General features: G+C 40.3%; 2 protein-coding genes and 1 long non-coding RNA gene across 4 annotated transcripts; 1 reads left to right on the top strand and 2 right to left on the bottom strand.

The window, feature by feature from the left end:
- Positions 1-41,102: 41,102 nt before the first annotated feature.
- Positions 41,103-44,133, bottom strand: cfl2 (cofilin 2 (muscle)). Its single transcript, XM_063050138.1, has 4 exons — positions 43,884-44,133; positions 42,301-42,608; positions 42,112-42,188; positions 41,103-42,030 (listed from the first exon to the last, which is right to left on the bottom strand). Exons 1-4 carry the CDS (start codon positions 43,884-43,886, stop codon positions 41,906-41,908), a joined length of 513 nt encoding a protein of 170 aa, XP_062906208.1. The 5' UTR covers positions 43,887-44,133; the 3' UTR covers positions 41,103-41,905.
- On the top strand, positions 43,249-136,494 carry LOC134347742 (uncharacterized). 2 transcript variants are annotated; one of them, XR_010018245.1, is made up of 3 exons: positions 43,249-43,537; positions 111,908-112,072; positions 136,377-136,494. It is a non-coding gene; the product is annotated as an uncharacterized LOC134347742 (long non-coding RNA). The 2 variants fall into 2 exon arrangements; XR_010018246.1 differs by lacking the exon at positions 136,377-136,494 and adding an exon at positions 127,521-127,706.
- baz1a (bromodomain adjacent to zinc finger domain, 1A) lies at positions 54,882-142,790 on the bottom strand. Its single transcript, XM_063050125.1, has 28 exons — positions 142,688-142,790; positions 142,123-142,256; positions 136,332-136,610; positions 134,523-134,681; positions 132,632-132,727; positions 130,778-130,865; positions 127,713-127,847; positions 119,448-119,553; positions 118,608-118,789; positions 118,129-118,224; positions 115,743-115,881; positions 113,321-113,467; positions 112,153-112,239; positions 111,831-112,055; positions 111,340-111,505; positions 108,539-108,643; positions 103,504-103,646; positions 93,479-94,198; positions 85,847-86,013; positions 83,387-83,577; positions 81,144-81,292; positions 78,646-78,735; positions 75,736-75,983; positions 75,409-75,629; positions 71,504-71,994; positions 64,486-64,640; positions 64,064-64,151; positions 54,882-56,034 (listed from the first exon to the last, which is right to left on the bottom strand). Exons 2-28 carry the CDS (start codon positions 142,233-142,235, stop codon positions 55,838-55,840), a joined length of 4,983 nt encoding a protein of 1,660 aa, XP_062906195.1. The 5' UTR covers positions 142,236-142,256; positions 142,688-142,790; the 3' UTR covers positions 54,882-55,837.
- Positions 142,791-144,179: the final 1,389 nt, after the last annotated feature.

Raw genomic sequence — 144,179 nt, 5'->3', positions numbered from 1 at the left:
CCTGGACACCCCTAACAAATTCCGCTCCTCTAAACCTTTTGCATTGAGGAAGTGCCAAACAATATTAGGGAAGTTGAAGTCTTCCATGACAACAACCCTGTTATTTTTGCACCTTTCGAAAATCGGCCTCCTGATTTGTTCCTCGGTGTTTCTGTTGTGATTGGGGGATCTACAGAATACTCCTAACAGAGTGATTGCTCCCTTCCTGTTTCTGACTATCACACATACTGACTCAGTAGACAATCCCTCGATGACAACCTCCCTCTCTGCACTTGTGATACTATCCCTGAATAGCAATGCCATTGCTTCACTTCTTTTACCTCCCTCCCTGTCCTTTTTGAACTATCTAAATCCAGGACATCTAGCCACTTTTCCTTCCCTTGTGACAGCCTCTGTAATGGCCACATTATCATCCTACCATGTACTGACCCTTGATCTAAGTTCATCACCCTTGTTCCTGATACCTGCTGCATCAAAATAGACAAACTTTAATCCATCCTACTGACTACAATTTATTGTTCCTCACAGTCTCTATACACATCACATTTACCTGTATAGCAAATGTCCCATCCTCTGACCTATTACTCTGGTTTCTATTGCCCTGCCAAACTAACTTATCAATCCCCAACAGCTCTAGTAAACCTGTCCCCAAGGATATTCATCCCCCTCAGGTTCAAGTGTAACCTATCCATTTTGTACAGATCATACCTTCTCTGAATGATCCATAAATGCCCCCTAGGATATGGAAGTGGGTAATATCAAAGGTTCAAAGGTACAATTTAATGTAAGAGAAATGTACACAATATACATCCTGAAATGCTTTTTCTTTGCAAACATCCACGAAAACAGAGAAGTGCCCCAAAGAATGAACGACAAATAAACATAAGAACCCCAAAGCCCCCCAATTCCCCTCCCGCCTGCACGTAAGTGGCAGCGAGCGACAATCCCCCTCCCACCACCAGCAAAAAAAAAGCAAACATCAGTATCACCACCGAGTACTCAGCTTGAGCAAAGCAATAGCAAAGACACAGACTTGCAGTTACCCCAAAGATTTCGCGTTACACCCAGCATTCGACAACCGCAGATTCTCTCTCTCTCTAATAAGGGAGGTGTCTCCATTTTTTTCCCCAGCGAGTAGGGAGACATAACAAACAACACGCTGGTTTACAATGTTAAAAGTCCATTACATCACTTTTTTCGATCTCTGTGCCCAAAGATCGCAAAGATCCCAGGTCTTCGGGCCCACAGCAGCTATCCCGACTCCCCCAATGACACACGGATCTCTTGCCATGACACCAACCCTCCATCCACCCATCTCCAGAGCCCCCAGATCTTAGGCTTCCGAATTCGAGCCGGACTCTCAGGCCGTACCCTTGGCGTGCCGAACAGCGGCCAGTCCTGAAACCCCGAGAACAGGGCCCATACCTGCAAAGAACCGTAGTCAGCGAGTAACTCCAGGTCAGGGTTTTCAAAAGAACCCTGAAAGGAAAAAATAAGATGCAAGCAAAGGAGTTGCCGTTTAGCGCCATCTTAACTTAGCTCTGCCTCCAGTTAATATTTTTAAAAGTCAGTGAAACTCTACTATCCAACTTCTCAGAAATCCTGATAGTTCAGCATTCTGGCCAATCAGATAACATTTGGCTCACTCCCTTCCCTCTTGGCAGGGTCTTCATGCCCCGACCCTCTCTAATACATTGGGGCCCTGTTTCCTGTGCTCCATCTAACATTCCAGGGCACTAGTTTTCACACTCCCTCTAACAATACAGGGCCCCAGTTCCCATGCTCCCTATGACATGTCCCCCAACTCCTTCTAACACACTGGGGGCTCTACGTCCTTGTTGTCTTTACCGTCCCAGGGCCCTAGCTTCCAAGATCCCCTAACACTCTGCAATCCCCTTTCTACTCGCTCAGATCCTTTTTCCCATGCTCCTTTTCCACTCAAATGGGCTTCATTCCTGCAGTCCCTTTCAACTTACTTAACTTATTAGAAAGTGCATTGCAGTGTATAATACCTTAAAAATTGTATTCAAAAAGAGTTGAGCTGTTGAATTGAATTGACTTTATTTCTTACATCCTTCACATATATGAGTAAAAATCTTTACATCATGTCTCCGTCTAAATGTGCAATGTGTAATCATAGTAATTTATAAAAAATAGAACAGACAATGTAATATAGAGTACACTCAGATCAGCGTGAGTTCATCAGTCTGTTGGCCTGGTGGAAGAAGCTGTCCCGGCGCCTGTTGGTCCTGGCTTTTATGCTGCAGTTCTGTTTCCAGGATGGTAGCAACTGGAATAGATTGTGGTTGGGGTGACTTGGGTCTCCAATGATCCTACTGGCCCTTTTTACATAACTGTCCTTGTAAATATCTTGAATGATAGGACGTTCACAACTACAGATGCGTTGGGCTGTCCGCACCACTCTCTGCAGAATCCTGCAATTGAGGGAGGTACAGTTCCCATACCAGGGAGTGGTGCTATTAATAACATCCAGTAATAAAATAACTTACAGTAATCCAGAAAAACTAACAATACTATAATCAAATTCCTGATCATGCTGGATTATTGGAGTTTTACTAATTGTTACATGTACTGAGGAGCAGTGAAAAACTTTGATTTGCTTTCCCTCCATACAGATCATTTACTTAGTGCAATACATTGAGGGAGTACAAAGGAAAGCAATACAGAATGCAGCATAAAGTGTTACACTTACACAGGAAGTGCAGTGCATGCAGACAATAAGGTGCCAGGTTATAAAGAGTTAGATTGCGAGGTCAGAGTATTAGGGGAGCATTCAGTAGTCTTATGACCTTATAGGTCACGCTGTCCTTAAGCTTGGTGGTACATGCTTTCAAACTTTTATGTCTTTTGATGAATGAGAGGTGGGGGGGGGGGAATAGATTATAGCTGAGATGGATGGGGTCATTGATTATGTTAGCTGCTTTACCAAGGCAGTGAGAAGTGTGGACAGAGTTCACGGTGGAGCGGGGGAGGCTGCATTCTATGACATACACAACTCTCTGCAGTTTCCTGAAATCCCAGCAGAACAGTTGCCGTACTTAGCCATGATGCATGCAGACGAGGTGCTTCCTGTGGTGCAGTTATAAAAATTGGTGACAGTCCAGTAGGACATGCCAATTCTTTTTACCTCCTGAGGATGAAGAGGTGCTGGCACAGTTCTTTTGCCAGATTGGACCAGAACAGATATTGGTGATTTTCGCTCCTAGAAATTTGAAGCTTACAATCCTCTTGACCTCAGCACCATCGATGTAAACAGGAGTTTGTGCAACATCCCCCTTCCTAAAGTTGATAACCATCTCTTTTGTTTCGCCAACAAACTTATAAATGAAGTTAGAGTACAATCAGGTCGTACAGTCATGGGCGAATAGGGAGTAGAGTGGGGTCTGAGGATGCACCAGTGTTGAGGGTAATCATGATGGAGGTGCCAGTCCTTACTGACTGGTCTGTTGGTCAGGACGCCAAGGATTCAGATAACTAAAGAATGGCAAGAAGGGAGAGAACATGTAAACATAAATCTATACCTCAAATTAGTCAGAAAAGGAAAAAAAAAAGAAATATAGGTTTTATGTGCCTGGTCTCTGAGTATCTTCATTTCCATTATTTCAGATCTTTAGTAGTAGCAATGACTTGATTTTCATGGTTCTAGCATATTTATTTTCTCTCCTCTGCCCTCAGTCGTTTAATTTTTCTTGTAATTTCCCCAGGCTAACCATCTGCAATTAATAAGCTTTCAGCACATTCTTTCAATCCTTTGTCATTCAATCTCTTTAGATTGCCAAACATTCACAAATATTCCTGTTGTTTTCTGTATTTCTCTCCTTTCTCTGTAACAGAAAAACGCAGTTGATTTCTAACTTTTTCTGCTTCTGATCAAAGGCCATTAACCTGATGTGTAATTTGTTTCTCCCTCCAGAGATGCTACCTGACCTGTTGAGTATTTCCATCATTTTCTATTTTAATTTCATATTTCCAATATTTGCAATTTTTTGCTGTTTGATTATGTAATATAGGCAAGTTTCTTGATGTGCGTGTTGTGAGAATACGGACAAGCAAAGTGAAAGGGTGAGGACATGAGAGATGGGCTATAAGATGGAAAAATAGGAGTTTACTCACTTTAGCAAAGAAATGTTTAAATGATGAAGACCAAAAAGTGTTGGTGTTTTGCCTGATTGAGTTTGCTTCAAGATCGCTGACAAGCGCAGAACGCCTCTATGCACAGATTGACCAAGAGGCCCTTAGTCTAGTACAAGGAATAAAGAAGTTCCACCACTACCTCTACAGACAGAAGTGTACACTAGTGACAGACCACCAGCCCCTTGTGTCCATTTTCAATCCGAGGAAGGGAATTCCAGTGATGACGACTACCCAGTTACAATGCTAGGCACTATTCCTAGGAGCCCACACTTATAACATAGAAATCAAGGGTACCAAACAACACAGCAATGCTGATGGCTTGTCACATCTTCCACTGCTGGCAACTGAAGAAGAAATGTCTTCATACTGTGACCCAGCAGAAGTGTTCCACACAGCACTGGTGGACCAGTTTCCGGTAACAAATTCTTAAATACAAAGAGAAACAAAGAGTAACCCAACTTTGTCCAAAGTCTATGACATCATCATGCAAGGATGGACAGCTCATGGTAACCCTATGTTCCTACAGTTTTCAACGAGACAAGACCAAAAAACGCTGATGTGTGGATCTCAGGTTTTAGTTCCCTCTAAACTGCACACAAGAGCATTAGAAAATATGCATGAAGGACACCTGGGTACAATCAAGAAGAAGAGTCTCATCCAAAGCTATGTGTGGTGGGTGGGAATAGATAAACAAATTGAAGGTGGCCAAAAGCTGTACGGGATGCCAAAAAGTTCACAGTACACCTCCACAGGCAACGTTACAGTGGTGGGATTGGCTGTCATCGCCATGGAAAAGAGTACATATTGACTTTGCTGGACCATTCATGGACTCCATGTTTCTGATTGGTGTGGATGTTCATTCGAAGTGGCCGGAGGTTAAACCAATGAAGTCAACCATCTCAACAAAGTCTGTCTCTGCCCTGAGGACTATCTTTTCCTTCTCCCTGGGCCTCCTGTCCCATGATCCTCTCATATCCATTTTGCCAATCACCTGTCCAGCTCTTGGCTCCATCCCTCCCCCTCCTGTCTTCTCCTATCATTTTGGATCTCCCACTCCCCCTCCCACTTTCAAATCTCTTACTAGCTCTTCCGTCAGTTAGTCCTGACGAAAGGTCTCGGCCTGTACCTCTTCCTAGAGATGCTACTGCATTCACCAGCAACTTTGATGTGTGTTGCTTGAATCTGCAGAATTCCTTGTGTTTGCATCTTCACCAGAAATGGCTTACCAGAACAAACCATGAGTGACAATGGGCCACAATACACGTCAGAAGAATTCTGACTGTTCATAAAGAAAAATGGCATCAGACATTTCAAGTCAGCTCCTCACTACCCAGAAATGAATGGGTTAGCTGAAAGATTTATCCAAACCTTCAAGAAGTCCATTAAAGGGATGGACAAGGAGGACATTTCTCTACAGCACAATATGGACACTTTCCTTTTTGTATATCAGAACTCGGTTCATGCAACGACAAATCAAACACCTGCAATGCTGTTCATGAGCAGGAATCTGAGATCCTGCAAAGACCTCCTGAAACCAGATCTCTGGAGGGAAGTACTAAATAAACAGATCAGCCAGTTGCCAAGTGAAACAGTGAGGAGCTTCGAGATTGAACTCTAAGTCTTCGTGATTACCGAGAAGACAAGTGGACACCTGGTAGGATAGCTATAAGAAATGGACTGCAGTGGATGTTAGAGATCAGACATGCAGACATTATGTGGACCAGACCCTGGATGCGCAATTGAAGAGCACACCTGAGTCGACCACATCCAACAAGACGGACACATTACAGTCACTGGACTTACCTCTCAGTGATAATCATGTCAATGAGAGCAATGTGACACTGGAAACGGAGAACGTTGTTTTAGACAAGACACCTACCAAACCTGATGCCACTCCCCAGGTCCAGAGGTGCTATCCTGAAAGAAGCAGAGCACCACCCAAAATACAGAATCTTTAGAACTGTGAAGTCGGTTATGGACTGTCATTGTGAAAGCATGGTTATGTGGAATATGGGTTTTATGAAAGGGAAGTTTAATGTTTTGTACATAACAGTTTTATGTTGTATTAATCTAAGGGGGGAGGAAGTGTGATGTATGGATCTGTTTCATTGAGAGCGATGACCCACCCCTTTTAGCACTACAAGTTGATCTGTTGTCTGCACAGGCGCATGGTTCTCTCTCTCATTGCAATGTGAAATCACCAGTTAAAGCAATCTCCCGTATGCATATTTTTATTTAATTGACATGTAGTTGTGCACTAACACAATAGTACTTCCGATAGATGCTGACTCTGCATGCATTACAAGGGGTTTTCACATTTCTAGCAAACCTTTGCTAGGACTTTGCAATTTTATAAAAGCAAAATTGTATTGTCTGACATCCGGAAGCAGACTCAGAGGTAGAGGTTCAATTTGTAAGAGAGATAATAAGGAAAGTAAAACAGTGTGGAACTTCCTCTGTTGCTATTAAAATACCAGAAATACCATTGAAGTTCCATTTATTTGAACAAGCAGTGAAGTTACAGGATGCTGCTAAATGGAGGAATTTGGATACCTCCACAAAGCTAATATTTGAATTCAGCAAATACAGAGAGTCAAATAAGTGTCTTTGTTGCAGGGGGAGAAGTATAAATTTGGGAAGTCTTGCTACAGCTATTATTTTTTTACTTTGGTATTCCCTGAGGATGAAATGGGAATTTCTTCTCCTCTGGTTTTGTGTATTTTGTGGCTGATGAGGCCAGTATGGGAACTGCAAACACCCTCCATCAGGTGAGATAGAAGGTCCTTGACCAGTAGTTTGTGGCGTGGTGTGCCTCTCCTATTGTTTGCATGTAGTTCTGTGTGTTGCCTATGTATCCCAAGTGATTCTGCTCTACTTGAAGGCATCATGGACCAGACTTTCCCAGAGATCAGTGGAAATCTTGCATATCTTCTTTGAATCTTTTCCTCTGTGTGCCTGATAATCTGTTGGAATAGTTTGATATTGTGTATATACCCCAACAGTCAAAATAATGTAACTTGGGCCTTAATGTTGGAGATGCCAACCAGGGACTGGATACTGAAGTACGTTTGCTTATCCTTACAGTGAATTTGGAGCATTTTGCAGAGAAGTAGTTCCTGAATATGGGAAGCAGACTACAACTGCAGTGGGTAGTGCTGATTAGTGGGGTTTTATAATAAAGAATGATTAAACTTGCAATTTTTAAGAACCAGAGTTAATTTTATTGAAACACGTAAGATTCAGAATGGGCTTAGTATGATAGATGCTGAGATGATAGTGGGAATACAGAACAAAAATATACTGTCTAGGATTAAGGGGCCACCTATTTAAAATACATGAGAATGATTTTTATCTCTTAGCTGGTCATGAATATTCAGAATTTTCTTCCCAATATCATTGTGGGATCTAAATCACTGAATAAATTCAAGGCTGAAATAGGTAGATATTTGGACTGTAAAGGTAAGTGGAGTTGAGGTCATGATTTTATTGACTGGCTGAGCGGACTTAATGGATGCATCACCTCCCTCTTTTTAAAAAAAAACTGACATTAGCTCATCTGGCTTTTCAAACAACCAATCCATCTCCACTTTTTCTCTTCTCTTCATTGTCTATCTCCCAGATTCATGCCCACCCTTTCAGGACCTCTGAAACTAATAAGTCAGCATTCCACCCTGAACAGTACTGAAATGTGCTTCATCAAAATCACAAACGATATCCATTGTAATTCTGGTATCCAGAACCTCATCCTTTTTGCAACTTGTCTGCAGCTTTGCCTGTAAAAGATGGCAAACTCCACCCTTACTATCTGAAAAATGTTTGCATGGTTGACTGTCTCATGCCTCTCCAGATCTCTTCACCTTTGGCCTTTCTCATTTCCATTAAGCCTGGATATAAAACTCAAACACGTGGAAGTCTGAAGATGCTGGGTGTTTCCATTCAGTGCCCCAGACTGTCCTTCCAGTTAAGACAGCACTTCACCTGTGATCCTGCTGGGGCCATCTATTGTGTTTGGTGCTCCCAATGCAGCCTTCACCACATTGGTGAGACCCATCTGAATTGGGGGACCGCTTTATCGATCACATCCGTACTATCCACCACAAATGGCCACCATCAGGGTGGAGGAGCAACACCCTATATTCTGTCTGGGTACCTTCCAACCTGATAGCATGAATATTGACTTAAAACATAGAACATAGAAATCTACAGCACATTACAGGCCCTTCGGCCCACAATGTTGTGCCAACCATATTACCTACTCTGGAAACTGCCTAGAATTTCCCTAGTGCATAGCCCTCTATTTTTCTAAGCTCCATGTACCTATCTAAGAGGCTCTTAAAAGACCCTTTTGTATCCACTTCCACCACCACCGCCAGTGGTACATTCCATGCACCCACCACTCTCTGTGTGAAAAACCTACCCCTTGGTACCTATTTCCAAGTACCTTGAAACTATGCCCCCTTGTGTTAGCCATTTCAACCACGGGAAAAAGCCTCTGGCTATCCACACGATCAATGCTTCTCATCATTTTTTACGCCTCTATCGGGTCAGCTCTCATCCTCTGTCGCTCCAAGGAGAAAAGGGCAAGTGCACTGAACCTATTCTCATAAGGTACACCCTCCAATCCAGGCAACATCCTTGTAAATCTCCTCTGCACTCTCTCTATAGAATCCACAACCTTCCTGTAGTGAGGTGACCAGAACCGAACACTACTCCAAGTGGGGTCTAACGAAGGTCTTATATATCTGTAACATTACCTCAAGGCTCTTGAACTCAATCCCACAGCTGATGAATGCCAACACACCATATGCCTTCTTAACAACGCTGTCAACCTGCGCAGCAGCTTTGAGTGTCCTATTGACATGGATCCCAAGATCTCTCACATCCTCCACAGTACCAAGTGTCTTACCATTTTTATTATATTCTGCCTTCAAATTGTACCTACCAAAATGAACCACTTCACACTTACCTGGGTTGGACTCCTTCTGCCATTTCTCAGCCCAGCTCTGCATTCTATCCATGTCCCGCTGTAACCTCTGACAACCCTCTAGACTATCCACAACACCCCCAAACTTCCTGTCATCAGCAAACTTACTAACCCACCATTCTACTTCTTCATCCAAGTCATTTATAAAAATCACGAAGAGGAGGGGTCCCAGAACAGATCCCTGCAGAACACCACTGGTCACCAACCTCCATGCAGAATACGAACCATCTACAACCACCCTTTGCCTTATGTGGGCAAGCCAGTTCGGGATCCACAAAACAAGGTCTCCTTGGATTCAATGCCTCCTTACTTTCTAAAGGAACCTTACATGGAGAACCTTATCAAATGCCTTATTGAAATCCATACACACTACATCCACTACTCTACCTTCATCAATGTGTTTTGCTACATCCTCAGGGAATTCAATCACGTTTGTAAGGCACGACTTGCCCTTGACAAAGCTATGCTGATTATCCCTAATCAGATTATGTCTCTCCAAATGCTTATAAATCCTGCCTCCCAGGATCTTCTCCAACAACTTGCCCACCACTGAAATCAGACTCACTGGTCTATAATTTCCTGGGTTATCTCTACTTCCTTTCTTGAACAAGGGAACAACATTTGCAACCCTCCAATCCTCCAATACTTCTCCTGTCCCTATTGATGGCACAAAGATCATTGCAAGAGGCTCAACAATCTCCTCTCTTGCTTCCCACAGTAGCCTGGGGTATATCTCATCCAATCCTGGTGACTTATTTAATTTAAGCAACACACATCAAAGTTGCTGGTGAACGCAGCAGGCCAGGCAGCACCTCTAGGAAGAGGTACAGTCGACGTTTCAGGCCGAGACCCTTCACCAGGACGAACTCCCCCTCCCACTTTCAAATCTCTTACTAACTCTTCCTTCAGTTAGTCCTGACGAAGGGTCTCAGCCTGAAACGTCGACTGTACCTCTTCCTAGAGATGCTGTCTGGCCTGCTGCGTTCACCAGCAACTTTGATGTGTGTTGCTTGAATTTCCAGCATCTGCAGAATTCCTGTTGTTTGACTTATTTAACTTAATGCTTTTCAAAAGCTCCAGCACATCCTCTTTCTTAATGTCTATATGCTCAAGCGTTTCAGTCCACTGTAAGTCATCCCCTCCATTGGCAAGGTCTTTTTCCCTGGTGAATACTGAAGCAAAGTATTCATTAAGTACCTCTGCTACCTCCTCTGACTCCACGCACACGTTTCCAGTATCGCATCTGATTGGTCCTATTCTCACACGGCTCATCCTCTTGCTCTTCACATACTTGTAGAATGCCTTGGGGCTTTCCTTAATCCTGCTCACCAAGGCCTTCTCATGGCCCCTTCTGGCTCTCCTAATTCCATTCTTAAACTCCTTCCTAGCAACCTTGTAGTTTTCTAAAGCTCTAACAGTACCTAGTTTCTTGAACATTTTGTAAGCTTTTCTTTTCTTAGTTAGATTTTCTACATACTTTGTATTGAACTGAATTGAATTAACTTTATTTCTTACATCCTTCACATATATGAGGAGTAAAATCTTTACGTTACATCTCTAGAACAGTCAATGTAATATAGAGTACACTCAAATCAGTGTGAATTAATCAGTCTGATGGCCTGGTGGAAGAAGCTGTCCCGGAGCCTCTTGGTCCTGGCTTTTATGCTGCAGTACTGCTTCCCGGATGATAGCAGCTAGAATAGATTGTGGTTGGGGTGACTTGGGTCCCCAATGATCCTATGGGCCCTTTTTACACACTTGTCCTTGTAAATGTCCTGAATGGTGGGAAGTTCACCACTACAGATGCGCTGGGCTGTCAACACCACTCTCTGCAGAATCCTGCGATCAAGGGAGGAACAGTTCCCATACCAGGCAGTGATGCAGCCAGTTAGGATGCTCTCAATTGTGCCTCTGTAGAAAGTTCTTAGGACTTGGGACCCATAGGTATCTGAGTAGCCAGGGCATCAAAGGTTATAGTGAGAAGGCGGGGGAGTGGGACTGAATGGGAGAATGGATCAGCTCATGATAAAATGGCGGAGCAGACTCGATGGGCCGAATGGCCGGCTTCTGCTCCTTTGTCTTATGGTCTTATGGTCATACCAAACTCCCTCAAACATCTGAGGTGAAAGAGCCTTTTTCACCACACAACTGGTGCCTGGATGGGACTATGGTGTTGAAAGCTGAACTGTAGTCCAAGAACAGCATTCTCACATAAGCATCCTTCTTCTCTAGATATGTAAGGATGGTATGTAGAGCAGTGGCTGTTGCTCAGTGTCAGTACGTGAATTGTAGGGGGTCCAGTTTGAATGATAGCAAGCTGCAGATGTAATCCTTGACCAGCCACTCAAAGCATTTGCTTATTTTTGAGGTGAGTGCAACAGGACACCAGTCGTTCAGGCATGTTACCTTGGTCTTTTTTGGTACAGGGACAATGGTGGATAATTTGAAGCAGGAGGGCACTCTACACAATGGTTTTTTAACTCTACCATCCTTTCCCTGCCTCAATGGAACATACCTATGCAGAACTCCAGGCAAATGTTCCCTGAACATTTGCCATATTTCTGCTATGCATTTCCCTGAAAACATCTGCTCCTAATTTATGCTCCCAAGTTCCTGCCTAATAGCATCATATTTCCCCCTACCCCAATTATATGTTTTCCCAAATTGTCTGCTCCTATCCCTCTCCAGTGCTATGGTGAAGGAAATAGAGTTGTGGTCAGTACCTCCAAAATGCTCTTCCACCGAGAGATCTGACACCTGACCAGGTTCATTTCCCAATACTGGATCAAGTACAGTCTCTCCTCTAGTTGGCTTATCTACATATTGAGTCAAGAAACCTTCCTGAACACACCTAACAAACTCCACCCCATCTAAACCCCTTGCACGAAGGAGATGCCAATCAATATTAGGAAAAGTAGAATCTCCCATCACAACAACCCTATTATTATTGCACCATTCCAGAATCTGCCTCCCTATCTGCTCCTCGATATCCCTGTTACTATTGGGGAGTCTATAAAAAACATCCAGTAGAGTTATTGCCCCTTCCTGTTTCTGACTTCCGCCCACACTGACTCAGTACATAATCCCTCCATGACTTCCTCCTTTTCTGCAGTTGTGACACTATCCCTGATTAGCAATGCCTCCCCCCTCTTTTCTTTTTGGAACATCTAAAGCCTGGCGCACTCAGCAGCCATTCCTGCTCCTGAGACATCCAAGTCTCTGTAATGGCCACAACGTCACAGTTCCATGTATTGATCCACATTCTGAGTTCATCTGCCTTGTCTATGATACTCCTTGCATTAAAATAGACACATCTTAAACCATCAAGCTGGGTGCATCTTTGCTCTAACATCTGCCTGTCCTTCCTCACAAGCTGACTACAAGTTGTCTCTGCTTGTGCTCCAACCTCCCCATTCTCCATCTCTTCACTTTGGTTCCCTTGCTGCAGATTTGGTCCTTTTTCAACTCGTGCAAAATTTGTCCAGTTTACTCTGTGATGCAGGAAAGCTTTCACGTACCTGAGTTAAGTAGATGTTGGCATCTTCCATGAGGGCAGAGTCAGCTTCCCACCACTCATTGTTACATGGCATATTCTACAGAGAGTTTGGTGTTATGAAAGATGTTCCGGGGTCATAGCAGTGTCGCATATGCTTCATTCTGAATCTTTGCAAATGTGGAGGTAAGTCATCCAAGCATTTTGAGATGAGGAGGCTGACAAGTGGCTTGTGGTCTGTTTCAAGTAGGAATTTAGTACCCATCAGGTAGCAGCTAAAGCATTCACAAGCCCACACAAAGAGTCAGCATTTCCTTTTCAATTTGGGCGTAACGCTGTTCAGTAGGTGTCAGTACTCTTGATGCATTCACCACTGGTTTCCATACACCACTGCAGTGCTGCATGAGCACTCCCCCAAGGCCAATGGAAGAGGCGTCTGCTCAGCCCTTGGTTGTTTTACTCAGATAAATATTGGCAGAGAGATAAGCTCTGCTTTAAGCGATGAGAATGACTTCTCCTGCAGTGCGCCCAAGGTTGAAATGTTTCTCTGAGACAGAAGGTCACATATTGGTTTTGTTTGCTCTGCCAAGTCTAGAATAAACTTTCCCAGCTGGTTTACCCATGCCAAGGAAACTGTGGATCTCTGATACTTTCCGAGGTTATCCCTACCATTTTGTCTGAATCTGGTTGCACTCCCTTTGAGGGCAGTTGGTGGCCTAAGAACTTCACCTTCAACTTTGCAAATTCCCATTTCAGGGTGATTCCAGCCTGTTTCAGTTTCTCCAAGGCAACTTCCACTCTTTTGTCATGTTCCTCACTTGAGCCTCTGAAGATGAGTATATCATCCATGTGGCAAACTACTCCTTCCAGTCCCTCCAGAATTTGGTTCATCCTCATCTGAAAAAGTTTTGGGGCTGATGAGATGCCAAAAGTGAGTTTATTGAAGGCATAGCATCCATATGGTGTGATAATGGTTGTGAGCTCTGTGACACGCGAACTAAACTGATCTGACAGAACCCTGAGTTTGCATCTAGTTTGGTGAAGAACTTTGCTCCACCCAGCATAGCCAATGTGTGCTCAAAAGAGGGCAAAATAAACTTCTCCCACCTCACTGCATTATTCAATTTTGTTAGATCAACACAGATCCTCACTGTGCCATCTGGCTAGCTCACCAGTTGGTAGGTCCATTCTCTCTAGTTATGATGTCAAGCACCTCCATTCTCTCAGGTTCAACTTTGACTTTGTTCATTAATGGCACTGGTATACACCTCACTGTGGTCAGAGAGTAGGGCATCACTCATGACCTGAAATGGATAAGGTACTCTTCTTTCAGTACCCCAAGGTCTGTGAACAACTCTGGACACGTCTCCTGCCACTGAACATTGTTTAGTGAATCCAGCCTTGCAATGAGGTTCATCTTCTGGATGGCATGTCATCCCAGTAGTGGTGAGAAGAGATTCTGAACAACATAGACATCCTCTTTTAACTGTTTCTCCCTTTTACAGATGGAAGAAGTAAACATTCCTTTCACACTGAGATTATGTTTCTCTGGCCCCGTGATCATTTTCTTTGTTGGGTTTAGTGTAATGCCTATTTCCTTCAGCAGTTTTGTGAACTGACATTCAGGGAGGGTTGCGACATCTGCCCCGCTGTCCATTTTCAACATCACTGCCTCATTTTGCAACTGAACTTTAGTATACCAGCCTTGTTTATTTGAATCTAGAGCCCCAAGGCAAGGTCTGTCTTCATCTGAATCATGGTCTTCTTTGACCTCCTGAAGAACTATTTTTGAGCGACACTGGGTTTTATAATGGCCAAGTCTGTTGCATTGGTGACATTTATGTTAGGGGAGCAGCATTGCTACTAGTGATGCAAAAAGCCTAAACAACCTCATCAAAAAGGCTGGATCTGTCCTTGGCTACAACCCGGACTCTTTTGAGTTAGTGATGGAGAGGAGGTCACTTAACAAATTGTTAATCCATTATGGACAATCAGGCACATCCTTTCCATGACCTACTGATTAAGCAGCGGAGCATCCTTTCGAACAGGCTCATTCAGCTCCACTGTCACAAGGATCAATTTCCCACTTGGGGAATTATTATTATTATTACTATTATTTCACTTCTTTTGCTGAATAGAGCTTTTTGGCATGGAATAGAAACTTGCCTCATCTCCTGCAGTAAGTTGGACATTTTACCTGCTTTTTGTTTCGCTTGTCTATTTTGTCTGAGCTGATCTCTACTGTCACTTCTTTTGGTAGACTTTTTGACTGCAACTTGTTTGTACCCTTCCTTTTATACAGCTTCTAGCATTACCTCAGTATTGTTTTTATGCCTGAGTTCTGCCTGTTGCTGACAAATATTCTCACTCTGTCTGACCATAGTAATAGCTTTTTTTAGTGTGAGATTTGTCTGTAACTGGCACCCCTCTGATAATTTGGTGTCTACTAGCCAGGCAACCATCCTGTCTCTAATGAGCTCATCTCTCAGATTTCCATATGTACGGTTGTCTGACGGGGCATACAAAGCTGTGATGAAGTCATTTACGCTTTCATTTGGTTCCTGTTTCCTGGAGTTGAACTTTGCCCTCTCATATATCACATTTTGCTTTCCTGTGAAATATTCTTTGAATTTGTCCTGCACTGCTTTCTACTCCTTTTTCTGAGAATCCCTCCATCCTAATCCACCCATGATGTAATCTGCTTTGTCACCCATGCAGTATATCAATGTGCTTACTTGATGCTGTTCTGAAGCCTGAGTGAGATTGCTTGCAACCCTAAATCTCTCAAAGCGTCCAAGCTATCTCTCAAAGTCCCCTGGTTTAGAGAAATCAGATGACGAAGGGCTTTATTAGGTAAGTAGATGTAGATACTGCAGGTATTTAGCAAACACTTTACTGTTTGCTAGTGTAAGGCCCTGGTAAAGTTTTCACTGCTAACGTAATGGTCTTTCTGTAGAAGCAGTGTTTGGTTATGGTTAGAGATAATGGGTGCTTTGGAATGTGAGCCATCCAATCGGAACAGGTTCTTTTTGTGTGCCTGACACTGGGGTGAGCTGGGGTCTTTGTTCGGTGGGAGATGAAGAGAAAAGACGCTGGAGAGAACCGGTCATAGGATTCGACCTGGTGGGGGACCGTGATTCAACGGAGCAAGGTGTGGAAACCTACTGAGCATCGGTGAATATGACTTTTGGAAGATTTCAGCTCCACCTTGTGCACATATGACTGTTTAGTTATGGTGGATCTCTTTTGTTTTTTTCTTTCTGTTCGTTACTAACCTTTTAGTTAGGCTAACATTCATAAATATAATTCCCTTAATCATATGCAGTGCGCTGTCTGTTATTTCTTGACACTGAGTTGTGACAGGGTAGCAAATTACACAGCATCCACACAAACCGGGGTTTGGGGTGGGACAGCCATCCCAATCTCACAGATCTGGTGAGACCAAAGTGTGTGTTACCTAGACTTATGCAGCCCAAGGAAATCGGGGTTTCACTATGGGGGTATCGTCCCGGATTGATTTTGTTCAATGCTGTGTGACTGTCCTGAGCAATCCAGTGGGTTGTGTGTTAAACTATTGTCCAGTAACGTGATTAAGATACGTGGTTTTGAATGCTGTAGGGGCTGAGCAGTGGTGCAAATCCATGGGATCACTGGTAACAAGTGCATTTGTACTGAGTAGGGTGAACGTTCGTAGCCCTGATGAATTGCTGATTAGGACTCTGAGTACCGTTAAAGCATCAGGGAACAGTTACGATCATGGAGTAGAGGTCTGACAAAATGGCAGGCAAAGACTTCGTTTTAGGTCAGACTAGTGCAGTGGGTCTGTCTGGTTCTATTGGGGCCCCGGGAAAGTGGGGGGGCACGTGGGCTGTCCATACTTTCTGGGAGGAGGGGAGTGTAGATGAGGGTGCCAAATCGCAAGCTGAGTTTCCCATAGCTGCGGATGGAGACTTTAAAGACAAGTTGCTCCCGTTTCTGAGGAGTGAGGGGAAGGAGTGGTCTGATCTGGAAGGCTTAATGAGCCCTCCAGCGAGGGGTGAGCATTCTGAGTTGATATCAGCCCTTACATTCCTGAGGAATAAATGGCCAAGTGCCCAGGTGGAGTCGCAGTTATCATAGGCTCAGAATATTCTCGGGAATAACGCACCCCCCGAAGGGTAGGAGGAATATGAGACTTGGGCGAAGCAAACCTCCCAGATGCTGGATGAGTGGCAGTGCTCTGATAATGTGAAAAGACAGCGACTGGCAAAGAGTCTGGGAGTTCCGGCTGCTGACGTAGTGAGATCCTTAAAGACACAGAAACCTTTGGCTACTTCCGGGGGCTATGTGCAAGCGCTAGAAAATACTTTTGGCATGACGGGAAGCCCAATGGAGCTTATGGCGGGGCTTTGGAACATGTTTTAGGAGAAGGGGGGGAGAAACATTTTTCATCTAGAGAGACCTACATTCGGCCTACATTTTTCGGCTAGAGAGACAATTGAGTTGCTTGCAGCGTAGGGTGGGCCATTCAAACGGCTGAGGTGAATCAGTTAAGAATGGACCAGGTGGCAAAAGGCACCCAGTCACAGACATGATTGTCTGGGGTCTCCAAATGTCTCGTAAGACATGCCCCTCCTCCTTCATTTGTCAAGCTGAACAGAGAAGTAAGCGAGGAGGAGAATGCAACGGAGGCACGGGAGGCCTCCGTCAGCAGGGTACAGTCCTCGGTAGTAGACCCTGTTGCTGAAGTGACCCCTGATAACCCACCCCCGGGGGTGGTAAAGGAGCTCATGGCAGAGTTTAGAACTGAGAAGTCCCGGTTATTATCAGTGGGTGTGGCCACCCCCCATGGCAAAGGCGACAGGGAGTCGGACCGTTGAGGGCACATACTAAGCAGAGCACTGCTAGGGAATGGGGTCCCGCGAGAAGGGGAGAGTCTGGTATTGTCTGCTATAACTGTGAGGAAGAAGGACACTTCAGGTGGAAGTGAAGACCAGGAAAGCCTTCAGAGAGTGAGCCCCCCCCCCCCCCCGGGTACCTAAGTGGTGAGAGACATCAGGAAACTTAGAAGAGCTCCAGTGAAGGAATGGCCTGGCATCTCGGGTGGAACACGTTCCAATCAGTATATCAAGGAACACGCTAAAGCAAAAACCCTATTCCTGAAGGCTCAGTGGGGCCAAGCTCCAGTGTATTGCTATGGATTGAGGGTGTTTGTGCTAGAGCCATACTTGACACAGGATCCCAGGTTACTCTGCTATACCGTTCGTTTTACAACCGGTATTTGACTTATTTACCCTTGACGCCACTCAGTGCGCTAGAGATCTGGGGTCTTAGTACATATGACTTCTTGTACGATGGTTACTTGTCATTGAAGCTGGAGTTTTTGGAGGCAGATGTGGGAGTAGCTGAGGTCTTTGATACATTAATGTTGGCTTGTCAGGACCCGGTCGAGAGGGACGAAGCTTCAATTCTCATGGGAACAAATACTCCTATTGTGAGGAGGCTAGTGGGAGCCTGCAAGAAGAAAGTTGGAGAGAGCTTTCTGAAAACATTTTCTATTCACCCTGTGTTCTCAGCTGCTTTTGAGGAAGAGCGTGGCCACACTGGGCTGGATGATGAGCATAAGCGAGGGACTGTATGGTTCACCCGGTCCAAACCAGTTGCATTACGTAGCTAGAGTGACGGGAAACCCGAAATTTCCTGGAATGCCTGATGCTGAGGCTCTCTTGGTGTATGCTCCAGAAGACCATGAAGAGGAGTCAGGCTTACCTGCTGGAGTACTGGTGAGGCCTGAACTGCAGAAGCCCTCAGTTGTACAGGTGAATAGGATGACAGTGAGTGTCTGGAACACCTTGTAAAGGGAAGTGATCCTCGGGCGGGGGATTCCAATGGCACACCTCTTTCCAGTGATGGTAATGTCTAGTGTCCCTGTGAGATAAGCCAGAGAGAAACTCTCTCTGAAAAGAGGAAAGTTGACTGCCGAGTCATTCAACTTTGGGAACTCCCCAGTACCTGGAGATTGGAAGAGGGGGTTGATAGAGAAGATGTTGAAGCTGGAAGATGTCTTTTCTACTGACAAGTTTGATGTGTGTTGTTCCACGAGTACTCGCCACACCATCCAGGTGACAAAAGACACCCCATTCAGAGAAAGGTCGCAGCGACTGGCACCAGCAGAGGTGGAGGACGTTCAGCAGCATCTGCAGAAGTTGAAGGAAGCTAGGATCATCACTGAGTCCAGAAGCCCCTATGCGTCCCCAATAGTAGTGGCCAGGAAGAAGAATGGGAAGGTACGGATGAGTGTGGACAATCAGACTCTGATCAGGCATACAGTCCCTGACCAGGCCTACTGTCTCGAGAATCGAGGACGCGCTGACCTGTCTGACTGGTGCGAAGCAGTTCAGTGTGCGCTTCTTGAGGAGTGGGTATTACCAGATCCCCATGAGTGAGGCTGATAAAGAGAAAATGGCATTCATATGTCCAGTGGGATTCTTCCAGTTTGAAAGGATGTCCCAGGGCATATGGGGACCCCTGCAACTTTCCAGCATGTCATGGAGAAAACGGTGGGGGATATGAACTTGCTTGAGGTATTGGTGTATCTAGATGACCTCATAGTGTTTGGGTCAACCTTGGAGGAACATGAAGTGAGGTTACTGAACGTGAAGGGTTAAAGCTTTCCCTGGACAAGTGCAAGACATCTGTCAACTATGTTGGGCACATAGTCTCACATAATGGAGTAATTACTGATCCGTCTAAGATAGAGGCATTGACCGCATGGCCAAGGTCCAAGACTGTGAGTGCCCTGCACTTGTTCCGTGGATTCTGTGGGTACTATCGGAGGTTCGTGGAGGGCTATGCAAAAGTGAGTCACTCTTTAAATCAGCTTCTGTGTTGTTACCCTCTCTTGGGGAAAATGGGAGAAGGACAAAAAGAGAGGATGGTAAAGATTATCTTAGTCCTTCAGAGCCTTTTGGAGCTAGATGGGATGTGAGACATGAAAAGGCCTTTCAGTTGCTGAAGAAGCTACTGACGAAAGCGCCTTTGTTGGTTTTTGCAGACCCCTGATTGCTGTATGTACTGCATACGGATGCTAGAAGAGAGGGCTTGGGGGATGTTCTGTATGAGGATCAGGGCACAGGGTTGAGACCTGTCACATTTGTCAGCCAGGTCCGTCACCCTCTGTGCAAAATGACCCCACGCACAAGTTCCTGACATTCAAATGGTGCCAAGTTTGAGGTGAGTACCTACAAGTATGTGAAGAGCAAGAGGATAAGACATAAGAGAATAGGACTAATCAAGTGTGACAGTGGAAAAGTGTGTATGGAACCAGAGGAAATAGCAGAGGTACTTAATGAATACTTTGCTTCAGTGTGCACTACGGAAAGGGACCTTGGCAATTGCAAGGATGACTTACAGCGGACTGAAAAGCTTGAGCATATAGACATTAAGAAAGAGGATATGCTGGAGGTTTTGGACAGCATCAAGTTGGATAAGTCACTGGAACCGAACGAGGTGTACCCCAGGCTACTGTGGGAGGCGAGGGAGGAGATTGCTGAGCCTCTGGCAATGATCTTTGCATCATCAATGGGGACGGGAGAGGTTCGGGAGGATTGGAGGGTTGCAGATGTTGTTCTCTATTCAAGAAAGGGAGTAGAGATAGCCCAGGAAATTATAGACCAGTGAGTCTTACCTCAGTGGTTGGTAAGTTGATGGAGAAGATCCTGAGAGGCAGGATTTATGAACATTTGGAGAGGCATAATATGACTAGGAATAGTCAGCATGGCTTTGTCAAAGGCAGGCCAAGTCTTACGAGCCTGATTGAATTTTCTGAGGATGTGACTAAACACATTGATGAAGGTAGAGCAGTAGATGTAGTGTATATGGATTTCAGCAAAGCATTTGATAAGGTACCCCATGTAAGGCTTATTGAGAAAGTAAGGAGGCATGGGATATAGGGGGACCTTGCTTTGTGGATCCAGAATTGGCTTGTCCACAGAAGGCAAAGAGTGGTTGTAGATGTGTCATATTCTGCATGGAGGTTGGTGACCAGTGGTGTGCCTCAGGAATCTGTTCTGGACCCCTTCTCTTTGTGATTTTTATAAATGACCTGGATGAGGAAGTGGGGGGATGGGTTAGTAAATTTTCTGATGACACTAAGGTTGTGGGTGTTGTGGATAGTGTAGAGGGCTGTCAGAGGTTATGGTGGGACATTGATAGGATGCAAGACTAGGTTGAGAAGTGGCAGACAGAGTTCAACCTAGATAGGTGCGAGGTGGTTCATTTTGGTAGGTCAAATATGATGGTAGAATATGGTATTAATAGTAAGAGTATTGGCAGTCTGGAGGATCAGAGGGATCTTGGGGTCCCTGTCCATAGGACACTCAAAGCTGCTGTGCAGGTTGACAGTGTGGTTAAGAAGGCATATGGTGCATCGGCCTCCATCAACCGTGGGATTGAGTTCAAGGGCCGAGAGGTAATGTTACAGCTATATAGGACCCTGGTCAGACCCCACTTAGAGTACTGTGCTCAGTTCTAGTCACCTCACTACAGGACAGATGTGGAAACTATAGAAAGAGTGCAGAGGAGATTTATAAGGATGTTGTCTGGATTGGGGAGCATGCCTTACAAGAATAGGTTGAGTGAACTTGGCCTTTTCTCCTTGGAGCAATGGAGGATGGGAGGTGACCTGATAGAGGTGTATAAGATGATGAGAGGCATTGATCGTGTGGATAGTCAGAGGCTTTTTTCCAGGGCTGAAATGGCTAACACAAGAGGGCACAGTTTTAAGGCACTTGGAGATAGGTACAGAGGAGATGTCAGGTTTAAGTTTTTACGCAGCAAATTGTGAGTGCTTGGAATGGGCTGCTGGTGACTGTAGTGGAGGCAGATGCAATAGGGTCTTTTAAGAGACTCCTGGATAAGTACATGGAGCTTAGAAAAATAGATGGCCATGGGTAACCATAGATAATTTCTAAAGTAAGTACATGTTCAGCACAGCACTGTGGTCTAAGGGGCCTTTATTGTACTGTAGGTTTTCTATGTTTCTATGTGAGGATGGACAACAACCCATTAACTTATATCCTGACCTCGGTGAAATTGGATGCCACAGGACATCGGTGGTTAGCAGCGTTGTCTGCCTATGATTTCAAACTGAAGTACCGGTCAGGGAGTCAGAACACTGACACCAATGTGTTGTCCCAATGTGCACATGAAGGGCTGGACAGGGACAGAGAGTGGGAGAGCATTCCTGTCCCTGGAGTCAAAGTAATGTGCCAGTTTTCCATCATGAGGAAGGCAGAGGAATCGATCGGTAGATCATTTGGGAGCTTCTGATGGCACCATTCTACAAGATTACTGCAACTTGACTGCTCGGAAAACAAAGCAGTGGCCTGAATTGAGTCCTGGGAAGTGGCAGTTGCTCAGCAAGATGACCTGTGCATAGGTACCGTTTGGTCAGCGGTTGTGAAAGGGGACGTGGCCCATGCAGACAAGATGAAACACTCTGCACTGTCTCTACTACTGAGAGAATGGCCCAGAATGGAGTTGAGGAACCAGATCCTATATCGGGTCACGTTGCCTCCAGACTGGGCTCGGCCTGCCCAGCTGGTTCTGCCTGAGAAGTATCAGAGGATTGTGTTGAAGTCACTTCATGATGATTCTGGTCATTTGGGGTTTGACAAGACTTAAGGATTGGTCAGAGATCGGTTCTACTGGCCCCGAATGAAACATCATGCATTCGATGTATACAGAGGAAGACACTGCCTACGAGGGCCACACTGTTATCCCACTTCCAGAGTGCAGGACTACTTGATCTGGTATGTATGGATTTCCTATCAATAGAGGCTGATGCTAGCAATACAGCGAACATCTTGGTTATTACGGATCATTACACCAGATATGTGCAAGCCTTCCGTACCAAGGATCAGAAGGCCGCCACCATGGCCAAAGTGTTATGGGACAAGTATTTTGTTAATTATGGTCTCCCCAGGCGGATACGTAGCGATCAGGGACAGGATTTCGGGAGTAGGCTCATACACGAGTTACTGAGCATGCTTGGAGTCAAGAAGTCGAGGACTATGTCTTATCACCTGAAGGGTGATCCCCAGCCTGAGAGGTTCAACCGGACATGCTCGGAACCTTGGAGATCAGTAAAAAGAACAAGTGGAGTCAACATATTGGGTATCTGATCCACTGCTACAACTGTACACATAAGGGGTTTCTTTTTTTTTGTCACTGCGTAGTCTAATTAAAATGGCTTCTTTGTTATGTTATAATTGAAAGGGCTTCTTTGTTATGTTAACTGCTGAGAAAGTCCTGCCGCTAGCAGTTTGTTTGGATCATGTTACTGACAAGAAGGTGTTGAACCAATTGGGATAGTTGTTATGCTTTCTGTGTGTCTGTAAGATACTGTGATGCGCGGGTTTTAGGGGAGAAGGTGAGAGAGAGAGAGAGAGAGAGAGAGAGAGAGAGGGAGGAAAAAAAAAGAGAAAATGAATGAATGAATGAATGAATGAGAATGCACCAGGTGCTGTGAGTCCGCTAACGGGGTCGGACCCTGAGCAGGAGTCCGAGGTCCAGGGTGTTTGGCAAGGAGAGGAGACAGAGACGGACTCGTGTGGAGCGTCTAGTTGACCACCGTTGTGGTCCCAGGTGGCAGGTCGAGGTGGTCCGAGGAATCGCAGGGTGAAGAAGGAAGGTCCTGAGCTCCAACTGTTTGTGCACGAAGAGATTGAACTTTGGTAGTGTGGCGCCTTTTAATTTCCTTTTATATTTTATTCTCTATTAATTATATAGTTCCAGTAATATCTATAAACTGTAAATCATTTAATCATATCTGGTGTATTGTCTGTTATTTGGGCAGGGTGGGGTACATCACACAGCATCCACACAAACTTATTACCCAGTTTGGCGGGGCCGAGGGCTGTTTCCCTAGACGACTGCGAGCTGAGCGACCCTGAGGCTGGCCAAGGGGGTTACACACAGAATAAACTAACTGGGTGCTCGCCGTATTATCTGATGTTCGGGCATGAAGTGAGGTTGCCTGTTGACTTCTGTTTTGGGACTGGCAGGGAAGATCTACTACAGAAGACTCTTCTGAAGTATGAGTAATGAGCTGCAAAGGGCTTATGAACTAGCTGAGGTCTTGGCTACCAAGCAGAATCAAGGAAATAAGAGGAGGTATAATCAAGAGGTTAGGTTCTCCCAACTAATGCCTGGAGACTGAGTGCTCATAAAGAATTTGGGACTACCTGGGAAGCATAAATTGGCTGACCACTGCGTGGTTCCACCCTATGTCATGGAGAGTCAGATGCCAAATGTACCAGTATTCTGGGTGAAACCAGAGGATGGGAATGGACCTGTCAAGATTCTCCATCAGAGGCACCTTCTACCTCTGGGGCAAGAGGTACATGTTGCCCCAGAGCCTGACCTGGACCCTAAACCTAGTAAGGGGACTCTGTGGTGACATGGAGGAACTGAAGGACAAGCCGTGGAAAGGACTAGACTGGACCTCACTGCTGAATGTGATACAGACTCAGAGGGTGAGGAAATGGGGGTGTGGTATATGCTGCCCTTAGTTTCCCCAGTAATTGACAAAGAGATTCCCGTCCCTTCTCACACTGAGGCAGGTGAATTGGGGAGAACTAGCAGTGGACACGCAGGTTTGCGTTTAGAAAATGATGGGAGGCTGGACTCTGAAGTAACTGAGTATGAAGCAGAGTTCAGCTAAGTGACAAGGGCACTTGAGTAGTTGGGATGCACAAGTAATGGGACAGGGAGGGGCTTCCCTATATAGACAGGAAAGAGCCCAGGAAGTGTCTGAAGCTGATGATGGGGTAAGGAGGTCCCAAAGAGTCAGGAAACCTCCAGACAGACTGGCCTACGTTGCACCCAGGGAACAGAGTGTGGAAGCTATCCCCTTGGTGAGATACATCCCTGCCATTTACACCGGGTTGGAGGTCCTGATATCTCGAAATTTCTGTCAGACGTTGTGCTATTTATGAAGGGGTGATAAATTATCTGTCATGAGCAAGTGACTAGCTTTGGTGGAGGGAGAGTGTAATGCCCTGATAAAGGTTTCACTAACGTAATGGTTTCCTGTAGAAGCAGTGTTTGGGTTATGGTTAGAGATAACAGGTGCTTTGGAATGTGAGCCAATCGAGGAGCAGGTTGTTTTGTGCGCCTGACACCAGTGTGAGCTGAGGTCTTTGTTCAGCAGGAGATGAAGAGAGAAGACACTGGAGGGAGCTGGTCATCGGACCCGGTGGGGGACCATGATTTGACGGAGCAAGGTGTGGAGGTTTACTGAGGATCGGTATACATGACTTTTGGGAGAGTTTAACTCCAACTTGTGTACATTGGACTGTTCAATTATGATGGGCCCTTTTTGTTCTATTTACTAACCCTTTGGTTAACATTCATAAGTATAATTCCTTTGCAGTGTACTGCTGTTATTTCTTGGCATTGAGTTGTAACAGGGTAGCAAATTACACAGCATTCACACAAGCCAGTGTTTGGGGTGGAGAGCTATCCCAATCTCACGGATTTAGCAGGACCAGGGTGTGTATTCCCTAGACTTATGCAGCCCAAGGAAACCGGGGTTTTACTTGTTTTTTATTATTTTTATTTGGACAACAAATTCCCTTCCTGAGAGTTTGACTACTGTGCTGTGTCTGTGTGTTTCCCCAGTCTAGGGGTTCATTATTATAAAGTCTCCACTGTGGGTGTAGATAGAAGGCATTGCCTAGCAACCCTGGCCAGTTCTCAGCTCAAGCTTCATGGTGAATATAGCTTAACAAACAAGCATAGGCAGTTTAGGTTGATATGCCTCTGGATATTTTTCATAGATATAGGCAAACAAGAAGAGTCTTCCTGCAAGTTCTTTCTTGTTGGGAATCTCACTTGGTCTGTAGCACTAATTCAACCACTTCTGACACCATGCTGTGTTCACGATTGAGGGATAGTGCACCAGGATGTCAGCCTGCAGGATATTCAACTAAAATTTATTGGTAGCCTTGCTTGTACAGTATATGAGCTCCTTCCAATTTTGAGTGGATAACTGAGAGGCATTGGTCCTTCAGTAGCCCCTGGCCTGTGAACAACTCCAGGTACTTCTCCTGCCACTGAACATTGTTTAGTGGTATTAACAATCACTACAATCACCATCTGAGATTCTGCCGACAACATTTTGGGAATTTATACATGATAAAATTTGTAATATTTATTTATAAATAAATATTTTGTCACCAATATTTTGTTTGGCATCAAAAAGCCTCATTACATGTGTTGGGAGTGTTGAGGTTGCTGTATAATTGCAATGCCTGTCCTTTTTTTCATTCTTTGTGACAAATTTAGATCAATGTACATGAAGTTAGTTTGGCAGTAAATCTGCCTTATGCTACTGGAAAAACACACCTGACCTTTTAAATACCCTTGCTTTGAAGCATTCAGCATCTGGAAAAACAAATTCTGTGAGTACACAGTTAACTGTCATTATTTAGACTGATATGTTTGAAAATTTTGCTGGAGAAGCTCTAAAGTGATGGCACTGCTGTAGCTGTAATTTGGTGGGGTCTCAGAGAAACAGCGTTAGTGTACATGAAAGTCCACAAAACAAAAATCATACGATATTAATGACTGGCATTAACTTTCCTAGAAATGCACACAGAATTGTTTAATGCCATATCAATACCAAATTCTGGAAGTGTAACACAATATTTTTGGTATTGTGGAGACAAATTTCAGGTCACTGCTTCAGGAAGTGGTCCAAAATGGACAGGTGCCCTCAAAATCCCTATTGAAAATACACTACTGCTACAAATTATTGAAGGACAATTAAAAAAAACATAAAATTCAAAAATGCTCATTAAGTGATGAAACTTGAAATTAATTGGCTGGAATATTCAAGGCCATCGTCAACTTCTTATTGCTGCAGTCAAGAGATTCCTACCCGTTTCAAAAGCGGATCAATCATACTGGTGCCCAATAAGAGCAGGGTGAGAGCTGGCTTATGACACCTACCGAGATAAATTGTTGAGTGTTTGGTCGTGGTTAGAATGAACTCCTGCATGAGCAAGGACCTGGACCCAATGCAAATTATCTACTGCCACAACAGGTCACTGGCAACACAATTTCTTTGGCTCTCCACTTGGCCTTCGACCATCTGAACAGCAATGCCTACATTAGGCTACTGTTTATCGATTATAGCTCAGTGTTCAATACCATTATCTGCTCAGTGCTAATCCATAAGCTTCAAAACCTGTGCATCTGTATCACCCTCTGCAACAGAATCTTCGATTTCTTTATTCAAGAGCATGATCAATCCAGGTCAGAAATAACATCTCCTCGCTGATAATCAACATAGGCATACTCAATGATGTGTGCTTAGCCCACTGCTCTACTCTCTCCACATTCATGACTATGTGGCCAGGCATAGCTCAAGCAGAGTCTATAAATTTGCCAGTGATTAACAGTTGTTGGCAGAATCTCATTCAGTAACTAGGCAGAGTATAGGGGCAATAACAGCTGGTTGTGTGGTTTCACAGCAATAGTCTTACACCCAGTGTAAGACCAAAAGATTACAGATTTGGCAAGAGGAATTCGGGAGAATATACACCAGTCCTCATCGAGAAGTCGGAGTGGAAAGGGTGAGCAGCTTCAAATTCTTGGTAGTCAATGTCACACAGGATCCATCCTGAGCCCAACATATTGATCCAATCATGGTGGTACACCAGCAGTATACTTCATTAGAAGTTTGTGGAGATTCTGTATGTCACCCAATACTCTAACATTTCTACAGATGTAACATGGGGAGCATTCTGACCAGTTTCATCATCACCTGATATAGAGCCTCAAATGCATGGGATTGCAAGAGGCTGAAAAGGGGTACAGATTCAACCAGATCCATCAAGGGCATAACCCTCCCCACCATCAAGGATATCTTAAAAAGGTGGTGCCTCAAGAAGGCAACATCTTTCATTAAAGATGTTCACCATCCAGGACATGCCCTCTTATTACTAACATCAGGGAGGAGGTACAGGAGCCTGAAGATGCAACTTAACATTTTACAAACCGCTTCTTCCCCTCCACCATCAGATCACTACCTCACTAATGAGCTATCTTTTTGCACTATTTATTTGCTTGTCTATTTATATTAGTTAATGTAACATAGTTTTTTTTTGTAGTCCACTTACTGTTGCTGCAAAACAACATGTCAATGATAATAAACCTGATTCTGATTGGTGTAATACTTCCCACATCCACCAGATGTCTTCAACTTCTGTCATTTTCACTTATAGATCATTTGTAAAGATAAACATCTGGGCCAAAAAAATTAATATCACATTACATGATTTTTTGTGCTGAATTTTAAACTAAAATTGATTGCTAAATGTGATTGGGCCCTAATAGTCAGGTCTTCAATTTTGTTTTCATTTTTATCACAAAAAAATTCTCTAACCTAAACAGCAATGATTTAAGTTAATATTTTGCTTTCAGAATGTTGCATACAGTTTTTAAAAACACAAAAAAACTGAGTCTTTGGGTTGTACTGGCTAATAGCACTGTAAAAAAAGAAAAATGGTATAAGTATGGGAAGAAATTTGGTAAAGAAAAGCAAAAGCATGCAGTTATGTGAAAGAAGATTTATTGAATTAATTCTGAATGATTGAATTCCATATGATAGTAATCTGGTGACATGTCTTTATCATACCCACTGAACAGCCTTGATAAAAGCAAACCAAGAAACAGTGCAATTGAGTTGAAAATCAATGAACAGCAGACACCAGAGACTCAGCATCATCTGTGGGACAGGAAAACAATATGTACTGCCTGACTGGCTTATTTTTATTATGGAAGTGGCAGTAGGTACCCTTGGCAACTCCTATCTGATTACTATCCTACATCATTGAGAAGTGGAACATCACCACTTTGATGACTGGGCAAAATATTCACTTCAAACTTTCTTCAGATTAAATATAAGGCCAATTAAGGAAAAGGCATTCCTATGGCTCCGTACTGACCCAGTTTTAGTCAACTTTGATGGCAGATATGTATACTTCTTTTGGATTTTGGTTCTGAATTCAGCATGTTTGGAATTTTATTATCAAGAGATCAGAACTCAAACATACTGGAAGAACTCAACACTGGATCAGTGAGTCATTGATGAGTGGATGTAAAGTGCTTCCACCCCCAATCACTGCTACAGGAGAGTTGGAGGTTGGGCATTGACATCTGCTTTCTAGCTTATATTCTGACTTTTACATTTCAATGTGCAGGTACAGAGGTTGGATACAAACTGATTACAGAACTTCTGACAAAAAGTATGATTCTGCCCACTTTAAGAACATTATAACTAAAAACATTGAACTAAACCTAAATAAACATTTTTCCCCCTTTGCTTCCCTGCAAGTCTACAATCTTAATCAACCTAAACACCTGGGGAATCCAGCAATAAGTGTGTGCAATACACGTATACAAGTCATGGACTTGTTTTCCCATAAATGGGTAAATGTCATCTCTTCTGTTCTGAATTGCCAGTATTTACCAGCAACAACAGAACCATTATGGCATCTAGTGGTGTCATATAATTATTACAAGTAGATGCTACAATTTTAATTGACTTTGTTTTGTATACGTTTATCTAACATTTTCTAATGTAACTTGTGACATCATGGGTCCAGATTCAGAGCACAACGTCAACTTTATATTAGGAAAAAGTTTACTGAATGAGAAGCAACAATTTGAAATTAAAAAAAAGAAAATAGCAGTCAGACAGTATCTTTGGAAAGAGAAATAGTTAATATTGCAGGTCAAGGATCATTAATCAGATTTGAAAGAGAAAACAAGTTAGATTATATAGCAGAGAAGGTGGGGAATGGAGCTGAATGCAACAATAGGAATGTCTCTGATAGAGAAACACCAATGACCTAATGAGACAGTCAATATCAGCTAAAGTTCTTTGTCTATGTAATGTAATGCTAATGTAAGACTGTGGGACATGCCCAGCATACTGGAATATCAAAAGAAGCAGGACCAAAATAATGGTAGGCAAAATTGGCCCCCTTCTGATACACATAGAAATCAGAATTTGATATTGCGCCTTGCATACTTCAACATAGTCAAACAGAAGATGAGGAGATGCCCCTGAAGCTTGCAGATCTGATGAAAGATCCAAGACCTCAAAGATCAACTGTTTCTCTTTCTTCAGATACTATTGCCCTGCAAAGTGTTATGCAGTATTTTATGTTTTTACTTCAAATCACATTGCTTTCCATTCAGTAAACTTTTGTAACAGTGCACCAGAAGAAAATTCAGAATGGGATGGTGAATTACCTTAGTAAGCAACTGGAAGCTCAAGGTCACTCATGAATGCTAAACATTAGAATAGTTAGTGCTAAAAATATTGAGCACATTAATGTTTAGTGTACGTACAAACATGACAATACAAATCCCAGAATATCAGTGGTTTTATCGTCCTATCATAAGAATCCTCTAGTAGACTTACTTTCCTGAGCTTCATTAGGTTCAATTTAAGGTTCCTCCAGTGTTTTAGTCATATCCAGTATTAAACTGTTATTCTAAACCTTTTCGGATAACTACAAATAATTATGCACAAGATGACTTTTTCCTAAAATTATCAATGTTTCGCAATATTTTGCAATACATAAGCTATCCTTCACAAGAACATCTATTAATATTTTCCCTACTTGACATAAACATCCCATGCTGAACAGCTCATTGCAGTATATGAATTCAGAACATAACACAAACATCAAATCACATGTGCCTGGCCTAGAAAAACGATATTGCACAAGGAAAAAAATGCATCAGACAGAAGGACACAGCTGGGCATGAGGGTAGAGCCAGGTTTCAGTTACTCTGTCTAGATTACATTACAATGTTAACAGTTGAGAATACTTCCTTTCTAACTTTCAAGTTGAAACTTTGGGGACCAGTTCACAGTGAAGGCAGATATCAAATGTGAAATTCACTGCTGACTTCAATGCACTAGAACAACTTTGATTGAAGAAAAGGGTAGGAGTATCAAGACTTTAGACGAGACAAAAAAAATACTTCCACAGGCAGCAGTAATCCCTAACCTCATATTCTTCTGAGACCCAGATAATGTAACAGCAGGTACCTCAAACCACTAAAAAGATACAACACTGTCAGCAAAATCATTAAAAATCCACTGAATGTGAACCCATGTCAGTGTCTACACCATTGAGTAAGCTACTTTGAGCAGGTTGTGTTATTTGCATGGCTAACATTCTAGTCTGACCCATTATAAGAAATTATCAGGCAAACAAAGGAAGAAATTCTTTGATGTTCTTGAACCTTGTTGGAAAATTGCAAGCTTCCTGCTGATTCTTGGAAATCATTGACCATGATGGATCAAAGCAGAGCAGCATTCAAAATATGACCTGGAATCTCAGGTCCATACATTGGAGCACACAAAAACCCGGTGCAAACTGCTTATGTGTAAACTCACAAACACCCCAGCTAGCTAACCTATTAAAAATCTCCTGCCCCAACTGTGTGCCTGCTGTTCCCATCAAGACCTCATCAGTAACCTAAAAACCCACAAACCAGAGTGGATCCTTGAGGGGAATCTCTTAAGAAGATAGTCAACTTTCTTTTGTAAATAATAAAAGTTGGTGGATGTGTGGTGTTGTAATCCAGAGTTTTGTCAAAGGGACATTTAAATTGGTCAAAGAAGGAGAATAGGATTATAATTGTTGTCAATCTTGGGACCATCTGATTATCGAATCAGAGAAAAAAAACTGCCAACATCGCCTCTGGCTTTCCACTTCCTCCTTGACTTCTTCTGCTGACCAGCTGTTGGCTAAGATGGAGCATGCACTTGACCTGTCTTGCCACTTTTGGAGAGCACCTTCAGATTTGTCTAAAAGAGCAGAAGTGCCATTTCAGATTGGTTGTCTGCTCTGAACATTGTGTGTACTTACAACTAGCTCTCAGGTGCAAGTACTTGGCTCTAGTTTGAGGATGACAGTAGTGCCAGTAACCAGCTCATGAAAGAAAAATCTCATGTCCCCAAATAGATAAATATTGGTGCAACCAGTACCATGCCTCAAGATTAAAAGATCTTCCTCTCATGATTTAATAGCAATGGCCAGAGCTTGCAGCTGCATCTGCAGTTTGGATTTGGGTTTTGGACTGTAGACTATTTTTTAGTCTTACAGTTTTTAATATTGTTTTTTTCCACCCAATTTTTTTTTGGGGAGGGGGGAGAAATCAATGTGCCTGATGTGTTTTTTTTGTGTGTGGGTGGAGTGGTCAATGAGCCTGTTCTGTTTTTGTTTTTTTTTGTGCAGTGAGGTGGTGGTTGTGGGGGGGAGGGGGGAGTTGAGCTTGGTTGTTGATGTGCCTGATCCATTTGGCTTGGTTTTTGTGTGGGAGGGGAAATGGGAGGCTGATGTGCCATAAATGGTTTACTGCTGCTTTTACCACCAGCTGAATTTTGTCACTTTGCAGCAAGGTGGGATTTGGGTTTGACAATTGTGTTGCCTTTCTTGGTTTCATGGCTACCCTGCAAATTGAAGAATTTCAGAGTTGATAATAAAATGAACCCTTGTCTGGAAAAGATGCTGAAGCCAGGCATCTGGTCTGTCACTGGTTCCACTCCCTGATGTCATATAACAGCACCTAAGAGACAACGCTGCAGGCCAATTACGCCTTTAAGCAGAAGCTCAAAGGGACCTCAAAAACGACGAGTAATACTATGAAACGACACATGAAATATCACATTAAAAAAGCCATTTATATAGAACTGAGAAGAGGAATTTCTCTCAGGTTGTAGATTTTCAAAGTAAATTTATTATCAAAGTACGTATATGTCACCATATGATGGTTGAGGGGTAGTAGGTGTTCCAGAACCTGATGGTACGTCATGAGGCTCCTGTCTTCTTCCTGATGGCAGCAGCAAGAAGAGAGCATGCCTTCGGTGGTGGGAGCCTACGATAATGGATGCTGCTTTCCCGCCATGTGCTCAATGACATCTGGTTTCCTTCTCCTGAAGTCAATAATCTACTGTTTGTTGTTATGGCACCACTCAAACAGATTTTCAATCTCCCTGCTATATGCTGATTTATCACCACTTTTGATTTGGCCTACCAAAGTGGTATCATCAGCAAACTTGAATATGGCATTGGAGCTGTGCTTGACTGAACAGATTTTAGAAATTCTCTATCCTGGAGAGCTGTGGTAGCCTTCATTATAACACATGTAAGCCTGGAATTAATTATTTTTATATATATATTTACATTTATTTATGGGAACCATTCAAAACAGTGGTGGTAAAGCCAAGGTACAATTAATCATAGTATTACTGAAAGGCAGAGTAATTTCTTAAGGTTGTATGGTCTACTCCTCGTTTTCATGTTCTTAAAAAGCGAATTGCACTCCTTTCAATATGACGTCAGTGAGCTATGCTGGCTCAAGAGTCAGAGTAATGCAGTACAGAAACAGGTCCCGTGACCAACTCATCCATGATACCCACCAAACTAATGGCATTTGCTTGCGTTTAGCACATAGCCCTCTTAAAAAAAAACATTTGGATAAGTAGGTGTTTAAGTGTTGCAGTGTACCCATCTCAACCACTTTCTCTGCCAACTCATTCTTTTTATGCACCATGCTCTGCATGAAGTTTGCTCTAAAATCTTTTTAATTTTTTACCTCACCTTAAACAAATGTCCTAAGTTTTTAAGTTCCCCTTCTCTGGGTTAGATTGTGTTCACCCTACCTATACAATTTTATACACCTCTAAGTCTTGTGTTCCAAGGAATAAAGTCCTAGCCTGTCCAAACTCTCCCTATAAATCACGACCAAGTCCTGGAAGCAGTCTTGTAAATCTGTACATTTTCCAGTTTAATGATGTCTCTCTTGCAGCAATGTGATCAAAATTCTCCAAGTGCAGCCTCACCATTATCTTGTACAACTGCAACATCACAACTCCTACACTCAGTGCCCTGCCTGACAAAGCCCGGGGTTCAAATACTTCCTTCACCACCCTGCGATGCCACTTTCAGCAACTATTTACTTGTACTTGTGGGTCCCTCTGTTCCACAACAATCCCCAGATAGGAGATGCTTGCGACAAGATTTGCAACACTCACTCCTGGAGTGAAGAGACCTGCTATCAGTCCCCTAGACAATGAAGTAGTTCAATTTTAAAAAGGGGATTAATGACCCCCCCCTTTTACTTTAACTTGTACTTTACAAATGCACTCAAATTCTCAAGATTTCCTTTGTATGTACCATTATTCTGAGTAAGACAATCTTCAGTAACTTAACCTAGCAACAAATTAGCTTCAAGCATAATAAAATGTTAATGGTATTACTGCCAAAGCAGAAACCATTGTAATTTGGACTTTCACAATCATTTTATGAACCTCCACAAGAGATTAACTGAAGCAACAGCAATGAATTAAGTTCTGACTTGGGATAGAAAAGTTTTTAGGAGCTAGGACGTGAATGGGTTAGGGAGTAATGGGGAGTGAAATTTTTATTTTAACTGGAAGGAGAAATCGATATTCATACCATTAGATTGAAAGCTACCCAGACAGAATATAATGTTACTCCTCCACTCTTGAGGATAGCCTCATTGTGCCAGAAAGAAAGGTTATGGCCCAACATGTTGGTATGGGAATGGGAATCAGAATTAAACAGGAAGTTGCACTTTTGGCAGACAGAGCAGATATGCTCAATGAAGCAGTCCCTCAATTCATGACAGGTCTCACCAACGTAGGAGTCCACATCGGGAGCACTGAATACAATACACAATCCCAGTAGATTCACAGGCCAACTATTGCTGCCTTAGACTCCAGCAGATTTGCATACTATAGAATACTCCAACCTGAAGGCATGAATATTGAGTTCTCATTCCAATATTTAAAAAAATTCCCTCCCCCTCTCCTTTCTCCAATGGTCCACTCAACTCTTATATCAGAATCCTTCATCTCCAGCCCTTTACCCTTCCCATCCAGTTGGCTTCACCCATCACTTTCTAGCTACCCTTCCCCTCCCTTCACCTTTTTATTCTGTAATCTTACCCTACCCTATCTTTCCAGTCCTGAAGGTTCTCTTCCCGAAACATCTACTGTTTGTTCATTTCCACAGATGCTACCTGACCAGCTGAATTTCTAAAGCATTTTGTACATATTGTTTTGTGTTTCTACATCTGCAGAATGTCTTTCAATTCTTCCTGTGACAAACAGAAATGAACCTAATACTCCACAATCTAATGTGCCAATCTATGTATTCTATGTCCCACCTAATTAAAGTAAACACGCTATATGCCTTTTTCACCACCCATTTACCTGTGCTGCCACTTTCAAGGAACAATGAATGAACTCCAATCAACATTCATGAGTGCCTCCACAATTCAGTATTTTTCCTCTGCAATGCTTCATCCAAGTTTCCATCTGATCTAAATCCTACTGTAGCCTTAGACAAGTTTCTTTACCATCCATTAATTTACTCCTTATCCTCCAAATGGTTAATATACATCACCATCAAGGATTCTAGCACTGATCCTTTTATTTAAAACATTGGGGGTGAATCCTGCTGGACTGGAGTGAGCAATTCTGATGAGAAACTTTACTGTTAGTCTTTGAAACTTCGTGTCTCTTCTTTAAGACAGGGTAGAACACATTAGTCCTCGCCTTAGTGATAAGATGGTGCCATATCTGTCACAACACTTCACTACTCCATAACAGATCAATCTTGCTGGGAATTCTCAGTTTTAAGCTGTCACTATCATCTTTCTGATCAGAGATCCTTCTGACTTCAAAGAGTATTCTCGGTTTACAATTTAGTTTAGTACAGCTAATAAATACTTGTTCACTTTTACACAGGTCACACATTTCACAAATATTAATTCACTTTGCAAATTATTTTTTCAGTTCAGCTTTCAAATTTTTCCAGGAACAATGCCTCAGCAGCCAAGAATACAAGACCCATTTACAAAGACCTTACTACCTAGTGCAATGTGGGCAGGATCAATAAAATTAACACTGCATCCTGAGTAAATGAGTAACCAGGCAAGACAAATTCAGCACGATGATTGGAGAATTCTTTGATGAAGTGGGGACTATGAAAGATTAATACTAAATCTTACCATAAGCAAATTTGTCAATGATAGCTATGATAGACTATTCATTGTTGCACAAAATGAATAGGCCTAGCCTGGGTTTAATAACAGAATATTGGTGAGTCAGCTCAATGCAAGTCAGCAAAAAATCATTGTAAAATATTCTAATTAAAAAAAGGGCAAAGACGGCTACAAACTCTATAGGTGTGTTCTCTCCCTTTTTTCTCTGTACACCAATGATTGAATCCAGTGATCCATCTGTTAAACTGATAAAAGTTTGCAGATGACACTACTGTCATTAGACGAACCAGAGGCAACAAATCCAAGTACTACCCAAAAGTAAACAAGCTAGGGTCCTGGTGCAATCACAACAGCTCTTAATGACGATGAATATTGACTTCAAGAGTAATGTGTTGCCTTTCCACCCACTCATCGGCTCTACAATTAGTAATGTTTCAATATTCAGGCTCCTAGGCATCATTATTTTGCAGAACATTGTTCAAGAACGAAATCTCCTTTAAACAAAAAGGCTTAGTGGAGATGTACTTCTAGCAGCTGGTAAAATTCTACCTTCTCCGGAACATACTGATTCAACTCTACACTGCTTTCAGAACATCCACACATTAGCCATTACTCTGGTTTGGTGCAGCATCCTCTCACAGTATGAAAACCACAACAAACTGTCAACTCAGCTGAAAAGGTCACTGGCTGCAGTCTACAATCACTACAGGCTTGGATATGTCCAAAGCAACGAATCGGGCAGGAAAAATATTTGCGGATACTACCCACCTAGCAAACTTCCTTTTCCAAATGCTCTTCTGGAAAGTGCTTTAGGGATATTAAAACAAAAACTTAACACCATCTTAAAAGTTAATTCCACCAGGAACTTAATCTGATTAGCCATTCTGGATAGGCACCTCATCTCCCTCTATCAACCTCAGTCACTGCACTATAAACATTTTAAACCTCTTTCTATAATGCTTTTACACTGTAAGTACATGGTATTTATGGATTTTATTCCATATCCATACTCTAACCAAGTTTATTTTTTATGTATTTATTCTTATAATTGTTGAATGTTGTTTTTGTTGCATGTCATGTTAACATGCCACAGCATAACTTTAATATACATATATGCATATGATGAATAAAATTGGCCCCGATCCAAAAAGCCACTTACACTTCATCATGTGCAGCTCAGTTCCATTTTGTGCTTTTCGCTCCTTTGAAAAATCTTAAAGGCTCCAGTTGTTTGGGCATTAATATTCTCGTGCAAAATAAACCTGATTTCATTTTTGACTGACTGCTGTCTAATTGTAAGATTATACGTGGAATGTGATGGACAAAAGTTTGCAGATTTTATTCAAGCATATACATGGGGAAGGATGCATCTCAATGACCATCACAAGAATAGAGTTTGTACCTATCCAGTTGCATCAGTTTAATATGTTAACTCTCTGCCCAAAATCTAAAAAAATTGCAGATAGTTGTAGACACGGCTCAGTCCATCGCAAAACCAGCCTCCCCTCCATCAACACCATCTGTACTTCTCACTGCCTCAGCCAGCATAACAAAGACTGCCCCCACCCAGATTTTCTCATCTCCCCTTTTCAGGGAACAGTGGACAAAAGCTTGAAAAAATACTCCAACTCAAAGACAGTTTCTACCTTGCTGTTGTAAGGTTCATGAACAGACCTCTTGTATGTTATTGATGAAGTCTCTACCTCAAATCCACCTAGTCAAGGCCCTTGCACCTCATCTGCCTGCACTGCATTTTCTCTGTAACACTATTCTAAATTCTGCTATTAATTTTCCCTTATATTATCATAATACAGATGTTTTGAAATGATCTGTATGGATGGCTTGCAAAACTAAGTTTTTCCACAGTATCTTTGTTCATGTGACAATAATAAACCAAATTTCAATTTCCTCATTTTAAATGGTTTCACTTAATAGATCGATTAATTGGATAGCCATATTTTCAAGGATTAATAATTTAAACCATTTGCATTTTCATTTCTTAAGCAGCAGACATTAATGCTGGTTGCTCAATTTTTAAGCATGAATTTGATTACAAATAGATGCTGAAATAATCTGCTTTAATTCATTTCAAGAACTGTCCACAGACTTGGAATACAACTTGCTGTATTTTGCTTCAATCTCAAAAGGTGACAAAATCCAACCCCATTTTATCACATCCAAATCTATGATAGCAACAATAGCCAAAATCAATTTGCAATAAATTATGCTAATATAGTTTAATTACCTCCACGCCCTTATTGAAACAGAACATGCAACAGGCAAAGTACATTTGCAGTATATCCAATTTGCTGAGTAGCTACAAATCTCAAAACTGAAATGCTTCTCCTCTCATCAGGATACTCATCAGGATAGAATTAAAATTGACGAGCATTAATAGAAAACTGTCCATCTCCAAAAATATATACTATTGTTGTAGCTCCCACAGTACACAACTATGCTAATCCTTTCTAACAGCTGCTCCATGGCTATTGTTTCAAAAATACAGAATCTTTAATTGTAGCTTTTGACCAGAGAATGACAAATGATTAAGGGATTCATTCTTTCTGTATATCAGTTGAGATGTTGTTTAGTTCCAAGACAACAGACTTCTTCCACCCCCAACCCCAAGGTGACTACTTAACTCTTATTGTGACTGTACCAGTGATCAAAACCAACAAGATTTCTGGCTTTTCAGTTTTCTTATGTTGACATCAAGTTCTAGTAGGCAAATATATTAAAAAAATTTTATTACCTGGGATTCTTCTGCTTTTCCATTTGAAATCCTCTGACCACAGGATACTATACAGCAACTAAATAACAATAATCAATCCACATACATGTATGCTACAAAATGGAATTGGCATAATTCAAATGCTATACAAATTATATTTAAATCTTAGTGGCATGATTACAAATGAATTATCAAACACCATATATGGCACCATGTTAAATTTGAATTCCGATATAATATTATACAAAAAGTTTTATTGATTATTGGGTTGGGCCTTTACTAAAATTTAGAATTAAAGCTTATCACTATCCATTTAATCATTAATTCTGTGATACAACTGTATCCACCTAATACTCTTTGCACAAAGCCTTGATCAAAGTACAAATTGGCTTCTAACCTTTAAATATTTTTTTTAAAATCTACAATAGCTTCAACCCATTTCAATATTTCTAACCTTGCTGACTGGGACAACTTCTGAACTCCAAACATCTTAAACCATTGCCAAAAATCCTCTTTCGCTTCCCCAATCCTGAGCAATCTTAAATAACCTCCAGTGTACACTTACTCAGAAGAATTTAACCCTAATCCACAGAATACAAGGTTTATCACTTGTTATGTTTTAACAATTTTGAACACATGATCAAGCTTTTTTTTGTTATCCTTCCCCATTTCCTCTTTACCCATTGTCATTCCCCCCACTCATTTTTAAATAGGCAATTTTAGGATACAAAAATTCTCAACCTATACAACTACTGCTTCCTTTCATTTAATTTTTCAAAAATGTCAAAATTTAGAGTAAAAGGTTTACAAAATACCTATTCAAAGTGTCATTAGCTAACTAATTCTCATTTTTACAATATATCCATATTCCATTCATTGCATTTTTCAAGACTTCTAAAACAAAATTGAAAATTTGTTGGTATTTCCCTGTAAAAGGATGTTGGCTACAGATTTCGTCTACAAAACCATTTGCTACAAAACATACTTAGCAGTAAATTGTGCCCGTTACCTTCAACTCTTTGGATAATATTACAAATTGTAGGCTGTCGGTAAGAGCTCTGGTTTCTACACAATGACCTAGTTGCTGCCAAAAAATCTAAAATTGAAGCACTGCAAACAAAGAAATTTAAATATTACTGAAAAATTGACAAGGTTAGAAGAGAATGGTTCCTCAACAAGACTATAACCTTAATATTCAAAAGATAAATATCAAAAAGCACTTAGCACAACTAATTCCAAATAATTTAGTTTACTGGAAATTTGTATGTTTTTGATCAGGGCAATAGTGTATTAAAGATTATGAGACAAAGTCCATGAGTGGTGTTATGAGTCAGGTTAGCAATTGAATAACAGCCTCAAGATGTTGCTTGGTCTGTTTTTTAAAAATGCTGTAATTAAATCTTCAAATAAAAACTGCTATACTCAATGATGTCCTCCAAATGTACAAGATATTACTGCACTTATATTTAGTTAAAACAAAAAATTCTTAAACACCAAATACTCAAGACATTAAATTCAAACAATTCTGAAACTCAACTGTACCTTTATGAATACAGACTGCCGAAAATACCAAATTACCTTCAAAGTATTTATAGGCTCATTTATACACCATTTTACAACTTAATGAACCTTTCCCACTACCTTCAGCCACCTGATTGCAAAGAAGTTTTTTTAAAAAAAATCAAGTTAACATTTAAACATGCCTGCACAATTAAAATTTCATTTAAAGAATACAAATTGCATATAGTTTCAAATAAGTAAATTTACTTTGAAGCAAAAAAAATTAAGTTTCTCGGCAAAACTACTTAGAAATTCCATTTCTTTAGACAGTTAACATTCAGCTTCAAACCCCCCCCCCCAATCATTCTAGAAATGCATTCTTTGAACATGTAATATTTGGCAGCTATGCTTGCTTTTATCCAGCATTGGAACTATGTCCAGTTTTGCCATTTGTGGACAAGGATGACAGGACACAAAAGCATGCGTTTCCCATAAATAGCTCTGACTAGCAAAGGATTGCTCACAGCATACAGATCAAATTCTCTAGCAGGAGAGCAACTGTTGGCATTCAGCCAAATCCAGTAACTAATAGCCAACATCCAAGTGTAACTAAAACCATCTTCTCAAAGTTAACACAAGGAATTCTATATACACTAAAATCTTAGAATTCCAGAGTGTTTTAAAATTTGTCTATTCTATTTAAATATTCAGTATTAGTCCAAGTATCTTGAACTCTGTACAAAAAGTTCCAGGGCCAAGATCAACTTGTCTGGTCTTATGAATTTAAGTAATGAAGAATTTGTTTGATTGCAATCAGACAATATTCTAATAAAACACTAGCATCTCTAATGCACCAGTTACCTTCAGGATCAGTTCTTGCTACTAACCTATTTAACTTATCAGCAAGTTGAAGCTTGACCAAAACCAACCAATATCATGTAATATTTCAATGTACTAATTTGGGAGTACCAACTTAACACATTTTTATTCCAGTTTTGAAAAAGTATGGAATTAAAACACCAGAGCAAACTGAAAATATTACGCATTACAAAGGAGGATCACACTGAATGAGTGAAAGTTGCAATTTTCTCAATAGCATACTTATCATTAAAAATAAAAACAGAGCAGCAATCGGCCATAAACCACACAATTTTTATTGTAAGCGTGGCCAAATTTCTGATCTCAAAAACAATGTTCCATTTAAGGCTCCAGTATACAGTAACTGCCATCATGACTAATTTTGCATGTCTTTTCAATGTTGAAAAAGATTAACATGGTAAACTTTGACTCCCATTCTTTTTCAGTAGTGTACATTCCACTGGAAACAAAAGGCAACATAAACAACTCCTTCCTTAAGGTCTGCACAACAGGAATGAAAAATGCAAGAGCTACAATTCACTGATGACGCAACTACAGAGACTTGGTTGGCATTCCTTATTCTTTTTTTTAAAAACAAAAAGTGTTACCAAAAGTGCTTTTGATGAAAAGTGTAGAACACATACTGCCATGACAAAACTATATCAAGGCAGGAGTGGATTATGAATGCACAAGAGCCTCATGGAACTGTGATCAAGTGCAATTTCAACAATTACAGTAATGAACTGATGGCTACCACCTGACCAGTGGACAATACACACGGTTTTCAAAAGTTTATACTTAGTGTTCTAAACTACTCACATAAACGTTCACATTCATTGTACAAGGAACAAGGAATGCATGCAACAACAATTTTTTTGGCTAGAATGAACGATGTGAAAGCATTCCTTGAGATTCTACATAAAACTACAGGGATCAAACAGTCTAAGCGCAACCGCCAATTGGCTGCTTTAAGTTAATGAGATCTCCTTTACGTGGAAAAAAAACTCTAAACTATTCCAACTCTGATCAAATTATAATAGAGCTGCAGGAATGGAAGCTCCTTGGGTCAAGATGGCACTCAATTGTCATTGTGCAAGGTTATTCCTTCAAGTGAAACCACCACATTGCCGCCCAGTTTCTCTGCAAGCGTATTACGGTCCTGAATTTCATCTATTGCATTAACTTGCCATTCATGTTTAATACCTGAAAAATAAATAAAATGTACTGAATATGTTGTTAAACCATATCAATGTAAACAACTTTTAACATAGTAAAATCTATAACCTGTAAATTTCTTTTTAATAGCATCCTTTGAGCTAGCGTATATCATCTTGCTTTTAAGGCTTGCCTTCTCTGGAGCCCTGAGTGAGATAAAGGATGAATGTTAATACCCATCTTCAATACTGATGTAACGTTTGGCAATATATACAAGCCTTAACAAAATCTACACAAATTATTTTTAAAAATACATACCAAAATATAAATACCAAATCTTCTTTCTTGGATTCTTTTGTCTCGTATGTAGCATCATACAAAGCATAACGACAGTCAGTCGAAGGTAGTAACTTAACAAAGGATGTGTAGGGGTCCTGCACAGTTCCCCCAATTTCACCCACCAATATTTCTTTGGCTTCCTCTACAATTATCTGTTTTTTATCTTCACTAAGGCAGAACAGTACTGCTTTCTTTCTTTTTTTGACTTCTTCTGGGGATGAAGATTTCCTTACTTTCATGTCATTGAAGACTTTAATAACTTCATCGTTCACTGTTACTCCAGAGGCCTTTTTGAAATAAGAAAAATTAAAGACAGAAAATGAGCTTTGCATACATCTTATAGGTGGTGCAACACAGCACTGGAAATCAGTAATCCAGCGTTTATTACTTCAAAAATATTTAAAATACAATTTAATAAACACACGTTTCAAGAATTAATAAAAACGTGAACTGGGGATAGAGGCCACCTATTCATTTTACTGCGCAAGTTAAGGCACCGATGCCAAAAGCAGCATCACTTGTAATGATGCAGTGATTCTGACACAAATTACAGCAAATTGTGGTATGCGACAGACGGCGGGGGAGCCTTTGAGCTCAATGTAACAAAAGAATCCAACCACAGAAATCCACTTATATTTTAACTACCTTATACCTTTACAGCAAATTATCATGGTCAATCCTTGAAATAGAAAAGGCACCGGTAAACCGGCACAGCACTGATTTAAAACAATGGCAAAATATTTTCTGTCGAAACCACGAGCGGTATCTTGGTGACTCAGGCCATTGTGCACAATCCTGTCCACCATCTCCTGACTCTACCCCCTTTTACAGGTCGCAATGGGCGCATTCGTTTTTTTAAAAAAAAGGTAAGAGATTTAACAAGTCAAAGATTCAAATAAAAACATACGAATAGTTGTCGAACCTCTATATTACGAGGCTAAGCTGCCCGCTCCTGTGCGCTTCACAGCACCGCAATAAATGGCTGTGGAAAGTAAAGACCAAATGGCCCCGGGATTCATACTTGGGTATAAAATGTGTTAGCAAATCTGCTCCGTCCGTCATAGCTCCGCCACTTCACTCCCCCCACCCCCATTACCCTGCCGTGCTCTCCCACGGCGGCTGTGTACAAAACCCAGCAGTGGCTGGCCGTGTTGCGCACCGACATTCACCGGCAGCGCACGCAGTGATCCATTTTCAATTGAACGGGACGCTTCAGGTACTGTAACGAGGGAGGGGGTGGGAGAAGACGGCGAGCTGAGTGGTCACGGTGTGGGTCAGCCGCCAGCGCCGGACACTGACCGGACAAGCATGGGGCGAACGCCATGCAAGATGCAAGCCAGTCGTTGCAAGCGGCTAAAATTAGGTTAAAATGGCCGCTGCAGGCTGCGGCCGCGCTCGCCGGCAACCTCGAAACGTCCCTACCCACCCTCCAGAGCCCACCACATCCCGCCAGAAGCACACAACGAACGGCGCGGGGCTGGCTGCTGGGGTAAAAATACACGGGTTAGTGGCCGAGTCGTGTGGGGGGAGGGAGGAGAGAGCGCTCGGCGAGAGTAACTCACCATGTCGAGTGGCAACGGTGAGCAGCCACGCACGGGATGGGAGCGGCAGCGAACGCTGGACCGTTACTTCAGCTGCTGCAAGCTGAGCGGGGGAGGGGTGGCAGCTGGGTTCGACCATTCACAGGGGTCCTGGAAGGAGAGGCAGGGCTGGGCCGATAGGAAACAGCCGAAGCACGTCCACACTCCGCACCGGCACCACCACCACCAGAGTCACCACATGGTCTGTCCAACCCTGACCACAGGGCACCTGCTGATTGTGCGCGCGCGCGCTCGCGCTCTGCCTCTCCGCCCAGTCAGGCAGAGCGCACTCGGACCGAGCGGCGTGCAGCGGAGCAGGTTAATAATAAACGCGCAAAACAACCTGCTTGCAATACAGTTGGAAAACCCTTGCAAGGAGGATTTAGGTCAACAGCGTCTGCTCAAATCTTAACAAAAACGTTTGTTAGCTGACCTGCTTTAATGCACAATCACGGCCTTTTTTAGTTATCGTACATGCTGTAAACCGACGTATAACTATAATCGCAGATCTTAGGAAAAACTAATTTTCAAAAAAAAAATTCGGAAAAAAAATGGCATTTACTCTGTGGATATAAATATTTTAAAACTGTTCTACCCGATCACCAGAATGGTTGCATGTTTATTTTGGATGTGCGTGACCTCAAAAATACAGCCAATCTGTTTATGATGCAATTACTAGACATGCATCTCTGCAGTAAGTGTAATTACTGATGAAGCTCACATGTATGATGCACATAAAAAGTCAGTGAAACATGTAAATAACCTATATAATATGAATGGATTTGATTTTAGTCACCCCGTAGAGTATATATTTACCACGGTAATCTTTAACGATATATGTTATGTTAAATACCTGTTATAAGAAAAAGCTGTTATAATAACTTAATTGGTGATACAATGTTATGGATTTATGGCTAATAAACCCATTTAGAATTTTTTTGAAGAAGTAATTGGTAGAATAGATGAAGAAGAACTGATTTTTTAAATTCTCTAATCATAATTCCATAATTCATTATGGTTTTCAACTAACAAATTTAATGAACCAGAGTCATTGTGAGGATAAAGCTCTTTGGCCTAACTGGTCCATACTGACTACCACATCCTCCCTGCATCCTCAAAAGGAAATGAGCAAGTAGTGGCACAGGATAATGAAGGAAAAATCAAAGTACGATCTGAACTGGAACCTATGTATGTAATAACTCTCAAAATTCAAAGTTTGAAAACTTTTTATCAGAGCAATCATAAATAAATCAATGGCACAAATAGAAAGAAACGTGTTTTATATTATAACTATAAGAAAGGCAAGATTGCGGTGAGAGCAGGACTAGGAACTTGATGTTCCAGGATATTCAATGCTACAAAAGATAAGGCAAAATGAAAAAGGAGGTGAAGTTGCATTAGTAATTAAGAAGAGCATTAGTGCCCTTGTGAGTAATGATATAGATGCAGTAAATTGCAAAGTGGAATTAGTTTGGGTGGAAATAAGGAACAGCAGGGGAAAGATGACACAGATGGGAAGCCCCAAAATATTTCCTCACTTGTAGAACAAAACATAAATAGTGAAATGCCAATGATACAAATGAAGTACAATTATAAGTGATCTTAATTTTAATTAAGTGATTTTGATTGACTAATCAAACTGACAAGGCTACTGTTGAAGAAGAGCTTGTGGAGGGCGTCAGTGATTGCTTCTTAGAGCAATACATTTTCAAACTACTCATGAACAGGCCATTTTAGATTCAATCTGATATAATGAGGTAGAATAATAAAAATCTTGTTTAGGAGAATCTGTGGATCAGTGATGACAACATGGTAGAAACAGCTGAGGGTGAACACTTTGGGTCCAAAAGGAGTCCTTAATTTTAGTAATAGAAGGGACAATTATAAAGGTATGAAGGAGTGGATTGAAAAAATAAGTTAAAAAGCAGGATGAGCAGTGGCTAGTATTTGGCTGATATTTCATAATGCATAGCAGAAACTTATCCGAATCAAATAGAAAGGCTCAATGAGAAAGATGATCCATCATCCATGGCTAACAAAGGAGATTGAGAAAAATACCACATCTAAAGGTAAAGTATACAAAGTGCAAAACCCAGTGGTAGGCTAAGAGAGTAGGATTTATTTAGGATCTAATAATGGAAGAGTAAAAAGTTAACAGGGAGGGAGAAAATTAATTACAGGAGTAAACTGAGAGGTACTACCAGAACAAACTGCACAATCCATTTATGGATATACAGTATAACAAAACAGAGGGTGGCTGAAGTAAACATAGATCATGAGGTTGAAAGCAAAAAGTTAAAAATAAGAATGGAGAAAATGACAGAACATTTAAGCATTCTAAGGCTGGCTTCAGATAGGAAGGAAGAATTTATAGAAATCCCTACACAAAGTATTAGAAAAATTACTGAAATTGAAAGCAGAAAAATCACCAGAATTTTATGGTCATTAAGTATAGTGGCAACAGGGTTAGTAGAGATTTGACCTGCTGAGTTCTTCCAGTATTTTGTGTGTGTTATTTCGGATTTCCAGCATCTGCAGAATTTCTTGTGTTCATTAGAAGAGAATTATTTGTTTCAGTAGGGTACAATAGACTGGAAAACTGTGTTTAAGAAGGGTGGAAAATTAAAAAAAAAAGCATGAAACTTTATGTAGCATCACTTATTGGGATGGTAGTGTAATCTACAGTCAAGAAGGAGATAACTGGTCATTTAGAAAAGCTTAATACAATCAAACCATGTTGACACAGTGGCACAACTGGTAGAACCACTGCCTGACAGAATCAGTGGTCCCGGTTCACTCCTAACCTTAGGTGCTGCCTTTGTGGACGGTTGTACATTCTCCCTTGGGTGCTCTCCAAGTGTTCATTTCCTCCCACATCCCAAGTACAGTATATGCATGTTGGTAGATTAATTACCACTGTAAAATACCTCACTTGTGTAAGTAATGGTAGAATGGGGGGAGAGGTGGGTGGGTTTGGGGAGAATGTGTAGAGAATAAAAAATAGGATTAATGTATAAGGGTGGCCGAGAGTCAGCATGGGCTTGTGGAGCTGATGGGCATTTTTCCATACTGTTTCTCTCTATGATCTCTCTATGTCAATGTGTTTTTGTGATAAATTTGTACCGGGGAAATTATATTTGTGTATTTTCAGAAGACATTTGATAAAATACCACACAAAAGGCTAGTAGGCAAGATAATGAATGTTATTATTGGCAGAAGACTGGTTATTACGTTGAAAACTGAGAGAACAACAAGGTCTTTTCCAGACAAGAAAGATATTACTAGTGGAGCACCCCACTGCTGAGACCTTGGTGCTCATTTATTTAATTACTTTGAAGAGGGTCAAAATATGGGATTTCAAGTTTGCTGATGAATCAGGAGAGCAACCTGTGAAGAGAGTTATTGGATTCTGCAATGGGATATTGATAGGTTCAGTGAATGGGCAAAAATATGTTGAATAGAGTTCAAAGTAGGAACATTTAGGAAGAATCAAAAGGTGGGCTATTATATAAATAGAGAGAAACTGCCAATTTGTGGAGCACAGAGGGATCCAGAACATTCAGAGAGGGTTCATCTGCATAGTGCATGAAGTAGAAGTTAACATGTCAGAGCAGTAAGTAAGGCATGGCATATTTGCTTTTATTGCTGGAGCAATGGAGTTTAAAAATAGTCAAGTATTGTTAAAATTGTACGTGGCATCAGTAACATTGCACCTGAATTACTCTGTAGAGGTCTATACCCTTTATTTCAGGAGGGCCTTGCTAATAAGGAGGCATTCCAAAAGACATTCACTAGCTTAGTTCCTGGAAAGAGAAGTTCTGTCATGCATGGTTAAAAAGTACACCTGTATTCTTTTGAGTTTAGACAAATAAGGGATAATCTTATTGAAAAATTACAAGATCTTTAAGGTCATGACAAGATAGGGATATTACCGCTAGTGGGAGACTAAAGGGTAGTCATTTAAAAGTGAGGTGCAGAGGGGAGTAAAGCTCTGAAATTACAGGATTTTTATAAATGCCTGAGTGATTCATGAACATCAAGGGTTACACATTTAAAGATAATTCAGATTTTTAATACTGAATTTTCTCTCTTTACCTTACTTATCCACATTAGTGATTCAGAAAAAAATCATCACTGTAATCCCACCTTGCTCCTATAAGGCAAGAAATTTTCATCCTTGCCCAGTCTCACCCTCATGAGTCTGCAAAAGTTACCTCCCAGCATAGCCCAGTAAGCCAATTACTGGTATCAGGTCGACACAACAAAGTCTAATCGAAATAAAACTCGTCAGACCACCCAGCATTGCCCTGGGCATTAGATTTATTGGAGACAGTAAAAAAAAACCCAGTAAATCCTGCAGTCACCCTCACAAACTTTTGGTTACAAACTTCTATTCTCATGGAATTTTGTCATTTCTTTATACTGCTTGGAGTGTATGAGCATTGCACCATCCAGTCAACATTTTGTGAATCCTCCTAAAATTTCTCCCTTAAGTAATGTAAAATAGCATTTATTCTTCTTAACCTAATGAACACCTTGTTTTTCATCTCCACCATCACTACAAACAATTGTGTTTTTTATATATAACACTTATACTTTATACTTTATTGTCACCAAACAATTGATACTAGAATGTACAATCACAGCGATATTTGATTCTGTGCTTCCCACTCCCTGGATTACAAATATTAAATATTAAAAATAGTAAAAATTGGTAAATATTAAAAATTTAAATTATAAATCATAAATAGAAAATAGAAAAATGGGAAATAAGGTAGTGCAAAAATACCGAGAGGCAGATCCGGATATTTGGAGGGTACGGCCCAGATCTTATCACAGTTGGAAAGAAGCTGTTCCCAAATCTGGCCATACGAGTCTTCAAGCTCCTGAGCCTTCTCCCGGAGGGAAAAGGGATGAAAAGTGTGCTGGCTAGCTGGGTCGTGTCCTTGATTATCCTGGCAGCACTGCTCCGACAGCGTGCGGTGTAAACCAGCTATACTTCACAAAACGGTAACTAAATAGCAACTATCTCGTCAGTAGTACTAAATGGCAATAGACCAAGGAATAAGTTTTAAGAAGGATCTCGGGGAAAGAAACAATATGACTTAAGGAAGGTAATTTAGGATTTGAAAATTGAAGGCATATTCACCAATTTTAAGCAATAAAACTGAGGGTGAATCAGAGGCTATGAATGGAGAAGTACAGATAAATAAAGAACTACAGAGCTTCTTTATTTATCTTTACTTGCACCCTAATGTTTTACACTCTAATCCAGACTCAAGGCCTTTCTGTCAATCTGTGTGTAATTTTTCTCTGCTAGTAAGGAAATATGATACAAAGGCTATGGGGTGTTAACTTTCCTCACTCATAACAGGAGACATGACTGCACTTATACCAGCAAGCTTCACTGGGCAATGTGTGAGTGCAGTGTCTGATGTCACCATTTGCTTTGCCTTTTGAGAAGACACCTCACACTTCCTTGTCCATTGCCATTTCTTCCCAATCTTGAGTAATGAATTCAAGGGGTAGAGTATGGCAGGCAGGTTTGTTATACTTATTGAGAAATCCTAAAAGATCACAACTGTGACAAGTCCTTTGGCCTTGGGTCATCCACAACTGCTTGAATTTTCTCAGTATGCTTGTTTGTCAATGGTGTGACCACAGTAAGTGATGCTTGTTTTAAAGAATTCACACTAGTTGCATCATGGTCTGAGCCCATAATCTTCTAATCTCTTTATCCCTGTCTTGAGATTTTGGAGATGTTCCTTGTCATTCTCACCATAACAATGATGTCATCCAGGTAACACTGAGTGCCTGGCAGCCTTACAGCAACTGGTCCATAGCTTTCTGCCAGAGTGCAGGTGCAGATGCTGTTGCTACTCCAGTAATAAGCCTATTATAGCCCTTTGTCAGTGTTTAAGGAGAGAAACACTTTGGACTCTTCTTCCATCTTCATTTGTAGGTGGGCCTCAGCTAAGTCCATTTTGCTTAAGTGTTTTCCTCTGAAAGGTTTGCAAGGATATCCTCTATCCTGGACGGAAGGTATTGATCTACAAACGTACTTTCAGTACTGGGTTGATGGTGACCTTCAAATCACCACAGACCCATTCTTCTAGGCTGCTAAGATCACTGGTGTTGCCCATGGACTCCACTCAACCTTGGAAAGAATTCCTTCAGCCTCCATGTGATCTAGCTCACTGGCTACTTTATCACGGATTGTATAAGGAGCCAGATGGCTTTGTAAAATGTAGGCGTGGCATTTTAATTTAACACTATTTTGCCCTTGATGTGTTTGAGTTTTCCAATGCCATCCTTGGAACACTGCTGTGGCATCATCCACTATCTTTCTTAATTCACTTTCAGTTGAATCTTTTGTAGAGGATATAGCATATAAATGGTGGAAGGATCTCCAATAAAGTTGTAGTTGTCTCATCTCCAGAATCAACCTAGTGAACCTCCTCTGCACCACCTCCAAAGTCAGTATGCCTTTCCTCAAGTAAGAAGAGTTGAGTGGGCTTCAAGTGGGCCATAGTAGTGTACCAGTTAGCACGACGCTGTTACAATTTGGTACGTTCTAGAGTTTGGAGTTAAATACCGGTGCGGTTCTATAAGGAGTCTCTGTATGTCCTGCCCGTGGAATGCTTGGGTTTTCTCCTGGTCCTCCAGTTTCCTCTGATGAGGACTGGTTCTCTTTAAGTCAATAATCAACTCCTTGGTCTTGCTGACGTTGAGTGACCTGTCTCACTATATAGGACTAGATAGCATTTTCCCTTGTGGGTTCACTAACGACTGTTCAAGAAAGTTATCACAGATGCATTGTATGAAATGCTCCTCAAGATTGCCTTGACCAACTTAATTTTAAGTTAAAGTCCCCCATGATGAATGTCATTCCATTCTTACGTGCATCAGTTACTTACTGGTTTATTGCCTGCACCACTTTGATGACCTATAGACTCCCACCACTATTTTTTCCCCTTACTATTCCTAATCTCTACCCAGATAGACTCAACATTTTGATCCTTAGATCTTGTCGTCTCACATTGTCACCCTAATCTCATCCTTAATTATTATCCACCTTAAGAACATTATCCACCTCCCCTACCTTCCTGCCTATTCTACTGTAATACCTGATACCCATAAAATTAAATTTTTATTTATCTCCTCTCTGCAATCATGTTTGTGTAAAGGACACTAAATCATACTCTTTTGTACTGATCTGTGCCACAAATTCACTGCCCTTGTTTTGAATACAACTGGCATTCAGATGAAGCACCCTAACACTCATCCTTTTAGTATCTTGTAACCTTTGAATTTGACCTTCCTGTACTCCACTCTGACTTTTCACTTTTGCTTTGGTCTCTGCATTACTTCTTTGTCTTTCTGATTGCATTCCCATCCCCCTCCTACAGTGCCTATAAAAAGTGTTCACCCTCTTGGAAGTTTTAATTCTTGTTGTTTTACACCATTGAATTACAGTGGAGTTAATTTGGCTTTTTGACACTAATCAACAGCAAAAGACTCTTTCGTGTCAGAGTGAAAACACATTTCTACGAAATGATCTAAATGAATTACAAATATAAAACAAAATAATTGATTGCACAAGTATTCACCCCCTTTAATATGACACACTAAATCATCACTGGTGCAGCCAATTGGTTTAAGTCACATAATTAGTTAAACTGAGATCTGTTTAAGAAGATCTGTGTATAGTCAAGGTGTTTCAATTGATTGTAGTAAAAATACACCTATATCTGGAAGATCCAACTACCGGTGATTTAGTATCCTGGCAAAAACTACACCATGAAGACAAAAGAACACTCCAAGCAACTCCTCAAAGGTTAATGAAAAACACCAAGTCAGGAGTTGGATTCAAGAAAATTTCCAAGTCACTAAATATCACTTGGAATACAATTAAGTCAATCATCAAGAAATGGAAAGAATATGGCACAGCTGTAAATCTGCCTAGAGCAGGCCATCCTCAAAAACTGAGTGACCATGCAAGAAGGGGACTAGTTAGGGAGGCCACCAAAAGACCTAACAACTCTGGAGGAGTTACAAGCTTCAGTGGCTGAGATGATAGAGACTGCGCATACAACAACTGTTGCCTGGGTGCTTACCAGATGCAGCTTTATGGGAGAGTGGCAAAGAGAAAGCCACTGTTGAAAAAAACTGTTTCTCAGAAGGCAGTGGGATACTCTGAAGTCAGCTGGAAGAAGGTTTTATGGTCTGATGACCAAAAAGACGTATCTAGTGGTGGGATCCCATAAGTTGCAGAGACTGATACGTTGGATGAAGAGACTCAAGAGTGGTATGCAAGGATAAGGGAAGTCAGTGGGTTTGTAAAAGATTGGGGTAGATAATCTGACTCCAGATAGAGACAGAAAGATCAAGAAGTGGGAAGGTGGAAGTTGGTGAAGTTGATGAACTAATGAGTAGTCACTGTGGCAGAGAAAGAATTGAGGAGCCTTGTTGCTGCAAGTTTTGAACACAACACATTCTATGTAGCCAACAAAATGGCAGGTATAGTTAAGGCCCATGCATGTGCTTTTTCCAGACCTTTGATCTGGGGAAAGTGGTAGGAAACAAAAGGGAAGTTGTAGAGGGTGAGCACCAGTACTGCCTCTGCATGAAATTGTTTTGGAGGGGAACTTGTTGGATGTGTTATTGAGCAAAGAGGCTCAATGCCTTCCTGATAGGGGTTAGAAGTGCACTGGACTGGTCATGCATGGTCATGGCTGGGGGTACAGAAAGCTGATAAAAGTCGAAGAGAGCATATGGGAAGACACTAAACCAAGGGGGACAAAAATAGAGTCAAGATAACCCCCTTCTTCTGTTCCCTTAGTTTCCTGTGTTCCTCTGGCCCCTTCATCCCTCCTCTTTTCCCTTCACGAGCTATCGATCATACTTCCTTCCCTTTATTCCATGGTCTGCTGTCTTTTCCCATCTTGCTCAGTCCTTTGCCTCTTCCACATATCATTTCTCATCTTTCTGACTTTTCTCCCTCTTGCTTGTGCTTCTCCCCTCTTCTGTTCCAGTCCTGATGGAGGGTTTTGGCCAAAAATGCTGACTGGTCATTTCTCTCCATATTGCTGCCCAACTAGCATTTTGTACATTGCTCCAAATTTTCAACATCTACAGGTTCTTGTCTCCATATACATCTTTTGAAGTCAACTTTCTATTATATTCACACAGCTATAATCATTAATCTTACTGAACGCAGTTGACTCCTTTGCATACACAATACTCTGTTCTTGCCAATTTCACTGACTGCAGTAAAAACATTAATCTGTCTTCCCAATTTTCTGTCCTTAATGTTACCTTATTTTTCTTGACTCTCCCCTGGTACTGTCATTTGCTTTACTCTGCTCCTTTCTTAAGCATTCAGCCTGGTATTGTTGTGCACTATAATCTTTTCCATCCCAAATACTCCCTTCACCCAATCTGATCGTTAGCTTCCAGTTTAGGTTTTCTCCCTTTGGATTGTAACCTCAGACCTGTGTTGTACTCAACCTGACGCAGTACTGCACTTGCCCCATGGTTACCATTACTTTCTGTGGCTTTTCAGGATCAAATGAGTGAGAACAAGGCCCAAGGTTCTGGAATGCTTGCTCACTGTTGTTAAAGGTCTTCAAAATTCTTTTAAGTTAATCTGACATTAAAAGTTAATGGAATCTAATTAACACATTTAAAATATAATTTTGGGTTAAAATAAACCACCATGCTCCAGGCACAGTTTGTGGTAACCCGAGAGGTTCGACATAAAGTGCAGTCAGTTCAGTATATTTAGCCTTGGTGGCCATCCAATGATGGAGCAGGAAGCCCAATGTGGCAGTGCCCAACTTCCAACCTCCATTTTACAATATGCAGATTCAGAGTTCCTCATTGGATAATTCATTACATATGGTTCTATGGAACAGTCTGTTCCATTTTAGTACAGTGGAATTAAAGAGTTGTTGCCAACCTCAAATTCCAGAGATCTGACACTATAATGAAACTACCAACCCACTATTTCTCCTGTGCTCTCCAGCTTGAGGGATTTTTGAAAATATTATGTAAACACCATTATCATGTACTCCATTATAAAAATCAATGTTTTAGAAAACAGAAGGTCAGTGTATATCCTGCCATGGTGTTTGCTCAAGGATTGTTCATACATGGAGAACATTTTAAATAAAAGGTTATAAAAAATTGAAAATGTACAAAATTAGGATATTGGACATGCTAATACTAGTAATCTCTTAGCCTGGACAAATAGCTTAGACAAGTCTCAAATTCAAATTTCACCAGTGCAGCTGGACATAAAAGCATAATTAAATCTTGAAAAAAAACAATAAACGTGATAGTGAAATTGCTGAACAAAAACTTACCTTCCACTAATTTCTAATTGGGGAACATACTTGATATCCTTTCTTTTCCATTCAGGGATAATTGAAATAAATAGATTATTTTATCAAATTGCTGCAAGTGCAATGTGGCTTATTAGGGGAATTAAGGATTTAGTGTCCAATGAAGGGAGTTCAGGAGAAACATTTTAGTCCAAGTATACTAAAAAGCAAAACTAGTCACAGCAGATTGGAAAATTGGGCAAATTGGAAATTCAGGATGCTATTCTATAAATGATTAAAATATCGAAGTGCTTTGCTAATAACACTGGACAAAAGGAATATTGATGCTAGACAGTGTGGGTGTCTAGCCAATCAGTCTTTTGGGACAGAATGAATGAACAAAGTTTCATAGATTTTCTTCAGTGAACAGTTTTCAAGTTAGAAAAGAAAATTGAAGTAACCAGTTTACAAAACCAAGTTGCACAGGTAAAATTAAGCACACAGTCTGTTTTAAATAGTTGGACACATTTTCTTAGTCTGCTTTCCTCCTATGCAGATCTGATTCTTAATTACATTAAACAGAACTATGTTTGTACATTAAAACTGACAATAGAATGTACTGTTTATCAAAACATAGATTTCTAAATCTAAGATCTGTGGCCCCTACAAATGAACGCAGCAACACTTAAGCTGTTTCAGTGGAGGTATACAAAATACCTCTACTCAAGGTCTCTACTTGTTGTTTCTAGCATCACACAACACCATGAGCATCAACTCAAACTTTTATTTGTACAAAAAAATTACTTTGAAAGTAAATTGCATCATCAATACTACTGATGCCAGAAACATTACATAAGAATCTAGTTCCTGGATTCCACATTTTATTGAGCATTTGAAAGGACATGCTTTAAAAAAAAACAGAAAATGTTGCAGTATGAGAAAAAAAAATTCAATTTCCCCCTCTTTTCAATTACAAATTTCATAAATACAGATGAAATTCAAACCCCCACAAATTGTTTTCAACACTGAATAAATATCTAATCTTTCTTGGTAAGAATCATTCTCACCAGCATGAAACATATAGAGCACTGAAATGATATACAATTCTCACTCATGTGTAGTGTAGCATTCTTTTGTTGGTTTTAAGAGTCATTTTTAATTAAAATAAAAAAAATAACTGGAGATTGGTGACTAATTTTCCTTTAAATTAACAACATATTTCACAAAATAATAACACTGGAGAGCTCCTCAATTAGATTTATAAAAGTATAGCATTTACTCCATGTTTGGTGGAAGACACTACTATGCATGAATGTTACTTCAAAAAAGTACAAAAGTCTTTCAGTAAAACATTACTGTATCCAATATACACAAATTATGAAATCTCTACAAATTTATCATAGCACAATGCAGTTTCACACTACATCTTCCTGAGTGCTTAATAGAAAGAATTTTAGTCCAGTGCAGGTCGCATTTCAATGTTGTAAAACAAGTTATTGCAGTTCATAAGAAGGGCAAGGCAGCCTGTGGCATGATTCTCATTTTAATTTTGGAAAATGGAACATGACAAATTTTGAATGTTCCTAATTAAAATAACACCACTGAACAACCTTAAATTCTTGACCTTTTAGTAACTGGAGGTTGTGGTGGATGGTCCACATTGGCAGGTTTCATTGTCAATCCCAGTTTTTCTACTTGATTGTGAAAGAAAGCTTGAAGTTTTATCCCAGCTTTGGCTTCACTCGTGTTTCGAGGATTGTATTCAAAGCAGTTTGTAAACATCAATTCCACATCATCAATAAAATCCGCTGAAAAGAAAAAAAATTACAGTGGATCTTAACCCTTTTTAAGATATATGCATCAAAACAACGTTGAAAATACTCAGCGGGTCAAGCAACATCTATGGAAAGAGAATACTTTAGGTTGATGACCTTAAACTAAAAGTTACAAATCAAACAAGCTACAGAGGAGGAGTGCTAGGAACAAACAGAATATTTATGATTCAATAGAGGTTGAATGCAAGATGGCAATACTGACTGAGCAGTTAGTGAGGGCATTTTTTTTTACATTTCTGGAGGAGACATAAGACATAGCGAGGGAAGAACAAACATGTTGCAAGGAAATATAGTTGCAAGAAAAAGTTTATGAACCTGGTTTTCTGCATTAAATACTCAAATGTGGTCTAATCTTCATTTAAGCCACAATAGACAAACACAATTTGCCTAAACTAGCACGCAAATGTACTTTTCATGTCTTTATTGAACACATTGTTTATCCATTCATAGCCCTGGCTGGAAAAGTATGTGAACCCTTGTATTTAATAACTGGTAGAACCTCTTTTAACAGCAATAACCTCCACCAATCTTTTCCTGTAGCTGCTGATCAGATTTGCACAAAGGAGGAATTTTTGACCATTTCTCCACACAAACTGTTTCAGTTCATCAATATTTCTGTGATACCTTGCACAAACAGTTCTCTTCAGGTCTTGACACAGCTTCTCAGTTGGGTTCAGGTCTGGAACCTGACTTGGGCCATTCCAAAACACAAATTATCTCCTTTTAAACCATTCTGTTGTTGATTTACTCTTGTGTTTTGGATCATTGTCTTGTTGCATCATCCAACTTCTATTAAGCTTCAGGTGATGGATTGCTACCCTGACATTCTCCTCTGAAATGTCTTGATAAACAATTCTGAATTCATTGTTCCCCCAACGATTGCAAGCTGTCTGGGCCTGAGGCAGCCAAGCGGCCCCAAACCACGATCACCTTCCGCCATCCTTCACAGTCGGGATGAGGTTTTGGTGTTGGTGTGCAGTGCTGTTTTTCCTCCAAACACAGCGGTATGCATTTCTACCAAAAGTTCAACTTTTGTCTCATCCATCCACAGAACATTGTCCCAGAAGCACTGTGGAACATCCAGGTGTTTTTTTTTCAAACTTGAGATGTGCAGCAATGTTTTTTTTTTTGGAGAGCAGTAGTTTCCTCTGTGGTGTCCTTCCAAGAACACCATTCTTGTTCAGTGCTTTTCTTATAGTGGACACGTACAGAGACTTTGGCAAGTTCTAGAGATTTCTGCAGGTCTTTTGCTGTTACCCTTGGGTTCTATTTCACCTCCTTCAGCATTACACGTTGTGCCTTTGGTGTGATCTTTGCAGGATGCCCACTCTTATGGAGAGTAGCAACAGTACTAACAGTACTGCGTTTCCTCCATTTGTAGACAATTTCTCTTACTGTGGACTGATGAACAATAAGGTCTTTCGAAATGCTTTTGTAGCCTTTTCCGCTTGATGCATCTCTCCAATTCTTCTCCTAAGGTCCTCTGAAAGTTGTTTTGATTGAGTCATGGTGCAAGTAAACATACCTTTCTTGAGAAGAGCAGGCTTTGTCAGTAAACTGACTTTAAAAAAAAAAAAATGCAGGGCATCTCTACAACCCATAGCTCTAATCTCATTTCATTGATTGGAACACCTGACTCCAAATAGCTTTAGGAGAAGGCATTACCCCAGAGATACACCTTTTTTTGAACGTAAACTGTGATTGTTCAAATGGTATACCCAGTACTGAGATGTCCAATTGTTTGTTATTAGATTAGGCAGATAGTGTTTGTCTATTATCGTGACTTAGATGAAGATCAGACCACATTTTATGAATAATTAATGCTGAAAACCAGGTAACTGCAAAGTATTCACAAACCTCTATTGCAACTGTATATGGTGGAAATATACATAAATACTGTGGAGTGTGAAAAACTGAAAAATATTGGAAGTTCAATGCTTTCCATCAGAATGAGTCAGTTCTGATACAAGACCATAAGACAAAGGAGCAGAAGTTGGCCATTCAGTCCATCGAGTCTGCTCTGCCATTCTCCCATTTAGTCCCACTCCACCTTCTCACCGTAACCTTTGATGCCCTGGCTACTCAGGTTGACCTCCACTGTCGCCCATGGCAACAAATTCCACAGATTCACCACCCTCTGGCTAAAAAAATTTCTTCGCATCTCTGTTCTGAATGGGCGCCCTTCAATCCTTAAGTCATGCCCTCTCATACTAGACTCCCCCACCATGGGAAACAACTTTGTCACATCCACTCTGTCCATGCCTTTCAACATTCAAAATGTTTCTATGAGGTCCCCCCCCTCATTCTTCGAAACTCCAAGGAGTACAGTCCAAGAGCGGTCAAACGTTCCTCATATGTTAACCCTCTCATTCCTAGAATCATTCTAGTGAATCTTCTCTGTACCCTCTCCAACGTCAGCACATCCTTTCTTAAATAAGGAGCCCAAAACTGCACACAGTACTCCAAGTGAGGTCTCACCAGCGCCTTATAGAGCCTCAACATCACATCCCTGCTCCTATACTCTATTCCACTAGAAATGAATACCAACATTGCATTCACCTTCTTTACTACCGACTCAGCCTGGAGGTTAACCTTAAGGGTATCCTGCACAAGGACTCCCAAGTCCCATTGCATCTCAGAACTTTGAATTCTCACCCCATTTAAATAATAGTCTGCCTATTTATTTCTTCTACCAAAGTGCATAAGCATACACTTTCCAACATTATATTTCATTTGCCACTTCTTTGCCCATTCTTCCAATCTATCCAAGTCTCTTTGCAGACTCTGTTTCCTCAGCACGACCAGCCCCTCCACCTATCTTTGTACCATCAGCAAACTTAGCCACAAAGCCATCTATTCCATAATCCAAATTGTTGATGTACAAAGTAAAAAGAAGTGGCCCCAACACAGACCCCTGTGGAACACCACTGGTAACGGGCAGCCAACCAGAATGGGATCCCTTTATTCCCACTTTCTGTTTCCTGCCAGTCAGCCAACGCTCTATCCACGTATGTAACTTTCCTATAATTCCATGGGCTCTTATCTTGTTTAGCAGCCTCGTGTGGCACCTTGTCAAAGGCCGCCTGAAAATCCAAATGCACAACATCCACTGCATCTCCCTTGTCTAGCCTACTTGTAATTTCCTCAAAAAATTGCACTAGGTTTGTCAGGCAGGATTTTCCTTTAAGGAAACCATGCTGAGTTTTGCCTATCTTGTCACATGCCTCCAGGTACTCCGTAACTTCATCCTTGACAATCGACTCCAACAACTTCCCAACCACCAATGTCAAGCTAACAGGTCTATAATTTCCTTTTTGCTTCCTTGCCCCCTTCTTAAATAGCGGAGTGACATTTGCAATCTTCCAGTCCTCCGGAACCATGCCAGAATCTATTGACTTTTGAAAGATCATTGCTAATGCCTCTGCAATCTCCACAGTTACTTCCTTCAGAACATGAGGGTGCATTCCATCTGGTCTGGGAGATTTATCTACCCTTAGACTATTCAGCTTCCTGAGTACTTTCTCTGTCATAATTGTGACTGCGCACACTTCTCTTCCCTGACACCCTTGAGTGTCCGGTATACTGCTGATGTCTTCCTCAGTGAAGACGGATGCAAAATACTCATTCAGTTCCTCCGTCATCTCCTTATCTCCCATTACAATTTCTCCAGCATCATTTTCTATCAGTCCTATATCTACTCTCACCTGTCTTTTACTCTTTATATACTTGAAAAAGCTTTTAGTATCCGCTTTGATATTATTTGCTAGCTTCTTTTCATAGTTTATCTTTTCCGTCTTAATGACCTTCTTGGTTTCCTTTTATAAGCTTTTAAAAACTTCCCAATCCTCTGTCTTCCCACTAATTTTTGCTTCCTTGTTTGCCCTCTCCTTTGCTTTAACTTTGGCTTTGACTTCTCGTCAACCACGGTTGCATCCTTTTTCCATTTGAAAATTTCTTCTTTTTTGGAATATATCTGTGTTGCACCTTCCTCACTTCTCGCATAAACTCCAGCCATTGCTGCTCCGCCGTCCTTCCCGCTAGTGTCCCTTTCCAGTCAACTTTGGCCAGTTCCTCTCTCATGCCACTGTAATTTCCTTTATTCCACTGAAATACTGACACATCGGATTTCGGCTTCTCTTTCTCAAAATTCACAGTGAACTTAATCATTTTATGATCACTGCCTCCTAAGGGTTCCTTCACCTCAATCTCTCTAATCACCTCTGGTTCATTACACAATACCCAATCCAGTACAGCCAACCCCCTAGTGGGCTCAACAACAAGCTGTTCTAAAAAGCCATCTTTTAGACATTCTACAGATTCTCTCGAGATCCAGTGCCGATCTGATTTTCCCAATCCACTCGCATGTTAAAATCCCCCACAATTATCATAACACTGCCCTTCTGACAAGCCTTTTCTATTTCCTGTTGTAATTTGTAGTCCACATCACTGCAGCTGTTTGGAGGCCTATAAATAACTGCCATCAGGGTCCTTTTACCCCTGCGATTTCTTAGCTCAACCCATAAAGATTCTGCACCTTCCGATCCTATATCACCTCTTTCTAATGATTTAATATCATTTCTTACCAATAAAGCCACGCCACCCCCTCTGCCTACCTGCCTATCCTTCCGATACACCGTGTATCCTTAGACGTTCCGCTCCCAGAGACATGCATCCTTTAGCCACGTCTCAATGATGGCCACAATATCATACCTGCCAATCTGTAGCTGTATGACAAGGTCGTTCACCTTATTCCTTATGCTGCATGCATTTAAGTACAAACGTTTGTATAACACCTTAAGTCCAGTATTTGGTACGTTTTGCTTTGATCGCACTGCAACTCATCCCAATGGCTGCAAATTTGCCCCATCACCTGCCTGTCCTTCCTGACATCTTTACTGCTCACTACCTTAGATTTATTTCTGTTTTCCCCTTCCTCTGCTCTACCATTCCAGTTCCCATCCCCCTGCCAAATTAGTTTAAACCCTCCCTAACAGCTCTATTAAACTTTCCCGCCAGGATATTGGTCCCCTTCGGGTTCAGGTGTAACCTGTCCTTTTTGAACAGGTCATACTTCCCCCATAAAATGCAAAGTCTGACCATCTGAAATCCTTGAATTTGTTTAATATGGCTTAAACTAATATGGCAGGGGAATGGGACCAGTATGATAGAGCCTAGGATGAGCCAGTAGGTTTACAAGTAGATAATGGCTGTAACATGAATGTAAGGAAAGACAAGACAATGATTGGGTACAAATGCAGACAGAGCAAGGAGTTAAATTGTACCAGAGGCAAAATTCAAAAGGGCAAAGAATGCAGGGCTGAAGCTCCTATATATAAATGCACGTAGCATTCAGAATGTAGTGGACACTCGTACAGCAATTAGAGATTGGTCGGTATGACATTGTGGGCATCAATGAGTCATGGCTGAAAGGAGGCCATAGTTTGGAGATTAACATCATACTTTGTATTAAAAAGACAGGCAGGAAGGCACAGGCAGTGGTGTCTCTCTGTTGGTAAGAGACGGAATTACATCTTTAGAAAGAGGTGATACAGGGTCAGAATGCTGAATCTTTGTGGGTGGAGCTCAGAAACTGCAAGGGTTTTTAAAAAAAAACAACACGTTATGGGAATCATAGATAGGCCTCCAAATAGTAGCCAAGGTGTGGGGCTGAGTTTGCAAAGGGAGCTGGAAAAGGCACGTAATAAGGGCAATGTCACAATTGTAATGGGGGACTTTAATATGCAAGAGGATAAGGAAAATCAGATCAGTGTGGGATCTCAAGAGAGGGAATTTGTTGAATGTCTTATATATAGGTTTCCGTTAGTCTCATGAGACCATGGATTTACGCGTTGGGAAGCTTCCAGGGCACAGGCCTGGGCAAGGTTGTATGGAAGACCAGCAGTTGCCCATGCTGCGTCTCCCCTCTCCACGCCACCAATGTTGTCCAAGGGAAGGGCACTAGTACCCATACAGCTTGGCACCAGCGTCATCACAGAGCAATGTGTGGTTAAGTGCCTTGCTCAAAGACACACATGCTGCCTCAGCCAAGGCTTGAACTAGCAACCTTCGAATCACTAGACGAATGCCTTAACTACTTGGCCAGGTGCCAACACATGTTGAATGCCAATGAAATGGCTTTTTAGAGCAGCTTGTGCTTGGTCCTACTCAGGGAAAGGCCATCTTCGATCAGGTATTGTGTAATAACCCAGATCCTATTAGGGAGCTTAACATAAAGGAATCTTTAGGAGGCAGTAGTCAAATGATTGAATTCATACTGCAATTTGAGAGGAAAAAGCACAAGTCATATATATCAAGAATCAGAATAGAAAAAAGGGAATTACAGTGGCATGAGAGGAGCTTGCCCAGGTGGATTATAGGAGGATACTGCCTGGGGATGATGGCAGAGCAGAGATGGCTAACGTTTCTGGCCATAGGATAGGCTTGTGAAGGTAGAGGCTAAAATGAATGCAGCAAAATACAGAGGAGGAAAACCTGATGCAGTCTGCAAGAGAACTGTGACTTGGGAAAAGATTTGTTTTTCCAACAAGACAATGACCCCAAGCATAAAGCCAAAGCCACACAGTAAAGGCTTAAAAACAACAAAGTTCATGTATGGGAGTGGCTAAGTCAGAGTCCAGACCTGATCTAATTGAGAATTTTTGGCTGGACTTGAAAAGGGCTGTTCATTGACAACCTCCACGCAATCTGACAGAGCCTGAGCAGTTTTGTAAAGAAGAATGGGGAAAAGTTGCAGTGTCCAGATGTGCAAAGCTGATACAAACCTATTGACACAGACTCAAGGCTGTAATTGCTACCAAAGGTGCATCTACTACATACTGACTTGAAGGGGATGAATACTTATGCAATCAATTATTGTGTTTTATATTTGTAATTAATTTAGATCACTTTGTAGAGATCTGTTTTCACTGACAAGAAGAGTATTTTTCTGTGTGATCAGTGTTAAAAAAAGCAAAATTAAATCCACTGTGATTCAATGTTGTAAAATAATAAAACATGAAAAGATCTGGGGGGAGGGGGGGAAGAATACTTTTTATAGGCACTGTAAAGTGCTTTGACATGATAATATGCAAATTTAGGCACAACTCTGCTTTGCTTCAATGCCTCTTATGTTCTGGAACTGTGCAGTCATACAGACAATATTGACAACCTGTCATTGATATAATTTTCTCAAAATAATGAGAACTTCTGGTCTTCGTACATGCTGAGTTAGCAAGACAGATTCAAATTAATTTGGAAACTCCTCTGCATTCTTTAGTTTGATCAAAACGCAGTCACTGATGTTAACATGGAAACAATTTACAAGCAACAACATCCTAATAACAGAACAAAAATAACCTCTCTGTGCTTTCAAGTAGTGCTGCGAATTTTTTTTTTAATACTACTTGAGAAAGGATACAGTGTTTCTGATAAAAAAATCTCCCCCAAAAGTCGGCCACTTTAATAGGCCTACACTTCCTCTTAATTGCACAGGAGTGCTAACCTATATCATGTTAAACCTCTGCAGAGCATTTATTTACATTACTGGACAGTATCTTAAAAGTGAAATCAAGTGTTTTGGGGAGTAAATTGAAATTGCATTGTAGTCTGAAAAATCTGTCAGTCTGGCGTCATCCAAATCCTGAGTGTGTCAGATGAACTGAATTTTACTGTAAACTTAAATCTAATTTTCTGTTGTATTTCAGATTAAGTAAATTGTAGTCAGTGTCAGAAGTTAGTACTGCAATCAAGAAAGTCCCAAGGCTGGCTAGGTCACAAATGAAGGAGACAAGGTCTTTAGAATGATCCCACCTTTCCTCGTCAAGAGAAAATGGCTAAATCAAAGTCTGCAGCTCAAGTATTTCTTACAGCACAGATTTAGAGTGTTATTGCTGGATAGTTAATGAAAATTATGGTTATCCTAAAAGCAAACAAATCACAGGCATTTACTTGAAATACAGGACAATAAGAAAGCATGTAAACCCACAGCAAGCCTTAAACTTACATGCGAAGTTATATTCACATCTGTTTAGTTTCTCCCGTATGATATTTAAGGCAACTGGATTTTTAATAATGTCATAGTAGTCAGTAACCTGTAAAGAAAATAAAGGTACTGTTAGAGAAATTTTAGTTCTTGGCCATACGTATACATTCTGATTAAGACATAAAAACACATTGCAGCAAGTTTTCAATTCATACTGGAAGAATTGCTTAAAGTTTTTTTTTCCACTAAGTAATTACAATCCACTTTATACATTGGAACATTTCTACTGAAATGCCCAATTTCATTCAGCCTTTGACATACAAAATTTTAAATAAAATGTTATTCAGGAATGCATTTTTTTCATAAATTGAGGAACAGCTGGTCTAATCCTCATTTTCACAGACTATAACAAACTGCATCAACAAATATGTATTTCTGTGTACCTGAGCTTTGTTTACCAATTTCAGGAATGGCCAACTGTCCTCATGCCGTACTAAATCCACTATCAGTTGTTCACAAAGAGAAAGCTCATGCATGCCAGAGTGCCGACTTGAACTCCTCCGGTTCCCTGTTACCTGTGGTACTTGTATTGTGGCATCTTTTTAAAGAAATTAAAATTGTAGCTTTAAATTCATGTGAACACAAGCTGAGCTTTGCATTTATTTCATAGCTCAGGAAATGTTAGACAAGGATTAATAAATTACGTTAGTATTTGATTATGCAGAGTATCCACAAAAGTATAATAATTTTATGAATCAGCTTTTTGAGTAATTCAATAATTAGTGGTTTCATATTTACCTCACGAGTATCATGATACTTTAATAAACAGAAATTTTAAGTATAACAAAAAAATTGGACATTTGAGCAAATATTTTGAACATGGCACACAATGATCCATCACACTATGTGCAATAAATGTACAAGTTTCCAAGAGGCAAGCTAAGCCAATGGCATTCATCATCCTATTATGTACTTGGATAATTATCAGTTTACAGTAATAGACAAAGTAGACTACAATTTAGAGAAACAGTAAAAATCAGGTCATGGTAATGCTGATATATAGCCAAGTTTACATGTAAAAACTGACACGCTTTTAGATAATGTTGCTGGTAGAAGAGTATAAAGACATAAAACAAAGGAAGAGAGCCAAGAGTAAATTCTAGTGGGACATAACTAGTAACAGCATGGGTAAAGGAAGAGCAGCTATTGGGGTTAATTCCCTGATTACAATTAGATAAAATAAAAATCAAAGCAGGTTGTGTACACGTTCAGCTGGGAGGTTTTGGAGAAGGATGATTTGGTCAATTGTGTTTATGATGAGGTGGGATGCTCATTTCTGTAATAAACACAAAATGTCACGTGATTTGACAAACCAGGGGTACTATATCAGAGGGTTTTGAAAAAAAGTACAGAACAATAGGTTAAAATTGGAACAGCATTTAAACTTAAAAGAAAAAGTTCCAATTTGCAAAAATGTTGGGGAGAATGCAACAGAATACCACAGGTCTGAGACCTTGAAACGAAACAGCTGCCAGCAATAGAAATGGCTCAGTGGTCAAGACAAACTATATCAACACTTAAACATATTGGATAGCTAGAAAGAAAAAAAATGACTTCCTGAACATGGAACAAGCTGAATAATATGATGTAGAAGAGCTTCTTTACATGCAAGTTAAGCAACAAATTGGTTGGGCCAAGTTGCCTCTGTATGCTCTAACTAATGTGCAGGTATAAAATCTCAACATTAAAATGGAGGTAATGCAGTAATTTCCAAAGTCTTTCAAAAGAGAAACTCCTAATCTTTGCAGTAAAGAGTGAAGATATATATATATTTATATTATATAAAAAAGTGGCCTATTGCTATAAATGTTCTCTCCACATCTCAGCTATGGTGCACTTTAACAATTTAAATGCTGATCATCATTAACAGACTCTCCCTATTTCTCAGACCATTAGATAAGTGGACTTGATAACTTTTAGCTCACTCTCCAAAACTCAACTTAGAGTGTAATCTTATCCTTATGCCACGTTCACCCTCATGTCATCTCTACTGCAGACTGCCAGATCAGCGCACCGCCTCTCACTCAGCAAAATCACCCTTGAACTTGATCAGCCACAGAGACTTGTCAGTCTTCCAGATATCTGAATAAACTGATTAGAAGGCTGACCTTTCATATATATCTGCGTCATTTTTGCTTCCTTTTTGAATGCCTCATTCATTTTACTTCACTAAGCATCTTTCTTAATGCTTCCCTAATCCCCTTCGTTTCTCTCTTCACCCCATATTTCCCCCCTTCTCCCCCAGATAAATTACAATGACTCTCACATACCACTCACTTCTATTGTCATTTTATCTTCCCTCCCTTATCCTGGTGTCTATCCTCCCTTTCCCAACCTGATGAGGAATTCATTCACTCAGACATTTGCTTTCACCTATGCGTCAAGGAACTCTTGATCATCTTACTTCAATTGTTATTCTCATTTCATATACTCCTTTAATTATTTCTTTGTACACCTCTTTTTGTGTATGATATACAAAAGTGACCCCATTAACCCTACAACACACATCAAAGTTGCTGGTGAACGCAGCAGGCCAGGCAGCATCTATAGGAAGAGGCGCAGTCGACGTTTCAGGCCGAGACCCTTCGTCAGGACTAACGAAGGGTCTCGGCCTGAAACGTCGACTGCGCCTCTTCCTATAGATGCTGCCTGGCCTGCTGCGTTCACCAGCAACTTTGATGTGTGTTGCTTGAATTTCCAGCATCTGCAGAATTCCTGTTGTTTGCCATTAACCCTACTGCCCATTTCAATAAAAAAGTTTTAATCCTGGGTTTTTCATCAATTGCCTTATCATTCAGAATTTTTACATCAGCTCAAAAGCATCTCCACTAGCTACTGCTGCTTTTACCCTTTCTAAACCCCATTCAAAATGGTTCTCCAAATCTAACATTTGTTTGATATTTTAATAGTTCAGTAACCAATGGGCTGCTGAACCTCCTAACTTCACTAGTCCTACTTGCAATGAAGATTGCTGAACCAAACAGGTGACAACATTCAAATTTGACTGGCTTAATTGGCTCAATTTCTATTATGACCCTATTCAGAAGTCTGGTGGACTGCTGAAACAGGCAACCTGAGTTGTATCACAGTAAGGGATTACTAGAAGGTAAGATGATCTCAAAACCCCCTTGATAAAGAGCAATATTCTCACCAAATCGTGGGAATCCCTGAAGATTTTAAAGATTAGTTTTATGTGTCACATACATTGAAACATACAATGAAATGCATAGTGTTGCATTAACCGCCAACACATTGAGGATTGTGCTGGGAGCAGCCCAGAAAGCATGGCCACCAACTCTAACTGTACATCTTTGGAATGTGGTAGGAAACCAGAGCATCCGGGGGAACCACACGTAGCCACGGGGAGAACATACAAACCCTTTGCAGACAGTGGAGGGAATCGAACTCCGATCACTAACGTAAAGCAACTGTACTAATTGCTAGACTATTGTGCTACCCTAACTGACTGTGAAACACATGAGGATGACACCAACAGTTAGAGAAAATGCACACCACTTCCCATACCAGCTCATCAACATCTCCTACCACACTTGTGACCTATACATGTGAGCCTCCCTATTATGGCTGTTCACTGACCAAAAATGTAAATATGGGATAAAATTAAAAAATAAACAAATCTTCCCCCCTCCAATGTGTTCTTGACACACGTGCAGATGATGCAACTACATATTACAATAAACTGTGATAGGGACCTTTCAAAGAACACAACCCCCAACCCACAGTAATAATTTAGTTGCCTGTTTTTGTCTCAAGACACTTCAAAGCCAATAGAATTAGAGTAAAGCCAGTCACCTTTGACCTCAAGGAGCTCCTAAGAAAATGAGAACTGAATCTCAATCTCTGGAAGGGGTATGAATACCTAGAGAAGCCTTTTCATTATTATTTATCATCTATTATCAAAGTACATATGTATATGTCACCATATAAACCAAGATTCTTGCAAGCATACTTAAGTCCTGTAACCATAATAAAATCAAAGACCACACCAACAGGATGGACAACCAATGTGCAAAAGATAACAAACTCTGCAAATACAAAGAGAAAGAGCTAATAATAATAAATAAATAAGCAATAAATATTGAGAACATGAGATGAAAAGTCCTTGAAACTGAGTTCATAGGTTGTGAGAACAGTTCAGTGACGGGGCAAGTGACCTTGAGTGAAGTTATTCCCTCTGGTTCAAGAGCCTGATGGTTGAAGGGTAATAACTGTTCCTGAACCTGGTGGTGAGAGTCCTGAGACTGCAGTACCTTCTTCCTGATGACAGCAACAAGAAGAGAACATGTCCTGGGTGATGGGGATCCCTGATGAATGTTGCTTTCCTGCTACAGTGTTTCATATAGATGTGCTCAATGGCATGGAAGGCTTTACCTGTGATGAACTATGCTGTATCCACTACTTTTTGTAGGATTTTCTGTCCAAGGGCATTACTGTTTCCATACAGAAGGAAATTTTGGAAATGAAAAGGCTTGATCGTTTACTGATGTTCCTTCACAAAGGGATGTCCCAGGCAGTGATGCAGCAAGTCCATATACTCTCCACCACACAGCTATAGAAGTTTTTCAGTGTTTCAGATGTCATGCCTAATCTTTGCAAACTTCTCAGGAAATAGAGTTCAGAGTTGTGGTAAGTGAAGTTATCCACACCAGTTCAGGAGCCTGATAGTTGTTGGATAACAACTGTACTTGAGCCTGGTAGCATGGGACCCAAGACTTCTGTACCTCTTACCTGAATGCAGTAGCGAGAAGAGAGCATGGACTGGATGGTCAGGGCCCTGGATGACGGGCACTGCTTTCTTGTGGTGGAGCTCCTTCTAAATGTACTCAGTGGTGGGGAGGGCTTTGCTTGTGATGGACTGGGCTGTACTCATCAATTTCTGTAGCCTTCTCATTCCTGGGCATTGTGGACTTGTTATGCACCTTCACAATACTCCATATGAGACTCTCCCAAATCTATCAATCACCCCTGTAATCTGCTACTTGCCCAAATCTCATCATGTCAATACTCATATATTCATGGTTTCTTTCTACAACCATGCTTTTCCTCCAAATTTATGACCACTCTTTCAATTCTCAAATTCTTCGAAATATTTCTCAGCTCCATATTGTACTTGTTTAATTAACCACACAACAATTACAGCATGGAAACAGGCCATCTCGGCCCTTCTAGTCCATGCCGAACTCTTACTCTCACCTAGTCCCACCGACCTGCACTCAGCCCATAACTCTCCATTCCTTTCCTGTCCATATAGCTGTCCAATTTAACTTTAAATGATAACATTGAACCTGCCTCAACCACTTCTGCTGGAAGCTCGTTCCACACAGCTACCACTCTCTGAGTAAAGAAGTTCCCCCTCATGTTACCCCTAAACTTTGCCCTTTAACTCTCAACTCATGTCCTCTTGTTTGAATCTCCGCCACTCTCAATGGAAAAAGCCTGTCCACGTCAACTCTATTTATCCCCCTCATAATTTTAAATACCTCTATCAAGTCCCCCCTCAACCTTCTACGTTCCAAAGAATAAAGACCCAACTTCTTTTGGTCTGGTTTCCTTTTGATCATGATCGCAACATTTTGCTAACCAAGTAAACTAATGATTTAACTCTTTGCAACAGCTATTTTATTATACTTTTATTTCAGTGCCCTTATGCAGCAGTCAAAAATTTTTTAATGCACATACAAAATACCTGTTTATAGTCTCCAAATTGATGGATGATTTAAAAAACTGCCAATAGGACAAGCAGCGAGATAAATAAGAATCAAATAAATACATTCAAACTGACTGAATTGGCAAAAGTTATTTAATAGCACCAGACAAATGATCACTGATGGAAGACAAGCCAGCAGTAAGACATCGCTGGTGAGACTCGACACATCAGAGAGCATCTATGGAAATGAATAAATCGTTGAAGTTTAAGGCCAAGGCCCTTCTTCAGGACTGGTAAGAAAGGGGGAAGATGTCAGAATAAAAATGGGGGGGGGGGGGCGGTGGACGGGTAAAAAAAAGGTGATAGGGGATACACAGTCCTCTTTCTCTCTCCACTTCTTTCATCTTCCCCTACCTGTCCAGTCTTGATGAAGGGTCTCAGCCTGAAACATCGACTGTTTATTTATTTCCATAAATGCTGCATGACCTGCCAAGTTCCTCCAGCATTTTGTGTGTATTGCTCTGGACTTCTAGCATCTGCAGAATCTCATGTTTATGATAACTAGAGAGATGCAAATACAGTATAAACTAACTCTAGGAATCCAGTATCAAAAACAGAGTACTGATTACTTTCATGTACTAGATACCACTTACGAAAAGACATGTTGGTTCTGGAGAAGGTGAAGAGTGATACAGTAAACAGTAAAAATAATTTTTTTTTGCAGAAAAGGCAAATGTGGTAGAACCTCCTGACTCCTCTTGAAATCATGAACAAATGAGGTAATCTGGAGCACATTTGTGGAGTATTCTGCTTAAAAAATGAATTTTTTGACGTCCCTTTGTGAAGGGACAGCAATAACCAGTTAAGCCTTTTCATTTCTAAGATCTCCTTCTGTATGACGTCTCAGTCATATTACGCTATTAAGTGCCGAAGAAATAGCATGTTATGGATGCAAAGGCAAAACTAATTAATGACTGTTCAACATTCTCATGCTATCATAGGTAGAAAGAAACCAGGCCAGAGTTTTTATAAAATCATTACATAATATTCTACCTGCCATCCCACAAAGATTTTATTTACTTAAAAAAAAAACTGACTGAGGAAATTATTGCTCAGGCCAAGGAAAATTTGAGTCTACTAGGTAGCTCAGGTCAAAACAAAAAGAGTAACAATGGGAATTTCAAAGATGCTAGACAAAAATACACTCCTAATTCCAGTTTGTTACTTGAGCAAATTCAAACAAAACATCATAATCCTGACATCCACTGCCCAACAGTTGATTCTACATGTCCAGCCTAGCCCTCCTGCTCATTCTTAAATTTCTGCTAAGGAACCCTATGGTATTGTCAACCAACTACTACTCAGAATGTCCTCCTCTCCGGCTGCATTAATACAGAAAATGTACTTCCTACATCTGTACCAAGTCATATTCCCCAATTTCTATAAATATTCTTCCCCAGTGCAACAAATTCAAAAATCTCTTCTTTTGGCAGCATTTATAGCACTGTAATGGTAGATTTACTATATCACCAAACTATATTTTCAAATTACATGGTTCAATATTCTGTAATACTTATTTTCTTCCCTAAAAGATCTCCATGGAGTGAGTTTTAACTTTGAAAGCATGGTTTTTTAGTGTTTTGCAAATAATTAACCAAACAGTGAAACATGACAAGTGTTCCAAGTTTAATATGACTGATCAGATTTTTAGCATAATGCAAAAAAAATCCTACCTTCAGATTTGCGCTTTCTGCCTCTTCTTCCTGTTTTAATCACTTGAGCTGGTTTCTGATGTATACGACGTGTATACTTCCTTTTTTTCCTTACAGGTTCATCCTTCAAGATGTCTAATTCAGAAATGTCAACACTGTGAGATGCTGAGGTGTTGCAGTCAGGGGTGCTGGTAATAAACTTCCGATACTTCCGTCGCCGACGGGGACGTACCAGTTCGCTGAAGGATTCGTCTGTTTGGTCAGATTTAGCATAATGAAATGATCTGGACATTGGTTTTATTTCAGAGTTTGGTGCAGATTTAGGCTTCCTTCCCAATCTTCTGCCACTATTCTTACCAAAAGATGTTGTTAACTTCGGAGTATTTGACTGACTGCGAGGGGTATATTTCCTTTTACCTGCTCGATGAGTAACCTCTGCTTTAGGAGTGCTAGATTTACCCCTTTTGCCTTTAATCTGTAGTTTCAAAGGAGGTCTTCCTCTTCGTGGGCGACTAGTGAAGGAAACAGAACATATTGTTCAAAGCATTTGTGTAAAAGAAACAGTCATTTAAAGTATATTTGAAATGTTGGGGTGTGTATAAACACAAGCAGTTAGAATGTCTATATTTGTTTTAGATAATATTCAGCAATGAAATTCAGAAACATTACTTGTATAATCCCAATATTAACTTCCAAGGCAAACATTCAGCCCATAACTGTAAGAAACTGCAGAGAGTTGTGGACACAGCTTAGCACAACTTATCATGAAAACCAGCCTACCCTCAGTGGACACTGCCCATAGACCCACTGATGGGATCTATGATTATGATTGCTGCTTTACTGTTGAAGTATAAACAATCTCGTCTCTTTCCCATTGAACAGAAAATACAAAACCCTGAAAGCACATACTACCAAGCTCAGACACACCTTCTATTCCTTTGTTACAGTGCCTTAAAAAAGTATTCAGCCCCCAATTATTTTCACATTTTACTGTCTCATTTTCTAAATTTAAGATATATATTGAAGTAGGATTTTTTGAGCTGATCTACAAAACATTGTGCATTATGCCAAATCAAAAGAAAAATTTAAAAACCTGTGAACAATTCAACAAAAAATTAAAAACCAATACTGTGAGGCTAAAAAAGTATTCATCCCCTATGCTAACTTCCCTCAGGTGTAATATACAACCATACCAACTCACCCAATTTGTTGATGTAGAAAATTGGAGGATCACCTGTTTTCAATGAATTCATAATAAATACCCGTCTCTGTAAGGCCAACAGTATGGTTGATTTTCAACAGACCAACCAAAATGAAGATAAAAGGCAATTCAGGGAAATGATAACAGAGAAGCACAAATCTGGGGAAAGGGACAAGACCATCTCAAAGGCACTGAACATACCTCAGAACTTATCTTAGTACAGTCCATCGTGAAAGTGGAAAAAAAATACAAAACCAAAGCCACACAGCGTAGGTCAGGCCACCCATCTAAACTTAATTGACGGAGAAGAATGGCACTTGTAAGAGAGGCTATTGTGATGCCAATGGTAACTCTGAGTGAGCTGCAGAAGTTAGTGGCTGCAACTGGACATGAAGTTCATGGCTCCACAATCTCTAAAGCTTTGCACAAAAAGGGTATTTATGGAAGAGTGGTAAGGAAGAAATCCTGGCGCAAAAAAAAACTATCTATACCTGTCAATACTTTACAAAGCGCCACTTAAAAGATGCTGAAAAGTTGAGGGAAAAGGTCTTGTGGTTGGATGAAACTAAAATGGAACTTTTTAGCCTCAACACCAAGTGGTACATAAATCTAACATTGCACATCAGCCAGTTAACACCATCCCTACTGTAAAGTATGGTGGAGGTAACATTATGCTAGGTGGAAGCTTTTAAGCAGCAGGGACTGAAAATCTGATCAAGATTGATGGGAAGTTGAATGCTGCTAAATACAGAAAGACCCTGGATAAAAACCTGCCAGAAAGCTTAAATTGGGGAGGAAGTTTGTCTCTCAGAGGAACAACGACCCAAAGTGCACAGCAAGAGCAACCATGGAGTAACTTCAAATGAAGAAAATTGATGTCCTTGAGTGACCTAGTTGGAGTCCTGACCGTAACCTGACCGAACATCTTTGGCAAGACCTCAAGACTCCTGTCCACTACCGCTCTCCAACTAATCTGGCATAGCTTGAGCAATTTTGCAAGAAGGAATGGGCAAATCTTGCCCCATCACATTGTGCAATGCTAATAGCAACTTATCCAAAAGACTACTGGCTGTAGTAGCTGTGAGAGGTGGTTTAACTAAGTACTGAGCAAAGGGGGATGAATACTTTTGAACAGCTGACATTTTAGTTTTTGAATTGAGTTTTTCATGCTTTACAATTTTCCCTGTTTTTTGGGGCTCTGCTGCGGGAAAAAAGGAGCATGTGATTCACAAATAAAAATTCTCAGTTAAATTGATCAAAATTCCTGGTTGAAATACTCATTTATGTGAACAAAGGGTTGGGGGCTAAATACTTTTACAAGGCACTGTGTAAGACTACTGAATGCTTCCCTAATTGTTTGGTTCCTTAAGGTTGTCATAGCTGAGGCTGGGGGTGGGGTAAGAGAGAAGTTAAGTAGTGGGGATAAGCTCCTACTGCCTATTAAGCTCCCACTGACATGCAACTCAAGTAGCTTCAAACAACTGAATCCAGCTTTTAGAAGCGCACTGGAACCTGTCTACTGACAGAAGGGGCAAAGGCGGGTTACTGGCACCTTAAAACCAATTGCTTCGATGAGATACGGCTCGTCAGCCGTAGTTGGCAGCACATCTAGAAGGAAAACTCAGATCTCAAACCTCTATACTCACTCATGGAGAAGGCTTCAGGAGTAAACCCGGAGGAAAATTCTAGAGCTGGAATTCCTAAGGCAGTCCTACATAGAGTTCAATGCTAACTGGGAACTCCTCCGACTCCGCTGGTGCCAAACTGCATCAGTTTCTGCCGGTTCTTTGAATTCATCAGCTATGTAGAAAGGGGGAGCTGTTGCATGGCCAATGGCTTGCTCTCCATATCATACTGCCCTTGCTTGCAACTAGAATACAACATCCATGGTTGACCGTGAACAATGGAGGGCCTACAGATAGATTGAGGTCAAGAACGCGCAGGTAAACAATAAGGTGGAAGATTATCATGAGATCTTGCCCTTTATTGTTTACTTCCATGTTTTCTGCAGCTGTTACACTTTATGTGGCTTTCTGTGACTGTTTTACCTTGTACTACCTCAATCTTCACCACTGTACAATACTCCAGCTGTGACTTAGTTTGTACCATTTCACTGGAATACAATACACAAGAACAAATACCTACCTCGTTCCTCCCTCAACCATTTGGAATAAAGGAATTTCCTCCCTCCACCCCTCAGAGACCCATCATTTTTCCCCTCAGTTTATTGCAACAACCCCAGGAGGAAACAGTTATTTTTGACCAATTAACCAATTTTATTTTTCCTACCATATCCAAGTCCTGCATCTGCAATTTCTTGAGATATGGAAAAAAAAAATTCTATTTACGTGCACTTAATTCTAGCCTTTGGCTAGTTTTTATTGATTTCTTTCTAGGATGGAGAGGATTTGGGTGGATCAATGATGCAGCAGATGATGCTGATGCTTCATGGTTCCAGACCCAGATTCTACCTTGGAGTCTGCATGTTTTCCTTGAGCTTTCCCAGGATACTTCAATTTTCTTCTGAAGAACTGCTGGCGAGTAGGTTAATTGGTCACTAAGTTATCTCTTGTGTAGGTGAGTGGTAGGAAAATCAGGCTGGTGTTGGTTGTGAAGAGTTAATGTACATGTGAAACCTGTACATCTGGCAAGTTGATAATCACAGCAAAACCAAACAATACAAGTAAAACCAATAGTTTTTAAACAATTTGGTTACTAAAAATACCTCCTCTCCATTTCAATTTCTTTCTCAGTTTCATTTTCTTCCATTGCCTCGTTTTTAACTTTTTCACTTTGCATCTTCAACAACTTCTTGTCCAATTCAACCAGATCCTCCTCGTCCTCTTCCTCCTCACTCTCCAATGATGGTCTTTGCCTGGCCACTGTACGACGCAACCGTTGTTTTGGCCTGCATTCAGGGCAGAACCAATCATCTTCTGGAATGATCTAAGAGAAATTGACTACATTAAAGGATATTACTTTGAAAATGGCAGGAGACAGATTAAACAGTTTGCTTATTTTTATATATAAAAAGCAAGTTTTAGGCACAAACCTTGACCTTTGGTCTCAAGCAGTATGTGTGATGACCCCTATCACAGCCATCACACAAAAGCATGTTTTCTGCATCGCCCTTCTTGTGACAGATCTTACAGCGAGTATTTAGCAAAGATTTGGCCCATATAATGCTACGATCCAGTGTGGAGAGATGAAGAAAAACCTGAGCTAAGCTGGTGCATGCCAGAAGAGACTCTCTCCAACGATCTAATAATGTCTTCTGTATCTTCCCACAATCGTTAGCATCTAAAATGCAAGAATTAAAATCTTTAAATTAAATCCTTGTCTCAAGAATTTAAAATGAGTTTTCATTTTCAGGTTTCCAGAGTTGCAAAAGAAAACAGTTTTGAGATGTGGGCAACGTCGGCATTTATTGCCCACCGCTGACTACTTGGTGTGATGACTATGAAGCAGAATCTCAAACTACTACAGTCTTTCACTGTTGCTTGGTAGGGAGTTCCAGGATTTAGATCCAGTAAGTGATGAGATATATTCCCAAGTGTAACCCTTACCCTAGGGTTTATGCAAGGTTATACGACAACGAGAAGAAAGATATAAATACTATTAGAACCACAAACAAGTTGCTATCGCTGACTACTTGGTGTGATGATTATGAAGCATCATCTCAAACTACTACAGTCTTTTCACTGTTGCTTGGTAGGGAGTTCCAGGATTTAGATCAAGTGATGAGATATATTCCCAAGTCAGAATGTTGTACAGATAACATAACAAAATCCTTTATCTACATTCTTCCACTTTTCATTGTATTCTTCAATTACTAGCTATTTAAGCATTATTTCAATATCTAGCTCCTATAAGTAAATGTTTCCTGGACACCAATAATACAGGAAACCTTAGAATATTTAAAATTAAATTGGCTTTCTGAAAGATTTACATTTCTCAAAAAATTGTCTAAGAATATTTATTTACTCATAATTGTAAACTATGGTCCCTGGCAGAGCATTACAACTTGTTTCTAACATTGGTAGAATTCTGTTAGCTGTATAATCTTCATGGCAACCCACTATTAGTTTCTCCCATGCTTTGAATATTGTAACCCTTACCCTAGGGTTTATGCAAGGTTACACAACAACGAGAAGAAAGATATAAATACCATTAGAACCACATGCAAGTTGAGTAGCATTTACTGAAAATTGAATGTCATACAAAACTATGGCAGATATTTACTTCCATAAAACACATTTACACCCATTAAATTGTGACAGTTCATTGCAAGTTGTTCGATTTAATCTCAGACCCCAACCTTTTCATTCTACCATACAAATTAAACAAAGTTTAACGTCTTTAAAGGTTCTAATGGAATATGACTTCACCACCCTTTCAGGAAGTTTCAGAAAATTGAAAAAACTCCGTGTGAAAACAATCCCCAATATTTAAACAATTTCTCCCTGCTTGCTCCATTAAAGCTCATTTTTGGAAATCTTATTAGGTTTTCCAATAAACTTGGGTTCTTCAAGCAAGTTATTTAATCACATACTTGTCTCACATCCCTGGGTTCTCTCTGGTAATCCTTTTCTATAGTTCAGAGATTCTAGCTCAAATATGCACTCTATCATGATCTAACCAGGAAGTTTGTAAAAGTTGAGCTCAACTTGTTTTTATAGCCGAGGCCATAAAATACAAGGTCATGAAAGCATTCAGTGTAATTGCTTTAGCTGCATAATAAATTTGTATTTTCATATTTGCCTTTCTAGCTTTGGCACTCACTGCAATAAAGAGAAAAAGTACTGATTACATAGTCTCCAACTAAAACACACTACATTTGCACCAGCAAATTCTCCAAATCTGATGGCACCACTTCACCTTTCATTTAGGAATATATTTGATCAAGTCTTGAGTAAATTCAGAGTTATTCACCTTCCTTGACCTATACTTCCCCTTCCCCCACACCCCAAATATCAATATTTAAATAATGATATCCTTCATCACTGGTCCATTTTTGGGCTTTCAAAAATTTTCTTCTGATACACTTATCCATTTCATAAAAATCACATGTGGCACTGGGAGTAAATCAAAAGATTTCCAGATTTTCCAGTCTGCTAAATAGCTGCCTGCAAGACCTCAACTTCTTTACTACCAACATCATAGATTTCAAATTTGATTATTCTCTTTCCCCACACAAGCGTTCATCTAGCCAGTCAGTGCTATCTGAGGTAATATGTAGTTCAGGATTGACAATGCCTAATGCAGCAAGTCCCACAAATCAACTATCAAATCCTTTACTACAAATGCAAGGGTACAGGAGGGGCAGCCTTAGAACCACTTCTGGGGAAGCTGGCAGCAGACTGAATACTAGTATTTTTTGCTAGGGCATAGTATGTAAGAGCAGGGACATTATGGTACAAGTGTAGAAAACTAAGTTACAGCTAGAGAATTGTGCACAGTTCTGGTCATAACACTTTAGGAAGTATATGATAGCACTGAAAAGGGTGTGGAGAGATTCACCAGGATGTCACCTAGGATTAAAAATTTCAACTATGAGAGGCTGGATTTCTTGCCTGTGTAGTAGAGATACTTAGGGGTGACAAATAAAATTTCTGCATGATTCAGTTTAGTTTATACCAGGTTCATAATGTGGAACCAAACCATCTCCATTACAGCACGTTTTCTCAGGCCAATTCTGCTTCATTTTGTCAAGGCTTTCATGAATTTACACTAGCACAATGTTGACGTCATTGGCCAGTGTGACAGCAAAATTCCCTAAACTTTGCATCTGCCTCACCAACCAACAGCTTAGTAGAATAGAGCCTTAAGCCTGCATTTGCAGCCAGACAAATATTTTGTATTATTTTAAAGAAAGTTTTACAATTGTTGCAAATCTCTAACAAGCTCAAGGTATTTGCATTTCAATATACTGAGCATTCTTAGCAATTGATCCAATACACACCATCTTTATCACCAGCTTGATCTTCACTTTTTCTCTTATCATCTTTCTTCTTCTTGTCTTTTGGTTCCTTTTTTATATCATCTGCATCTCCTTTGAAAGAAAGGGATTTCTAATTATATAACTTTATAATATCTAGAGCACTTGAAAAGTCAAGACTAACAAGGCTGAAACTACAGGAAAAGAATTTGTTGATAAACAATTGCTTTGGTAAACAAGTTGTATTGCAGACCTCAACTTTCTAAAAATGCAACTGGAAATTTAGGACAAGCAATGCAGTTAAATCAACTGAACACCGGTGTTTCCATATCTCACAATTCTAAGAGTGCAATGAATTAAATTTGCACCTCGGCCATCACTTTATAGCTTTACATAAGCATATCACAGACATCCCACCCTGCAAAAACTCATTTCAGGGAGGTAGCACCATCAATTTGCGGGAGACTCCTGGAACTTCCAGGAGAGGTGGGATGTCTGCAATAGAGTAGCTCCTTAGCAACTAGCCAGCTAGTTTAAATAACGTTAGCTATGCTAATGAACGAATGACACCTGTTAAACTCACCTCAACATGTCTTTTACAGTCTTAACCCACCATGGGCAATAGAAAAGTCACTGTTGCAAACAGTGCAGCGAACAACACTGTCAGTATTTTTGACCCCTATTAGGCAGGAGTACACTTTAGTGTAGTCTGGGGTGACGTACGTTTCATATTTTCTTTTTCTGGAACTCTCTCGCTTGTGGTCGCTCTCTCACGCTTGCTTTCTTGCGCTCTCTCTCTCTCTCACGCGCGCTTGCTTTCTCGCTCTCTCGCACTTGCTTTCCTGCTCTTGTGCGCGCACTCTCGTGGTCGCTCTCACGCACTTGCTTGCTTTCTTGGTCTCTCTCTCTCTCTCTCGGTCTCGCGCTTGCTTGCTTTCTTGCTCTTACGCTTGCTCTCAAAAAAATCAATTTCCAGGACATTGTATATAACTTACGGGCATTAGGGAGCCACTATTAATATGCGGGAGACTCCCGGAACTTCCGGGAGAGGTGGCATGTCTGATATCAAGGCCGGAAAGGAATCAAGTTGGGGACAGGGTTGAACAGAGAAAGCAGAAAATAGGAAAATGAACAGGAGCAGTAATTCTTGCTAGGAAACCAAAGACTGGAACTACATTAATCAGAAGTTTAATACATGTATACAGATTTACCAAGAGAAGGAAAGATGTTTAATCAAGATGTCACAGCCAAATTGGAACCCCTCTAAACCTCACTATTCTAGTGTGTAAATCCTTAAAAGCTCATTTGCAATTCTGTAAATCAATAGCTAGAGTAATTTGGGACAAAAAAAAGTGTATGACAAAATAAACTTAAGACCTATGTCAGACTTCTATCAGAATACCGTAGCTGGTTTTAGTCTCATCATTTGGCAAGTGCTTGAGATTTGAGAATAAGAGGGGAACTTCACCAATCAAGACTAGATGAACAAATAAGTGTTCTGCAGTTAAGCAGCCAAAGAGTTCCACTTAAATGAGATTATGTGATCTTTTCACTAAAGACTAGACACCTAGCATAGGCACCAGATTCAATGTCTCCCTCTTTTGATTATAAGGTAGCTTTCATGTGCTAAAAAATGTTAATTAAGCAAGTTCCCTGCAGAACAACTAATGATGAATCAATACAAAAGAATGAACCACTATATTCAGCAAGCACAAGAAGGGAAGAGAAATTTCAGGATAATTGGTAGAAAACTCATCTTTAAAAATTGGGTGAAAATTTCCAATCTCATTAATTCTTCCATCATGACAACCAATAGCCCGTAATTACTTCTACAAATTTGGCATAAGATTCCAATTAAGAGTTGTGGTACAGAAATAAAAAATAATACAACAATACTATTGGTAGTTACAAGGCATTATGAATTATGCCCTTTTTTAGCAGTAGTTTTAAAATAACCACCTTTTGGTGAATACCAGACAAAACAAATTCCCAAAAACAATGCAAGGTTTTAAAAAGCAATGGGGAAAAACCTTGAAGTCTTAACTGAGAAATACTGACCCTAGCAATCTTATAAACTAGTAATGTTGAATAAGTGTGCAAGTCCTGACCAGTTACCTAAAATAATAATTGTACAAAAAACAATTTGCTTCTTTCAGCAGGCTAAATTGGAGCATTGTCTCAATGGCTTAAATTTATAATGAAAAAGTATCACGGCTCCTGTAAATATTCTGCAAAGTTTGAATTCCTCTTGTATGAACACCCTTCTGACAACCTGTAAATATTCAGATACCTTGAGTTCCCAAATGACAGCATCTTAAGAAACAGTGCTACCTTTTGGAAAACCATTTATGAATATTCTAATAAGTTAAACAAGTGTAGTATAGGGAAACACAAGTCAAATTACAATGAGGCCTCGAGAAATTACATAAAATCTTTACAAGATTTAATATTAAATGCAGTGAGTTAAGCAAAGGATCGATTTGAAATTCAGACTTGTTCACTGAATTATTAAAAGTACTAACCCAGTGGAGGCTTCAGGAATTTACGCTCAATTCCCTGTTCTAACTGAAGCAAAGCAACTGCCAGATAATGCACCACAGAGTTTAATTGTTGAGGAAAATTAGCACTGGAAGATACAGAACTTCTTGTTTCACTCCCCGTTTCTAAAGGCCTGCACAAAAAACAAAACTTCTGTATGTCAGTGTCACAAAAATTGAGCTACAGAGTATGAAAAGCTTTCCGTCAGTACATCAATGCCTTGAATTTACATCACAGAATTAAACATTTCTGTACAGTAATTCTCTGACAAGCAGCATTCAATTTTTCACAAATCCCGATGGCCCAAAATGTGAGCCAGGAGCTGCAGTACAAGTTGAGTGCTAGTACTGGGTGTCTCAGGTGTGTGGCTGGAGCTGGGGTTGGTGTTTGGCAAGTAGGTTGGCTGTAGCAAAGCCAGAGTCCAGAAAGCTTGCTTATTTCTTTCTCTATTTAAACTTTATTGGATCACTAAAATATTATACTATTTTTCAACCTGTTAAGAAAGCTAAACTTAAAAAGTGGGCATTAATATCAGAAACATCTAATAATCCAGAAAATTTGCCAGTCCAGTACTAAGGAAGTTCCAACCTGTATTCAGTTTTACTTTATTCAGTTCATACACTTCCTCTACGGCATATCTTGCAAATTTTGTGTGACAAGTTTGGACAGATCAAAGTTTTAGAAACAAAGCTAACTATATGCATAAACAGCTTTCCCATATATACTCTGGAGCTTAAAATACATGGAGTATTTAAAAACAACAAAAAAAGTAATTTATAGTAACATATACTGTGATAGTATATACAAATTCAAGAAGTGAAGTAAAATTATGTCAAATTCTTAGTGGAATTCTACTAAGTGAACTGTTAAGAACCAAATAATTAAACAAAAGCTAAAAGGATCCTCAGATTACAAAGGCCCAGAATATCCAAGCAACATTACATTTGAAGTTTGAGGTTGCAAAATAATATACAGGTATGGACTTTGCTAGAACACCTGCATGGATATGCCAGTCATTGCTCCACAGTGAAAAATATTTTATGTTGAAGAGAGATTGGGCTGGTGAAAAGAAAACTGTGACCCCAAAAATCAGGCTGTGGGGTTTGACTTCAGAGGGAGGGGGTGCAGTGGAGGAGAGTGGGGGTGGGGGGGGAGAAAGGAAATCAAAGAAATGAGGGCATGAAACACCTCAATGATTAGGAGAATCATGACGACACTCAGTGGGGCGGGCGGCGACACAGGGAGTGAGACAGCGTGGAGCAAGAGAAAAAAGGTGTCATGTGACACTCACTCCTCTCCTGAAGCATCCAAGTGAAGCACAGGGTTCAAATCCAGCATTACATTAGTACACCTAGTTGCCCAGAAACACCAATGATTGCTGATCCCAGAACAACAGCCTATTTACTTCACTATGTTCCAAAAAAAAAATGCAAGTGCTAGAAATCTGAAAGGAAAACAAAGTAATGAAAATTCAGCACATCCAGCAGCTTTACTGGGGAGTAAGATTTTTAATTCAATGGCTCTTCTTCAGAACTGGGAAAAAGTTAAGCACACTCATTAGAACTTGCCAAAGATGGGGGAAATGAAGAAAGACAAACAAACAGGTACCAACTAGGAGAGGATGCTAATGTCAGCTATTCTCTGTTTGGAACAGAGGTAAAAGAAAATCTGCTGGAATTCAAATAGTAGAGCAGTGCATTTGATGGAAAATTGAAAAAGACTAGGAAAGCACATCAGGTGGCATTTGTGGGAGAGAAATAATTGGAGATACATCTGAAATGGCCAGGAATTGAGAAGCAATTTCTGAAATAAAAATTTTTAAAAAACTGAAAAATAGAGAGAGAGTGAGCACGTGAGAGTGCGCTGCCATTTAGGATGCAGACTTATTCCTCAGTTTCAGCCTTTGTTATACTTTATCAGGTTAATGCAAGCTCATTAACATTCCGGAGCAAGTAGGCAGCAAGTTTTAGTCAGCAAAATTTATGCTTTTTTAAAAAATATGTATTTATGAGGTGTTGGTCCCTGATAATAATGTTTTTGTTAATGATCAGATGATGTTTGGGCTAATAATGCTGGAAATTTGCTAATGTAAAGAAAAAAACATTAAAATATGTTCAGATTCAAGCAAAAACCACAGCAACATACCAACTAAAGAATGCAAATGCCCAGTTTTTGATGCCAATACTTAAACCTCTGATTATATTTGGAAAAAAAAAATCAGTTATACCCAGCTTTGTTGCTATATCCATTGCTCAAAACATCAAGCTCCTTGGATTCCTTGCCTTCAATTTTAATAACTCCATTTTCCTTCACATTATTTTCCAGTAACCGAATGCCATTTTGCGTAGGAAGTGCTTTGCCCAACAGTTCATACTGCCCTGTTTCCAGTGCTGCTCGCCATGCATACCGCTCCATCACCTGCTCATAGAAATGTTTTAGGCATGCTCTTTAAATCCAATAGTTTGATTCACTATCAAGGTCAGAATTTAATTTCACAATTGTATAAAAAGCTTGTTAATACATACACACTCCAGAAGCAATATTGTGCAAGGATGTAATTATACATTTTTCATATTGCATTAATTTGCAATTACTTTTGCTTTGTGCTACAACTTAATTGCAGGCAAGTTTAAATAAAGAAAATAGAAATGTTCTTTGTTTAAACATACCAATTAAATTGTAGCATTTTTATACTATCTGTTGCATACATTTGCTGCATACCTTAAATAGCCATGACACAAAAAGGAAAAAAAAGATGACATCATGTATTTGTATTCAATCACTTCATGGCAAAGTCTCCTGGATTCAAATTCCCAAGTACAATGTGCTGAAGTATGTCTTTTTGAAAATTCTTTATGCATTGAAGCATGTTTTTACAGTCAGTACCATAAACTCTTAAAAGACCCACTTTCCTCACATTCAAAAAATTTTGTTTTTGACATTATTTTTAAAACCATCATGGTCCATTCTCTTATCAGATGCTGCTTCTTCAGTCTTTTACCTTCTCCACCCATCACATCCCAGGCTGTCACTTCATCCCCCCCCCCTTCCCCTGCCCACTTGGCGTCACCTTTTACCATCTAACTGGTACTCCTTTCCGCCTTCCCTCAGTTTTTTTTTTATGCTAGCTTCTTCCTCCTTCCTTTCCAGTACTGATGAAAGGTTTCAGACTGAAATGTTGACTATTAATTCATTTCCATAAATGCTACTGAGTTCCTTCAGCATTGTGTATGTATTACTCTAAATATCCTGCATCTACTGAATCTTGTGTTACTATCACGTCCTCTGGCTTTGACTTTGGCCTCCCCCCCCCCCGATTTTTCTTGCCTTTGTTTCTTCTCCCAATTCAATCTATTTTTCCTTCCATTTTTGGTTTGAAAGTCTCCTCCATTTTAATCCAAAATATTCACCTCATTATACATCCTAAATATCAACTTGCCCCTCCATGAGTAGTTTTCCAACAGCCCAAAGCCATACACAAATATATAGTGAACTTTTTAGTTCTATAGCTTGTTCGGCATTGAGTGAGATTGTGACTGGTGTGTAACAACTCCATACACCTGCTTTGCTCCAGTCTCAAATATTTATATCAAATATAAATCAATCTTGTGTTTAAAACTAATTGACAAAACCTTTTGTCGTTTGCTGCACAGCAGTCCAAACCCAATCCATCCCTTGCATATGGGATTTTTTTTTTGTTTAAAAAAAACACCATTAAAAGTTCTGATTAATATTTAGTCGTGATTGCATCGGGACCTGGTATAATAACACCAATGCCCTTGTATGGAAAAGCCTACAAAAAGTAGTGAATACGGTCCAGTCCATTGCAGGTAAAGCCTTCCCCACCAATGAGCACATCTATATGGAGTGCTGTTGCAGTAAACCAGCACCCACCTTGCCATCAGCAAGGTGGTACAGTGGGCTCAGGATCCACACCCCCAGGTTCAGGAAACAGTTATACCCCTCAACCATTAGGCTATTAAACCAGAGGGGATAACTTCACTCGGCGCATCGCTCAACTGGACTCTTTCAAGGGCTCTTCATCTCATGATCTTGATATTTATTGCCCTTTTCTTTTTGCTCTTTTTGTATTGTGTTTCTTTTATTTACTGTGATTGCACCCAAGAAAATGAATCTTAGGGTCGAATATGGAAATATACACATACTTTGATAATAAATTTACTTTGAACTTGAACTACACTCTCTATCAGTTCTTATCATCTTTTTAACTAATCAAACAATCCTTCATTTTATAACCCAGGAATATAACCTCAACTTGTGTAACAACTTCTGTCTTTAACCTTTGGAATTAAGTATGTTTCCCGTAAACCTACAATGTGCTTTATCAAAAGGTTAAAGTATCCTTTCTGAAGGTGGTGTTCCTACAATTTCTCACAGTACTTCGATTGTGCTCCAAACAACATAACCGATGATTGTGATTTCAGAAATCTTGTTGCAAGTTTCATATACATTCAAATATTCAGGGAATGGAAGACCAAAAAATTCTTTTAAAAGATCCAAAGAAAGCAATGTGAAAACAAGCTTAAAAATTGTAATGGAAACATTGACAGAAATAGACTGAAGAAATACCATACATACCATGCTGGTATGCACAAAGTAAATATCATTAAATTATTGAACTCAAACAAGCCTGCTTGCAATTTTTATTGTATTTATTAATACATACTTTAATTCCTCCTAGAGTTCCTTGCCAGGTTCTATCTTCAATGTCCAGAAGCAAATCCTTCAATCGCAGTTCAAGCTGCTTATCAGCAGGTAATTGGGAAGAATCATATGCACTGTGAACACCTTTCGAAGTATTTCGAACAGGCTTGCTTTCCAATAGAGTTTTATCTGGAAATTAACATTGAATTTGTTTAATCAGTATACTCTTAAAGCAATTTATCAAGCCATTTTTCCCTTCCATTTTTCTTGCCACCAATTGTTACACCAACATTTTCTTTTCAACAGCTTAAAGTCAAAGATGCAAATTATTTGTGTAGCTTAAATACTGAATTCAATGCAGACATAATTAGAATTAAAGTATAAAATAGAAGCTTGGCAGAATAAGTGTTCATTTCAGCTACTTGGGTATGATGCCACTTGGCAATTGACAATTACTCTGTGAACAAAATGCCTATTATTTGCAATAGCATAGCACCCATGGTACAATTGTTCATGTGTCTTCAGTAATATGCAGTATAGGCCACAGTGTGGAGATTTAAATTAGCAAGCCTTTTAATGGCATAATTTTCAAAAGATAACAAAAATTAACTCTTTGTAAAACAAAAAGGACATATTTGCATCCATGTTCATTATTCAAAGGATTAAACTATAGATATTCACCTGGGAACATCTCCAAGAGCAAGAATACTGAACATACTGCACAATTTTAACATAATTATTCCACAGTGGTCGAGAGATTAAAGTTAATGCTTCACAGCAAAGACATGGGTTATATCCTGATCTGACAAGATGTCTAGAGATTGTATATGTTCTCAGTCAACACATAGCCTCTTCAGCACCGCCCCCCCCAACAAGGTGTTGTTTCCTCTCAGATGCAAAGACTTGTTGATTGGTAGTTAATTGCCTAAAGCAAATTCCCCCTAGTGTGACTGGTAGCACAAATCAGGAGATGGGGAAAAGGGGTAATGTAAATAAGATGGTATGGACTCTAAAAATCCTGTTTCTATGATATACAATGTGAATAGCTTGCAGTTTTTCTTGCTTTTGTTTAAATAAATCAGTTTGGAGATTTTCACACTTCATTAGGTTATGGGTATGTAATACTACAGCTGCAGAAAGAAGTTAACTCCATGAAGCAAAACAATTTTTTATCTCTATGTTCTATGAACAACTTCAATGTTCTTTTTGGTTTAAACCATTTCCAATACTTCCATACACTGTCTGAAAAACATGGCTCCTGAAAGGGCACAGTGTTGTTTTTTTGATCAGCGGGCGGTCAGCCGTATGAAGTGTGAAAAGACGTAGCTCAGTCAGGTTCAACTGAGTACACAGCAAGATGTGGACACATGAAACAAACTACCTAGTTGTGAGGTTGACAGTAGTACCTTAGAAACTTTGAATCTAAACTTGGTAGTTATTTCAACACACTAAGTGACTAGGAATTTGGTAAGCTTTGTTGGGGCCGAATGGCTTGATCTTGTCAAAAACTTTCTAACGCTCTAATATGGTACTGATTCCCAGCAGTTTGGTGTTTTGAGCAGCAGTTAATTAGATTAAGCTTGATTGGCAAGAACAAATTAAAATAAGGCGGGTAAGAGGAGTGGCCTTTGTTGGATAGTCCTCATGCAGGATGTGGGAAGGCAGGGAGACCAGCAATGTCCCTGACAAATTCACCTGCAAGAAATGTATCCAGCTGCAGCTTCTAACACTCTGCTTTAAAGAGTTGGAGCAGGAACTGGATGAAATCTGGATCATTCGCGAAGCTGAGTGGGTGATAGATAGGATATAGAGAGGTAGTTACACCCAAGACGCAGAACACAAGAGACTGAGTGACAGGAAAGGGAAGGGGTTAAACAGCCAGTGCACCTGTGACCATTCCTCTCAACAGGTATACCACTTTGGATACTGTTTGGTTGGGAGGGAGGAGATGGTCCAGTAGAGGAAGGCTACAGCGGTCAGAAGGGAAGGGGAGAGAAGAGACGAGCTGTGGTGATAGGGGATTTGTTAGTTAGGGGAACAGAAAAGATGTTCTGTGAATGAGATTCCAAGATGGTATGTTGACTCCAGCGTGCCAGGATTCACAACTTCTCGGATTGAGTCCTCAGCAGGAGGGTCCATAATGACAGAGGTAGGAAGAGTCACAAAGTTCTGTGAAGTGAGTTCAGGAAGTTAGGTGCTAAATCAGTATATAGAGGGACCAACTAGAGGGGATGCAATATTGGATCTCCTGTTAGGAAACGAATTAGGGCAAGTCAGAAGTCTGTGTAGGGGAGCACTTTGATTCCAGTGATCATAACACCATTAGTTTCAATTTGATCATGGACAAGGATAGATCTGGTCCTAGAGTTGAGGTTCTGAACTGGAAGAAAGCCAAATTTGAGGAAATGAGAAAGGATCTAAAAGGCGTGGATTGGGACAGGTTGTTCTCTGGCAAAGATGTGATTGGTAGGTGGGAAGCCTTCAAAGGGGAAATTTTGAGAGTGCAGAGTTTGTATCTTCCTGTCAGGATTAAAGGCAAATTGAATAGGAATAAGGAACCTTGGTTCTCAAGGGATATTGCAACTCTGATGAAGAAGAGGGAGTTGTATGAAATGTATAGGAAACAGGGGGTAAATCAGGTGCTTGAGGAGTATAAGAAGTGCAAGAAAATACTTAAGAAAGAAATCAGGAGGGCAAAAAGAAGACATGAGGTTGCCTTGGCAGTCAAAGTGAAGGATAATCCAAAGAGTTTTTACAAGTATATTAAGAGCAAAAGGATTGTAAGGGATAAAATTGGTCCTCTTGAAGATCAGAGTGGTCGGCTTTGTGCGGAACCAAAGGAAATGGGGGAGATCTTAAATAGGTTTTTTGCGTCTGTATTTACTAAGGAAGCTGGCATGAAACCTATGGAATTAAGGGAATCAAGTAGTGAGACCATGGAAACTGTACAGATTGAAAAGGAGGAGGTGCTTGCTGTCTTGAGGAAAATTAAAGTGGATAATTCCCCGGGACCTGACAGAGTGTTCCCTCGGACCTTGAAAGAGACTAGTGTTGAAATTGCGGGGGCCCTGGCAGAAATATTTAAAATGTCGCTGTCTACGGGTGAAGTGCCGGAGGATTGGAGAGTGGCTCATGTTGTTCCGTTGTTTAAAAAAGGATCCAAAAGTAATCCGGGAAATTATAGGCCGGTGAGTTTAACGTCGGTAGTAGGTAAGTTATTGGAGGGAGTACTAAGAGACAGAATCTACAAGCATTTGGATAGACAGGGGCTTATTAGGGAGAGTCAACATGGCTTTGTGATTGGTAGGTCATGTTTGACCAATCTGTTGGAGTTTTTCGAGGAGGTTACCAGGAAAGTGGATGAAGGGAAGGCAGTGGATATTGTCTACATGGATTTCAGTAAGGCCTTTGACAAGGTCCCGCATGGGAGGTTAGTTAGGAAATTTCAGTCGCTAGGTATACATGGAGAGGTGGTAAATTGGATTAGACATTGGCTCGATGGAAGAAGCCAGAGAGTGGTGGTAGAGAATTGCTTCTCTGAGTGGAGGCCTGTGACTAGTGGTGTGCCACAGGGATCAGCGCTGGGTCCATTGTTATTTGTCATCTATATCAATGATCTGGATGATAATGTGGTAAATTGGATCAGCAAGTTTGCTGATGATACAAAAATTGGAGGTGTAGTAGACAGTGAGGAAGGTTTTCAGAGCCTGCAAGAGGGACTTGGACCAGCTGGGAAAAATGGGCTGAAAAATGGCAGATGGAGTTTAGTACTGACAAGTGTGAGGTATTGCACGTTGGAAGGACAAACCAACGTAGAACATACAGGGTTAATGGTAAGGCACTGAGGAGTGCAGTGGAACAGGGGGATCTGGGAATACAGATACAAAATTCCCTAAAAGTGTCGTCACAGGTAGATAGGGTCGTAAAGAGAGCTTTTGGTACATTGGCCTTTATTAATCGAAGTATTGAGTATAAGAGCTGGAATGTTATGATGAGGTTGTATAAGGCATTGGTGAGGCCGAATCTGGAGTATTGTGTTCAGTTTTGGTCACCAGATTACAGGAAGGATATAAATAAGGTTGAAAGAGTGCAGAGAAGGTTTACAAGGATGTTGCCGGGACTTGAGAAACTCAGTTACAGAGAAAGGTTGAATAGGTTAGGACTTTATTCCCTGGAGCGTAGAAGAATGAGGGGAGATTTGATAGAGGTATATAAAATTATGATGGGTATAGATAGAGTGAATGCAAGCAGGCTTTTTCCACTGAGGCAAGGGGAGAAAAAAAACCAGAGGACATGGGTTAAGGGTGAGGGGGGAAAAGTTTAAAGGGAACATTAGGGGGGGGCTTCTTCACACAGAGAGTGGTGGGAGTATGGAATGAGCTGCCAGATGAGGTGGTAAATGCGGGTTCTTTTTTAACATTTAAGAATAAATTGGACAGATACACGGATGGGAGGTGTATGGAGGGATATGGTCCGTGTGCAGGTCAGTGGGACTAGGCAGAAAATGGTTCAGCACAGCTGAGAAGGGCCAAAGGGCCTGTTTCTGTGCTGTAGTTTCTATGGTTCTATGGTAAGTTCAAGGGCAGGATCTCCAGGGTTATGATCTCAGGACTGCTATCCATGCCACGTGCTAGTGAGGCCAGAAACAGGAAGATCAAATAGTTTAACACGTGGCTAAGGAGTTGGTGTTGGAAGGTAGGTGCCAGAGTTTTGGATCACTGGGAAGGTGGAACCTGTACAGAAGAGACTGTTTGCAACTGAATTGGAGGGGGACTAATAACTTCGCGGGAACTTTTGCTCATGCTGTGCGGCAGAGGGGGAGTTGCGGGGGGTGGTTTAAACTAGAGTTGCTGGGGGATAGGAACCAGAATGCCGGAACAAATAGTGAAGAGGATGTGAAGACAGATGTTGTTAAGACCTTGGTTGAGCATTGTGCAACTAATGTCCTGAGCTGTGTACATTTCAATGCAAGTATTTTAGGAAAGGCAGATGAACTTGGGGCATAAATCAACACATGGAATTTTGATATTGTAACCATTTTTGAGACTTGGTTGCAGAAAGGGCAGGACTGGCAGCTCAGTGTTCTGGGGTTCTGTTGTTTTAGACATGATAGAGCGGGGAAAGGTAGTATTACTATTCAGGGAAATGTCATGACAGTGCTCAGTCAAGCCACACTGGAGAACTCATGAGTGGAAATAAGGAAATATGACCACGTTAACGGGACTGTATTAGACCACCCAAAAGTCTGAAGGAATTAGAGGAACAAATTTGTAAAGACATTGTAGACTGTTGCAAGAAACAAAGTTGTTACAATAGGTGATTTTAACTTTCCACATATTGACTGGGACTCTCATACTGTAAAAGAACTAGATGGGATAGAGTTTGTCAAATGTGTTCAGGAAAGATTCTTCAATCAGCACATAGATTCCCAGTTAGAATCTGCTATTAGGGAATGAGACAGGGCAGGTGGCAGAAATTTGTGTAGGGAAACACTTTGCATCAAGTGATCATAATGCCATTAGTTTCAAAGTAAATATGGAAAAATATAAATCTGGATGATGGGTTGAGATTCTAAATTGGACAAAGGCCAATTTTGATGGTATCAGAAAGGATCTAGCAAGTGTGCATTTGGACAGGCTGTGCTCTGGCAAAGGTGTACTTGGTAAGGCCTTTAAAATTGAAATTTTCTGAGTACAAAGCTTGTATGTGCCTGTCAGAATAAAAGACAACAGGTTTAAGGAACTTTGGTTTTCAAGAGATATTGAGGTCCTGGTTAACAAAAAAAAAAGGCCGTGCATAGCAGGAATAGGCAGGTAGGGACAAGTGTCACATTTACGGAGTTTAAGAAATGCAAGGGAACACTTAAGTCAGGAGGCTGAAAGGTGCATGGGTGCCCGAGCAGACAAGATGAAGGAGAATCCCAAGGGATTCTACAGCTATGTTAAGAGCAAAAGGATTGCAAGGGACAAAATTGGTCCTCTGGAAGATCCGAAAGGTAACTATGCATGGAGCCAAAATCAATGGAGATGATCAGAAATGGATTTTTTTCCCCATTTGTATTCACTCATGAGACAGACAGTCTATAGAAGTGAGGCAGTGAGGTTATGTACCTTCTATAGATTACAGAAGAGGTGTTTGCTGTTTTGAGGCAAATTAGGGTGTGTAAATCCCCAGGGCCTAACATGATGTTCCCTTGGACCCTGTGGGAGGTGTGCAGAAATTGCAGAGGCCCTAGCAGAGCTATTTAAAATCATCCTTGGTGATAGGTGAGGTACTAGAGGATTGGGGGAGATAACATTGTTCCATTGTTTAAGAAAAGCTTCAAAAAAAATAAACTAGGAAATTATAGGCCAGAGTCTGACATCAATAGTGGGAAAGTTATTGAAAGGTATTCTAAGGGACCAGATATACGAGTATTTGGATTGACATGGACAGATTAGGAATTGTCAGCATGGCTTTGTGTGTGGTAGGTCATGTTTTTGAGGAAGTTACTAGGAAAGTTGATGAAGACAAGGCAGTGGACATTGTCTACATGAACTTTAGCAAGGCATTTGACAAGGTCTCACATGGGAAGTTGGTCAAGCTGCCCAGCATCCAAGACAAGGTAGTAAATTGGATTAGACATTGGCTTTGTGGGAGATGCCAGAGTGGTTGCCTTTCTGACTGGAGTCCTGTGACTAGTGAAGTGCCGCAGGGATCAGTGCTGGGTCCATTGTTGTTTGTCATCTCTATCAATGATCTGGATGATAACGTCATCAACTGGATCAACAAATTTGCAGATGACACCAAGATTGAGGGTGCTGTGGACAGTGAAGACCATCACAGTTTGCAGTGGGATCAGGACCAGCTGGAAAAATGGCAGATAGAATTTAATGCAGACAAGCGCGAGGTGTTGCACTTAGGTAGGAACAACCAGGGTAGGTCCATAATTAATTGAAGGTGGTGTCACAGGTAGATAGGGTCGTTAAGAAAGCTTTTGGCACATTGGCCATCAAAATCAATATACCAAGTACAGGAAATGGGACGTTATGCTGAAATTGTGTAAAACATTGGTGAAGCCCAATTTGGAATACTGTACGTAGTTCTGGTACTCTACCTACAGTAAAGATGTAAATAAGGTTGAAGGAGTAGAGAAAATTTACAAGGATGTTGCCAAGACTGGAAGATGCAAGTTATAAGGAAAGACTGAATAGATCTGGACTTTAGTCTTTGGACCATAGAAGATTGAGGGGAGATTTGATAGAGGTATACAAAATTATGAGGGGTACAACTAAAGGTAAATGCAAGTAGGCTTTTTCTACTGAGATTGGGTGGCTACAAACAAGAGGTCATGGGTTAAATGTGAAAAGTTTAAGGGGAATATGAGGGAAAACTTCTTCACTCAATCAAGGGTCGTGAAAATGTGGAATGAGTTGCCAGCACAAGTGGTGCATGTCACGCTCGATTTCAATGTTTGAGAGGTTTGGATAGGTACATGGATGGTAGGCATATGGTCCAGGTGCAGGTCAATGGGAGTGAGTAGTTTAAATGGTTTGGCATGGACTATATGGGCCAAAGGGCCTGTTTCGGTACTGTACTTTTCAATGACCCTATGATAATAATATTCAGAGACTTATTTAAGAATACACTGAGATTCAAGGGTGTAAAGAATTACCTGGAATATGAAATCTTTCCACAGGAAAGTTAGTAAGCAATTCAATGAGGCGGTCTTTCTCCTGGAGAAGTGTTTCTTTTAAGGAGTTCTCTCTGTTTCCCCTAGAGTTAAGTGCTTCAATCAGTTGATTCAATTGTTCTGGTGATGAATAAAAACACCATCTATTCGGTTTGTTTATTGGTCTGTGCAATTCTGCTGCAGGGGTGGAATCAAGAATTTGTTCCTGTTCTGAGGTAGACGGCTGTGAAGATCGTGAAGGAGAAACTGAACAGTTTTTGTCCTGAGCAATGGGCTTTTCCTTGTATGGCTCATGCTGCCTTTGGTCCATCTTCCCTGAAGTTCCATTCCCTGAGGATTCATTACCTTGTGCTTTATCGTAAATTTTATTTCCCTGAGACTCCAAAGTTTTATCTAAAGTTTTAACAGGACAAGGCTGTAACATGTCCTCCATTAATCCTTCATAATCTTCTTCCACAAATAATCCAGGCACAGAACTTAACACCCAATATCTACGATACATGCGGTCACGTCCCAAAGGGAGAATATTGGTGCATGATGAGGCATTTTGAATTTTCCCTCCAAGTTCTCTCTCTTTTTTCAGCTGCTCAGATTTCAAAGCTTCCTCTTCCTCTGGACTTAAGATCTCCCTCTTTTCCACTGTTGATTCTTCAGCTTCCTCAGGATTCTGCATACTCTTAAACCCAATTTGATTCTTCTTTCCTATAGGTACAAATTAAAATCCAAAATTTCCATGAACATTAAATACCACAGAATATTATAACTTGAAAAGGTAATTAGACACAGTCTCAGAGCTTACACTTCAATTACTGACATCTATACACTTCTCTTTCAAGTATCACATCAACTCTATCAACAAGTACAGAAACAAATAAATATTTGAGTTTTACAAATAAGTTATCACCTTGGGAACATGCAATAATCCTCTGCTGCTGTTGCGACACTGTTTTAGACACTTTTAATCTACATTGGAGAAAGCTGACAGCAACCAACTCAGAAGTGATCAAATTACCCTGTCAAATGCAGGGTAAAGAAAGGATAATATGGGGCAAATTAATAAACATGGTGAGGCTGATGGGTTCAAATGTGTTTATTTCAACACCAGGACTATAATATACAAGGATAAACTTAGTGCTGTGAACAGTACATAAAAATATGTTGTTGTTGGCACTGACTGCATGTGGGACAGGACTAGCAATTCAATGTTTCTCAGTCTTGTTTTATGAGATAGACAGGGTGGTTATAGAGGTGGAGGGGTTCAGTTCAGTTTTCGTCAGACCATGGGCACGGTAAAAAAAAAGTCTCTAAGTCCCAATAGACTCATCAGCCCATGCAGGCGGCAGAAGGGAGGAACTCTCCCTGCCATGAACCCCGAAGCGCCGCCAACTCACTGATGCAGCACCATTGGAAGCACCCAACCGCAGCTGACTCCTAGTCCGTCCGAAAACTTCGAGCCTCCGACCAGCCCCTCTGAGCACCATCCTCTGCTGAGCGCTTCGACCCCGCCCGCTGAGCAACAAGCAAAGCCGAGAACTCGGGGCCTTCTCCTCCGGAGACTCTGGACCACACAGTAGCAGCAGCAAAGCAGGAATTCCAGAAGTTTCACCAGATGTTCCTCGGTACTCTCATGTCCATCTCCATCAAATCAGGATTGTGCATGTCACCCTACTTGACAAATAACAGACATCACCACCGGAGTGGCCGCTGCGAGCTGCGTCGCAGCGCCATCTTCCCCATCTTATCCCATCTGGGTTGCACTACAGATAGAGGTCATACTGGAGATCTTATCCACAGAGGCAATTTGGAGGGGGCTCAGAAATAAGAAAGGTGTAATTACACTGATGGCATACTAGAGGCTCCCCAAGAACCACTGGAGTGGAGGAACAGATACGAACACAGATTATGGAAAGGCGCAGAGTCAATAGGGTTGTTATAGTGGGGGAAGTAGTGGTGGGTCTTCTTGAAAATATTAATGCAAACAAGTCCCCACAGCCTAATGGCATATATCCCAGAATATTGAAAGAAATGAGATTGCTGGGTCTTTGACAAAGATCTTTGCATCCTCAGTAGCAACAGGCAAAGTTCCAGACAACTGTTGTGTCTTTGTTCAAGAAAGGAAGTAAGAATAATCCAGATAATTATAGGCAAATGAATCTCAAGTCAGTGGTAAGGAAGCTATTGGAGAAGATTCTGAGAGAAAAGATTTACAAACATTGGAAAGCAGAGCAGGCAATTCTTTACAAACCTGATCAAATTTCTTAAGAGGTGAGAAACAAGTTTGATAAGGGCAAGGCAGTGGATATTATTTACATCAGGGGTTCCCAAACTTTTTTTATGACATTGACCAATACAATAAGCAAAGAGTTCGTGGACCCCAGATTGGGAACCGTTGACATACAAAGACTTTAATAAGGAGCAAAGATTGTTGAGGCTTCCTTCCATCCATTCCACAATTTCTTTGACCCACAACTGCCATTGAGGTGGTACAACAGCATCACAACTTGGACTGCTAGACTGGATAACAATTTCTTCCCTCAGGCTGAGGTCTTGTCACTAGGGCAGCGAGACATTTACTGCACTGTTTACCTGTGCTCTGCACTACGTGCACTTTGAATTATATTTTATGAACTTCTAGTGTTGGCGCATGGCCAAGTGGTTAAGGCATTGGTCTAGTGATCTGAAGGTCGCTAGTTCGAGCCTCAGCTGAGGCAGCGTGTTGTGTCCTTGAGCAAGGCACTTAACCCCACATTGCTCTACGACGACACCGGTGCTAAGCTATATCAGCCCTACTGCCCTTCCCTTGGACAACATCGGTGGCGTGGAGAGAAGAGACTTGCAGCATGGGCAACTGTTGGTCTTCCATACAATCTCACCCAGGCCTGCACCCTAGAAACCTTCCAAGGCACAAATCCATGGTCTCACGAGACTAACAGATGCCTAAGAAAGAAGGTAATATTTTGCTTTATGTGGTGTGTGTAAGTTTTACGGGTGCACTGTGGTCCAGAGGGTTGTTGTTTCCTTTGGTTGTATACACGTACAGTCAGATGATAATCTTGAAGGCATTTAATAGGTCTCTCATGGTAGGTCAGCTCACAAAATAAAGATGCAAAGGATTGAAAGCGAATTGCAAATTTGGATTCAGAACTGACTCGTCCATTGGTGAGAAGGGGTGGAAGGCTGTTATTCTCACTCACGGGCTATGACTAACATTCCCAATGTTCACTACTGAAACCTCTTGTTTATGATGTACATCAACAATTTGGATGAAAATGTAAATGGATGGATTAGAAAGTTTGCAGATGACACAAAGATTAGTGGAGTTGTGGACAGTGTAAAGGACTTTCCAAGAATAGAGAAGGATATAGATCAGTTACAGATATGGACAAAGAAGTGGCAAATGAGAGTTTAATTTAGCAGGTTGTGGCACCCCTCCTGCACGGAAAAGAAAAAGAAACAGAACTTGCAAAACCCAACCACTCCCTTGCACAAAAGTTAACAGATCACCCACCCGGACACGGCAGCTAAAACAGCTAATCCCCTTAGACCTTGAAAAGATTCATTATTCACTTAATTCGGACATGAATTTCCAAAAGGGGACCTTTTCTTGAATATTTTCATAATTCCCGTTTAGATTAAGGGTTTATCCCTCCTTTTTTTTTTCTTTTGCATTTAAATCCCTTACTCCCAGCTTCTTTCCATTAAGACTTACTGTTTTTTTTTGTGTAAACATATTATAGCTCAGGTAGTAGGCAATATACCTTCTTTTTATAAATACAGCTCTGTGGTGATAAAAGTTCTGATTAACTTTTCTATATATAGTAACGTTGCTTTTGGAGTTGGGTAGTGGGAGGGTGGGGTGGTAACTAACTTTATACAATTCTACTATGGGTGCTTTTCCTTAACTGTTATGAACTGTACATTTGATATGTTTGTTTTGCACTGTACAGTATAAACCTCTTACTGTTTTTGTGTTGCACTGTAGAAACTTATTAAAAAAATCATAAAAACAGCAAATCCCTAACCCCACCCCCCAATCCACTCCCACACAAAGAAAACAATACCATCAAACACCAACCCCCCACCCAAAAAAAACCAAATGTATTGTACACTCGCTAATTGGCAAAAAGAAAGAAAACAAAAAAAAAATGAAGGAGACCAATATAAACCACAGTCCACACTGATAATCGCATACGACTTGGAATTTCAAAAACGTCCCCAGCCCGGAACGATAAGAGCAACAGCTTGAACTCAGTCCTTCCATGGGGTATGACCTCCAGCCTGACGCAGCCTCCCGCAGAGAACGACATCCAGATCAGTTCCACAGTTCACTGAAAGTGGCTACGTAAGTGGATAAGATGGTAGATGCGTATGGCACACCTGCCTTCATTCTTAAGCACGTTGTGTACAAAAGCAAAGTCACGCTACAACTATATAAAACTTTAATTAGAGCACATGTGGAGTATTGGATACAGTTCTAGTCACCCCATTATAGGAAGGATGTGGAGACTAAGTGTGCAAAATGCTGCCTGGATTAGAGTACAAGTTGTAAGGAAGAGTTGTACAAACTTCAATCAGAATCAGGTTTAATATCACCAGCGTATTTTGTGAAATTTGTTAACTTCGCGCCGGCAGTGCAATGCAATACACGACAATATAGGGGGGAGAAAAAGGAAATCAGTTACAATAAATAATGTATATACACATATTAAATAATTAAAAGTAATGCAAAAACAGAAATAATATTTTAAAAAAGAGGTAGTGTTCAATCACAAACAAGAGAAAATCTGCAGATGCTGGAAATCCAAGCAACACACAAAATGCTGGAGGACCTCAGGCCAGACAGCGTCTATGGAAGAGAGTAAATGGTTGACGTTTCAGGCTGAGACCCTTCCTCAGGACCCTCGCACACCAGATAGCCTGTCAGAATGATCTCCAAGGTACATCTGAAGTTTGAGTGTTTAAGGTGACAAACCAAATCTTTTCAAACTCTGAATGAAATATAGCCACTATCAAGTCTTCATTATAGCTGTATCAATATGTTGGGATCAGGTATGATTCTCAGAGATCTTGACACCCAAGAACTTGAAATTGCTCAATGGATCCCTCATGAGAATTGTTTAGTGTTCCCTTATCTTGCCCTTCAAGTCCACAGTCAGCTCTTTAGTCTTACTGATATTGAGTGCCAGGTTGTTTCTGTGACTCCACTCAACTAACTGGTACATCTTGGACCTATATGCCTTGTCTCCATCTGAGATTCTACCAACAATGGCTGTATCATCAGCAAATTTTTTAGACGGCATTTGAGCTGTAACTAGCCACACAGTTATGGGTATAGAGGAAATAGAGCAATGGGCACCAGTGTTGATTGTCAGCGAGGAGGAGATATTATTACCAATCCACTTCTGGTTAGGAAGTCAAGGGTCCAATTGCAGAGGGAGATAGAGGCCCAGGTTTCTGAAGCTTATCGATCAGGACTGTAGGAATGATGGTATTAAAGGCAAAGTATGGTCAACAAAAAGCATCCTGACATAGGTGTTTGTACTGTCCAGGTGATCAAGGGCCACGTGAAGGGCCATTGAGATTGCGTCTGCCGTAGACCTATTGTGGCAATAGGCAAATGGCAGTAGGTCCAAGTCCTTGCAGAAGCAGGAGTTCACTCTAGTCTTTTCGTCATTGTAGATGTGAGTGCTACTTGAATGGTTCTCCCTAGATCATTGGGGGCTGAAGTGAGAACTGATAGGGGTTTTTCAAATTATGACAGGATTGCTACCCGTACCATGTGCGAGTGAGGCTAGAAATAGGAAGATAATGCAGCTAAATATGTGGCTAAGGAGTTGGTGCAGGAGGGAGGGCTTCATGTTTCTGGACAATTGGGCCTTGTTCCAGGGAAGGTGGGCTCTGTTCCGACGGGACAGGTTGCACCTGAACTGGAGGGGGACTAACATCCTTGCAGGAAAGTTTGCTAGTGCTGCTCCGGGGGGTTTAAACTAGATTTGCAGGGGGAGGGGAACCAGAGTGTTAGAGCTGATAGTGAGGTGGAGGAGGATAAAGGTCATGTGAGAACTGCAAGTATAGTGCATGGAGTAAAGCCAGGTCTAACATATAAAGAGGCTTTGAGGAAAGGGAAACAGAATAAAGGGTGTAAAGGTAGTAAGGTAGAAGGGCTAAAGTGTGTGTAATTCAATGCAAGAAGCATCAGGAACAAAGGGGATGAACTGAGAGCTTGGATACATACATGGAATTATGATGTGGTGGCCATTACAGAGAATTGGCTGGCACCAGGGCAGGAACGGATTCTCAATATTCTCGGATTTCAATGCTTTAAAAGGGACAGAGAGGGGGGGGGAAAAGGGGAGGAGGGGTGGCATTACTGGTCAGGGATACTATTACAGCTACAGGAAGGGTGGGTAATGTAGCAGGATCCTCTTTTGAGTCAGTATGGGTGGAAGTCAGGAACAGGAAGGGAGCAGTTACTCTACTGGGCCTATAGAATACTCCCCCTGGTAGCAGCAGAGATACAGAGGAGCAGATTGGAAGGCAGATTTTGGAAAGGTGCAAAAATAACAGGGTTGTTATCATGGGTGACTTTAACTTCCCTAATATTAATTGGCACCTGATTAGTTCCAAGGGTTTAGATGGGGCAGAGTTTGTTAAGTGTGTCCAGGACGCATTCCTGTCACGGTATGTGGACAGGCTGACCGGGGGAATGCCATACTAGATCTAGTACTAGGTAATGAACCGGGTCAGGTCACAGATCTCTCAGTGGGTGAGCATCTGGGGGTCAGTGACCACCGCTCCCTGGTCGTTACCACTATCATGGAAAAGGATAGAGTCAGAGAGGACAGGAAAATTTTTAATTGGGGAAGGGCAAATTACGAGGCTATAAGGCTAGAACTTGCAGGAGTGAATTGGGATGATGTTTTGGCAGGGAAATGTACTATGGACATGTGGTCGGTGTTTCGGGATGTTAGGGATAAACTTGTCCCGGTGAGGAAGATAAAGAATGGTAGGGTGAAGGAACCATGGGTGACAAGTGAGGTGGAGAATCTAGTCAGGTGGAAGGCGGCAGCATACATGAGGTTGAGGAAGCAAGGATCAGATGGGTCTGAGGAGCAGCTGAGGAGAGCAAGAAGGAGGCATGAGAAGGCCTTGACGAGTAGGGTAAAGGAAAACCCCAAGGCATTCTTTAATTATGTGAAGAACAAAAGGATGACAGGAGTGAAGACAGGACCAATTAGAGATAAAGGTGGGAAGATGTGCCTGGAGGCTGTGGAAGTGAGCAAAGTCCCCAATGAATACTTCTCTTCGGTATTCACCAATGAGAGGGAACTTGATGATGGTGAGGACAATATGAGTGAGGTTGACGTTCTGGAGCATGTTGATATTAAGGGAGAGGAGGTGTTGGAGTTGTTAAAATACATTAGAACGGATAAGTTCCCAGGGCCTGAGGGAATATTCCCCAGGCTGCTCCACGAGGTGAGGGAAGAGATTGCTGAGCCTCTGGCTAGGATCTTTATGTCCTCGTTGTCCACAGGGATGGTACTGGAGGATTGGAGGGAGGCGAATGTTGTCCCCTTGTTCAAAAAAAGTTCGTAGGGATAGTCCAGGTAATTATAGACCACTGAGCCTTACATCTGTGGTGGGAAAGCTGTTGGAAATGATTCTTAAAGATAGGATCTATGGGCATTCAGAGAATCATGGTCTGATCAGGACAGTCAACATGGCTTTGTGAAGGGCAGATCATGTCTAACAAGCCTGATAGAGTTCTTTGAGGTGGTGACCAGGCATATAGAAGAGGGTAGTGCAGTGGATGTGATCTATATGGGTTTTACAAGGTTCCACATGGTAGGCTCATTCAGAAAGTCAGAAGGCATGGGATCCAGGGAAGTTTGGCCAGGTGGATTCAGAATTGGCTTGCCTGCAGAAAGCAGAGGGTCGTGGCGGAAGGAGTACATTCGAATTGGAGGGTTGTGACTAGTGGTGTCCCACAAGGATCGGTTCTGGGACCTCTACTTTTCGTGATTTTTATTAACGACCTGAATGTGGGGGTAGAAGGGTGGGTTGGCAAGTTTGCAGATGACACAAAGGTTGGTGGTGTTGTAGATAGTGTAGAGGATTGTCGAAGATTGCAGAGAGACATTGATAGGATGCAGAAGTGGGCTGAGAAGTGGCAAATGGAGTTCAACCCGGAGAAGTGTGAGGTGGTACACTTTGGAAGGACAAACTCCAAGGCAGATTACAAAGTAAATGGCAGGATATTTGGAAGTGTGGAGGAGCAGATACATGTCCACAGGTCCCTGAAAGTTGCCTCACAGATAGATAGGGTAGTTAAGAAAGCTTATGAAGTGTTAGCTTTCATAAGTGGAGGGATAGAGTTTAAGAGTCGCGGGGTAATGATGCAGCTCTATAAAACTCTGGTTAGGCCACACTTGGAGTACTGTGTCCAGTTCTGGTCGCGTCACTATAGGAAGGATGTGGAAGCATTGGAAAGGGTACAGAGGAGATTTACCAGGATGCTGCCTGGTTTAGAGAGTATGGATTATGATCAGAGATTAAGGGAGCTAGGGCTTTACTCTCTGGAGAAGAGGAGGATGAGAGGAGACATGATAGAGGTATACAAGTGTACGGGTATTTTTTTGTATGTTAAATTTAAAATGGCTTCTTTGCTATGTTATACTTGGGAATGCTTCTTTGTTATGTTAAACGCTGAGAAAGACCTTCCCGCTAGCAGTTTGTTGAATCACGTTACTGATAAGAAGATGTTATGAACCAATTGGGATAGTTGTTATGTTTTTGATGTATTTGAAGATACTGTATGCACGGGGTTTTGGGAAGAAGGCGGGAGAGAGAGAGACAGAGTATGGACCAGGTGCTGTGAGTCCACTAACAGGGTCAGACCCCAAGCGGGGCGTTCGGCGAGGAGAGGAGACAGAGACGGACTCGTGTAGAGCGTCTGGTTGACCACTGTTGTTGGTCCCAGGCGGCTGGTCGAGGTGGTCCGAGGGGTCGAAGGAAGAAGGAGGGTCTTGAGCTCCAACTTTTTTTGTGCACGAAGAGATTGAACTTTGATAAGTGTGGCGCCTTTTATTTTCCTTTTATATTTTATTCTCTATTAATTATATAGTTCCAGTAATATCTATAAACTGTAAATCATTTAATCGTATCTGGTGTATTGTCTGTTATCTGGGCGGGGTGGGGTATATCACACAGCATCCACACAAACTAATTATCCAGTTTGGCGGGGCCGAGGGCTGTTTCCCTAGATGACAGCGAGCCGAGCGACCCCGAGGCTGGCCAGGGGGGCTACACAAGTTATTAAGAGGAACAGATAGAGTGGAGAGCCAGCACCTCTTCCCCAGGGCACCACTGCTCAATACAAGAGGACATGGCTTTAAGGTAAGGGGTGGGAAGTTCAAAGGGGATATTAGAGGAAGGTTTTTTTACTCAGAGAGTGGTTGGTGCATGGAATGCACTGCCTGAGTCAGTGTGGAGGCAGATACACTAGTGAAGTTTAAGAGACTACTAGACAGGTATATGGAGGAATTTAAGGTGGGGGGGTTATATGGGAGGCGAGGTTTAAGGGTCAGCACAACAATGTAGGCCGGAGGGCCTGTACTGTTCTATGTTCTATGACTAGCTTAGATAGAATTTCCCCCAGGTAAAATGTCAAACACCAGAGGACAAACATTTCAGGGTTTGGGTGGTGGGGAGACAGGAAGTTTAAAGGTGACGTGAGGGGCAAGTTTTCTTTTTACATGCAGGGAATATTAAGGTGCACAGAATAGATTACTGGGGTTGAAGTTTGGTGGTGTTTAAGCAGTTTTTAGAAAGTCACACGAATATGAAGAGAATGGAGGAATATGGATAATACACAGCAGGAAGATACTTAGTACAAATTGGCATCAAAATTGGCACATCATGAATGTAATCATGGCTTATCCAGTGCTGTACTGTTCTACATTGTCATAGTGAAAAGAAATGTAGGGAATTGCAATTCTCAGACTAACCTTTTTGTCCCTTTTTACATGATCCCAATTCTTCTTCATCTTCTGTGGCTGTATCACACCCACGATCTCTGTGTGCAGACTCCTGGCTTTCTGTGCTGGTGCTGAGCTCTTCCTGAGTTGTGTTCCGAATCATATCTTCTTCACTTTAGAAATAACTTATATTGACAAGCAAGCCAAGATATTCCCATAATAATTCAGTAATCCCTCCCCCTAAATCTATAACTAGTCATATTCCACACCAAGTCAGGTTCCTTGGCCAGATCCCAACGTACCTTCAAATTGCTTTGATCAAGTTGATTAAACAATACAACTTCATCTATGGTAATTTTTTTTGGTCTGGATAAAAAGAAACTGACTTGAATAGACAACAATTAGTTTATTTGCTACTGTATGGCATCATAGCCTCTGTAACAATGACTGAAGTTTAAGTGACGAATACTTAAACTAAATAAGCTTACAAATATAAACAAAAATTATACAGTAAATCTACATAGACCATGACATCCTTCTTCTTGAAAGCAAAGTAGACCAAGGAACTCATCAAGGGGAGAATGAAATCAATGAACAGTCCAACGAAGAGACTGATTTGAGAGAACAAGATTTTGGTGAACAAGAGATAACTTCAGAATGCTGATCAAAAGCAGTGTTCTATCTTTTAAAATAAGAATGCAACAGCCAGCTAATATGGAACAATGCCACTTTATCCACTGGTCCTGTGCCAAAATAGATGCCCAGGTAATCATTTTTGTCCTTCTTGCATTATTAGAAATGCAAATAAAACATTAAATGGAGGCCCCAGCTGCCTTTTCTGATGGCCAAAACCATATCTAAAGTTTGACTACAAGAAAGCTCTTCTGTCCCAACCTACATTCATTTCTTAGAAGTATTGGAAAGTAATCATGGCCTGTGAATTTGAAAGACTGTCATGTGACTGTTTTTCAAAGTGATAAAACATCTAAAATAAATTTGTTCACTAGAATATTTCAAGATATTTAAGGTGCGACATAAAATCCCATAACTTTGAAATCTATCCCATTATTCTATTTATTTAGGGTCCATATTTTTGCTCATTTCTGGTTTGGCAATGTTGCCAGCTCATCAATCGCACAACTTTGGTATAGGTGATTAAATCAAACCCTCTAAGTTACCAGTACGTTACTGATGAAAACATTTTACATTTCTTCACAATAAAGAACACATTTGCCAGCTTTTTTGGGCTTCCTATAGAGGTCCAATTTATTCTCGGCTAACAATTCAGTCTTCCAGACTAACAGACGACTGATGCTACAATCTGGAATAAACAAAATGTTAGAAGAACTAAGTGAATCAGTCAGCAACTGGGGAGCCAAAAGATGAAAGTTAACATTTTAAGTTGAGACCTTGCATCAGGACTGATTAGGGTCTTGACTTGCACTTTTTACTTCCACACATGCCAACTGATCCAATGTGCTCTTCAGCATTCTTTTTTTAAAACCTGATTTCCTCCCAAATCAGATTAGGATGGAGTTGAAGGCACATAACAAACTGGAAGAATATGGCCCACCTATGAAAATGAGGATTGATTACGATAATAGACCAAAGAAACAGAAAAAGTAGATTTCCTTCTGCATTCAAAATAAAACCACTCCCTTGAACTTGTTGCTTGGGTTACAGCTGAAATGAGAGTATGTTTGAAGAACCAAAAAGAAACAATTCTTCACAGAATAGGGAAGCCAGATAACAATTTTAAATATCGGGGGAATTTGAAAAAAACACACAATATGATTGAACAAACAAGTTAAAAGAAAATAAAGAAGATTTTTTGAACTATGTTGAAGAACTTGCTATCCAAGCACCATGATAATCTGTGTAGAAGCATTGCTTAGAGTGGTGAAAAGTAGCAAATTTGTATAAAAATTTGAAAGGCATGGCAGAAGATAACTATCAAGATTATATGCTTAGACCATCAAAACAGAGGAACCGTCACTAACTTGCACCGATAATCCTGTAATTTCAGTCTCTGAGGCTCAAATGGGGTACCTGTCCAAATAGACCTGTGCCCTATCAACTGACTGAAGTATTCACTGAGATCTTTAACTTCTCACTTTGGTAGTCTGAGATACCCATCTACTTCAAGCAGGCTTCAATTATACTGGTGCTTAAAGAACATGGTAAGCCGCCACAATGGCCATCGCATAGGAGCACTTACATCCAAAGGGATGAAGTGTTTTGAGAAGTTGGTGATGAAACACATCAACACCTGTCTGAGCAGCAACTTGGATCCACTCCAATGTGCCTATTGGCACAAAAGTTCCACAGCACATGCCATCTCATTGATACTCCACTCAAATGGAACAGCTGGACAGTAAAGGTACGTACATCAGAATGCCCTACAACTAAAGCTCGACATTAAATACCATCATTCCCTCAAAGCTAATCAATAAGCTTGAAGACCTTGGCCTCAATACCTCCTCATGCAATTGCATCCTCTATTTCCTTACATGCAGACCCTAACCTGTTTGGATTGGCAACATCTTCTCCACCACCTCCATCAGCACAGGTGCACTACATGGTAGCATGCTTATCCCTCTGCTCTATCACTTTGCACTTACAACTGTGTGGCTAAGCATTGCTCCAATGCCATATTCAAGTTTGCTGACGACACCACTGTCGCAGGCTGAATCAGCATATAGGCGAGAGACTGAAAATATGACTGAGTGGTGGCACAATGACCTCTTACTCAATGTCAGCAAGACCAAGGAACTGATTATTAACTTCAGAGGTCCATGAGTCTGTTCTCATCAGGGAATCAGAGGTGGCAAGAGCCAGCAACTTTAAGTTCCTTGTTGCAATCATTTCAGAGCACCTGTCCTGGGCCCAGCATGCGAGTGCAATTATGAAGAAAGCACAGCAGCACCTCTACTTGCTTAGGATTTTGCAAAGATTTGACATGACATCTAAAGCTTTGATGCCGAGCATACTGACTGGCTGCATCACAGCCTGGTATGGAAACACCAATGCCCCTGAAATGAAAATCCTACAAAAAGTAGTGGAGTACAGGATCAGAGCCATTAAACATTCGAGTTAACACTTTCATTCGCAGAATCATTCCCGTGGACCTCCTCTGGACCCTCTAAAATACAGCACATGTTTCCTTAGGTAAGAGGCCCAAAACTGCTCACAATATTCCTAGTGTGGTCTGACCAATGCCTTATAAAGTCTCAACATTACATCCTTGCTCTTATATTTTAGTTCTCTTGAGAAGAATGCTAACAATGCATTTGCCTTCCTTACTACAAACTCAACCTGAAAGTTAACCTTTAGGGAATCCTGCACAAGGACTCCAAAGCCCCTTTGAAACTCTGATATTTGAATTTTCTGCCAGTTCAGAAAATAGACTATGCTTTTATTCCTTTGACCAAAATGCATGATCATACACCTCCCCATACCAAGTTCCATCTGCCACTTCTTTGCCCATTTTCCTTCTGCAGGCTTCATGCGAACATTGCACCCACACCACCACCAGCCCCTCCACCTATATTCATATCATCTGCAAACTTGGCCATAAAGCCATCAATTCCTTCATCCAAATTATTGACATACAACAAGAAGTCATCCCAACACAGACTGCTGTGTAACATGACTAGTCATGGGTAGCTCGCCAGAAAAGGCCCCTTTTATTCCCACTCTTTGCCTCCTGCCAGTCAGTTTTCTATCCATGCTAATATCTTTCCCGCAATTTATCTACCTTCAGCTTGCCAAGCACCTTCACAACAACACTCACTTCTGCCCCCAACACACTCAAATTTCTGGCATACTGCTAGCGTCTTCCACAGTGAAGACTGATGCCATTTCTTTGTCTTCCATTACTACCTCTCCAACATCATTTTCCAGTAGTCTGATATCCACTCTTGCCTCTCTTTTACCCTTCATATGTATATTTTGATATCCTGATATCATTGGCTAGCTGACCTTGATATTTCATCGTTTCTCTCCTTTTGGCTTCTTTTTTTTTTAAAAGATGCCTTCTATTGGTTTTAAAAACTTCCCAATCATCTAACTATCCACTAATCTGCTGTATTAAATGCCCTCTCTTTCTTTTATGCTGTCTTTGACTTCCTTATCAGCCACAGGTTGCCTCATCCTGCCTTTAGAATATTACATTTTCTTTGGGATCTATCTATTCTGCACTTTCCAAGCTGCCTCCAGAAACTCCAGCCATTGTTGTTCTGCTATCATCCTTGCTTGTGCCCTATTTCAATCAACTTTGGCAAGCTCCTCTCTCATGCCTCCAATTCCCTTTACTTCACTGATATATCTGACTATCTTCTGCCTATCAAACTGAAGGCAAATTTTATCATATTATGATCACTGTCTCCCAAGGGTTCCTTTACCTTAAATCTGGCTCATTACACAATACCTGAACCAGAATTGTCTTTTCCCAAGTGGGCTCAACCACTCTAAAATGCCATCTCATAGGCATTCTACAAATTTCCTCCCTTGGGATCCAGCACCAACCTTATCTTCCCAATCTACCTGCATATTCAAATCCCTCAATCTCTAACTGCACTACAAGATTATCTACCTTATTCAGTACTGCGTATATTCAAATATAACACCTGCAGTGCTGTATTCTTCACCCTTTTTGATTTTGCCCCTATTTTACACTCCAACTCATCCCACAGACTGCAATTTTGCCCAATCAACTGCCTGTCCTTCTTCACAGTCTCACTACACTCTGCATCTACTTGTATACCCACTGCCCATCCTCCGCCCTATCATTCCGGTTCCCAAACTCCTGCCAAATTAGTTTAAAATTGGGTTAATATGAAATAAAGCAGTATTCATGTATATTTTTGTACGGCAGAACCAAAAATATGGTCTAGGCCCTGCTGTTGCTACATGAAACATTTAACATTGTACCCACAGCCATAAAAAAAATTAGTTGCGCCAAGTTGCTTTTGAACCATTCTTTACATATCAGAACTCAAGGCTTTCAAATTTGGACTTTTTAAAAGCATGAAATGACTTCACTGAGCCGTCACTAAAAACTTACACTGAATTTCCCTTTGAATTTCTCTGTTCTTCTTTCAGCTGATCATGCCTCTCCTTGAACCTTTGTTCTTGCTCTCTTAGTCGTTCTTCTTTTCTCTTGCGATATCTGCCAGGTAATGTGAACATTAAATAACAACATTAAGTGTACAAGAATATCAATAGTAGTATGCAATTTAGCTCTCAAGACATAATAGATATAAAAATCCTAGCTAACTACAATCTGGGCCATAGAAACCAACCCTGTAGCATACACGTTTTTTGAACTATGTGACTATCCTCCAAAGTAACATACTGCATGATGCAAGCACATTAATTTTACTCAAAGCAAATTTCTATTCCTGCAGTATAATCAACAGAGTGAAATTCAATGGTGGCATTCTTAAAAACACCTTATTTAAGGCTATCCTTAGTAAGCAATGATTGTGAAAACTAGATTAGTGGATATAATTTGATAAAAATCAATGATACCACTGGAACTAGGCAGGCTTCAGTTTCACAGCCAAGGTCTTATGGGCATTTATGTAAAACGATGACAGCACAATTTGCTTGTCTGGCATAGCTCAGCTGTCATAACACATGCTTCAAAGCAGACTTGCATTACTTAAGATACCACGATGGTGCATTGTGGATGAAACCTGTCTGCTAGGCTGGGATTTTTCCACTGAAGAGAGGGATTTTTGTCAAATTTGGTTCCTTAAATAAATACAACAAAAATGAAACTAGAGCTTGTTACCTGGAAGACAAGACCATAAGTCATGGGAGCAGAATTAAGCTATTTCTCCCATCAAGTCTGCTTCACCATTTGATTGTGGCCAATTTATTTTTCCATTTTCCTGCCTCCTCCCTATAACCTCTAACGCCCTTACTAATTAAGTACCAATCAACCTCTGCTTTAAATATACACAATAATTGGCTGCCACACTGCCAATGGCAATGAATTCACAAATTCACACCCCTCAGGCTAAAGAAATTCCTCAGGTCTGTTCTAAAGGGGCATCTTTCTATTCTGAAGCTGTGCCCTCTGGTCTTAGATTCTCTCGCTACTGGAAATACCCTCTCCAGATCCACTCATCTGGGCTTTTCAATATTTGGTAGGTTTAAATTAAATCCACCCCCACTTCATTCTTCTAAACTCCAACAGCTCCAGTCCAGAGTCAAACGCTCCTTAAACATTAACCTTTTATTCCCAGGATCATCCTCAAACTTCCTTTACACTCTTTCCAGGGCCAGCACATTTTCACGAGGCCCTAACCATTATGTTATGCTGCTAACATAAGTGGCATAAATTTGCTCCAAAAGGGTAACTTGTATATGCTTGCATAGCTGCAGCACATTTTTTTTTAAAAAAACAAAACACTCACAGAAATGTAAGTGAATTTTATCCCTCAACTATGGAATTGAAGCTTTGAATGAGATATGATAATACAGTTGGTCCTCCTTATCCACGAGGGATTGGTTCCGGGACTCCTTGTAGATACCAAAAAACGCGGATGCTCAAGTCCCTTATTCAACCTGTCTCAATGAAATGGACCTTAGGACCCAGCGGAACCCCAGACCTTATTTACCTTGTCTCAGTGCGGTGGACATTAGGACCTGAATCTGCAGTGTTTCTGTTCACGAAAATAATCATGATTGAAAATAAAGTGGAAATAATAAAGCAATCGGAAAGAGGTGAAACGCCATCGGTCATTGGAAAAGCATTAGGCTACAGTCGGCCAACGATCAGAGCAATTTTAAAGGATAAAGTGAGAAAGGCCCTGCCCTGATGAAAGCTACAATTATTACTAAGCAGTGGTTTAATTATTGGGTTTTGGGTTTTTGATCCTCCACATCAACCTGACACGGATGGACAGCACACTCAGGAGTGGTCCGTCACTGGATTGAACTCGGGAACTTCTGTTCCCAAACCCGGCACTGAAACATACATTTCTTAAGTGTTTTATATGCATAGAAAGGTAAAATATAACTGACGCTAAATAATACCAGATGTACCTGTTCCGACTTACTTAGTAAGAGAACTTCTGTTTTTTTCCCGATCCTGATCCATGATAACCTACGCACATTCTCCCGTATACTTTAAATCATCTCTAGGTTACTCCTAATACCTAATACAATGTAAATGCTGTGTAAAATAGTTGTTATACTGCATTGTTTAAGGAATAATGACAAGAAAAAAAAAGTCTGTACATGCTCGAACAACAAGTGCTGGAAGAGCACTTCTGGGTTTTCTCGATTTGTGGTTGGTTGAATTCACGCATGCGGATAAGCAGGGCTAACTGTATCATTTATAGGCCCTTCTGCATCATTCTAGAAATTTGAGAAGAACATTTTGGTTTCAATTATAGTTGTAGCCACGATGCCATTCCCATGTCAGATGCATATAGGATTATTTCATTCCCCATACAATGCTTTTTGAAACACTGCAGGAGAACTTAAACCATATGTCAAGTTCTCCTGCAGTGTTCCAAACTGCAGTTGCTCCCATGTCATTTCCCACTTTGGCATATAGTCTTAATGAAACCTGCAAATAATGACGTTAAGTTTAATGCATTCCCACCCTAACCGTTGATATACTGATGACGCCATGTGACACAAAGTATTGATCATTAATTGACCCCTCAATATCTGCCCTGCCTGCTCTTAAATATTCTACCTGAAGTGGACCACTGATATCTATTCCCTCCAAATCCTTGAAGGCTATAGCACAGAACTGTTAGTCCAGTTTCCAAGTTCTTGCAACCGTTCCAACACATCTGTAGGCACAGTTCTATGATAAATTATCATTGTCTACTCAGTCCATACCTTGCTGCAGCTTCCTCTCGCCCTCTGCGGTGCTGCTCAGCTTTTAGTTCTCTAAATTCTTGCCTAGTCTGTTTCAGAATCTCTACATTATCTTCAATGAAGTCCCTTGTGGAAACCAGAGTTAGTAGCTGTCCACACAGAGCATGCAGTACCTTCAGTTTTTCCGCTGGCAAAAAGCAAGCAAAGGGATTATGAATGCATGTGCAGCAAGTCGTGCGCCAAGACTAATTTATTCTTTACTTGTTAATTGTTTCAGTGATGATGCATACTGAGAAGTTGTGGTCCAATTTGTACACTTCAGTTTCTTTGAAACTTTTACTGAATTGCCAACATTTGATTTGTGGTCAAAATAAAATAGTCAAATGTTTATTATAAAAATCTTTTTAAAAAAACATGCAATCATTGAATAAACTTTCTCCTTTAGGAGGACTGATAATGACTAAACTGCTATAGGAGCAAAAGTTTTTTTTAAAAAATGTATACATCGTTACCTGATGTCAAATCATACACTGGGATATTCGTTAGTTTTTTCAGAAGTTCTGGATTATTCATTCTGAATTCAACACAGGCATCATCAGAAGCATCAAATCCACCTTGCTGCTGGTATCGATACTTTGCATTTGCTGGTGTTACGTCTGTCCCCGCTGCCAAGATGTGAAGCCGGAGGATTTCAGACAGTGTGCAGCTATCGAGATCCAAATTACGCAATGAACAGCCTTCAACAAATAAGCAGGTAAACATTTAATGATCATTAGGCTAGTAAAGCAAGTTTTCCCCCAATGAAAATTCAAACTGCAATTATAAGTAAAGGACCTTGGTAGAGCTGGGGCCATGCAGCTGCAAAAGCTGCAACGGCAGAGACTGCACATTTGGAGGAATCTAGATCTTCATCCAAAGCATCTGTGAATTGAATAAAAAGTCAGAGGCTTGTTGTTAAACACAGAAACAATGTATTAAAGATACCTCAAGGACAGCTTCCAATTAAAAGCAGCACATTTAAAGTATTAACTCTCTAAAATGACTGCTCAGTTTTGCAAAGTATTTGTTAGATTGTATTTCAATACTGTCCACTTTCCCCATTAAAAACATAGAATCTGCCAAGCACCAGGATTGGAATCAGTATTGGGAAAAATAATAACCACATTTCTTTGAATTTAATTCAGCCACGGCCACCAAAATAAACTACTGAAACGTTCGCTATTAAACAATTTTAGGTCCCCCACCCTCCATGCAGCATTGCAACTCGTAAATTTTCAGTTTTACACGGCCAGTGGATTACACTAGAAATGTGTAATTTGACCAAGGGCTTCTTGTGCTTTTGGTGACTTTAATTTTATACTTTCCACACCTACAACACATTTTCTGTACCTTCATAACATAATTCATTAAGAATAAAAACACACATTTCATATTTTATTAAAGCTGCATCTAATGTGCATATTTCTGAGCTTGTGAAGAAACACTTCAGAAGAAAAATGATTATGGGTTGAACCTTTTTAGGTTCAGCTCAGGGGTTTATTATAACTACAGGAAAAAGCATCAACTTCCAGTTTCCATAAAAAATTACAACTAAATCAGTCATGACAACAAATAAACAAAATTAGTTATCTACCTTTTATCCCTCCCTTGTGATGCACATTGTTAATGCACAAATGCAATTGATCAACTGTTTATACAGTATTTGACAGCTATAAACTGAATTACAGGGTGATATTATAAAACAATGCTAATTAGGTTTTAACAGTGCAAAAGAAAAAAAGCCAAGTAGATTGCAAGTTAAAGTAAAAAAAAACTCATCATTCCTATATACATTTCAATCTTAGTATTCCCTGGAATGTATTTCTTGTTTAAAATCACCAGCTTGTATGTTAGTAAGATATAGGTCAAGAGATTTTGTCTTAACTTATTCAGGAAGTTTAGCAATAACAAGTATAACTTGCTGATTACACCACTAATCTATATCTTCAAACCAATCTCTAACCTTTTGGATCTGGTTCCTTTAATTGTTCTTTGGCTACTTCTTCCTCTTCCTCTGCATGTGCCTGGAAGATTGCAGTTAGGAAAAAAAATAGCAATTCACAGAGTGGCCCTTCCGTGTCATTTCCAACAAGTGCTTCCTCTAGACTTTCTGTGAATTAATCAGAATCATTCCATCAGATCAGCAATTTCTCTTTTTACATTTTTTTATTAATTTTCCAAAATTATAAACAGTATAACAATGTTGATACAGAGAGATTGGAATAATCTTATTGTTGATAAGCATGTACAAAAAAAGATTTCAAATAATACCAGTATTATTTGAACTTCCAAACTCTTGATATAATTAATCATAGAGAAAAAAGAAATAAAAAGAAAAAATACAAAGAACCGCCCCCCCCCAAAAAAACTAAACACTAAACCCAAAAGAAAAGCAAACGGAACAAAACAAGGCTAGACCATTATCTTAAATCGAACACGTTCAGTAATGTTGCCAACTCTGCTCCTCTATTCATATATTTTAAGTTAATAAGAAGGATTCGGAAAGGTGAAATTACATCATATGAAAATGTTGAATAAATGGTTTCCAAGTCTCTTCAAATTTAACTGAAGGATCAAAAATGTCACTTCTGATTTTTTCTAGATTTAAACATAATATAGTTTGGGAAAACCATTGAAATGTAGTAGGAGGATTGGTCTCCTTCCAGTTAAATAAAATGGATCTTCTGGCCATTAAAGTATCAAATGCAATCATCCGACAGGCTGAAGAGGATAAAAATCTATGTTCTGCCCTTGGCAAGCCAAAAATTGCCGTAATAGGATGGGGTTGTAAATCAAAATGCAAAACTGTTGAGTAATATCAAAAATATCTTTCCAGAATTTTTACAAAAGAGGACAGGACCAAAACATACGAGTTAAAGAAGCCACCTCAGAGTGACATCCGTCACAAATAGGGTTTATATGGGAATAAAAATGGGCTAATTTTTCTTCAGACATATGGGCCCTATGCACTACTTTAAATTGTATTAGTGTATGTTTAGCACATATAGAGGAAGAACTAATTGAAAATTTTTATCCCATTTCTCTATAGGTAGGGAAAGTTGAAGTTCCCTTTCCTATTCATTTTTAATTTTATCAGATATACCTCGCTGTAATTTCATAATTATATCATAAATTATTCCCTTCTGAAAGGGATTTAAACCTAAAATTTTATCAATGATATCAGTAGGGTACGAGGTTGGGAAGGTAGCAATTTCTCAACAATAAATTTTAAAATCTTAAATATTCTGAGAATATTATTGCACATCTAAAATAGTAGAAAAATTCTGGTTTACTTCAAACAATTAGGCAATTAACACCTGCAGATCAGTTTCATTTTAAGTTATAGTCTTTTAAATGAGAGCAATAAAATACATTTGTTGCCACCTATTAAGCTGCCTCAGTTCCAATTTAAAGTCCTCCATCGTCTTAAGTGCTCCCTTGAGAAAGTGGGAAACTTGCCTTTGTGCATTTTTGTGGTCCCGAGGTTACTGGGAAAGCCAATGTGAAACCGCAAATTCTTCTACACAACAGGCCCTAGTCTGATGGAAGCAGTGATCAGGCAGTTTTGCAAGAGACGTGCTCCTTCTTTCATGTTCAGTACCATCCAAAATACTAGTTCTCCACTCCTGAGTAGAAATGAATCAGATCTACAGGAATGAGTGGGAATATTGGATTTCAAGGTGGCTCTGAGAAGATCACTTGTATCTCCATTTCAGGAATCTAATTCCGGGCAAGCAAAGTATATTTCCGTATCAATAGATTGAACTAAGTGTGATTAGATTCTCAAAGCTAGGGATTTTGTCTGGGACAGGACACTGTTAAGTTGCCTTTGCATCTGGCATATTTAGAGACTATTTGGTAGCATTTCTCTAGTTGTAGGTAGAACAAGACCCAAAATAGATAGAAAGGCAGGCATGACATTCTTTGGTTCATGACCAACAGTAATATTTGTTTAGTATGGGATGACATACAGATCATAAATAGGTACAATGATGGTTAATAAAAGAAATCTTCAAGATGTTATTATATTATTGTTGAGTGCAAGAGCTAGGGAAGAAGTTCAGGTATTATGATGAGCAACTCGCCTCGACTTTTTTTTTAAAAAGTACACTATTTGCAGCAACACACTACATACTCAAGATCTTGTGGAAGTCCAGCTTCTTGGACTTATGATAATGACATCACTAAACTTGTATTTTAGAATTCTCCATCTAACAATAACATGGAAACAACAGTGTAAGTAATACTCTGTCATGAAGTCTATTAAAGATAGCAAGAGTGTCAGTAGCATATCCCGGGTCCCAATGTAAATTTATCTATACTTGAATTCACTAATCATTATTTTACTTGCACAAACATCTAGTTTTACAATTCAAAATAATTACCTAGACTCACACCATCTGGAAACTCATCCTGGAGGTCAAATAGCTCTCCAAATGCATGCAAAAACTCTAGAACCATCAATGCATCACCAAACAGTTCTGATGGTAATCTGGTCTTCACAGGTGTTGGAGAAGGAAGCTCCTATGGATTAAAAAATATTGGCAATGGACATTATGCAATATTTATTCAAAAACAATTACAAATTATTTTAATATTGCGAACTTATTTATCAAAGTAAGAGTTCTTAGTGCATGTGCAAGTAATCAGATCAGATGGTTATCTAATCACATATCAATTTAAAACACTCCTTAGCATTTTTAGCACCTACAGCTCAGAATTTAGGATCATACATTAACATTAAACATTGTGAATTGACAATATGAAAAACATCAGCCCAAGACAGTCAGCAGCAGTTTTGTGATTCTTGAAGTCAGGCATTTTAGATTTCTTATACAACCAGCCAATATATTATCACTGGACCTTCAGATAGTTGCACATAAATTAGATAACGCAAACAGAAAATTAGTAACGACAGAGGTACTGAGATAATGTATAGTACATTATTGGAGTGCTCACAGATGCAGGAGAGAGTGCCATTTTCTAATCCAGATGCTAACTAATTTAAGTGTTTGCTGTGACATGCACGCGCAGCATATTCCATGTGGATTTCCTGTGCAACTGCTTCTAGTTAAATCAAAGCACATGGTCTCTTAGTTATACCATCTTTGTACAGCAAATTGATCTTTATCCAGTTTCTCTTCTGTACCCTTCTGGTCTCCTTTCCTTGAGAGATGTCATGATACAGAACCAATCTCTGAGCATCTAGAGTGGGGAAACTGCAGTTTAAAATTCAACTGGCTTCTTCTCATTATTGCCTCATTGAGTCATATGCCCATTACTCTAGGTTCCCAGTTTGCAGATCCATTCCATTTAACTCTCTTCAGTACATCCATCTAACACAATCACAAACCACTACGTTGATAGGCCTATTCTTGATACATCAGTCTTGCATTTCATACCCAACCAATGCTTCTTCGTCCCCTTACCCTCAGCCAATTCTACTCATTCAACCTTTATATTACCCACGAAGTGCACTGAAACAAATCGCCAAATCTCAGCACAGGACAAGGACAAGATCAACGGGTCCATGGAAATACAACCACTTTAGGAGACCCCTTCAATTCGCACAAAACCCTGTATTGTTGCTAATCACTGATTACTGTATCTTTGGTTGAAATCCTTGAACTTTGTACTTAAAAGATTCAAGCAATTAGATCAATTTATCAATTGCAATTATGGACGCATTATAGACATCCTACCCCGCAAAAACTCATTTCAGGGAGATAGCACCCCCCCCCCCCCAGTCGACCTCCAAGGGTGAATGTAATACTTTGTTTAGTGATTTTTGTCTAATCTGTAAACAAAGTTGGGTATATGCAGAAAATGTGACATTAAAATATGTACTTATATTATCATGGAGTCGTTTTTTTTTAAAATTCTATTACAACTTTAAGCAAGTCTACAGGGAGTTTGACCTCATCACGTAGGACATCAAGAGTAGCTCCTCAGCAGCTAGCCAGCTAGTTTAAATAACGTCAGCTATGCTAATGAATGAATGACACCTGTTAAACTCACCTCAACATGTCTTTTACATTTAAACCCACCATGAGCAATAGAAAAGTCACTGTTGCAAACGGTGCAGTGAGCAACACTGTCATTATTTTTTGAGGTTGACTGTAAAGCTCGCCCACAGGAAATTGATAGGTCTACTTTAGCACGAAGAGAGACCAATCAGGATGCTCGATCTCACTCTTCCTCTTAAAAAAAAACAAAAATCGATTTCTGGGACATTGTATGTAATTTGAAGGCGTCAGGGAGCTGCCATCAACATGCGGGAGACTCCCAGAACTTCCGGGAGAGGTGGAATGGCTGGCATTAAAAAATGTTTTGCTTGCTCTGCCCACGGCCATTGAAAAAGCAATACTTTCAAGAGGAGGGCAATAATGAACCGTAGAGAAAATAAATAAAAATGGCCGTATAAAAAGGAAGAATCAATTATGGCTATGGTTTTGACAGCAATTTTTGCAAATGTTATTACCAGATGTAATTTAAAAGATAGACCTGAGAAAATCATAACACAGGAAGAAAACGACGCAGTTGAACATTATGTGCCAAAACTGTTACGACAATTTCTAATGGCATGGCTCACGATTAGTCAGAAGAAACAGCATTTGAAGTGGCAGAAGTAAAAGTATACCACCATCTTGTGGAAGGACTCAAGAATTACATCCATTATTATTGCATTTTCTAAATGGCTGTTAATAACACACATGGATTTCAAGAAGTTCTTCATAGAAAGTACATAAACTTTAAAAACTGCACAGCTACCTTTAAGTCCTCACATTCCATATCTTCTCGGGGTTTATTCCATTCTTTAAGATATTCAGCATACTTTTTCTTTTCTTCTCGTAGTTTCTCTCTTTCCTGTTTTAAGGAGACTAAATTTTAATTATGCACACCTAAAATCAGTCTTCAATAATTACATAAGTGGAAATTAATTTTAATGGCAACATCTCTGGTGAAACAGAAGCCAAAATCAAGATAGTTAAGGTAAATTAAGAAACTTCAGGTTTCAATTTCCTCTGATGATACAAAGGAATCAGCTGAGTGACATGTAGGTGGGAAGACAAGGGAAAAAGAAAGAATAGGCAGTTTAAAAATAGTTAAGATATAGGTGATAAAACCATGTGCAGTTTTGCAATAACAGCATGTATCATTCAACTGAAAATAAATCAAGTTATAAGCAATGAATACACTATATTGAAAACTAGTCTGGATTTTAATTGAGTCAAACTATTATTCATTACCTTCTCTTTCTCCAATTTTAAGCGTTCCTTTTCTTCTTTCCTTTTCATTTTCTCTTGTTCTAATATTTTCTTTAATTCTTCTTTTTTCTTTTCTTTGTCCTCTTTTTCTTTCTTTTTAGCTTCCAAAATCTCCTTTCTTTTCTTTAACTCATTTGCTAGTTCCTCCTCTTTCCTCCTTTTGGCTTTCAGAGGAATAAGAAATTAATTAATCAAGCTGGAAAGTATTCTGAAAATGCAAGTTAACAAAAACATAACTTTGGCAATAATCTTGACTATTTATGGAATGCACCAATTTTTATTTTCCAGATTGTTTTTAACCCCTCACTGAAGCTACTTAGCAGATTCTGACCCTTTTAAGTTCTCAAAAGATCCCAAATACAACAAACTAACTTTCTGAAACCACCTTTCCAATGTTTCTGGGCACTATTGTCCATGACAAGCTTACCAAACATTTCAATTGTTCAAAAGCATTATCACATGAAACAATGCTGTTTTCTTTAATTGATCTATATTTTGTCTCTTCTGTCTCACTGTTAGCAGGTGCAACATTGCCAGCAAATAAACTGCAACACCTTCTCTTGTATACCATTATAATTTCCAATTCTATACGCTTTTCAAATGATGCACTCAGATTAACATTCAAGCCCCACATCCATCAACCATGATTACCTATATTTGAATTTCAAGCATGTAGCAACTGCATTAAGGCGGGAAAATGAAAATGGAACCCAAAAACTACACAAATAATCCCCTTTCCTTTTACAATCTGGCAATAAAAGGAAGCTTGGAAATTGACCGTCATTGACTGCTCTTCAGGATGGAAAACGAAACATGGTTTACCTAGTGCTCTCATTTCTTTTTGCCTGTGCAACTTTTCAATTTCTTGTGCAGGTTTGGTTTTGTGCCTCGATGCATCCTCCCCATCAGTAGCACTATCAGACCGTGACTAGAGAATGAAAGTAGGTTAGTCAGTATTTCAATATACTTAGTTATTTTCCTTCTTTTCACCACCCAGATTCCCACACCCTTTTCAAGTACAACACAAACTTATCCATATCTCACACATTAATACAAATTTCACCATATATAACGTGGTTTTCTTTAAACTGGAAAGCAGCATTTTGGAGAATGCTTTCAGTGCATCAGGAAATATGACCTAAATGTTGATCAACTTCCCCGTTCCACTTCCATACTGACTTAAGTCCTCAGCCTGCCATGTTGACACAACATATAACTTGATAAACAGCATTTTATCTTCCAACCACCCTTCTGGACACAAAAACCACGTGCAATTTCAAAAATGATTATGTTGCCACTTACACCCTAGAAGGAAGTCTGAGAATCAGAGCGGGAGTGCGGAGGAAGCCAGTTTTGAATCCCCCTCCCCCCCCAATCGGCGTTCAGAGAGGCGGGACTGCGCAGGCGTGTGACATCGGGCAGTAAAGCGTGGAAGATTTAAAAGGACAGAAATCCTGATTCGGGTGTAATTCAGAGAAGGAAGTCTGAGAATCGGAGTGGGAGTGCGGGGGAAGCCATTTTTGGATTTTCTGGGTTTTTTTCCATCAGCGTTCAGAGAGGCAGGCTGCAGATTGAGCCGGGAGCAGAGTGAAGGCTTAAGGGCTTCAGCTCAACAGGCTCAGGCGGAAACGGGCGAGGTGAAGGAGGTTTGGTTATTCATTTTTTGTTGTTATTTGAGGAGAGGGGAAGTATGAGTGTGAGGGCAGCTTGTTGTTCTCGGTGCCAGATGTGGGAGGTCGTGGAGTCTCCAAGTCTTCCGGACGTCCACATCTGCACCAGGTGCGCCGAGATGCAGCTCCTAAGAGACTGCGTTAGGAAACTGGAGCTGCAGCTCGATGACCTTCGTCTTGTCAGGGAGAGTGAGGAGTTGATGGAGAGGAGTTACAGGCAGGTGGTCACACTGGGGCCACAGGAGGCAGACAAGTGGGTCACGGCTAGGAGGGGGAAGGGGAAGAGTCAGGTAATAGAGAGTACCCCGGTGGCTGTGCCCCTTGACAATAGGTACTCCTGTTTGAGTACTGTTGGGGGGGACAGCTTACCTGGGGGAAGCAACAGCGGCTGTGCCTCTGGCACAGAGTCCGGCCCTGTAGCTCAGAAGGATAGGGAAAGGAAGAGGAGGGCAGTAGTAATAGGGGACTCGATAGTAAGGGGGTCAGATAGGCGATTCTGTGTAAGCAGTCCAGAGACCCAGATGGTAGTTTGCCTCCCTGGTGCCAGGGTCCGGGATATTTCTGATCGTGTTCAAGATATCCTGAAGTGGGAGGGAGAGGAGCCAGAGGTCGTGGTACATATAGGTACCAATGACTTAGGTAGGAAAAGGGGAGAGGTCTTGAAAGGAGAATATAGGGAGTTAGGAAGGGAGTTGAGAAAAAGGACCGCAAAGGTAGTAATCTCGGGATTACTGCCTGTGCTACGCGACAGTGAGAGTAGGAATGCAATGAGGTGGAGGATAAATGCGTGGCTGAGGGATTGGAGCAGGGGGCAGGGATTCAAGTTTTTGGATCACTGGGACCTCTTTTGGCGCAGGTATGACCTGTACAAAAAGGACGGGTTACACTTGAATCCTAGGGGGACCAATATCCTGGCGGGTAGATTTGCGAGGGCTACTGAGGTGACTTTAAACTAGAATGGTTGGGGGGTGGGAATCAAATTAAAGAGACTAGGAGAGAGGAGGTTAGTTCACAAATAGAGAAAGCTAGTAGACAATGTGTGAGGGAGGATAGGCAGGAGACAGAGATCAGGAGCACTCAGACCAAAGATGTAGGGGACAAGGAAGAAAAAGATAACAAAGTTGTTTGCTCCATTAAGGATAAAAAGAGAGTAAGAGGTGGAGAGTTTCTTAAATGCATCCATTTTCTTCCTTTCCAATGCTTCCTCCTATATATATTTTAGATTCGATAATTAACCTTAATCCATGTCAGAAAGGTGCATCGGCTATGATTTATAATATTATTATGAAACTTAGGAAAGCTCCATTTGATAAGATTAGGGTAGATTGGGAACAGGAATTGGGGCTTACCATTTCTGTGGATGATTGGGGGCAGATTTTACAATTAGTTAATACTTCCTCTATTTGTGCTAAACATTCCCTAATTCAATTTAAAGTGGTTCATAGAGCACATATGTCCAAAGATAAGTTAGCGCGTTTTTACTCGCATATTAATCCTTTCTGTGATAGATGTTCGGGGCAGATAGCCTCTTTAACTCATATGTTTTGGTCTTGCCCTACTTTGGAAACTTTTTGGAGAGATATTTTCAATATTATTTCTAAGGTATTAAATATAGATATCTCTCCTCACCCTATTACTGCTATCTTTGGACTACCTAAAATTTCTAGTAATCTTTCCCCTTCAGCCCGTAGAATGATTGCATTTCTTACTTTAATGGCGAAAAGATGTATTTTACAACATTGGAAAGAGCTTAATGCTCCAACTACCTTTTTTTGGTTTTCTCAGACGATTTTATGTTTGAATCTGGAGAAAATTAGAAGTAACCTTTATGATTCTTCATTTAAATTTGAACAGATTTGGGGACCTTTTATTCGATATTTTCATTTAATGTAATATTTACCCTTCTTGTTTTTTCTTCACTGTTTTAATGGAGGTCGGGATTGAGGACGTGATTTTAAGTTTAACTCTGTTTGGTTTCAAGTTAGCCCATTGCTTTGCTTTGCTTTTAGTTAGTTGCACGGTGGGTTTTTTTTTTGGGGGTTTTTTTTTTCTTTTTTTTTCCATTGATATATATAAAATCTAGTATACTATTATGTTATCTTGGTTTCTTATGCTTAAATTACATTGTTTGTAGTATTTTCTTTTTGGTATTGTTATCTTTTGGAATTTTATTATACTTTAACATTGTATTAATGTTTATATGGCTTACCTTTTTTGTATACTTACTCAATAAAAAGATTTAAAAAGAAAGAAAGAAAGAAATGCATCCATTTTAATGCTAGGAGCATTGTAAGAAAGGTGGATGAGCTTAGAGCATGGATTGATACCTGGAAATATGATGTTGTAGCTATTAGTGAAACGTGGTTGCAGGAGGGGTGTGATTGGCAACTAAATATTCCAGGATTTCGTTGCTTCAGGTGTGATAGAATAGGAGGGGCAAGAGGGGAAGGTGTTGCATTGCTTGTCAGAGAAAATATAACAGCGGTCCTCTGGCAGGATAGATTAGTGGACTCATCTAAGGAGGCTATTTGGGTGGAACTGAGGAATAGGAAAGGTGTTGTGACGCTTATAGGGGTGTATTATAGACCACCTAATGGGGATCGAGAACTGGAGGAGCAAATTTGTAAGGAGATAGCAGATATTTGTAGTAAGCACAAGGTTGTGATTGTGGGAGATTTTAATTTTCTACACATAGACTGGGAAGCCCATTCTGTTAAAGGGCTGGATGGTTTGGAGTTTGTCAAATGTGTGCAAGATAGTTTTTTGCAGCAATACATAGAGGTACCAACTAGAGAAGGGGCAGTGTTGGATCTCCTGTTAGGGAATGAGATAGGGCAGGTGACAGAGGTATGTGTTGGGGAGCACTTCGGGTCCAGTGATCACAATACCATTAGTTTCAGTATACAGGTGTCTCCCCCACTTTTCAAACATTCGCTTTACGAAACCTCAGTGTTATGAAAGACCTACATTAGTACCCTCTTTTCGCTTTCAGAAGGTGCTTTCACTGTTACGAAAAAAAATCAGCACGCGATAAAAGGCAGCGCGCGCCCTGAGCAGCCGCTCTCCCCGGATTCGGAACGGCATTGCTTTAACACGCGCCTGTGAGCTGGATGGGAGACACCAGAGAGTAGTGGTGGATAACTGTGTGTCAGATTGGAGGACGGTGTGTAGCAGCGTGCCTCAGGGATCTGTACTGGGTTCAATGTTGTTTGTCATATATATTAATGATCTGGATGAAGGGGTGGTAAATTGGATTAGTAAGTATGCAGATGATACTAAGATAGGTGGCGTTGTGGATAATGAAGTAGGTTTTCAAAGCCTGCAGAGAGACTTAGGCCAGTCAGAAGAGTGGGCTGAAAGATGGCGGATGGAGTTTAATGCTGAAAAATGTGAGGTGCTACATTTTGGTAGGACTAATCAAAACAGGACATACATGGTAAATGGTAGGGCATTGAAGAATGCTGTAGAAAAGAGGGATCTAGGAATAATGGTGCGTAGTTCCCTGAAGGTGGAATCTCATGTAGATAGGGTGGTGAAGAAAGCTTTTGGTATACTGGCCTTTATTAATCAGAGCATTGAGTATAGGAGTTGGGATGTAATGTTGAAATTGTATAAGGCATTGTACTGATATTTTAAACGTTTCTAATGAGTTTTCAAAAAACTGATTTTGGCCCCTTCAGTGGTCTTAACGAAAGGTGACAGGATTTTCTACGGAAAAAAGTGAGAGGGATAAAAAGTGCATTTCTCAATTTTTATACCTACTCCTGAACAGCACACAAATTTGGACACCAGAACAAGCAAATGTTATGATGGATAAAGAATGGTTGATTGGAAAAAGACCATAAGAACAGAAGTAAAGTCATGCCTCCAATAGCTACAAACTGCTGTGCCCTTTTTCAACCAACCAGATAAGCTAAACAGGAATACAGAATCTCCTTACAGTCTTCCCTGACAAATGACAAAGACAGCTACAATCTATTCACAACTCTTACATCCATCAGTTTCATTAAAAAAAAAATCAGCTACCTACTTTTTGGGGTAGAGCGAAAGAAAAGGGAGGGAGGGAGGGATGCAGGGAGCCCAACTTCCAAACCAAAACACCCAATTACAGTAAAGTACAGCACAGGACAGATTATTGTTTATTACAACCAGAAGAAGTTAAGTTTGCACTAGAATCAAATTTTTGACGACAAAATTAATTTATGATTGATGAAAAATTTGATCAGCTAATCAATATTAATTGCCAGGTAAATAGACAGTGCAAAGCATTTGACATACTAACAAAACAAAGTTGGGCAGGAAAGCGAGTTGACAGTTAGCAAAGGGGTAGTTTTACACCAGCTGAGTATATAAGATGGTGGCAGGTGGAATAATGAAGGCATTATGGGCAGATGTAGTTTGTAAATAGTGGATTCCAGTTAATTGGACCACATTCGGGACCAGTACATTTTGGTCCAACTAAGCGGTTACCTCAATTAGCCGAAGCTCATGGAAATAGTTAAAAAGGTATTAAAAAAGACAAACTAATTTCAAACTAGATAATAAATTGAATATTTAAATAACAAAAAACAAATTAGACTAGTAGAGTACAGTACTTTAATGTGTATATTAGTTCCTAATTGTTATTGGAGGAATTCATCCAGTGTATACTGCTGTGTTCCTTTGATTGACTGTAAACAAACAAAACCAATGCAGATACCTAGTGCAGATAATGGAACACCTTCATACAATGCTTTTGTTGATTGCTTTGTCCAAATCTTCATTTTCATTGTAACATTCAAGATAATCATCAATACCTTCAAATATTTTTATGGTTCCTAACGAAGTAGTGAAATTGTTTTCCTTTCATTCCCAGCCATTGCTGGCATATCCAAGCCTGAATACTTTAAACCACAGCGAGCAAAACAGTTTCGAATTATTTTATTGGTTACTTCTCACCAACTATTAGTGACAATTATTTAAAAACTGTTCGCTCTCAGCATGGTGCAGTATTTAATGAAGCTAGTTAGAAACTTTTCTGCAACAGTCTCCAGTCTTAATTAAGCAATACAGTGTCCCAAATAAAGGGAATCCCAGGTATTTTTCCCCCAATTAGTTTTTGCTCTTTAAAAGTTGTTCCAAATAAGCAGCTGCTCCAATTAACCAATGGCCTATTAACTAGAATTCACTGTATTGATTAGTGGGGAGTCATTAAAAACAATATCAAACACTAACTTCTACCGTAGCATAAAAAGACCAACAGGCTCCAGGACAGCTTCTTCTACCAGGCCATCAGACTGATTAATTCACACTGACACAATCATATTTTTAAGCTATATTGACTGTTCTGTTGTATATCTTACTATACACAATATTGATTACAAATTACTGTAATTTGCACATTCAGACCGACATGCAACATAAGGATTTTTACACCTCATGTGAAGGATGTAAGAAACAAAGTCAATTCAATTCACAGAAATGAATTTAAGATATAAAAATGTCAGTCTTAAATTTATATTCCACAATTAACTATGCATGCTACTTAATTATCATGCAATTTGGAAACACTTGACCAAAACTAAGAAAGAGTCCAGAGACAGAAAGGATCAGCAACCCTGACCAGACAGGACTCAAAACCCAACTGAATATAGCAACAGTTATCTGCATCAAAGTCAGCACAAAGATAAGAATGAAGGACAACAGGTGGATAATCTGCAAAAAGTAGTCAGTCAAGACACAATATACGTGAAAACCAGAGTAGCTTATGCCACTGAGACACAAAGATCAGTAGGATACACTTTCAATTTTTGTCTCTGCACTTTGGAGTTTAAACACCCAAAGAATTAGAATTAGTCTAAGAAATACATGAGAATTAAGGATCAAGGATCAATGGTCTAAGATGTGAGAAGATCGGCTATTACGTCAAGGGAGATGAAAGAATGGGAGGCTATCTCCTGCAGATGATTTCATGAAGAGTATGGAACAGTAGACATCCCTGCAGTGAGTCAAAGGAGATGCTAACATTATTGCAATTTGTTCACCATCTTTGTTGACATCACTAAACCTTTTGATATGGTTTGTTTGAGGTCCTATGGAAGGTCACTGCAAGGTTGTCCTGAAATACTGACAATTGTCCGACAACGTCATGACAAATAATGGCCAGAGTACTGGATGATTGAGTCTTCAGACCCAGTTCTGGTCACCAATGACATGAAACAAGCTTGCATGACAGCTTAAACATATGAAACCTCTACTTAGAATACTTCACATCAAGTGACAAAACAAGGTATCAGGTAGATTCTGAACAATGCTCACCACAATATACACACTACAGAAAGAATCACAGATCAAATAGTCAGAAGAATGGCTGATGACAGAATATCAAAGAAACTACTTTACGGAGTGCTGACTGAGAGCGAACAATCAAGTGGTAGACAAAAAGATTCAAAGACTCTCTTGGAAGAATTTCAACACTGTCATATACCACTGAGAACAAGCAGCACTGGATTGCCCTTTTTGAATATCTGCATAAAAAAGTGCTTGCACATATAAGGAAAGTAGGAAGAAGAAAGCAAACCAGAAAAGAGAATCTCAGAAAACAATAATCATTGATGCTACAGCATCCCACACTTTTGTCATTTGTGTGAAAGGAGCCTCCAGGATCAGATTGCTCCGATCAGTCATCTTCATTGCAACACCGCAGACCAAATGTCATGGCCTTACTTGAGAAGGGACCAACAAGATTTCTGGTACCAGACCAATTCCCGGGATAAAAGGACAATGACAGTCTAGGGTTAAAGGGCTATATGGCCTACTACAGCTAATTCTATGAATTTATGATGGAGATTAACAGGGCAGATAACAGGAGGCTATTTCCTCCAAATAGATAATAAGGGGGTACAATTACAAAAGAAGCATCTGCCATTTATTACTGAAATTAGGACAAATATCTTTATACAGAGATACAAATCTTTGGCATCCCTCATCTCAAAGTTGCAAATACTTTGTCATTGAACGTAAAAAATCTGAGATCAACAGACCTCAAGGTTTAAAAATTGAATCAGATGGCTGTCTAGAAGCAGAGACACAAGATTAAGGCAGGGACCTTATGGTTCACCCCTGCTTCTGTAAATGTTCAATATTGTTTTAAGTCACTTGAAACCAGTTTGCACACAATTCCAATGTAAAATTCAATAGCATGAAATTTAAAAATCAGATAACCAAGCAAAAAATATATTTTCAGAAACTACAGCAGCATCTTTAAATCCCAAATACTTCATTCAACAATGCAAAACGAGGAAATCTACAGATGCTGGAATTTCAAACAACACATAAAAATTGCTGGTGAACACAGCAGGCCAGGCAGCATCTCTAGGAAGAGGTACAGTCGATGTTTCTCGCTGAGACCCTTCGTCCTAAGGTCCTTGATACTCACATTTGTTAATGAAGAACAGTTCTTCGGAATCCTTACTCGTCCTTTGTTAGAACCCAAGGTAAATGTTGATAGATCATCCGGAAACAAATGTAAGAAGTTCTGCTCTGAAAGCTTGTATTTATCTATTGTTGTAGACTGAATAAAAGCAAAGACATTGGAATTAAATGTACCCATAAGCTGAACCATGTACAACACAAGCAACCTTTTTCTCTCAACTGAATATAACCAAATGTATTTTAAATATGCTCTTAGTGAAAAGACATTTGAACTGGATTTTAGAAAAAGAATTTCAGGATAACATAATTAATCCTCAAAACTTGGAATTGGTAAAGCATGCACAATATACTTATTGACAATCAAGGATGACCTAGCATGGTTAGGAACGAGAGATAAAGATCATTTTTAACGTCTTGAGAATATAGAACTAGTAACTCTACAGAGGAAAGTGTGTCCAAATCTTCATAGATACATGCTGGTTCAGACACAGCACGTCAATGGCAATAAGGGCAGATAAATTTGGATTGCTGTTGTTCCTTTCCGCACCTTGTGGTGTATCAGGTGGCAACTTTGTCATTTCTTTAGCGTGTCGGGTTTTCTTGTACAAGATTGAATTGCTAGCTCAATGCTCAACCCAGCACAGATGGAAGCGAGAAAGGAGCTGGCTGGATTCAAACCAGAGACCACTCACCTCGAATTCCGGTGCAGATGCCAATATACCAACAACCAGCAAAAAGAATTTGGATTCGGCAAGGCATAAACAGATAGTTTGAATGGATACAGTTCCCCAATAGTGCTTCCATGTACTAGATTATATGAATTTTGTATCTCAATAGTTCACATATATGAATAAAAACAAAATTTTAACAAGGTCATTAACCAAAAGCACTAACCCTATTTTTCACCCTGCACGAGCTGGTCTGATCTGTTGAATATTTCCCACATTTTCTGACTTCAGATTTTTATTACCTGCAGTATTTAGCCTCACACTTCATAAACAGGGTTACGATGAAAACTCAAAACTAAGATACTGGAGAAAGGCAAAGAAGTTGTTCACAATTTGTGGATCTAGTATGGGGTTATTAGTTTTGAAGCAGTAATACCTCAAAACTATCTTTCTCTTGTATTTAAACTTTCAAATGACTTATGATTCAATGTAGCATCCATTTTGAAATTATAAAATTAGATATTACTTAACTACCACTTACAAGGATACAACTCCTGCACCCTCTAGTGGCAGGTCAAAAGGGAAGTCAAAAGCAGCAAAAACAAAAATCTAATAAGAAAAGCAAAGTGAAAATGAATGTTATAGGACACCATGGATCACATCTCAGTTTATTCTTTATCCTCAGCATTGGAGCAATATAAACCAAATCAGTATCCAAATGTTCAACATTTGAATTTACCATTTTTAAAATATAGGATTCTTTAAAACTGTATTTATATCAGCACGGAGAGTTCATGGGCCTAACTTAAGCAGGATAGTTCTAGTGGAAATAAACTGCAATGAGAAACGGAAGGCTATTGTAGGTTTTCTTCAAGATTTAATGCAGCATACTTGGTATCATTTCAAGATACATACAGTTCAATGTAAAAACTGATTAGAAAGAAAGCCACCAGTGGATACAAGCGCAAAGCCTGCACTCATTCGCCAACAATTATGTTAACAGAACATGAATAGTACAGCACAGTACAGGCCCTTCGGCCCACATTGTTGTGCCAACCCTCAAACCCTGCCTCCCATATAAGCCCCCACCTTAAATTCCTCCATATACCTGTCTAGTAGTCTCTTAAATTTCACTAGTGTATCTGCCTCCACCACTGACTCAGGCAGTGTATTCCACGCACCAACCAATCTCTGAGTAAAAAACCTTCCTCTAATATCCCCCTTGAACTTCCCACCCCTTACCTTAAAGCCATGTCCCCATTGTATTGAGCAGTGGAGCCCTGGGGAAGAGGCGCTGGCTATCCACTCTATCTATTCCTCTTAATATCTTGTATACCTCTATTATGTCTCCTCTCATCCTCTTTCTCTCCAAAGAGTAAAGCCCTAGCTCCCTTAATCTCTGATCATAATGCATACTCTCTAAACCAGGCAGCATCCTGGTAGAGCTCCTCTGTATCCGTTCCAATGCTTCCACATTCTTCCTATAGTGACGCGACCAGAACTGGACACAGTACTCCAAATGTGGCCTAACCAGAGTTTTATAGAGCTGCATCATTACCTCGCCACTCTTAAACTCTCTCCCTCAACTTGTGAAAGCTAACACCCCATAAGCTTTCTATAACTACCCTATCTACCTGTAAGGCAACTTTCAGGGATTTGTGGACATGTACCCCGAGATCCCTCTGCTCCTCCACACTACCAAGTATCCTGCCATTTACTTTGTACTCTGCCTTGGAGTTTGCCCTTCCAAAGTGTACCACCTCACACTTCTCCATGTTGAACTCCATCTGCCACTTCTCAGCCCACTTCTGCATCCTATCAATGTCTCTCTGCAATCTTCGACATTCCTCTACATTATCTACAACACCACCAACCTTTGTGTCGTCTGCAAACTTGCCAACCCACCCTTCTACCCCCACATCCAGGTCGTTAATAAAAATCACGAAAAGTAGAGGTCCTAGAACTGATCCTTGTGGGATATCACTAGTCACAACCCTCCAATCCGAATGTACTCCCTCCACCATGATCCTCTACCTTCTGCAGGCAAGCCAATTCTGAATCCACCTGGCCAAACTTCCCTGGATCCCATGCCTTCTGACATTCTGAATAAGCCTACCGTGTGGAACCTTGTCAAATGTCTTACTAAAATCAATATAGATCACATCCACTGCACTACCCTCATCTATACGCCTGGTCACCTCCTCAAAGAACTCTATCAGGCTTGTTAGACACAATCTGCCCTTCACAAACCCATGCTGACTGTCCCTGATCAGACCATGACTCTCTAAATGCCCATAGATCCTTTTTCAACACTTTCCCACCACAGACGTAAGGCTTTAATAATACAAATATTGCCTTGAAAATCCATGATCATCCAGTACACCAACTTGATCAATCTTACCTTAACCTTAAGTCTGCCATGCCGCAATTCACAATGCTGTTTGAGGAAGAGCTTTAGTTTATCCCGCGAATATTGATTTTTCTTGCGACTGTTAAAAGAAAAGAAAATCTAAATCATAGCTACTTAGATATACACACACACACACACACACACACACACACACACACACACACCCACACCCAGTGGGAGTAGACACCTGCCCACCACCCATCCTTTGTATCTCTTCAATTTCTGAAATCCCATCATGGCAGATTAATTCCAAGTTCCTTAAATTTCACTCTATTTCTTTCAATTCAACAATTTTTCAAAATTAATCATCTCATCTCAAAAAAATGTTCGATCTAGCCTTCAATCCTCAGAATTCTAGAGAATAGCAAACCCCTGCAAGAAATTCCCAAAGTTATGTTCAATTTCAACATTTAAGGGAAATTTCAGTTAGAACATGGCTGGGAGGTATTTGGACGATTATAGCCAAGGTATGGGTTGATGGGACTAGGCAGAATAAATTTGGCATAAACTAGATGGGCCAAAGAGCCTGTTTCTGTGCTCCAAGTCCATAAAACAAAAACAGAATCAGGCCATTCGGCCCACTGGGTATTCACTGCCATTTGATCATAGCTGATTTACTTTCCCTCTCACCCCATTTTCCTGCCTTCTCCCCATAATTTTTGATACTAATCAAGAATTTGTCAACCTCCATTCTAAATATACCCAATGACCTGGCTCCCACAGTCACCTGTGGAAATGTCTTACACAGATTCACCACTTCCCAGCTGAAGAATTTCCTCCTCATCTCTGTTCTAAAGGGATGCCCTTCTATTCTGAGGCCATGTCCCCTGGCACAGACTACCTCTAATCTTGTACTTATGTCCTTGATTGAGACATTCTCAGAGGGCATGGTCATGATCTATTCAATTTTGTGTTTCCACCTCAACTTTTCACTTTGCTGCTTATGACAGAGCAACACTCTCATCCCAGGGATTAGCATTGTAGATTTCCTCCAATACTTAAGTATTCTTAAAGACTAAAACTGTCCACAGTATTTCAGGTATGGCCTTGCCAGCATGCTCCACAAATGCAATAACACACAAAGAATCCTTGCTGCATTATATCATTTTTCTTCCCCAGTGACCTTGATAACTTGATGAGTCTAATCAATATTGATTATCAATATAATCAACACTGCCAATATTTCCCCAATTTGCTTCCTATTCTACAAGAACACATCAGGGTCTTTAAACACCACCCCCCACCCTTGCCTTTTTTTAACGCTCCCAAAGCTTACTTTCATTACATCCCACAGCACAGCACTCACCACTGCACTGATATTATAGGCATCCATTAGTCTCATGAGACCATAGATTTGCACCTTGGAAGGTTTCCAGGGCACAGGCCTGGGCAAGGTTGTATTGAAGACCAGCAGTTGCCCATGCTGCAAGTCTCCCCTCTCCACACCACCGATGTTGTCCATGGGAAGGGCATTAGGACCCACACAGCTCGGCACCAGTGTCGTCGCAGAGCAATGTGTGGTTGGTTAAGTGCCTTGCTCAAGGACACTCACACTGCCTCAGCCAAGGCTTGAACTAGCGATCTTCAAGTCACTAGACAAACGCCTTAACCACTTGGCCACGCACCAACACTGCACTGTTACCTTGCCTGATTAATAATGTAATCTCACCAACTTTCCCTTTGGATTATTGAATAATTAGGAGTATTGAGGAACCAGTCTTGGTCACTGTGAATCACCATCAAGGCACCAAAAGACAATAGGATTTCCAAAAGATACATCTTTCAGCAAATATTTCAATATTCATGTAGATTTTAAACTTCTAGTGAAACATCCCAGATACTCACTTCATCTGGGCAGCTTTAATTATGATTTCATTTCCTTCAGTTTTAAGTGGTTTCACCTTGTACTTAAATAAAGATACATCAATCTTGCTTTTTTCCCTGCAAAAACAATATCAAATTTCAAATATCAATATCAAATTTTAACAATATTGTGCTGCTTAACTTGGCAAGCTTTCATCGTTTTTTGTTAAATTAAATACACCACTGTTATAAAATGCAAGTACAAGCCTTTTTGAATTTCTTTTCTAAAGTGGACTGCTGAGCCACACCGTTATCCACCTTCTCAAATGATTTGTGTAGGGATTTCGAAAAGAAACTTAAGCAGTTACCAGACTTAGTTTCTATCCAAGCTCTGTAGTTCTTCCCTTAGCTTTACTCCAGACTCTCAAGTACTTAAATAAATTTAATGTTTTATACATTTCTGTCAACTGAATTGAAGTAGGTTTGGACCTATGATACAAGATTACACCTAACTGACAAACAGAAACTATAGGGTGACTACTATGAGAAACATGAATTGCTTAATTCAAGATACTAGATAACTGGGCAAATACTGTAATTGCCTCTGTAATTGTTTTTGCTGCACTCCAAAGAGAAAGAGTTTTAATTTTTCAGCATAAACATCCATTAGGATGCCCATGAACAAATATCAGAAGAAACCCAATTTCCTAGAAAGCAAAGGTGCACAATTCACTTTCTCCAAATAAGAAATACTCATAACTTTTCCATGTTCATAGTCAAATATAAATTTGCCCAAAATGTTTACTCACTGCTGTTTCATTTTCTTATGGCATGGGAGACCACTTATTAAGCCTATGCCAGCCGTCATAGCATATTTATCAGGCATATTCATCTACTTAATTCCCTGTAATGTATTTTCACTCATGAGCCTATCAATTCCTCCCAGTTATATGACTACCCATGTACATTATGGGCAATTAACTTGGGATGTGGGAGGAATCCAACAATCACAGGTGGGATGCGCAAAATCTTTAAGGCCAATGTTGCTGCTTTGTTAATTTATAGATCACAACAGGCAACATTATATTATGCTTGATTTGATATTTTGTGCTATAAATCTTCGATCTTGTTAACACACTGGTTTTGCCAAAAGAAAAAAAACTTTAGAAATGAGTCTGCACATCCAATTAGTCTGACAAAAATTGTTGTCAAATACAAAAACAAGTCTACAGTTAGAGCTTACTGCCATTTCCAAATATGTTTTTCATCAAATTTCCAAGCTCATCATCACATCCAATACTGGAACGCAATATGTGCCATTCCAACAGCAATGTTAACAGCTCAGCTCATCTATTACTTCTGATGGATAACCCACTCCAAAAGCTCTAATATTCTGCTAATCAGTTTACTTCGCAAAAAACTGTTTCACTAAACCATAATTTTGATTTTCAAGGTAACAGATCAGACAAGTTTTAACTTGTAAAAAGGCATTTGCTGTAAATTCTAACTGTTCCACTTATCACCTGTTCAAGGAAATGGCACATGTAGTTAAGACAGCCAATTTAAAATTTAAAAAGAAAAAAAATGAGAAACAGCTTCAAAAACATAACTTAAAGCAACAAGAATCTCTACATAAAGTGGGGAGAAAAGAAATTTCAGCTGCAAGATTGTGGAATTAAATGGCCAAACTAAAAATAAATGAATGAAATTAATAGAAAAAAAAAGAAGTAAAGAGTTGAAAGAAAGTGGGCTATTCAATTGGTTTAAATTGTTCACATCAAACCATTGCTGTTTCCACACAAGAGATTAGTAATTATTCTAATCTCTCACCACATTATGATGCTTCTCAACTATCTTATTTATAACCTAGCAGTGCCAGTAGAACAGACTAAAAACACAAATTAGTCTATCTAGGTGCAATGTAAAGATTTACCCAATTGATGGAGAAGCTGTCGAGACTTTGGATTGTTCCTCAATGTCACTTTCATCACTAATGACAATTACAACATCTTCACTTCTGCTACTTATGTGTCCATTAGCAGTCCCATTTAGCATCGGTGGGGTCAGAACTTCCAAAACCTTACATGTTTGCCTACAAAAAAAAAGATTTCAATTGAATCCAAAAAAAAAGAGAAACTTTTCATCAAATACAGCTAATGAAAACTTAACATAGGCTAGCTGGATTTGAATAACTGCCCAAATATTTGGCACTTCATTTGTTTTTGAATCCAGAAATACAAATTTTAAATGGTACTCCAAACATATGCAGTTCTTTTAAAGAAAATGTTCGAGTCATTTTCATGAGGAACCATTTAAGCTTATACATCTCGATTCTGTCAATGGCATACAATGTACATTCATTACTTGTGTAAGTGTGCTCTAAACACAAACTGTCAAACACTACAATCTCAACATCAAAATGCAGGTGCTCTTAAATCTTCAACAATATACTCACAGGGAAAATGTGCAGTTCTGCACATGTGTTGGAACACACCACCCCAAACCCTTTCCTTCTATTGGGATGGGGTTGTTAAAAAAAAGTTCCATCTACTTAATCTGAAAATTACTGTTTTCATTTACTACTGAGAATATAGACATTAACTTCAAAGTCTGCATTTACTGTATGTCTGATTAAAGTCTGACTTAATAAATACATTATAATCAATGTAAACTAAATATTTATGTTCCATTGCTTTCGCCCTTTAAGACTGTAAGGGAAAAAATGGTCAAATATCTGAGAAAATGGGGAAACCAACTTCAAAATCATGTTCTTATTTCTGGGATGAAGAGTATACAAAAATGCAAACTTGCATTTTTAAAAAAAAAGCATCTTTCACATCTGTAGGATGCCCGCTCACATTTACAGCTAGTATGCTACTTAAATATTGGCATGACAATACAGCAACTAACTCACTTGAGTGACTCTGGGACTTGCAATGAGACCTGTAACCAATTAATTTGCTTTGGTGGTAGATCAAATGCTAGGCAAGGTACAACTTGTTTTTATTTGACTGAAACTAGCAAAGTATCACTTTCAAATGCAAAGTTAAAGCCTTAAAAAGCCGCACTCATTCAGTATGGTATCAAAATAACTCATGGAATCATTTTGGAGTGGGACTTGAACTTCTGACTTTCTTACTCAGTAAAGCAAAACAGCACCCTGATCCCTTGACATTGCAGATCCATTTGTACTGTCATTCACTTCACTATGCGTACAAGTTAACATACTTTAATTGTGGTAGCAAAGGGCAAAAAGAATCTGTAGCAAGTAATATTAAAAAAAAACAGCACTATGCTTTGTTGAAAATTGCCAGCAGGTAAAAGGATACACTACTGTGCAATCAAGCTTAATGAAAAAGCAATGTTGTCAAATTCATATGTAAACATCGTTAAATTGATCAAGGTAACATCTATAGCAGGGATTCCCAACCCGGGGTCCATGGACTCCTTGCTTAATGGTATAGGTCCATGGCCCACAAAAGGCTGGGAACCCCGGTCTGTAGCATCACAGTGCAGGAAGTAATACATTGAGAATTGGGAGTAAAAACAGGAAAAGTTAACTTGTGACACACCACTTAGAAATACAAATCCATCCCAAGTGCTTTTGCGACAAGTATTGGAAAAAATGTGCAGTTTTGAGGACGTTAAAGAAAAAATATTCAGTGGACCACAATGTAAGATGGCAGAGGAATGCAAAGAGTTATCCCTTTCGAAGTGCTAATATTTTATATTACATCAATACCTGAGACCATTAAGACCAGTTACTTCTACTATCTCTCCTGCAAAGTATCGATGTTGCGTATACACGTAGAGATCTTCACAGAGCTCATGGAGTCGTGAGCAATAAGAAAGTGACGCTAAGTAAAGGATGGGCATCACCAGTGGCTCAGGGAAATTTTGAAGATTCTGTCTGGCCTTGGCTTCCGACTCAACTGCTTCCTGGTAAGTTAGCCCTGGCTTTCCTGTAATGGCACAGCTCCAGACCAGACTGTTGCAAAGTATGGTTCTTTCAAAAAAGTCACTGCAAAGAAAAAAAAAGCGGTGTTAAGTAGGCAAGTTCCTTGGCGTTATCCTTTCAGTGGACCTATCTTGGGACCACACACAAGTCCCATTACCAGGATGGCACTATAGCACCTCACTTTCTTAGAAGTTTGTGCAGATTCGGCATGTCATCTAAAACTTTGGCAAACTCCCATAGATGCACAGTGGAGAGTATCCTGACCTGTTGCATCACTGCCTGGTAGTGAAATATTAATGCCCAAGACCAGAAAAGCCTACAAAATGTAGTAGATACAGCCCAGTCCATCATGGGTAAAGACAATTCCCACCACAGACCACACCTACAAGGAGAACTGTTGCAGGAAAGAGGCATCCCTCAAGGATCCCCACCATCCAGTTTATGCTCTCTTCTCACTGCAGCCATTAGGGAGGTGTTACAGAAGACTCAGGACCCACAAGTTCAGGAACAATTATTACCCCGCAATCAGGCTCTTAACAAGAATGGATAACTTCACTCACTCCAACACTGAACTGATCCCACAAACTATGGACTCACTTTCAAGGACTCAGTATTATTTTAATTTTCTCTTATGTACTTGGAATTTTTTTTTGCCTTTTGCACATTGGTTTTTTGTCCATCTTTCTTTGGGTACAGTTTTTCATTGATCCTATTGTGTTTCTTTGTATCTACCGTGAATAGTCCACAAGAAAATGAATCTCAGGTTTGTATATTGTGACATATTCATATTTTCATAATAAATTTACTTTGAATTTCGAGGTATAAAATACAGTGAATTTAGTTACACTTCTGCTCTTACTTTTCTCCCCACTTACAAACCCCAGAACTAAGGGAGTCCCTTTGTTCACATTTCTACCCACAAAGGCTCACAATTATTACAACGACATTTACAATTTCCAACATCTTAGAATCATGTTTAATATCACTAACGTATGTCGTAAAATTTGTTGTCTGTGACATCTTCACATCCTTTCAGCATCCTGAAGTATCATCCCCTCAGTTGCTCTAGTTTACTCTTCCTTCACTATCAATATGTATGGCATTTCCTAAAACATCTCATTACGCAGGCATAGGAGATACAATGCTACCCTTTTAAATCTTCCCTTCTTACACATCCAGCACCAAGTATTTTTACGGGAAGTAGCAATTTTCACTTCTGATTTAATATAGCTCGTAACTATGGGAAAAGTAAGTGCACTTTAAATACCTCAAATATGATCGCAGGCTCATTGTTACGATTCTCCTTTAGATTACAGTCCAATCTCTCTGAGTTCTGATACAGTTCTACAAATTTCAATGCAAATTTGTGGACCAGCACGATTTCTTCCAAAAAATATCTAAAAGCTTCAGGACCCAGTAGAAGTTCAATAATCACATCCAGAATTCCTTTTAATCATGGAAATGGCCAGTCTACATCTAACTCCTTCAAACTAACCTTTTCTTTCCTCTTTTGTGCTATTACTGCTTAATTTCATTCAAATTGGTCATTTACTGTCTCTCACCATTTCACAAACTCTTCCACAAATCTGCAATTATCCCCAGTTCTAATGAAAATACACCCATCTAAAATTGAAACAATTTATCTAAAGATGCACATGACCTGCTGAGTATCTAGCATGTTCGTTCTAAATTTTAGATTAGTATAAATGGCATCTTAGTTTCATTTCATATTAGAGGAATGGAATGAACTTTAATCTGTTACAAGTAGTTTATGATGTAGATGCTAATTAGATGGGACCAGACAAATACACAAGTGATGTCATTAATTGAAAAATTGATGCAAGCAATTTCTGACAATCTCAGATATATTTAAAATTCATCCTGAATTGCAAAAATATAGTTTTCTCCACTAAAAGTATAAAGCACACTTCCACATTAAACACACACCCTTTTATGAAGATGCTTTTATGCAGTGACATCTTATTATTTCTATAATAAGCAACTAACAGACAGCCAATGAAATTGCAACCCAAAATAAAGCAAAAATATTGTCACATTTAACTGCAGATCACTTTTAGTATAGAATCTGCAGGAATGCAAATGATATTCAGTTTAAGTTTTTTTTGCACTGTACAAAAGATTACAAGTCTCAGCAACAGTAAACGAAAGGAATCCTTCAAGACAGTTTTAAGATTTAAACGGAGGTCCACAGACAATTTGTTAGTACAAATATTTGAAATTTTTGTCACATGTTGTATTCACTATCAATGATATCAAGGGGATGAAAATTAACAACAGAAGAGCAACCCTTTTTCTGTGAAAGGGAACTTGGCCTCCATTTTTAGTGCTTGCCAACAATGACAAGGGTGTGACTCACTCTCATTCGATAGAAAGATCACCAGCACAGATACTTCCTAAAGGACTGTCAGGGAACATCTGAAGCCATCAACAGGGGTTAAAAATGATACAAAATCAAGTGAAAGGCTTATACTGCTGCACAAAGAGACCCATCTCCTGAGAATTATGAGAGAAAAAGAATCAGAATTCAACCGAGGACCAAGGCAATCCCAAAAATTTGGCATCAATGAAACAAATGAGAGTAAAAGGGAAAAAACAAACAAGACTTGATAATATCCCCTTTGCCAATCACCTGTCCAGCTCTTGGCTCCATCCCTCCCCCTCCTGTCTTCTCCTATCATTTTGGATCTCCCCCTCCCCCTCTCAAATCTCTTACTAACTCTTCCTTCAGTTAGTCCTGACGAAGGGTCTCGGCCTGAAACGTTGACTGTACCTCTTTCTAGAGATGCTGCCTGGACTGCTGCGTTCACCAGCAACTTTGATGTGTGAGGACTTGATAACTAGTATCCTAGTGCTTAAAGTGGATCCACTAATTATCACCTACCAAAATTACACAAATTCAAGAATGGTTCTCACCAAGATGAAGGAAGCAAATACATCCTCTAGAGTTATAGAAGGAAAAGAAAACAGGCAACTATAGAAGTGTTAAGGTGAGACAGGCATTGATGGAACTATACACATGTTGATTTGTTTTGAGATTGCAATTAACAGAATTGTTCAGAGTGAACCAGTTGAAATGGCATTTCGACCACCAGGAAAAAAATGAATAAGGTGATGAACATTAGATTATTAAACAAAACTAGAGCACAATTTTGGGGGTAATATACTGGCATGGACTGAGGCTAGGTTAATGGAAAAATCTGGCCTCCCCACATCCCCTAATCTTGGGTGCTTTAATGACAAATTATTTAATGTTCAAATAGGGCCATCTTGCCAACCCTGTCTTAATTAGTCATTCTTGAAGGAATAACTGAATCATTTCTAGATTGGAAGGCTATGATCAGTGGGGTACTATTGGGATCTAATCTGGACTACTACTCATAACACAGAAGATATAAAGCCAGCTGGAAGAATGGACTATTAGCACAATGTTAAAATGTGTTGAAGGGATATAGGCAGTTGAAGAGCAAGTAAATGACAAGTAAAATGTGGAAAAGTTGAATGTCACCCATTCTAATAGAGAAAAAAGATCTTATGAAAGTGCGAGAGTAAAAGGTATTACCTTTAAATAGACCTGGCATCTCTACAGGAATCACTGAAATTTAACATGTAGACAGAGCAAGTAATTAGTAAGACAAATGGTATGTTTGTTAATATTGCAAAAGACTTTCAGTACAAGAACAGATGTCTCATCTCTTTTTAATGCAAGTTTTTCATACAACTCTATCCAAAAATGAAGGTCTGACATCCTCATCTGTTTACTTGTGATTGAATGAGTGCAACTGAAATTCACCATATTGATTTAAGAGATTGTAGGTTTGTTGCACAGAGATTTAACTGACTGCAGTACAGTATATTCTGAGTTTAATAAAACAAGAGGGATTCTTTTCGGATTTCAGAAGGTTAATGTTGATTTGATGTCTTTGATGTTGATGTTTCTCTTGATAGAGCAAGTTTAGAATCATGGTAACACTCAAAATAAGCAATAGCCATTCATAAAGGGAACAAATTTTAGGAGGCCCACGATTCAGTGCAAAGTACGTTCAAAAGATCATTATGTTTTGAAGATACAAGTGAATCAAAGGATTAAGGGGTCGGTAGGAAAACTGTGTGGAGGTACAGAACAGTCTTAAGCTTAGAGAATGGAAAAGGCAGAGTCAAATAAGCAGCTCCTACTTCCATTTCTTACAAGTTAATGGATGAGATTTCCTAGTCTTTGGATGGACAATCACCCGGCACAGATTGTGGAACAGTGCAATTGCACACCAGGGTGGATACGGTACAATATTCATTAAATATTTATAATTTAAAGTGTGGTTGACCATTAAATTCATCATTAACTGGGGGGCAACAATCTGCTTACATGATGGCAAGAAACTGGTATCAACAAATAATCCATATTACTTGTTTTTAAATTTTGCAGGTGTTAATCTTCACATACTCTATCAAGTTCATTCCTTGAAAAGTGATCATTTGATTCCCATCTACAAATGTCAACAGGTCAAACTGAAACACATTTTCTAAAAAGAACCTTCTTAACTACTTAAATAAAGCAAATTTCGACATAAATGGGCAGTAATCTCAAAGTTTATCAGCATCCATACAACAATTAAGCCTTCAATGCGATGAATACAGAATTGTCAGTGGTGCTGCCCACTAAATATAAAAAACAACTTGCAAAACTTAGAAAAGACAAGATTCCAATTAGGGAACTCCTAGGCTTTTTAAAAAAATCTAGTCACTCCAAGAGGATATTTTAGATCAAGTCTTTTAATATACCATTTTGTGACCATTTCAATTAGCCTTTCCTCTTCTATCGTCTATCTTAGCGGTAATAAGTGAATCATTTTTAAGGCAAACAAATCGTGGTTGTTATATTGTCTTTAAAAAAAATTCACGAACTAGGTCTTCGACATTTTAAAATGACACTATGAAAATAACTTTCAGTATTGCTGCATAGAGATGAGCAGTCTCTGGCTCTCTAAACTAGGCCCATTACTGACTCCTTGTACAAAAGAGGCAATTCGGATAACCACCAAAACAACCCACGCTCTCCACATGTCGCCCAGAAACTCAAGTTGTCCCTCCGCGTTAGAGGATTATCCAAAATGAAGCTCTGACCTGGCACATGTAAACCAGAGAATTGAGGACCAAGCCACGTTTGGCTTGGCGCAAATTCGTTCAGAACTCAGTGAATGCGCGCATATAGAGAGGGGAAAAAAAAGCAGACATCATGGTATATGAATAAATTTACATGATCCGACAGTACAAGGCCTACTCACAACCGACACGAGTTTATTACCACTTAAGAAACACCCGGGTTTTGTCGAGCCTAGGACACGGCGGCCGTGGGAGGGGTTGCTCACTAAACCCCGTGCCGTTAACGTACATTTCGAACCATTATTTGTTGATTTAAACAATAATAATAAGTACGGCCGCGTAAGGGGCTAGAAAGGCAGCGCTAGTATCCCCAGCCATCCGACCCGCGGTTATCAGCCAGAGCATCGGCGCGGAAGAAAGTTTAGCGACCGGTTGACGAGGTGAAATCGCAACTCACTCGTAACTCCTGAAGATTTCCCTGGTCACCCGACAGTAGAAAACTTCTTCGTCCGGCTTCAGGTCGGACGGCGGCTTTCGTCTGACGAACGGCTTACGGTGGAGGAGCGGCATCTCCTCTTTAGACAGGCAGAGCTGTCAGAGAAGGAGGGAAGAACAAAGAGAGAATAATATAGAGAGGGGGGGAAACACAAAATAAAATCGGCGCCCGGAGCCGCAGCCCGAGAGCGGGGAGCCCGCACCCGGCCGGCAACGTCTAACCGGCCAGGAAACTTCACCACCAAACTTAATCGCCGCCGGCGCCGTTCGATCCACCACTGGGGCGCCGCGGCTCCCTGTCGCCGGCAGCACGGCCGAATCCGGAGTCAAGCGAGGCCGACAATGTGCTTGGCAGTCGCGGTTCCGCGGTGTCGGCACGGCCGCACCAAACGCGGAACAAGTCGCGCCAAGTGTCTCCCAACGAACACCTGGCCGGTGCCGGACGTTTCACCGCCGTCCGACTTACAGGAGTTGGTGGTGACCGACTCAGTGACCACCACCGGCTGCCTGGTCAGCGCTCGCCGTACCTGCTCAGTTGCCAAGCGCTTCCTTTCCTTCCCCGCCCGCCGAGCCGCAGCCTCTGCCGCCTCCTTCACTCACTCCGACGTTCGCTTCCCTACCCAACCCGACCCAACCCCCTCCCCTCCCGTAACGCCGCCTGCGCACGTACGTCACAAAGGGGGCAGAACCCACACACAAATACTTCTCCTCCCATTGGCCGCGCCGCGCCGGTGAAGAGGAACGAGTACAGCTCGCTGTCTCGCGCTGTGACGTCGCGTGTGACTGGGATCTGCACTGGTCGCCGGGGGCTGTGCGCTCGGCCAAGTGTTCGCTGCTCACTTCGTTCCTTCCTTCCAACGTGGTCTTTTCACATTGTGCGCACTTTGAATTGCTGCCGCTTGGAGCCTTCTTCAGCTGTGACGGATCCAATTACAGCGCGAGCCTTGCTCGAACTGTTTTTTTCCATTCAACCTGCCGCCGGAATGGGGAGAATGAGTTGATGATTTCGCAGAGGTGGTTTCCTGACCACGACTGTGTTGCGATTTGGAAAACAAGTGGGGTAGAAGACCAGTTGCTGCCTACCATTCTAAATTATTGTCTAACCTACTCAATAGAAAACAGACTTTGTTTGCAGAAGCTCAAGCCGTTGTGCGGTTGTCCGAGTCAGAAGATAACATTCCAGTACTGGACCTGGCCATATTTACCTTCGTTGGCAGAGGTGCTGTCTTCAGATGAAAGGTTAAATTGGAGTGAATATCAAATATCTCTTTGTGTTATTCAAAGTTGAGAAGAGTTCACTAAACCAACGTGATTAAAATAGGTAATCAGATCAGTATATCGTTTTGTGACGTTTCATTATATTTACACAATGCCAGTAAAGCTGCTTGCTTGACAGTTCGAGAGACCCGCGTTCAATACTATCTTCTGTTGTTATTCTCATTCACTTTATTTTGAATAAGGACTGAGAGTCAACGCATGATTTATTGTAAATAACTTTATTTATTGAATAAGGACTCAGAGTCAACGAATGTTTTTTTTTTGTAAATAACTTTATTTTGTAATATTTCTGAATAAAGTACATTTTTGGGGGGAAAAAAGTCTCATTCACTCTGCAACTAATGTAGCTTTGACCACAGGGTTCCCAACTTCCTTACATACCTCAAAGACGTGCGGGTCGATGGGTTAATTTGCCACTGTAAATTATCCCGGCTCTGTAGGTGAGTGGCAAAACCTGGCAGATCTTGAAGTATTCAAAGGAACCGGACGTTCAGTCCTTCCAAATGTGAAACCATGCGTGTCACAGGCAGAGAAAACCAGGTAAAAAAACATCATATAAAATCCTAGGTGTTGCCCTTGAAGAAACCAAACATATCTAGTATCTTGATATCAAAATCCAGAATGATCTATGCTGGAATAGTCAGACCCATCATTCAACAGGAGTCCTAAATTTTTGAGACGCAATTTTCATCATTGTTCAGTTTCAGTTAAGGAGAAGTTGTACCTCACCATTGTTAGGCC

This window comes from Mobula hypostoma, chromosome 1 (genome assembly GCF_963921235.1).
Source record: "Mobula hypostoma chromosome 1, sMobHyp1.1, whole genome shotgun sequence".
Lineage (NCBI taxonomy): Eukaryota > Metazoa > Chordata > Chondrichthyes > Myliobatiformes > Myliobatidae > Mobula > Mobula hypostoma.
Note: the sequence above shows the minus strand (reverse complement) of the source record. Positions and strands in the feature narration are given on the sequence as shown.

Bases quoted from the DNA above. Each gene is read 5' to 3' on its own strand.
- cfl2 (XM_063050138.1), bottom strand. The intron at 42,189-42,300 runs GTATGTATTTTT...TATCTCACTCAG, and splicing joins GATTTGGTATTTATATTTTG to GGCTCCAGAGAAGGCAAGCC. The intron at 42,031-42,111 runs GTTATAGATTTT...TTTATTTTTCAG, and splicing joins TATTAAAAAGAAATTTACAG to GTATTAAACATGAATGGCAA.
- baz1a (XM_063050125.1), bottom strand. From the start codon at position 142,235: ATGCCGCTCCTCCACCGTAAGCCGTTCGTCAGACGAAAGCCGCCGTCC. The intron at 75,630-75,735 runs GTTTGTGCCTAA...AATTTCTCTTAG, and splicing joins GCTTGAGACCAAAGGTCAAG to ATCATTCCAGAAGATGATTG. The intron at 56,035-64,063 runs GTAAGTTTAAGG...TTTTCTTTTCAG, and splicing joins ATGTGAATATAACTTCGCAT to CGGATTTTATTGATGATGTG.